Below are 144,179 nucleotides of genomic sequence, written 5' to 3' on the forward strand. Positions count from 1 at the left end.
CTTTCATCTTTAACAGATTCTCTACTAGAGGGATGGGGAACCTTTTCTGCACCAAGTGCCCAAACCATAGCACGCCCCACAATCCCTAAAATCTGAAGCCCACCTGGTATTCTTTTTTTTTTGAAATTTTTTAAATTAATTTTCATATATATGTGTGTGTGTGTCACATATTTTTTTGCTGAATTTGAAAACTAAGGGAGACTAGGATAGATCTATTTCAGTCTTATTTTGGCCTCATCAGCTAGCCATGCCCTCATTGGGATTTGAACCTGCAACCTTTGCCTTGTAAGGCAGAGAATTATCCTCTAGGCTACAGTATCCAATCCAATCCAATCCAATCCCAATCCAATCAATATATATCAAATATATATATTTGTTTTCGTAGATTTTCACGGGTACAGGTCTGACGGTCTTGGTATATTCAGGTTTCTTCCCGTGTAGGATTTGGAAATTTCTGGTGACGTTTCGACGAGGTCCCACTCGTCATCTTCAGGCTGGTGTTTCTGTCCTTGTTCTAGGGCGAACACAGCGAGACCTGAGCTGCCTTCCTTCTATAAATACTGGTGGCTGGGTGTGGTTTGATGGCTCAGCAATTGCCTGCTGTGTAGAAACTTCCTGGTGAGTCAGTGGGGTAACACCTGGGGTCGTTGATGTAGCTGAGGTATGCTGATTAGTTAATGGTTGTAGATTATCCCCAAAATATGAACAAGCGGGATGATACCTCCCGCTTACCAGACATCTGGAAACCAGCCCTCAAATGTATCCCAGCCATAGAAACTGAAACCAGACTCAGAACACACATTGCAAAACAATCAAGTAGCCTGCAAGCTCCAAATACTCAGGATATCACACCTAATCTACAACCATTAACTAATCAGCATACCTCAGCTACATCAACGACCCCAGATGTTTCCCCACTGACTCACCAGGAAGTTTCTACACAGCAGGCAATTGCTGAGCCATCAAACCACACCCAGCCATCAGTATTTATAGAAGGAAGGCAGCTTAGGTCTCACAGTGTTCGCCTTAGAACAAGGACAGAAACACCAGCCTGAAGATGACGAGTTTAAATCATTAAAAAACGTGGGGAAGGGTCATTGGAAAAAAGGGGAAGGATGAAGAAAGGCATTACATAGAAATAAAACATGTCTTAAACTATTCATAAAGTAATCTATATCACTATATTATAACCACGTTTACAGTACATAACAAAAGATATAAAATACATGTACATAATGTAAAATAGAATAGTGAATCTACAAGATACGAAAAGAAATAGAGGGGAAGGGGAAATAAAAGAAGAAAGGAAGAGATGTTGATAGAGGAAGAAAGATCAAATATATTTTAAAACAAACAAATAAATACCAACAAAAGACAGACAAAGGGAAAAAAACAACAACAAACAAAAAACAAATTATGTGAAAGACAAAATTCAAGAACATTTTGGTGTGGCGCAAATTATAGAGAAGATGAAAGAAGGCCGGCTCCACTGGTATGGCCATGTCTAGAGAGCAGCAACTTCCACTGTTGCCAAGGCTGCCTATGAACTACAAGTCAATGACCGGTGACCTTGTGGGCATCTAAAGCAGAGATGGCAAGGCCTTTCAGTGGTGCTTAAGGAGGCTTTGACAGTCCAGAGCGAACTGAGTGCTTTCCTTTCTCTGGGCTTTTGGAAAGGGAATAAACCACTTCGCTGTGGTGACTCCCTAGTGCTGCCTCTCGTACACCTGGTGTGAGGTTGCCTCCTGGAACATCTGGGTGCGGAATGGCAAAAGGGGGAGTTTCGCCCCGGCCAACTCAGCTCAGCTTCAGCCAAACTGAGGAGTCACCACAGTGGAGGAAAGGTGCGGGCTACAAAGTGAGCGAGCAAGAGGAGAGGAGAGCCCTTCAGCATGGGAAGGAAGAGGAAGCAGGTAGTAGCAGCAGCCGCCACCTTTCGGTCAAAGGAGCGGGAGGTTTCCCCCTCTCGCCTGCCTGGGTGTATGGGAGGCGCATGCTCCTCCTCACTGCCTGAGAGTCCCTCTTTTTTTAAAAAAAGCCTTAAAGTTTTGGCTTTTCTTTTATTCACCTCACCTCACCTTCTTCCTTTGGCAGGGACTGTCCTCTTCTTCCTCCTCTTTCTCCCACCCAAATTCCAAACTTTTATTTCTTTCCTACTGGGTTTGCACACATTATTTGCTTTTACATTGATTCCTATGGGAAAAAATTGCTTCTACTTACAAACTTTTCTACTTACAAACCTGGTCACGGAACGAATTAAGTTCATAAGTAGAGTTACCAATGTATTGGGGAATTGCATATAAAATTCCATAGGTTAGGCATATTTAACGTGCATACCACAAAAGCTGCATATATTAAGGGGAACCAGCAGCTTATTAGGGCTGTGCCAGATGAAAAAAACCCACTTTGTTTGCTTTCTCAGAGACCTTTGCATTGCCTATCAGTTTTCTGTACCTGTAGTTCTGCACGCAATCCTGCAGTTCTCATATAGATTAGAACGAGAGCGGTCTTTTTGCTGTTTGCTGGAAAACAAAGACTCTTGCTGTATTTCTTGTCTGCCAGGCAGTGGCGCTATTGCCAGTCTCCTCATTCATTGCTGCTAACACAATGCTTGGTATTTTTAGGATACCAAAAGGATGTTGAGACTCTAGAAAAAGTGCAGAGAAGAGTGACAAAGATTATTAAAACGTATGAAGTTGCAAGGACTGAGCATGTCTAGTTTAATGAAAAGAAAGACCAGAGGAGACATGATAGCAGTGTTCCAATATCTCAGGGGTTGCCAGAAAGAAGAGGGAGTCAACCTATTCTCCAAAGCACCTGAGGGTAGAACAAGAAGCAGTGGGTGGAAACTAAACAAGGAGAGAAGTAATTTAGAACTAAGGAGAAATTTCCTGACAGAATAATTAACCAGTGGAACAGCTTGCCTCCAGAAGTTGTGGGTGCTCCAACATTTGAAGTTTTTAAGATGTTGGATAACCATCTGTCTGAAGAAGGGTAGTGTTTCCTGTCTAAGCAGGGGGTTGGACTAGAAGATCTCCAAGGTCCCTTTCAACTCTTTCAATAATAATAATAATAATAATAATAATAATAATAATAATAATAATAATAATAATAAAAATAAATACCACCAACAACAACAATAATAATCATTTTCTTTCTTTCTTTCTTTTTTCTTTCTTTCCCTTTCCTTCCTTCCTTCCTTCCTTCCTTCCTTCCTTCCTTCCTTCCTTCCTACTTATTTTCTTGGCTTTCTAGGCTGCACTTCTCCAAGGGACTTGGGGCGGCTTACATAATAAAATGAATACAAAATACATAGTTTAAACAACCCAAGTATAAACCTAAAATTAAAACCCAAACAATTTAAAACCATGCAAACTAATTCATTCCAACCACAATCACTTTGTCAATGCTCAATGGCCACCAACAACAATAACAATAATAATAATGTGTTCAAAATTAGAGCAACAATTCCTGGATATTTAGTTTTAAATTAAGATTTATCTGGCAATTGTGGTCCCAACACGTCTTCAGGTCATCATGGAAACAACTACTGTTATTTTGCCCTGAAGTCTCAAGATGAAGAGTTTAGCTATCAGGATGACAAAGTTTAAAACAAGCTCTAGACTACCAGGGGTAGGCAAAGTCGGCTCTTCTGTGACATGTGGACTTCAACTCCCGGAATTCCTGAGCTAGCATGACTGGCTCAGGAATTCTGGGAGTTGAAGTCCACAAATCATAGAAGAGCCAACTTTGCCTACTCCTGGACTAGACTCTCTTATCACTGAAGCTACAAATGGATCATCTTGATGATACCAACTAGAGTTAGTATTCGGCCAGTTCAGATGCCTGAACTGGCAGCGGAAATTATGGGTGGGCCAGCCCAGCCGTCCAGCTGCCCTGGCTCTATGCCACCATATATAGGCATGTTTTTGAAGCCAGGCGGGTGCACGAAACACACACAGATGAGCAAAATGCATGCATGAAAGGAAGGCGCACGTACGAATTGGGTGCACATGTGAATATGCATGCGCAGAGGAAACCAGTAGTAACACGAATACCAGCGACCAGTTAGGTCCCACAGAGTGGGTCTTCTCTGGGTCCCGTCAACCAAACAATGTCGTTTGGCGGGACCCAGAGGAAGAGCCTTCTCTGTGGCGGCCCCGGCCCTCTGGAACCAACTCCCCCCAGAGATTAGAATTTCCCCCACCCTCCTTGCCTTTCGAAAGCTGCTTAAAACCCACCTCTGCCGCCAGGCATGGGGGAATTGAGATACTCTTTCCCCCTAGGCCTTTACAATTTTATGCATGGTATGTCTGTATGTATGATTGGTTTTTATATAATGTGTTTTTAACTGTTTTTAGTATTGGATTTTGTTATATAATGTTTTATTGCTGTTGTTAGCCGCCTCGACTCTGCGGAGAGGGGTGGCATACAAATCCAGTAAGTAAGTAAGTAAGTAAGTAAGTAAGTAAGTAAGTAAGTAAGTAAGTAAGTAAGTAAGTAAATAAACAAACAAACAAACATAATGAGAAACCCACTTCTGATACCAACACAAGTGCGTTCAGCAATTTGTGCAGTCCCTTGGCAATATTTTCCCCCTTTCCCTAATAATGCAATCCATTTTGATTTGTTAAGTTTCTGGCAAACTCAACTGCCGTAATAAACGAGCCCCATTAAGCTGGAAGAGACCTTGTCGAGGGCTGATCAACGGTATCCATCTCTCTGTGATCAGAGGATATCAAAACAAATGTAAGCTCAGATTACTTACCGTGAATTATGTCACTGTGAATTGCTCTCGAGAGAAAGCGAAGCACTTCTTTCCCGAGGATCATTTGCTTTGCTTAAGGGTTTACTGACCTGGAGTCCATTACAGCTGCTAAAATAGTTGACCCTTTAGATGCACTCCATTATTCTGTTACTTATCTACTCATCTGCAAGGCCATGTTTAGAGTCACTGCTCAATACACCCGCGGTGATTCACACAGCCCATTCAGAGTGGTAGCAGGCTGGGGGATAAGAGAGCTGAGTTCTGCTGCGAGTGGCAAAAAGAATCCAAACCTCATATACAAACACTCATGCCCTCATCACCTCGAGGTTCGATTACTGCAACGCTCTCTACATGGGGCTACCTTTGAAAAGTGTTCGGAAACTTCAGATTGTGCAGAACGCGGCTGCAAGAGCCATCGTGGGGCTTCCCAGATTCGCCCACGTATCTACAACACTCCGTGGCCTGCATTGGCTGCCGATCAGTTTCCGGTCACAATTCAAAGTGTTGGTCATGACCTTTAAAGCCCTACATGGCATTGGACCAGAGTACCTCCAGAACCGCCTGCTACCGCACGAATCCCAGCAGCTGATAAGGTCCCACAGAGTTGGCCTTCTCCGGGTCCCGTCGAATAAACAATGTCGTCTGGCGGGCCCCAGGGGAAGAGCCTACTCTGTGGTGGCCCCGGCCCTTTGGAATCAACTCCCCCCCGGAGATTAGAACTGCTCCCACCCTCCTTGTCTTCCGTAAACTACTTAAGACCCACCTATACCGCCGGGCATGGGGGATTTGAGACATCTTTCCCCCAGGCTCACTATAATTTATGTTTGGTGTGTATGTGCTGTTTGGTTTTTTAATCATGATAGGATTTTTAGTTATTTTTAATATTAGATTTGTGCCATTATAATATTGTTTTTATCATTGTTGTGAGCCGCTCCGAGTCTTCGGAGAGGAGCGGCATACAAATCTAATAAATTGAATTGAATTGAATAAACTGAATAAACAAAATCTCACAACCAACCCCCACTCAGTAAAAGACCTTGGAATACTAATATCAAATGACCTAAGTGCTAAAGCCCACTGCAACAATATTGCCAAAAAGGCTTCTAGAGTTGTTAAGCTAATCCTGCTGTCTGTTTATTTTTCCATATGTGTATATTTCTTTAGTTTGGGAGTATTTATATAATGGATGAGTTATGAACTCACCATATTTTAAATCAAACTATATAAAGAATTCTTGGCTATGAATTATCAAGTTCCAGCAGCCCACCTCCTAATAAGATAAAGACAAGGAGAAATAAAATGAAGTAACGAATAGCTAATATGCTTTTTACATTAACATTTTACTAATCACATCTTGTATGTGTATAGGTACGTATTTATGAATCATAGCTCAGTTAAAGACCTTGGAATACTAATATCAAACGACCTAAGTGCCAAAGCCCACTGCAACAACATTGCCAAAAAGGCTTCTAGAGTTGTTAACCTGATGCTACGCAGCTTCTGCTCCGGCAATCTCACACTACTCACCAGAGCCTACAAAACATTTGCCAGACCCATCCTTGAATACAGTTTATCTGTCTGGAACCCACACCACATCTCAGACATCAACACCCTAGAAAACGTCCAAAGATACTTCACCAGAAGAGCCCTTCACTCCTCCACTCGAAACGGAATGCCCTACAAAAACAGACTATCAATCCTAGACCTAGAAAGCTTAGAATTATGATGCCTAAAACACGATCTAAGTATTGCCCACAAAATCATATGCTGCAATGTCCTGCCTGTCAATGACTACTTCAGCTTCAACCGCAACAACACAAGAGCACGCAACAGATTCAAACTTAATATTAACCGCTCCAAACTTGACTGTAGAAAATATGACTTTAACAATCGAGTTGTCGAAGCGTGGAACTCATTACTGGACTCAGTAGTGTCAACCCCTAACCCCCAACATTTCTCCCTTAGACCAGAGGTCCCCAACCTTTTTTGCACCAGGGACCGGCTTTAAGCTAGACCAGTTTTCCATGGCCCGGTGGGGGGGGGGGGAGCTAGCTGTCAGCGGCGCCGTAAAAGGGGCGATCAAGAGAGGAATGGGTGAATGAATGGACGGAGGGTGGGAAGGAAGGAAGGAAAGAGGGAAGGGACAGGAACAAAAGAAGGGTGCAAAGGAAGCAAGGAAAGGTGTGAAAGGGGAGAGTAATAGAGGAAGGAGTGAAAGAAGGGAATGACGGAGGAAAGAAGGGAGGAAGGAAAAGGAAAGCAAGAAATGGAGGGAGGAAAGGAAGGAAAGAAAGAAAGAAAGAAAGAAAGAAAGAAAGGGGGAAGGGACAGGAACAGAGGAAGGAAGCAAGGAAACTTATGAAAGGGGAGAGTAAGGGAAGAAGGTAGGAAGGAGAAAGAAAAGAAGAAATAGAGGAAGGGAAGGTAAAAGAGAGAAAGAAAAAGAGCAAGAAAGAAAGCAAGAAAGAGAAAGAAAGAGGCAACTTCAAAGAAAGGCTCACTGAGCATCTCTCACTCTCTCTCTCTTTCTATCCCTCTTTCTTTCTTTCTCTTCCTTTCTCTCTCTCCTCTTCCTTTATCTCCTCTCTCTCTCCCTCTCTCTTTCTCTCCCCCCTCTCTCCCCCTTTCCCTCTCTCCCTCTCTTGCTATCTCTCCCCCCTCTCCCTCTCTCTTTCTCCCTCTCCCTCTCTTTCTCTCTCTCCCCCCTCTCTCTTTCTCTCTCTCTCCCCCTCTTTCTCTCTCTCTCCCCCTCTTTCTCTCTCTTCTTCTCACTTTCTCTCTCTTGTTTTCTTTCTGTCTCTTTTGCTTTCTCTCTCTCTCACTCTTTCTTGTTTTCTTTCTCACGCTCTTTTTCTATAAAAAATAGATAAAAAAAATAAAAAATAAAAAATAAAAAAATAAAAAAATAAAATAAAATAAATAAAATAAATAAAAAATAAAATAAATAAAATAAAATAAAATAAAATAAAATAAAATAAAATAAAATAAAATAAAATAAAATAAAATAAAATAAAATAAAATAAAATAAAATAAAATAAAATAAAATAAAATAAAATAAAATAAAATAAAATAAAATAAAATAAAATAAAATAAAATAAAATAAAAATTAAAATAAAATAAAAATAAAAATAAAATAAAATAAAATAAAAAAATAAAAATAAAATAAAATAAAATAAAATAAAATAAAATAAAATAAAATAAAATAAAATAAATAAAATAAAATAAAATAAAATAAAATAAAATAATAAAATAAAATAAAATAAAATAAAATAAAATAAAATAAAATAAAATAAAATAAAATAAAATAAAATAAAATAAAATAAAATAAAATAAAATAAAATAAAATAAAATAAAATAAAATAAAATAAAATAAAATAAAATAAAATAAAATAAAATAAAATAAAATAAAATAAAATAAAATAAAATAAAATAAAATAAAATAAAATAAAATAAAATAAAATAAAATAAAATAAAATAAAATAAAATAAAATAAAATAAAATAAAATAAAATAAAATAAAATAAAATAAAATAAAATAAAATAAAATAAAATAAAATAAAATAAAATAAAATAAAATAAAATAAAATAAAATAAAATAAAATAAAAATAAAAATAAAATAAAATAAAATAAAATAAAAAAATAAAAATAAAATAAAATAAAATAAAATAAAATAAAATAAAATAAAATAAAATAAAATAAAATAAAATAAATAAAATAAAATAAAATAAAATAAAATAAAATAAAATAAAATAAAATGAAATGAAATGAAATGAAATAAAATAAAATAAAATAAAATAAAATAAAATAAAATAAAATAAAATAAAATAAAATAAAATAAAATAAAATAAAATAAAATAAAATAAAATAAAATAAAATAAAATAAAATAAAATAAAATAAAATAAAATAAAATAAAATAAAATAAAATAAAATAAAATAAAATAAAATAAAATAAAATAAAATAAAATAAAATAAAATAAAATAAAATAAAATAAAATAAAATAAAATAAAATAAAATAAAATAAAATAAAATAAAATAAAATAAAATAAAATAAAATAAAATAAAATAAAATAAAATAAAATAAAATAAAATAAAATAAAATAAAATAAAATAAAATAAAATAAAATAAAATAAAATAAAATAAAATAAAATAAAATAAAATAAAATAAAATAAAATAAAATAAAATAAAATAAAATAAAATAAAATAAAATAAAATAAAATAAAATAAAATAAAATAAAATAAAATAAAATAAAATAAAATAAAATAAAATAAAATAAAATAAAATAAAATAAAATAAAATAAAATAAAATAAAATAAAATAAAATAAAATAAAATAAAATAAAATAAAATAAAATAAAATAAAATAAAATAAAATAAAATAAAATAAAATAAAATAAAATAAAATAAAATAAAATAAAATAAAATAAAATAAAATAAAATAAAATAAAATAAAATAAAATAAAATAAAATAAAATAAAATAAAATAAAATAAAATAAAATAAAATAAAATAAAATAAAATAAAATAAAATAAAATAAAATAAAATAAAATAAAATAAAATAAAATAAAATAAAATAAAATAAAATAAAATAAAATAAAATAAAATAAAATAAAATAAAATAAAATAAAATAAAATAAAATAAAATAAAATAAAATAAAATAAAATAAAATAAAATAAAATAAAATAAAATAAAATAAAATAAAATAAAATAAAATAAAATAAAATAAAATAAAATAAAATAAAATAAAATAAAATAAAATAAAATAAAATAAAATAAAATAAAATAAAATAAAATAAAATAAAATAAAATAAAATAAAATAAAATAAAATAAAATAAAATAAAATAAAATAAAATAAAATAAAATAAAATAAAATAAAATAAAATAAAATAAAATAAAATAAAATAAAATAAAATAAAATAAAATAAAATAAAATAAAATAAAATAAAATAAAATAAAATAAAATAAAATAAAATAAAATAAAATAAAATAAAATAAAATAAAATTAAAATAAAATAAAATAAAATAAAATAAAATAAAATAAAAATAAAAATAAAATAAAATAAAATAAAATAAAATAAAATAAAATAAAATAAAATAAAATAAAATAAAATAAAATAAAATAAAATAAAATAAAATAAAATAAAATAAAATAAAATAAAATAAAATAAAATAAAATAAATAAAATAAAATAAAATAAAATAAAATAAAATAAAATAAAATAAAATAAAATAAAATAAAATAAAATAAAATAAAATAAAATAAAATAAAATAAAATAAAATAAAATAAAATAAAATAAAATAAAATAAAATAAAATAAAATAAAATAAAATAAAATAAAATAAAATAAAATAAAATAAAATAAAATAAAATAAAATAAAATAAAATAAAATAAAATAAAATCTTCAATCCTAAATATAATTCGAAGTTCTTCCTGGTCCTGAAAATCAAAAACGATGAAAATGAGTCAAATGTAGATTTTAAGGATCACATTGTTAAATATGACATCCTTAGCATTTGGAATGAATATAAAACAAGTTTCTCTATGAAGGATACATCCAGTGATAGGATCCTATGGGTATGGTCAGGTACGCAGAACTGGTAGAAAAATTTTGAACATTGGAAACATTGGAAGTTTTTAAGAAGATGTTGCATAACCAACTGTCTGAAGTAGTTCAGGGTTTCCTGCCTAAGCAGGAAGTTGGACTAGAAGACTTCCAAAGTCCTTTCCAACTCTGTTGTTGTAGTTGTTTCTGTTGTTATCATCATTAATATTATTATACTGTTGGCCTGTGTTGTGGTTGTCTCTGGCCCAGCTCCTGCCCCAGGGAATGTGGAGGTGGATGCAGGGGAAACCTCAATATGTCATAGGCCTGTTTTATTGCCGACAGAGTCAGGTAGTTCAGTTTCCTCGGATGAAGAAGAAGGTGGGAGTGACTTGGAAGAGGGGGGCTTGGCACACAGCCCAGGAAGTCAATCTCCATTATCTTCAGTCGATTCGGATGCGGAAGTCTTGGACCCACGCAGGCGCAGAGTTATGTGTAGAAGAGACCAATTGAGGACATATTACAGGAGATAAGAGAGGCCACCTGTGTTTGGGTGGGGCTCCAGTAATTAGTGCTGCTGATATAAATAGCAGCGTGTGGGTTTGGCCGTTGTGGAAGATTATCTGATCATTGTTCTTCAGGATCGCCTTGCTGTTTCCGGACTTTGTTGATTTTTCACGACTTTGAAACCAAAGCAGAGCAAAGTGTGTGTGTGTTTCACCTAGTGGAAGAAGAAGGGCTGTGACATTTCTTCACAGCTGCAAGCTAAGTACTTAAGGACTGATTAAGGGAATTGTACAGACTACCAGGTTGTTTTGGGACAAGTGCTCTTTGCAATACAAAAAGAGTGCTTAGTTTATTTTGAATTTTGTGATAAAGAACATTGTTTTGAATTTTCCGGAGGCTCATACCAGAGAGCCCGGCAGAACAGTATGTAACACATGATAAATTATGAAAGAGGCACAAAGATATTTCAAATATACTGTATGTGGGAAATGAAAAAGACAAAACTTTCTATCATCTTTGGTGGACTTGTAATACAGCCAAAAAAATGCTGGAGAAGATTCACATGTCAGTACAGAAGATTCTTAAAGTGAATATAAAAATTAAACCAGAGATTTTTCTTTTAGGCTTAATGGACAAAGAATTTGGGGGAAAAACAGTCTGGAACCTTTCTGTTATATGCTGACAGCAGCAAGAATGCTTTATGCTATAAATATAGAAAGATGCTCTCCCACAATGGATGAATGGCTGGAAAAACTGATGGAACCAGCACAGATGGCTAAATTAATTGCTCTGATCAAAGAATAGACTGCATCCAACTTTATTTCTGGATTTTGTTCTTGAGATGGAAAAACTGAAACGTTGACTTCGTTGATTAGAAAAGCTTGTTGTTGTAGAAATGGGTTGTATATACTAAGAATATAAAAGGAAAGTTGAGACTGTAATGTTACTATTTTATTCTTCTGTCCTAAAAAGAGAAGAAATAATTTCCTTTACCTGACGCCGCTTCTCTTCCCCGTTTCCCCACTGTTTTCATTCATGTTTTATACTTTGATAAATGCAATAAAACATTCTTTTTAAAAAAAAAGAAAGAAAGAAAAGAAAATAGGTTGAATGAAGAAGAAGAATCGCCAGATTATTATTAATTAGCCATGTTTCACATATAAAAATTATATCAAAGTTGGAGGTGTCAAGTAGAAGGAGGAATTCAGATATCTTGTTGACTAAACGTGTAGCATTTAATTAATTAATAATATTAATTAATTAATTAATTATTAATTCATTACTCCTCTATAACCTTCATCATGTATTTTACTATGTGTATGTATGTATATATACATACATACATACATACATACATACATACATATATATGTCAAATGTTTTTTTAGCTGGAATTTTAAAATTAAGGGAGACTAGGATGGTCCCATTTCGGCCTTGTTCCATCCTGGTCTCCCTTAATTTTAAAATTCCAGCTAAAAAAACATTTGACACATAAAGAATATAGTTGTCGGCTATAAATAAATTAACTTCCTTGAAATGGTCCTGGGTTGGGCCTAGAGGCAAAAAGGAGCTGTGACGTTCCTTCAATATACCAGGGTGATCCGACATAAAAAAAACAAAAAAACCATATATGTCACTTTTTTTTTGCTGAATTTGAAAATTAAGGGCGACTAGGATAGATCTATTTCAGCCTTATTTTGGCCCCATCAGCTAGCCATACCCTCACTGGGACTTGAACCTGCAACCTTTGCTCTTGTAAGCAGAGAATTAACGTCTAGGCTACAGTATCCAATCCCTTCAGCTCTGCACCAGGGAAGGGTTACATATTTTTGTGTCGAATTATATATATATACACCCACTAAAACTCTCATTGTGTATTGGACAAAATAAATAAAAAAATAAAAAAAATAAGTAAATAAGTAAGTAAATAAAATGAAATAAAATGAAATGAAATGAAATGAAATGAAATAAAATGAAATGAAATAAAATAAAATAAAATAAAATAAAATAAAATAAAATAAAATAAAATAAAATAAAATAAAATAAAATAAAATAAAATAAAATAAAATAAAATAAAATAAAATAAAATAAAATAAAATAAAATAAAATAAAATAAAATAAAATAAAATAAAATAAAATAAAATAAAATAAAATAAAATAAAATAAAATAAAATAAAATAAAATAAAATAAAATAAAATAAAATAAAATAAAATAAAATAAAATAAAATAAAATAAAATAAAATAAAATAAAATAAAATAAAATAAAATAAAATAAAATAAAATAAAATAAAATAAAATAAAATAAAATAAAATAAAATAAAATAAAATAATAAAATAAAAATAATAGATTGGCCTACATAGGCAGTGGAATCACCCAGCTCAGGGCCAGGCAAAATTGGCTCTTCTATGACATGTGGACTTCAACTCCCAGAATTCTTGAGCTACCATGATTGGCTCAGGAATTCTGGGAATTGAAGTCCATAAGTCATAGAAGAGCCAACTTTGCCTACCCCTGAGCCAGCTGGTTTTCATGCCTAAAGCTGGACTAGAACTCACCATCTCTGGGTTTCTAGGCCAGGATCTTAACCAATATACCAAACTGACCCATTAGCACATCAAACGGGCTGTTGTGAGGAATAGCACCAGAGTGACCACTGCCTCAATTAGATTATTTTGAAACAGGATTGTATAGGCTGAATATTGAGATTGGATTATTCTGATGATCATAATTTTCTGAATTATGAAGGGAAGGGAGAGGCCTGGATATAGGCAAGATAAACAGCACCCAAGATAGCTATAAACAAAATTTATATATTTTCTAATAGTTGGAGCTGATTTAAAAAGATACACACACACACACACACACACACAAATTCTTACCAGCAATTTCTTTTGGTGATGCTGTCAGATGAATTTCATCTGAATTTTATTTATTTTTTTTAAAATCAAGGCAGAGCCTCATATCATTCAAAGGGCAACCTGACTTTGATAAAGTTGGACATTGTTCTGAAAACATGAAAGAAAAATGGTACCGGCAATGTGGCATATTTTATCAACATCTTTTATTTTTCAATGTTTTCTCTGCGGAGCAAAGCATCTGGATGTGTTTTTCTTACACAGATTTACTACTTGGATCCCTACTCCAAAATTAAAAAGAGACTCTCTGTCTTCCATTTCTCTCCCCCACCCCTGTTTTTTTTAAAATACCCAAATCTATTCATCAACCTAATGCGGGTGAGTTTTAAAAAGAAGATTATTTATTAACTCTTTTATTTCTCTATGCATAATTCAGAGCCAAAAAATATCTTCCCAGTGGCAAGGCGAGTTTATTCCTTTAATCAATTGTCCTAAATTCATGCTTAGAGGGATGTTTTTAAAGGGAACCAAGATTTAGATTTGGCTAAAGTTATGGATCCAAGCAAGTTGGAAAATAGTGATGGAGATCAATCAAAGATGTTCAGACAGGGGCATTAAACTCGATTTCATTGAGAGCTGTATCACGGTTATGTTTGACCTCGGAGGGCTAAAATGGGCGTGGCCAGGGTAGGAGTGGCCAATGTCACTTGTGTTGGGGGCACCTCTGGTGGCCCGTATGCTCTGCCAGTGAAACGGGGCTCCCAGGTTCTGTTTTCAGCCCCCTGCAACCCTCCCAAGCTCCATTTTCTGTAGCAGAGGCACCGCGAGCTGGTCCTTTGCCGTTTTCAGGGCTGCCCCTCGGGCCAGATCTATATATCCCGCGTGCCATATCCATCCCAGGGCCTTGAGTTTGACACCCCTTCTGTAAAGGATCCAAAATCTCCCATGTTTAACTGGACTAGTTTTACATTAAAATGGATACAGGTAAATCCTGGGTGGGTGGATGAGTGGATGGATGGATGGATGGATGGATAGATAGATAGATAGATAGATATTTTATTTATTTATTTATTCTTTGTCCAATATACAATACATATTGAAGAGAATAGACATTAAGTAATATATATAAAGATAGAAAGTAAAAAAGAAGAGAATATATATGATATAAGAGATACGGAGAAAATATATATGATATATATAATATATATATATATATATGACGGTCTTGGTATATTCGGGTTTCTTCCCGTGTAGGATTTTGAAATTTCTGGTGACGTTTCGACGAGGTCTCACTTGTCATCTTCAGGCTGGTGTTTCTGTCCTTGTTCTAGGGCGAACACTGCGAGACCTGAGCTGCCTTCCTTCTATAAATACTGGTGGCTGGGTATGGTTTGATGGCTCAGCAATTGCCTGCTGTGTAGAAACTTCCTGGTGAGTCAGTGGGGTAACATCTGGGGTCGTTGATGTAGCTGAGGTATGCTGATTAGTTAATGGTTGTAGATTAGGCGTGATATCCTGAGTAGTTGGAACTTGCAGGCTACTTGATTGTTTTACAATGTGTGTTCTGAGTCTGGTTTCTATGGCTGGGATACGTTTGAGGGCTGGTTTCCAGATGTCTGGTATACCTGTCATGCCTGTACCCGTGAAAATCTACGAAAACACACACACACATACACACACACACACACACACACACACACATATATATATAGACACACACATACTTATATAGATAGATAGATAAGGAGAGAATATATATGATATATGAGATAAGGAAAGACAATTGGACAGGGGACAATAGGCACATCAGTGCACATATACGCCCCTTACTGGCCTCTTAGGAACCTGGAGAGATGGATGGATGGATGGATGGATGGATGGATGGATGGATAGATAGATGATAGATAGATAGATAGATCCCCCTCCACTAAGAGAGGTCTGTTCAATTTCGAATGGCTTTAAATTGGGGACTCCATGTAAAATCTTTCACGCAAGTGCCATTGTCATGTCTGATGTGCCCTTCTCCCCCCAGGCTGCATCCCTATTTTGCTTCTTACGTGAAGAAGCTTGTGCTTGTTTGCCAATTTCCACAGCTATTTTATTTTCCTCTTGTGATGAATACCGCCGACCCTCGATTACGCCAGCTTGGAGGGATTTAGAATAGGAAGAAGGAGATCTCTGTCTTCTGTTCTATCCCATCTCCAGATAGTATTGGATTTTTACTGTACATTGTTCATGACTGTTGTTAGCCGCCCCGAGTTTTCGGAGAGGGGCGGCATATAAATCCAATAAATGAAATGAAATGAAATGAAAACAGGTATATTTCTCTTGCGGTGACTCTGCACGCAGAGCTGGTGTTTCTCTTCCAGCTGAAGGATGAACAGTGGCTTGAAAGGAAAGGAAGAAAGAAGCAAAAAGTCTGACAAATATTAAAGGAGATGGAAAGGTCGCGGAACCCTTTCTGGCAAGCCTTTCCATCTTGCCCAAAAGCTTCTTCTGGTTCTCTACTGTCAACTGCACCGCCACAAAGTTTCCTCCCCGCCTCCTTGGATTTATATGTTTTTAAGGAGAGGAGACTCTGGACTTCCCTTTCGACTCTCAACCCTCTCCGAGCATCCATCATTGTATAATCCGAGATCTGCAACTTCTCAAGCGGTGAGTGCTATGCTGTCTCTTGTTGAGAAGGAATCCGGGTTCAGCGTTGCAGATTTGAAGCTGCAGATTCTGTCTGGCACAGATGGATGATGCAGAATTAGAGGATGAAGCGGTGAGCAGGAGGGGAAGAGAAAGAGGCATCCAAACGCCTGAGTAAAGTGATCAACACTGTTCCTTTTCAAAAAAGTACCTTCAGTTCAAACTTCTCTTTGCCCTTCTCTTCTCTTAGAAACATAGAAACATAGAAGACTGACGGCAGAAAAAGACCTCATGGTCCATCTAGTCTGCCCTTTTACTATTTCCTGTATTTTATCTTAGGATGGATCTATGTTCATCCCAGGCATGTTTAAATTCAGTTACTGTGGATTTCCCAACCACGTCTGCTGGAAGTTTGTTCCAAGGATCTACTACTCTTTCAGTAAAATAATATTTTCTCATGTTGCCTTTGATCTTTCCCCCAACTAACTTCAGATTGTGTCCCCTTGTTCTTGTGTTCACTTTCCTGTTAAAAACACTTCCCTCCTGGACCTTATTTAACCCTTTAACATATTTAAATGTTTCGATCATGTCCCCCCTTTTCCTTCTGTCCTCCAGACTATACAGATTGAGTTCATTCAGTCTTTCCTGATACGTTTTATACTTAAGACCTTCCACCATTCTTGTAGCCCGTCTTTGGACCCGTTCAATTTTGTCAATATCTTTTTGTAGGTGAGGTCTCCAGAACTGAACACAGTATTCCAAATGTGGTCTCACCAGCGCTCTATATAAGGGGATCACAATCTCCCTCTTCCTGCTTGTTATACCTCTAGCTATGCAGCCAAGCATCCTACTTGCCTTTCCTACCGCCCGACCACACTGCTCACCCATTTTGAGACTGTCAGAAATCACTACCCCTAAATCCTTCTCTTCTGAAGTTTTTGCTAACACAGAACTGCCAATGCAATACTCAGATTTAGGATTCCTTTTCCCCAAGTGCATTATTTTACATTTGGAAACATTAAACTGCAGTTTCCATTGCTTTGACCATTTATCTAGTAACGCTAAATCATTTACCATATTACAGACCCCTCCAGGAATATCAACCCTATTGCACACTTTAGAGTCATCATCTTATTTTATTTTACTTATTTATTTTATTTTTATTGGATTTGTTTGCCGCCCCTCTCCGTAGACTCAGGGCGGCTAACAACAGTAATAAAAACAGCATATAACAATCCAATATTAAAACAGTTAAAAACCCTTATTATAAAACCAAACATACATACAGACATACCATGCATAAAATTGTAGAGGCCTAGAGGGAAAGAGGATCTCAATTCCCCCATGCCTGGTGGCAGAGGTGGGTTTTAAGTATCTTACGAAAGACAAGGAGGGTGGGGGCAATTCTAATCTCTGGGGGGAGTTGGTTCCAGAGGGCCGGGGTCGCCACAGAGAAGGCTCTTCGCCTGGGTCCCGACAAATGACATTGTTTAGTTGATGGGACCCGGAGAAGGCCCACTCTGTGGGACCTAACTGGGCGCTGGGATTCATGCAGCAGAAGGCGGTCCCTGAGATGATCTGGTCCGGTGCCATGAAGGGCTTTATAGGTCATAACCAACACTTTGAATTGTGACCGGAAACTGATCGGCAACCAGTAGTAACATGGGCATATTTGGGAAAGCCCATGACTGCTCCCGCAGCTGCATTCTGCACGATCTGAAGTTTCCGAACACTTTTCAAAGGTAGCCCCATGTAGAGAGCGTTACAGTAGTCGAGCCTCGAGGTGATGAGGGCATGAGTGACTGTGAGCAGTGACTCCTGGTCTAAATAGGGCCGCAACAGGTGCACCAGGCAAACCTGGGCAAATGCCCCCCTCGCCACAGCCGAAAGATGTTTCTCTAATGTTAGCTGTGGATCGAGGAGGACACTCAAGTTGCTGACCCTCTCTGAGGGGGTCAATGATTCCCCCCCCCCAGGGTAATGGACGGACAGATGGAATTGTCCTTGTGAGGCAAAACCCACAGCCACTCTGTCTTATCGGGGTTGAGTTTGAGTCTTCTCTTCTCTTCTCTTCCCTTCCCTTCCATCCTCTCCTCTCCTCTCCTCTCCCCTCCCCTCCCCTCCCCTCCCCTCCCCTCCCCTTCCCCTCCTTTCCTTTCCTTTCCTTTTCTCAGCAAATGCTGAGTTCTGGGTTGTGAATGAGTCCTCCACCACCTAGAGAGCCCTCTGATTTGCAGCGAAAGGGTGGGTGGGAGATTGAGAAGATGGTGCTTTATTAATCACCTGAGAATCCGGTTTGCAACCACCCTTTTAATCAGTGGTGGGATTCAGCCTGTGCGGGTGAACCAGTAGTAGCGGCCTGCAGATGGGGTGGGCTTGCCCACCTGCCCCGGGGCTATGCCGTGCTATTTAGGCACATTTTCCAAACCATGCACATGTGTGCAAGCCATACGTGCTCACATTTTTGGCGCTGGGCGAATCGATAAATTATGTGAAGCTCACCTCCACGTTTAATCCCCAGCGCAAAAGCTTGCTATTAATACCCTTCAGTTCGAGACACACAATTCCCAGAATTGCTGGATTCAGGGAGAAATAGCAGGCTCTTATTTAGTCCAAAATGAAAAGACAGGATTGAATGGGGAGGAGAAACTCAGCAGAGGAACATACATTCCTCAAATTCTTTCCTTTTCTTTCCTTCCATCATCTGTGGTATTCTCAAAAGCCAAGGTTGTGATTTCATTGAATTCAATATGGGAAGAAAATCGGGTAACCTTCAGATGTTTTGGAGTAAAATCCTGATTAGTTTATTTTTTACTTTATTATTTTACTTTACTTAATTATTTTATTTTAGCTTTATTATTTATTTTCATTTTCTATAGCCGCCCAACTCAACCAAATGATTCTGGATGGCTTACAAGTCTAAAATGCTAAAACAATTTAAACAATTTAAAAGACATTAAAACAACAACAATAATAATAATGACAAAATATGTCTTTTATATAACAAACAAATATATGTATGTAGTGATATAAAATATTAATTGATGATAAGCAATAACTATCTATGTGCATTTATCGAACATCCCTGAAACTGAACGATTTATATGTTCTATAAGCTGATTTGTCTGTCTACCTTCTTTCATTTTTCTTTCTTTCTTTTTCTTTTTATGTTTTTTTTGGTTTGTTTTTTATATGCAGAAACTTAATAAAGATTATTTTAAAAAATAAAATTAAAATTTACAAAACCCGTCCACAACATAAATAAGCATAAATAGCAGCTGTGATGATTAATCAGCTAGTAAAACCAAGTAACAGGGCCCTTCACATTAGGCCCAGCTATCACAGCCCGTAATAATTAGAGATTCATTCATTCATTCATTCATTCATTCATTCATTCATTCATTCATTCATTCACTCACTCACTCATTCATTCCACCCTTCTCCTTAGACTCAGGGCGGCTTACAGCATGTTAGCAACAGCACTTTTCAACAGAGCCAGCCTATTGCCCCCACAATCCGGGTCCTCATTTTACCCACCTCGGAAGGATGGAAGGCTGAGTCAACCTTGAGCCGGTGATGAGATTTGAACCGCTTAAATAAATAAATAATAATAAAGCTTATTATAGAGCTTATTAAGAAGACAAAAATATTCAAATTATTATAACACATTGGGAAAATGGTATCAATGGATTGAACATAGAAAACAAAAAAGGGACAGTTAAACAAAAATACAGACTACTGGAAATATGTAATGTATTAATGTATCAATAAGAAATTAATGCATAGAAGACAATGTAGATTTGCTCAAAGATTTATTGTGTTTTTTTAAAGTTTGAAAACTAATAAAACCGCCTACTACCGCACGAATCCCAGCGGCCAATAAGGTCCCACAGAGTCGGCCTTCTCCGGGTTCCGTCGACTAAACAATGTCGTCTGGTGGGCCCCAGGGGAAGAGCCTTCTCTGTGGCGGCCCCGGCCCTCTGGAATCAACTCCCCCCGGAGATTAGAACTGCTCCCACCCTCCTTGTCTTCCGTAAACTACTTAAGACCCATCTATACCGCCAGGCATGGGGGATTTGAGACACCTTTCCCCCAGGCTTATTATAATTTATGTTTGGTATGTATGTGTTGTTTGGTTTTTTAAATTGATAGGGTTTTTAGTTTTTTCTTAATATTAGATTTGTGCCTGTACAATATTGTTTTATCGCTTGTTGTGAGCCGCCCCGAGTCTTCGGAGAGGGGCGGCATACAAATCTAATAAATTATTATTAATTATTATTATTATTAAAATCTACAAAAGAAAAAAGGTCACAAAGGGGATGTCGTAAATGCGAGTCAGTTGTCAAGCATCTGAATGTAAATCACGTGATGACCGGGATGCTACAACTGTGTAAAAAATGGTCATAAGTCCCTTTTTCCCCAGGGCCCTTGCAACTTTGAATGGTCACTAAACAAATGGTTGTCAGTCCAAGACTACCTGTACCTACATTTTGTTCACAATTCAAGAGGCTTAAAAATAATTAGACGCACAATCCAGCAGATGGCACTGAAGTCACGTCATTTTTTTTTCTTTTTGCGACTTGTATTCCGGGATGAATGCAAAAAAGGATAAACTTATTTAAATTGTGTTTTTGACTTTCTTTAGCACGGGTCCAAAATGTGGGCATCTACCCTTGCTCAGCAGCTATATCTGGCTGATTTGGGTGACAATCAATCAATCAATCAATCAATCAAAGCAATCAATCAATAATTATTTGATTTGGTTTTTAAAATATATATATATATAAAATATATATATGGTACACAGCTGGAAGGGATCTGATCTGATAGCACCTCTGCTAAGTCTCTGCCTTACAAGGCAGAGTCCACAGGATCAAATCCCAGTAAGGAAGGGTGTGGCTAGCTGATGAGGCCAGAACAAGGCCGAAATGGGACCATCCTAGTCTCCCTTAATTTTAAAATTCCAGCTAAAAAAACATTTGACATATATATATATATATATATATATATATGTATATGTATATGTATATGTATATGTATATGTATATGTATATGTATATGTATATGTATATGTATATGTATATGTATATGTATATGTATATGTATATGTATATGTATATGTATATGTATATGTATGTATATATATATATTGAATTTTAATATATATATAATCTTATTTACAGGTGAATCAACATCTTATATATACATTTTTATCTACATTTTCTTTTAATTGTCCTTGTACATCTTGATATTTTATTCCGGATACAATCTCATCAATCACAGCCCCCATGCCTGCCGGCAAAGGTTGGTCTTCAGAGCTTTACGGAGCACCAGGAGGCAGGAGGCGGTACTTATCTCCAAAGGGAGTTTGTTCCAGAGGGCCGGGGCTGCCACACAGAAGGCTCTTCCCCTAGATCCCGCCAAATGGCATTGTCTGGCTGACAGGACCTGGAGAAGGCCAACCTAACCGACCGCTGGGATACATGAGGCAGAAGACTCGTGCACACCCTGTTAGTTCGGGGATTTAGTTCAGCTTCCAAACTGTGTGGCTTTAGTGTTTGTTTCGACAGCAGGGCTGTCAAACTCAAGGCCCACGGGACGGATCTGAGGGGCCAGCCTGGGGACAGTGAAGGACTGGCCCGCAGTGTCTTTGCCAGTGAAAATGGAGTTCCTGTCAGGCCTGGAAACCATCTTGGGCCTTGGATCTTCAGGCCTTGCCACATTGAGTGCTGTGGGAAACTGGGAGGAGGGATTGTGTGAGAGGGGAGATGTAGTCAAAATAACATTCCTTTCTCTGCGAGTCAAGGTCACTCTGCCCTGCACCTGGAAGGGGGTGCTTGGGAGACATTTCCAATTGGTTGGACCATGTGATGGACATGTGGATGCTGAGGCAGGGACTTGGATTTTTTTGTGTGTATCGAAAACCAGAGGCTTTCAGATTCGGGTTTCCCCAGATGTGTCAATATGATATCTCTAATAAAATGGAAGTAACTTATTAGGGATTTGTAAGAGTAAGGTCACCAGATTTTAACATTGCTAAAGAGGGACACCATTGACTGGTGGGTGGTGTGGTGGTGGCGTCTCTTGATTAAAAATTTGGTGTATATGGAGCAAAAAAAATTCTCTCTCTCTCTCTCTCTCTCTCTTTCTCTTCCTCCTTTCTCTCTCTTTCTCTCTCTCCCTCCTTTTTTCTCTCTCTTTTCCTTCCTTCTTCTCTTTTTTCTTTCTTTCTCTCTCCCTTCCTCCCTTTCTCTTTCTTTCTCTCTCCTTCCCTCCCTCCCCTCTCACTCTTTCTCTCTTCCTCTCCCCTTTCACTTTCTCTCTCCCTCCCTCTCTTTCTTCCTTCCTTTCTTTTTTCTCTTTCTCTCCCCCTTTCTTTCTTTCTCTCTCCTTCCCTCCCTCCCCCTCTCACTCTTTCTCTCTTCCTCTCCCCTTTCACTTTCTCTCCCTCCCTCTCTTTCTCTTCCTTCCTTTCTCTCTCTCTCTCTCTCTCTCTCTCTCTTTCTTTCTTTCTCCTTCCCTCCCTCCCCCTCTCACTCGTCCTCTCTTCCTCTCCCCTTTCACTTTCTCTCTCTCCCTCCCTCTCTTTCTCTTTCTTCCTTCCTTTCTATCTTTTTTCTCTTTCTCTCTCCCTTTCTTTCTCTTTTCACCGAAATCTCGCTGCGTGGGGCATGTTCGCATGAGATTTCGGTTGCTACACATGCGCAGCAGCCGAATCTCGCTGCGGCACATAGAGTGGCAGAGCCCCAGGCAGGCAGGCAGCAGCAACAGCGGCAATGCTGAGCTTCAGCTGTCTGGCCTGGTCCCCACACTGCAAGCGCAGAAGCAAAAAAAAAGCAAAAATCACATTCGGCTTTTGCACATGCGTGTAAACCGAATCTCACGCCGGGAATGATGGCTCATCGCTGGCCACGCCTACTCCCCCCCTGTAGGTCAAACACAATCCTGATGCTGCCCTCAATGAAATAGAGTTTGACACCCCTGCTCTATAGTATCAATGCCCCGAGTCTACAGAGAGGGGTGGGCATACAAATCTAATAAATTATTATTATTATTATTATTATTATTATTATTATTATTATTATTATTATTATTATTATATTGTCCGCCAGTTCGTGTTTGTACAGATTTGCAGCACCGAATGAGATGGTGTGGGCTGTTCCCTTCTATGCTCTTGAGGAGACTAAATCTCACTGAACTCCGTGAAATGTACTTCTGAGTAAACATTTTTAAGTTTGCGCAATTGGGCCTAATTGGCTTTCCATGGGGAGAAGAGAAAATGCAAGAGGTTAAGACACCGAGAGAAGTCTGGAACCATTAGAGGCACACGGGGAAAATTGAACTAGCCAGTGAGTCAATTTTTTACTAGAGTCAATGACCAGTGTTCCATCTAGAAAACCACCACGGTTAAAATGGATTAGATAATGAAAACGTATTATGCAATAAAATTTGGCAAGGGGAAAAAGATAATCAAATAAACAGCCAGATGTGAATGATTACGGTAGTCTATGGTAAGTTTGCAGATTGTATGGATTTTATTTTGTAGAAAGTTAGCACCCACCCCTCTCCTAGAAGAATGAAATATTTTGAGAAATATTAAAAAGGCAGAATATTATACTGCTCATTTTCCCCATTTTTTTGGGGTGTGCATCAGGTTCTATACTGCTCAAAAAAATAAAGGAACACTCAAATAACACATCGCAGATCTGAATGAACGAAATATTCTCGTTGAATATTTCATTTGCACAACTATTCTATTTGCACAACAGCATGTGAAATTGATTGTCAATCAGTGCTGCTTCCTGGGTGGACAGTTTGATTTCACAGAAGTTTGGTTTACTTGAAGTTATATTCTGTCGTTTAAGTGTTCCCTTTATTTATTTATTTTTTCATCAGTGTATATTCCCCTGAACGAGAAATTGAGAAACATGTTTTTTTAGAGGGAGAAAGCAGCCCTCATCTTTCTTAATAGCCCTCAGCAGATTCCAGTACTAATCCCATCACTCTTTGTTCAGCTCTTTCAGAAATAAAGAGATAGATTGCTGTATTCATAGGCAAAGCCCTACATGGCATCGGGCCAGAATACTTGTGGGACCACCTTCTGCCCTATGAGTCCCAGCGTCCGGTCAGTTCCCACAGAGTCAGCCTTCTGCAGGTCCTGTCAATTAGACAATGTCATTTGGCAGGACATAGGGGAAGAGCCTTCTCTGTGGGGGGCCCGGCCCTCTGGAATCAGCTCCCCCTGGAGATTCACCCCCCCACCCTCCTCACCTTTCGCAAGAGTCTTAAGACTCATTTATGCCACCAGATCTCATCCCCTTGGCCGACGAATGTTTTTATGGTTGTTGTTTGAATGTACATGACTGATTTTTAGCATAACTGGGGGGTTTAGATTGTTTGTTTAGTTTTAATCAATTGGATTTGACTATTGTAATCTCTTGTTTTTATATGTTGTAAGCCACCCAGAGTCCTCGGAGAGGGGCGGCATATAAATCCAAACAAACAAACAAACAAACAAACAAATAAAAATTAAAATACTGAAGGCAGAAATACGTTCAATACATGATATTTTGAAATTCCCTTCAGTAAAGTCTGAACAAAGACAGAGTGATAGGATTAGCCCTCACTCAAGATCCAAACCAGGACAAAGCCATTTTTAAGCCATAATAGAAAATTGCCCAACATCATTTCAGAACTTCCACATTGCATCACTCTCCAAACTTGAAACAAACTTAGCTCAGACAACCTATAGAGCCAGCTATGACTCCTACATGACCTCATAGGGGATTGACAACAGCCAATAGAATACATGTCCTTGCACAGGAACAAGAAGCTCAAGTGCAAAGCCCAAGAGAAGGCATAAAACCCCATCACTCTCAACTCCATGTAGTTAGCAGCCCAGAACCCATGTGGTTTAGCTTCTTCATTAAAGCATCTTTCTAAGCAGCCTCCATGTTCCCAGTGATGTTCTCCTGGCTTGAAACTGAATCAAATGGATGTATCTTCCAGAAATACACAATTGCTCTTAGCAAGCCACTGTAGTTTCTTTTTTAAAATTATTGTGCGTAAAATTTGTACGACCTACAAATGTACGTTAACAAAGGGTTAACTTTCAGGCAAAACCAACTCTAAAATACTGTAGAACTGAATCAGATGACTAGGAAAATATTTGGGGAGAGATAAAGCAGTTAAATCAAACTTTATATCTAAAAGAAAAAGAGAGTAGATTTTTAATAATAATAATAATAATAATAATAATAATAATAATAATAATAATAATAATTTTATATATATATATATATATATATATATATATATATATATATATATATATATATATATATGTCACTTTTTTTTTTTGCTGCATTTGAAAATTAAGGGAGACTAGGATAGATCTATTTCGGCCTTATTTTGGCCTCATCAGCTAGCCATACCCACTGGGACTTGAACCTGCAACCTTTGCCTTGTAAGGCAGAAAATTATCCTCTAGGCTACAGTATTCAATCCCTTCAGCTCTGCACCAGGGAAGGGTTACATATTTTTGTGTCAAATCACCCTGGTGTATTGAAGGAACATCACAGCTCCTTATTTGCCTCTCGGCCCAACCCAGGGCCATTTTTATTGATAGCTGACAATTCTATTTATATGTGTCACATGTTTTTTTTGCTGAATTTGAAAATTAAGGGAGACTATGATAGATCTATTTTGGCCTTATTTTGGCCTCATCAGCTAGCCATACCCACTGGGACTTGAACCTGCAACCTTTGCCTTGTAAGGCAGAGAATTATCCTCTCTCTATATATATCATATATCATCATCATCACCACCACTACAGGTAAAACTTTTATTCAGAAGGGGATAAAAATAATAGGCTGTTCCAATCCTAGAGAATAATCTATATAGAAAAGTTTTCCAGTAGAAAAGCATCAAAGAAAATCTTTAGGTTCCGGGTAAACCACAAGTTAATGCTGGTCTGATCCTAATTTAGAAGAACTTCTGTGGAAAAGTAATTCCATGTGATATAAAGCACACAAATACTGAGTTCCAGTAATGATAAATATCAAGAGACAAAATTTTAGACTTATGAATATTAGCTCAAAATAAAAAATGAGTCTTATACAATATTTCAAACTAAACTTCTTATCTGCTGTTTTGGATGACCAGATGCCAAAGGAGAAAATCTGGTTTCCTTTCTTTGACTTTTTTTCCTTGTAGATTTTTTTCGTAGATTTTCTTTTGATCAGAGGCTGAGACCCAAATATTCTTTCTTTCTTTCTTTCTTTCTTTCTTTCTTTCTTTCTTTCTTTCTTTCTTTCTTTCTTTCTTGCTTGCTTGCTTGCTTGCTTGCTTGCTTGCTTGCTTGCATGCTTGCTTTCCTCCTTTCTTTCTTTCTTTCTTTCTTTTTTTCTTTCTTTCTTTCCTCCTTTCTTTGTTACTTTCTTTCCTTTCTTTCCTTCCTTCTTTCTTTCTTTCCTTCCTCCTTTCTTTCTTTCTTTCTTTTCTTTCTTTCCTTCCTTCCTTCTCTCTCTATCTCTCTATTTCTTTCTTTCCTTCCTTTTCCCTTCCTTTCTACCTACCTACCTACCCTTCCTTCCTTCCTTCCTTCCTTCCTTCCTTCCTTCCTACCTTCTTCATTTTGGAAGGAAAATGTGAAGTCTTTCAAAAGTTACCCACAGAAGCCAAAATGAAAAATGAGGCATTGCTTGTCTTTTTTTTCCACAAGAGAAGAACCATGAGTCCATGACTAAGTTTTTATTTAAATTTTGATTTGATTTATTAATTTTAAATGGCTGCCAAGCAACAAATACTCTCTGACTGTCTTTCAGACCAAGATGAACTGAACAAATGCTTACAAAATGGAGGGAGTGTTTTAAATAGCAAAAAATGCACCTTAACAAAATGTTCAACAGTGACAGAGCTGTTTAGATTAAAAACCATACCAAAATAGTGAGAACAGATAGTAGACAGATAGACAGATAGATTAAATAGATGATCTATCTATCTATCTATCTATCTATCTATCTATCTATCTATCTATCTATCTATCTATCTATCTATCTAGTGGGTAGGTAGGTAGGTAGATATAGATAGATGATCTCTATCTATCTATAATCTACCAACCTACCTACCTACCTACCTACCTACCTATCTATCTGATGCATGGATGGATGGATGGATAGATTATCTATCTATCTATCTATCTATCTATCTATCTATCTATCTATCTATCTATCTATCTATCTATCTATCTATCTACCTACCTACCTACCTACCTACCCACCCACCCACCCATCCATCCATCCATCCATCCATCCATCCACCCACCCACCCACCCACCCACCCACCCACCCACCCACCCATCCATCTATCTTGCTGCTGATTGTATTATTCCTCTCTTCCTTTATCCTTTTTGCATCACTATGGACTTCTCCAGACAAATGTCTAGAGAAAATCCAGAGGAGGTCCAGTCTAGAGGAGATCCATAATGCATAAATTATCCAAAATATCTTAATTTGATCTCAGAAATTTGTAACTTGAGTCAATCGTTTTGATGATCAATGGATTTGTTTTCTGGCCTAGCCATGGTTTCCACCAAAGTTCAGAAGTGTCAACATGTGGACTATCTTGCTTCTTCCAAGACCACATTTTGCTAGAGTGCCACAAAAGGAAACCGTTGCCTGCAGAATCCTGTTCTTTGTCAGTAGAGATAAATCCCAGCGTCTGGATATCTTTTCACAAGGACTTAATGGTTCCTCGACCAAGTACTAGTCGGTGCTGCATTTTGTGATTACTGGTTCCTTTATTGTTCAGTTATTCAAGTCTGAAAGACATTAGTTATCTACCCTTTCAGAATCTTCATTGTCAGTTCTAAGGCTGGTTGCTATGCCTGCGTCATTAGTTTGGCCTGCAATATATTTAATCTTAATCCTTTTTCACCGTGCTCCTTGACTTCCATTAATAAGGTTGCAGATCACTTATACATTCGGGTATCAGAGTAGTGTCATCTGCATAGCAGAGATTATTGATGTGCCTCCCTTTAAAACCAAAGCTCATCTTTTTCTAATCAAGCTTTTCTCAATATACGTATATTCAGCATGTAAGTAGAATAAATAAGAGAGTATACACTTCTTTGCCAACTGGACTCAGCCTGGTAGCAGATATGGACGTGGGACAGTGACAGCTACATTTTCTGGTATCAACAATAGTGTGCAGGTAATCCTCAGGTTACGACCACAATTGAGCCCAAAATTTCAGTTGCTAAGTGAAACCTAAGTGAATTCATCCCATTTTACAGCTTTCCTTGACAGAGTTGTCAAGTGAATATTTTCATTTGTTAAGTTGCTAACACGGTTGTTAAGTGAACCTGGATTTTCCCATTGATTTTGCTTGTCAGAAGACTAACAAAACTGATCACATGATCCTGGGAACCGTCATAAATATGAGTCACATATATGTGTTAGTTGCAAAATGTCTGGGGTTGCAGCAAAGGTTGTAAGTGTGAAAATCGGTCATAAGTCATATTTTTCAGTGCCGTTGTAGCTTGGAATGGTCACTAAATGAACTGTTGTAAGTCGGGGACTACTTGAATATGCGCAGTACGATATAAGTCCCTGACTTATGACTCATTACAAATCATTGGTTCGCTTAGTAGCTGCAATGTTCACTTAACAGTTACTGCAAGAGAGAATTGTAAAATTGGGTGTCATGTGGTTGACCCAACATACATTTTCTCAGCCTACAGTAATGGTGTGAATGAAAAACTTTAGATATACGTTATTTGAATTGTCAGGAGTGCTTGCATAAATTTTGTCTTTCTTCAGACAGACAGCGTAGTTGCAGCAGTGTTTCAAAATGGCGTCTGTAAGCGATTAACGTTACAAGCAGGGTGTTGTCATTGAATTTCTCACTGCGGAGAAAGAAACTGTTGGGAACATTCACAAACATTTCTGTACAGTTTATGGAGAATCTGCAAGTCAACAGAACCCTGGGGGGGAATTATTGACCCCCTCAGAGAGGGTCCGCAACTTGGGCGTCCTCCTCGATCCACAGCTCACATTAGAGAAAAATCTTTCAGCTGTGGCGAGGGGGGCGTTTGCCCAGGTTCGCCTGGTGCACCAGTTGCGGCCCTATCTGGACCGGGACTCACTGCTCACTGTCACTCATGCCCTCATCACCTCGAGGTTCGACTACTGTAATGCTCTCTACATGGGTCTACCTTTGAAAAGTGTTCGGAAACTTCAGATCGTGCAGAATGCAGCTGCGAGAGCAATCATGGGCTTTCCAAGGTATGCCCATGTCACACCAACATTCCGCAGTCTGCATTGGTTGCCGATCAGTTTCCGGTCACAATTCAAAGTGTTGGTTATGACCTATAAAGCCCTTAATGGCATTGGACCAGAATATCTCCGGGACCACCTTCTGCCGCACGAATCCCAGCGACCGGTTAGGTCCCACAGAGTTGGCCTTCTCCGGGTCCCGTCGACTAAGCAATGTCATTTGGCGGGACCCAGGAGAAGAGCCTTCTCTGTGATGGCCCCGGCCCTCTGGAACCAACTCCCCCCAGATATCAGAGTTGCCCCCATCCTCCTTGCCTTTCGCTAGCTCCTTAAAACCCACCTCTGTCGTCAGGCATGGGGGAATTGAAATTTCCCTTCCCCCTAGGCTTATAGAATTTATACATGGTATGTTTGTATGTATGAGTGGTTCTTTAAATTGGGATTTTTTAGATTGTTTTAATATTAGATTTGTTTACATTGTCTTTTTATATTGTTGTTAGCCGCCCCGAGTCTTTGGAGAGGGGCGGCATACAAATCTAATAAATACAAATACAAATAAATACAGTTAGTCGCTGGGCAGAGAGGGTGAAGCCATTAGAAGAACAGAACCAAAGAACAGAGGGTGAAGCCATTAGAACAAGGAGTTGTACCAACAGGGCATACACACCCTTGTGTCTCGCTGGAGGAAGACCATAGGACGGGACGGAGATTACGTGGGAAAATAGGGAATGAAGAAAAAATACCATTCTTTCTTGTGTGTAAGTTTCATTGTGTTCAATAAATAATTGTTCAAGAAAAAAAATGTGGTGCATTACTTTCTGGGCGACCCTTGAACAATTGTCATGACTTGGGACCATGATTGACAGGTTCCATTAGGTCATTAAGTCGAGGGCTATCTAGAGACTGCTTTTCTGTGGTCTCTTGGTACACGTCGTGGCCCCCATTATGTTTTTCACCTGTGGGCCATTGAAAACTCCTAGGTCCATAGGATACCATATGTTTTTTATCTGAGAAGCACTGGAGCAGTTGATTCATATGATCTTTCATAGTGTTGACCTTTCCCATGTTTCTGCTTCTTGCAGTTTATGTTCCCATTGTAATTCTTTCTTTGCGGCTTTGGATTCGGGCACTCTTGGCGCATACTCCTGTTGTGCTCTGCTCAACCTTCCCAGGAAACGCTTCCCCACCGTAACCCTAACTCATCCCTAGACGGAGTAAGTTGGCCAAGTGACAAGAAAAGCAATGATCTGAAAAGGAACCATAAATATATTTGACTGAAAGCATTCCCAAACCAGGTCTGTGCATAAAACTTTGAAATGGGGATGAAACATTTTTATGCTCTTTTGGTTTTGATAATGAAGTCATGAATGTGAAATGACATTGGTTTAACAATAACCATAAATAAAAGGAATGCTAATAAGAGTTAACTCTATTACGGCAATATATTAATAAGAATTTGTTAACTAATCAATAATGTTAATTAATCAACCTGTTAATAAATATTTGCAGATCTTCAACTGTCTGAATACTTGTACACATCCCTCTTAACATATTTTTCAGAGTATAAGACGCACCAGAGTATAAGATGCTTTGGGGGGAAGAAAACAGGGGGAAAATATGCTGCATATTTTCATATCATATGCTGCAACGTCCTGCCTGTCGGCGACTACTTCAACTTCAACCACAACAACACAAGAGCACACAACAGATTTAAACTTCATATTAACCGCTCCAAACATGACTGTAAAAAATATGACTTCAGTAAATGAGTTGTCGAAGCGTGGAACTCATTACCGGACTCCATAGTGTCATCCCCAAATCCCCAACACTTTACCCTTAGATTATCTATCGTTGACCTATCCAGATTCCTAAGAGGTCAGTAAGGGGCGAGTACAAGTGCACTAGAGTGCCTTCCGTCCCCTGTCCTATTGCTCTCCTATATCTCCTATACCTTTCTTCTATTCCTATATCTCTTCTTCTATTCTTTCATTGATATGTTCTATTACTATACCTGTCCTATTGTCTCTCCTATATCTCATATATCATATCTACTATTCTTCTATTCTATTCTTATATTACTCTCATAATATCCTTCTATTCTCTAATTGATATATTCTCTTCCTAAATTTTCACTTCTATTTGTTCTCTAATATATTTTACTCGAGTATAACCTCTATAGCCTTCATTGTGTATTATTGTGCATTGGACTAACTAACTAACTAACTAACTAACTAACTAACTAACTAACTAACTAACTAACTAACTAACTAACTAACTAACTAACTAACTAACTAAATATCTGCCTCCCAGATATTAATCTGGCTAGCATCCTTAGTCTACTCTGATCAGTTTCAGCACAGGTCAGCATATAAATTCAACCTGTAAATAAATAAGTATTGTACTCTTAAAATGGAGTGGAAATATCTCAAGCACGGCACCTCAAGTTAGGAGTAAAAATATTACCTCTAAGGACTCATTTTTCTCATAGTTTGTTTCAAGGGACATTTTTAAGGGAGGACAAGCGATCAGTTATCAGTACTACTGAAATGAGCCGGGAATTTCATTGTTTCCAATTTCCTATAAAAATAGAATAGAATAAGAATTGGAATGGAATGGAATTCTTTATTGGCCAAGTGTGATTGGACACACAAGGAATTTGTCTTGGTGCAAATTCTCAGTGTACATAAAAGAAAAGATACAATTGAATTGAATTGAATTTTATTGGCCAAGTGTGATTGGATACACAAGAAATTTGTCTTGGTACATATGCTCTCATTATTCTCAAATAGTGAAAGGTTTGTCTGAAATACAGGAAAAAAGGCAGCTGATTTGTATTGGTGCAAGCACTGTGGTGGTTTTGACTTATGTCTGCCTGTTTGTCTCTGCTCATTCACCCAAAGTAGCACTGTGACAAAAGCCTCGAATTTGGAGGTTGCAGAAGCGAGAAACATTTATTCAGCACAACTTAGATGGAAACCTGAATGGAGAGGATGATGTTATGGCAGATCTGATCTTCTTGAGAAAGAGGGTCTTTCTTTCTTATTTATTTTATTTTATTTTATTTTGTTTTGTTTTATTATTTTATTTTATTTTATTTTTTTATTTTATTTATTCATTTATTCATTTATTAGTTTTGTATGCCGCCCCTCTCCGTAGACTCGGGGTGGCTAACAACAATAATAAAACAGCATATGACAAATCTAATATTTAAAATAACTAAAAAAAAACCTTATTAAAAATCAAACATACACACAAACATACCATGCATAAATTGTATAGGCCTGGGGGGAAAGGAATATCTCAATTCCCCCATGCCTGACGACAGAGGTGGGTTTTACGGAGCTTACGAAAGGCGAGGAGGGTGGGGGCAATTCTGATCTCTGGGGGGAGCTGGTTCCAGAGGGTCGGGGCTGCCACAGAGAAGGCTCTTCCCCTGGGTCCCGCCAAACGACATTATTTAGTCGACGGAACCTGGAGAAGACCCACTCTGTGGGACCTAACTGGTCACTGGGATTCGTGCGGCAGATATTCTGGTCCGATGCCATGAAGGGCTTTATAGGTCATAACCAACACTTTGAATTGTGACTGGAAACTGATCGGTAACCAATGCAAACTGCGGAGTGTTGGTGTAACATGGGCTCTTGCAGCTGCATTCTGCACGATCTGAAGTTTCCGAACACTTTTCAAAGGTAGCCCCATGTAGAGAGTATTACAGTAGTCGAGCCTCGAGGTGATGAGGGCATGAGTGACTGTGAGCAGTGACTCCCGGTCCAAATAGGGCCGCAACTGGTGCACCAGGCGAACCTGGGCAAACGCCCTCCTCGCCACAGCCGAAAGATGTTTCTCTAATGTAAGCTGTGGATCGAGGAGGATGCCCAAGTTGTGGACCCTCTCTGAGGAGGTCAGTGATTTCCCCTCGCCCCAGGGTGATGGACGGACAGATGGAATTGTCCCTGGGAGGCAAAACCCACAGCCACTCCGTCTTATCAAGGTTGAGGTTGAGTCTGTTGACACCCATCCAGACCCCAACAGCCTCCAGGCACCGGCACATCACATCCTTTTGCTTCGTTGACTGGACATTGGGTGGAGATGTACAACTGGGTATTTCTTGTGATGGAACAAGCCCAGAATATTTTATGTGGCAAGTCTCCTCACACATATACTTACTTAAGGTTAGCCCTGTTATTATATATTTAATTTCATTTGAAGCATTAAACACAAAGTTCATCCATGGTGAGCACAATCCTTTGAACTAGAAATTGACTTTATGAGTTAGCAACACACAACAATCCAAGCTGAATGGCGCTGGCTGGTTTGTGATTTATTGTGTGTTTTCTGGGATGCCGTGCTTGAGGTATTTCCACTCCATTTTAAGAGTACTTATTTATTTAAAGATTGAATTTATATCCCAACCTTTATTAGGTAAGTGTGGCTGCCAGTTTCACACTTGAGGTCAAATAAGGACTTTTATGTTAAAGGACCAAAGTTCACTTTTAGATAACAATGCCCTCACAAGTTATTCCCAACCTAATAAGCAGAATTCAAATGTTTCTACAATACAGTGTTCCCTCGATTTCCGCGGGGGATGTGTTCCGAGGCCGCCCACGAAAGTTGAATTTCCACGAAGTAGAGATGCGGAAGTAAATACACCATTTTTGGCTATGGACAGTATCACAAGCCATCCCTTAACACTTTAAACCCCTAAATTACCATTTCCTAATCCCTTAACAACCATTTACTCATCATTATTACTGGTACTCACCATTGAATAAGAACTTAGTGATCCTGATATTTATAAACATAATTATTTATTAGCAATAATTATTTTTTTTGTTATTTATTTGCAAAAATTATTAGTTTGGCAATGACGTATGATATCATCGGGAAGGAAAAACCGTGGTATAGAAAAAAACCCGCAAAGTATTTTTTAATTAATATTTTTTTGAAAAACCGTGGTATAGGCTATTTGTGAAGTTCGAACCCGCGAAAATTGAGGGAACACTGTACTTCATGCTTATGCCCAATGAAGGGCTGTGGGCGTGGCTTATTTTGTGGGTGTGGCTTGATGGTCACATGACTGGGTAGGAGTGGCTTGCAGGTCATGTGACCAGGTGGGAGTGGCTTGACAATCATGTGGTGGGGAGGTGGCTTAAATGTCATGTGACTGGGTGGGAGTGGCTTAATGACCAAGATAAGTTTTCAAATAGGGGCTTGGACTCTTTTTCAGTTGATTAAGTCACATTGTTTGCATAGCCACAAAAAGGACAAATGACAGACAGCATTATTTGTTAAGGGGCACAGAAACATTTGAAGGTTTTTTACTGCACCCACAAGGTTCCATATGATAACAGATTAGGCAAGTAGCTCAATTTTCTTTCATTGCTATAAAAGTTCAGTTCTAGATAATGATTCAAATGGTTAAATATGGGTAAAATCATATGATTTAATTATTTCCTATTTTAAAAGTAATTAAGGATCATGCTAAGGTAATAGACAACGTCGGACAATAAAAAAACTATTAAGTATTCAATAATACTTAAATATTATTGTATTACTAATACTTAGTAAGTGCATAAACTTACTCCTCTCCCCCGCAGCACCCCATTACTGTTTATGCCTCATGCCAATCCATGAACTCTATTTATTTTTATTTATTTAATTTGTCAAGTACATATTGGAGGTATGTAAAAATATTATATTCATATACATGATACATGAAATACATGATATATGAAATAAGGAAGAACTTCCTGACGGTCAGAGCGATCAACCAATGGAACTGCCTGCCAGGGGAGGTGGTGAACTCCCCAACTCTGGACACCTTCAAGAGGAGATTGGACTTCCATTTGGCTGGGGTGCTGTAGGGTTTCCTGCTCAGGCAGGGGGTTGGACTCGATGACCTAACGGTCCCTTTCAACTCTATTAATAAATAAATAAATAAAAATAAATAAATAAAAAATAAATAAATACTAGTAACAAGAAAAAATAAGAAGAAACATAAGAAATATTATTATTAATAATAATAATAATATCATATATATATATATACAGTATACTGTGTGTGTGTGTATATATATATATATATATGTAGATTGTTCTGAGTTCGGGTTTTGCCCTGTGTAATATTTTGCATGTTTATGCGACGTTTCGGTGAAATCACATCCACCATCATCAGGCTGAAGTTTCCAAGCTTCGTGCTGTTGTAAAATGTTCCATGTTCGGTGATTTCATCGAAACGTCGCATAAACATGCAAAATATTACACAGGGCAAAACCCGAACTCAGAACAATCTACATACATATACCCGTGAAAATTTACGAAAACAAATATATATATATATATATAAAAGATAATATTCATATACATGATCTCTTCTAACATTCAAATAAAAGCGCCAGCCTCATTCAGACATTCAACACAAACAAGCAACTAAGAGGCTTTGAGGCACATAAGCAGAATGCTCCGCCCACAAACAAAGGGCGGGGCTTCTCCTTCCTTTACTCTTCCCGGTTTACTTATTGGACATCGGAAGGGGAGAGTAGAACCGCTTGGTATCCTAGCAACGGGAAATCAATTGCGCAGCCGCACCTTCTACCTTATAGCCGCCGAGAGGGATCGCTCCCCTCTCTTTTTCTGCAAGAGAAATGAACGGCGGCGCCTCCCTCAAATTTGTTCTTTCTGCGTCGCCCCGCCCCGCTCCTACCTACTCTTCCCTCTTCCTCCCTCCCTTCTCAGACGCCTGCGCAGAACGCCCCCCTCCCTCTTCTCCTTCCACGCTCTTTTCCGCTCCCCCTTCACGTCTCGGGTTTTGTCGCTGGAGGATGACGTAAGCCTGCTGGGGCCGGTCGCTGCCGTGTAGGTTGTGGGAGCCTGACCCACGTGAGTGGTTGCCGAGGCGGTTGCCGGGTGTCTCGTCGCTCAGTGGAGAGTGGCGGCGGTGGAGGGGGGGGGACGGGAGCGGTGGAGGGGGACGGGGGAGAAGCAGCCCTTCTCGGAGGCCGGGATGCGCCCAGCGACGAAGGTACGCGGGAGGGGGGCGTGGTGATCCGGGGGGCTCGCGTGCCTTCCTCCGCCGCACTTCCTGCGGGAGGGGTGTTGAATCACGGGTGGGCAGGGCAGGCTTTCGGCCTAGTAGATCCCCCCCTCATCCGCCCTGAATCCTCTTAGGGGAGGGGGTCCCCGTAGGAAGTGTGTGTGGTGTCCTTACCCCCTAACTTCGGGGGGGGGGAGGGATTGCCTGGGAGGGTGGCGAGGATGGGCGTCCATTGAGGGGAACTAGGTGGTGGTGGTGTGGGAGAAGGGCTCCCCAAACCTCTTAAAGGGAATCTACCCGGCAAATCTGTTCCCCCCCTCCCCAAATTCAGATTGGGTTCCATTTTAAGGTGGACGCAAAAAAGAAAAAGAGGGGGGGGGGAAGTCCGAGGGGCTTGAGACAAGAAAACGAACATGGCTTCAAACCTCCCCCCCTCCCCCGCCACTCTTTTCCTCAATAAGAATCCGGAGGTCCAGGCATGTACACTGCTCAAAAAAAAATAAAGACATCACTTAAACGACAGGATATAACTCCAAGTAAATCAAACTTCTGTGAAATCAAACTGTCCACTTAGGAAGCAACACTGATTGACAATCAATTTCACGTGCTCTTGCACAAATGGAATAGTTGTGCAAATGAAATACAGGTATTCAACGAGAATATTTCATTAATCAGATCTAGGATGTGTTATTTGAGTGTTCCCTTTATTTTTTTGAGCAGCATAGAACCTGATGCACACAAAAAAATGGGGGGGGGAATCGTCCTAACTCTGATTATTGTGACTTCGTTTATTTATTTATTGAATTATTTTATTTTGTGAAGTACGAATTAGAATAGAATAGAATTCTTTATTGGCCAAGTGTGATTGGACACACAAGGATTTTGTCTTTGGTGCAGATGCTCTCAGTGTACATAAAAGGAAAAGATACATTTGTCAAGAATCTTGAGGTGCACCACTTAATGATTGTCATAGGGTTCAAATAAGCAATGAGGAAACAATCAATATTAATAAAAAATCTTAAGGATATAAGTAACAAGTTACAGTCGTGCAGTCATAAGTGAGAGGAAATGGGTGATAGTAATGATCAGAAAAAACTAGTAGTAATAGTAGTGCAGACTTAGTAAATAGTTTGACAGTGTTGAGGAAATTGATAGTATACATAGATATGACACTGTTTATATACATGACATTGGAACTAATAAGAGGGAAACATTAGGAAACATGAGGACCCGGATTGTGGGGGCAATATGCTGCTGAGTCTAAGAAGAAGGGCGACATTACAAAATTGAATAAATAAATAAATAAATTAGGACAGGGATGGGAGGCAGGCTGGTGCACTTATGCACGCCGCTTACTGACCTCTTAGGAATCAGGTGAGGTGACAGTGGATAGTCTAAGGGTAAGTTTTTTGGGGGGGTTTGGTGATGAAACTACAGAGTCAGGTAGTGAGTTCCAGACTATTTTTTATTTTTAGAAAGTTTTGAAGTGAGCATTTAGGATACTCCCTGCAATCTTAAGAGGCATATTATATTACTTACTGGTTGAATTTATATCCAACCTTATTAGGTAGGTTGGGCTGCCAGTGGCTGCCAATTTAGACGCTTGAGGTCAAATAAGGACTTTAACTTTACATTAAAAGTCCAAACTTCACTGTTAAGAAACAAGGCCCTCACGCAATCAGTAGCAAGAACTGATTGGAGCTCTGACACAAAACACATCCGGCTTCCCACTCCTTCAATAACTTGAAGCAAAAACCTATTTTTTTCCCTGTTAGAAATAACTGGCAGCTTGGATGGAAATAACGTTTAGATACCGCTTCATAGTCCTTTACAGCCTTATGCACCTTTTTTTAATACAGTGATCTGCAGGAACTAAAACTTTCACATATAGAGGACTGATAGAAATTGACAGTGAAAGGTTAGAGCTCTGGAAAGTAGTGACTCTATGTACACGCTGGTGAGTGTTAGGGAAACTGAAAGAGATTGTGAAGCGGTGTTGTCTGCTAAGATTTCTTTTCTTCCCCTATGGTGTGGAGAAGTTAAGTGTGGAAAAGGAAGTGAATATGATGATATATCTAATTTCAGAAAGAAGATTAAGGGAATATAAATACATGCTGTTGTTAGCCTCCCTGAGTCTGTGGAGAGGGGCGGCATACAAATCCAATAAATAAAATAAATAAATAATAAATACATGCTTATATAAAACCATATTTTCAATAAAGTAACAGTAAAATAAATGTTTCATCTTAAGCTTTACCAATGAAGAAAAATATCAGAATAGGAGGCAGTTATTTATCTAAGAGAGCAGGGGTGAGCATGAAGTATAACAGCTGTTTTAAAGATATACAGACAGGGCTGTGTATCTTCTCTGAACCTCCTTATTAGAATTAAACCTGAAGGGAAAGGGATGCATATTCAGGCTGCAAACTGTCCAGATATAAGTTGCTGATGCCAAGCAATTTTCTTTTCTTTTCTGTTGAGAATTTTTTTCACAAGATGTCTGAAAAAGCTGTTTGGAAGTACGGTACTTCTTGTATTTTTTTTTCAAGGGCAAGCACTTTATTCCTCTTGGCTCCAGGGGAAAATACAGAACTGTTGAAAGCACTTAAGTTCAATGTATTTTAGCATAGTTACATTCAAGGAGGTGCTAAGATCCAGATCCTGCCCTCATAATATTTGACTTATTAAATAAAACTGATGATTAGGGTTGAAATTTAAATTAAATCAGACATCTAATTTATGGAACGTGCTTTCACAAGTTACGCTGACAGTTACTAATGGGTGGGATTTAAGGTGGATTAGACAACCTGTAAGATAATACTGGTAGAAGCTCCTAGTCAGGAGAAATCCCTTTGTGTCTTGTTTGTGGTTCTCAAGAGACACCTGATGGGCCATGATGGAAGGTGAAGATTGATGTTGATCTGAATGGATAGTTGGTCTGATTCCAGAGATTTTTATGGTGCTCAGAAAATGTATTTAAAAAAAGGCATTTTCATATTTCAGATGTCTTTTGCCGAATGCAGTGTGAAGAGATAGAACTGATGTAATGGTCACTGATGAATATGCATGCTTGTACTGATTATACTGACATATTTAAGAAGCTGGATAAGAATAAACGGGTGAGTGTTACATTGGCAGCTTATTGTTAAATGGCTGCAGATGGGAGGGTAGGAAGCATGAAGATTTTACATTATAAAATTCCATTAGCCAAAAAACAGAGCTATTTTGTAGTTGGAAGAACCAGATATGTTTAGGACCTGGCTTGTTGGAAATTATTTTAGGACAGTCTTTCCTCTGGTCTTTATTCTTTTCCGTTTGCATATAAATAAAAGTCTAGCCAGGAGAACCAGACAGGGAATTGCCAGACACTCATTAGTTTAAGTCTAAAAATATGGATACTTCCAACATAGAAACATAGAAGATTGACAGCAGAAAAATACCTCATGGTCCAGCTAGTCTGCCCTTATACTATTTCCTGTATTTTATCTTAGGATGGATCTATGTTTATCCCAGGCATGTTTAAAATCAGTTACTACATCTGCTGGAAGTGTGTTCCAAGCATCTACTATTCTTTCAATGAAATAATATTTTCTCAAGTTGCTTCTGATCTTTCTCCCACTTTTAAGTTCATAGTCAGTGGCTCTCAACTTTTTCTTCACCACAGTCCCTCTTTAAGTACCTTTTGTGGCCACCGTCCATGGCCATGGACTGCCAAGTTCTAATTAAGATTTAAATAACAACATTTGCTTCAAGCCTTCGCGAAACCTCTGTGATGACATCGCATCCATGGACTACAGATTGTGAACCACTTAGTGCAGGGGTAGGCAAAGTTGGGTCTTCTTTGACCTGTGGACTTCAACTCCCAGAATTCCTGAGCTAGCATGATTGGCTCAGGAATTGTGAGAGTTGAAGTCCCACAAGTAATAGAAGAGCCAGCTGTACCTACCCAGACTTAGTGCAATTAGTTAATTGAAGAACTGCACTCTACTCTGTGTATGTTGAAAGTGGTATTGCAGGGAAGAGTACAGTGCTGATCAATGCACTGCTTGCCTTCATAATCTGAGGTCTGGCGTGTACCTGCAAGTCAGATTTCTCTGACTTTGGGACAATGTCTATGTTGCAGCATATTTTAGGGTGTGACCAGCTTGTAATTTAGCATTTTTAAACAGGGCTAGTATTTAATAGCTTCCCTGACAGCCATAGGCAATAGGGAAAGTGATGCAGGAGTATAGAGGCTGATGAACGAGTTGACTGGAAAAAACAACAGATCACTCCTCTGGTTCTTTTGCCATTTGCATAGAGAGAAATTCTTCCTCTGCAACCAGTCGAGAAAGATCCGACGTTTAGAGGCTGATAACTTCTTTGGGAAAATGTTGACATCTTGCAGGATATAAATCTGTGATCCGATTTTTAGAATAGAATAGAATTCTTTATTGGCCAAGTGTGATTGGACATACAAGGAATTTGTCTTGGCGCACATGCTCTCAGTGTACATAAAAGAAAATATATATTTGTCAAGAATCATGAGGTACAACACTTAATGATTGTCATAGTGGTCAAATAAGCAACCAGGAAAAAATATTAATAGAAATCTTAAGGATACAAACAACAAGTTACAGTCATACAGTCATAAGTGGGAGGAGATGGGTGAGAAGAATGATGAGAAAAAACTGGTAGTAATAGCAGTGCAGACTTAGTAAATAAATAGTTTGACAGTGTTGAGGGAATTATTTGTTCAGCAGAGTGATGGCATTCAGGAAAAACACTGTTCTTGTGTCTAGTTGTCTTGGTGTGCAGTGCTCTGTAGCGACCTTTTGAGGGTAGGAGTTGAAGCAGTTTATGTCCAGGATGTGAGGGGTCAGTAAATATTTTCACTGCCCTCTTTTTGACTAATGCAGTATACAGGTCCTCAATGGAAGGCAGGTTGGCAGCAATTGTTTTAAAGCTGAGTTTAAAATTTTGGTAGAAAGCCTTTTATGTAAAAAAAAACACATTTTGTTTTAATGACATTGAGATGAGGGGGTAAGAAATCTGAAAAAGATGGATTCTGATTACTGCAAATTTTGAATGTAGCCTATTTATCACATTGCTGGGAAAATGGTGCGTTTCAAGGCCAGGATGGCTTGAATTTAGTTTTACAAGGCCGAACTGAGTTAGAGTGAGCTCTCTTTTTCTACAGAAAGTGATGTCATGAAATTATCCTCATTTACAGCTGTGAATGACACACTTAAAATGTGCAGTTCCTTCCTCTGCCAGTGTTATATTTTGGGGGGATGAACAGAAGAAGGTTTTGAGTTGTGTGCAAACTTTTTGAAATGGTTTCAAACAACAACATCTCAGAATCTCAGATGCTTTTCCTTGTTTCTGGGTAGATCAGACTTCTTCCCATTGTGTCAGATATTTTGGCTTTAATTTCTGCTTACAATGTGCAGCCTGAGCAGATTTGAAGGGCAACATCTATCTATCCCTGTCTGTCTGTCTGTCTGTCTATCTATCTGTCTATCTATCTGTTTTATTTATTTATTTATTTATTTATTTATTTATTTATTTATTTATTTATTTATTTATTTATTTATTTATTTATTTATTTATTTATTTATTTATTTATTTATTTATTTATTTATTTATTTATTTATTTATTTATTGGATTTGTATGCCGCCCCTCTCCATGGACTTGGGGCGGCTAACAACAGTGATAAAAACAGCATGTAACAATCCAATACTAAAACAACTAAAAAACCCTTATTTATAAAACCACATGTAAAGACACATACATACAAACATACCATGCATAAATTGTAGAGGCCTAGGGGGAAAGAATATCTCAGTTCCCCCATGCCTGACGGCAGAGGTGGGTTTTTACGAAAGGCGAGGAGGGTGGGGGCAATTCTAATCTCTGGGGGGAGTTGGTTCCAGAGGGCCGGGGCCGCAACAGAGAAGGCTCTTCCCCTGGGTCCCGACAAACGACATTGTTTAGTCGACGGGACCAGGAGAAGGCCAACTCTGTGGGACCTAACTGGTCGCTGGGATTCGTGCGGCAGAAGGCTGTCCCAGAGATAATCTGGTCCTGTGCCATGAAGGGCTTTATAGGTCATAACTTTGAATTGTGACCAGAAAATTTATTTGGGTTTATCTGCTGCCCAAGTCCAACAGGATTCTGGGCAGCTTACAGTCATGAGAATAAAAAAACAACAAGAACAATAAATTCGAAAACAGTATAAAAATATTTTAATCCTAGAAAAACCCTACATTCTCTCACTCATTCATGGTTCCATGCCTGCCGGAAAAGCCAGGTCTTGATGGCTTTCCTGAGGACCGGTAGGGTGGGAATAATACGAGTCTCTGGACCAAAAGCCAGATAGTGTCCACAGGACTCAAGCTGCTAGGTACTAGCAGGTGAGTGACAGTTACTCAGACTGGGAAGGAACCTCTAGGCTAAGCTGACTCAATGTTCCAATTTGCTTTTGAAATGTGTTTGTTTTTGTTTTGAATTTTAGAGCAGCCGTTTTCAGTGACTATTAGCTGGACTAAAGTGGAAGAAAACTAAGTATAGCCCATTCATTTCCAGTCATTTTTTTTTGGTACTGTTTTTCCTCTCCAGAACACTGTGCTGCAATATTGTTTACTTTTATATTTTTGTGATTATTATGCAGCAAAGTAGCTTAGATAACTAGAGTTCCCTGCATTTTCCAGTAGTTCTCCTGGCACTGAATAATTGCTCACTTGTGTTCCTTTTGTTACTTGCCAATATGTGGTCAGTCAGTAACTGTTTACACAAGAGTAAAATGTGCAGTTTTCCAAAAATGTGCTGTTTAGCAGACAATTTTTTTTAAAAAAAGATTGCTAATTGTTGTGGTTGGCTCTGGCCCACCTCCAAGGAATGTGGAGGTGGATGCAGGGGAAACATCAACATGTCATAGGCCTGTTTTATTGCCGACAGAGGCAGGGAGTGCAGTTTCCTCGGACGAAGAAGAAGGTGGGGGTGACTTGGAAGAGGGGGGCTTGGCACGGTCGATTCGGATGCAGAGGTCTTGGACCCACGCAGGTGCAGAGTTATGTGTAGAAGAGACCAATTGAGGACATATTACAGGAGATAAGAGAGGCCGCCTGTGTTTGGGTGGGGCTCTAGTAATTAGAGCTGCTGATACAAATAGCAGTGTGTTGGTTTGGTCGTTGTGGAAGATTATCTGATCACAGTTCTTCAGGACCGTGCTTTGCTGTTTTCCGGACTTTGTTTGTTGATTTTTCACGCCTTTGTGTGTCTCACTTCCTTGGAAGAAGGAGGGCTGTGACATTTCTTCACAGCTGCTAGCTAAGTACTTAAGGACTGATTAAGGGGATTGTACCACCTACAAGGTTGTTTTGGGACGAGTGCTCTTTGCAATACAAAAAGGGTGCTTTGTTTCTTTTGAATTTTGTGATAAAGAACATAGTTTTGAATTTTCAAACCTGTGTGTGTCTGAAATTTGTACCCTTGAATTTTTGGAAGGCTCATACCAGAGAGCCCGGCAGAACACTAATTGACTTTTAAAGATATAAAGCATGTGAAGCCATGTATATGTCTTTCAATACTTTGCACCTTTGAGAAAACAGATTAACTGCCAGGATATTTCTTGGTAAAGTCTGAGCAGAAAATGTTTCAGAATTTTTATTGTTTGCAGTTCTTTTGGGGGGGGGGGGCACCCAAGTCAATAAAAAAAATATTAGTATTCTCTGTGTGTAAGATTAAATTTATGGATCTTCACATATTCACCTGATTGATTTATGTATTTATAGGAATAGAGCCTCAAATCATAATTTCATTTCAGGTGAATTTTCTGTTGTCGATTTTGGTTAAAATGATAGCTACCAGTATTTTATCAGTTTGCATGTCTGAAACCATTACAGGTAATCCTCAACTTACCACCATTCATTTAGTGACCATTCAAAAGTTGTAAAATGGGGCAAAATTCACTTAACTCATTTAGCAACAGAAAGTTTGGGCCCAATTGTACTAAGTCGAAGACTATGTGTATGTAAAGTGGAATCAGGTTTACAGTGGAATCAGGATGTTGAGACTCCAGGAAGAGTGCAGAGAAGAGCAACAAAGATGATTAGGGGACTGGAGGCTAAAATATATGAAGAACGGTTGCAGGAATTGAGTATGTCTAGTTTAATGAAAAGAGGGACTAGGGAAGACATGATAGCACTGTTCCAATATCTCAGAGGTTGCCACAAAGAAGGAATTAAACTATTCTCCAAAGCACCAGAAGGCAGGACAAGAAACAATGAGTGGAAACTAAACAAGGAGAGAAGCAACCTAGAACTAAGGAGAAATTTCCTGGCACAACAAAGAAGCTGTTGGATAACCATCTGTCTGAAGTAGTGTAGGGTTTCCTGGCTAAGCAGGGGGTTGGACTAGAAGACCTCCAAAGTCCCTTCCAACACTTGTTGTTGTTGTTGTTGTTGTTGTTGTTGTTTTATCACAATACAACATAGCAAACGAGATCACTATGCTGGATTTCATATTTCATCACCAGTCAGGCAATTCCCAAGCACCTAGGATTGCGTGATATAGTGGTGAATTATGTTTGCCGATCCCAGTAAAGTGGCCTTTTGCAATTGATGATGGTGATGATGATGATAATGATGATGATTACAGTGTTCCCTCAATTTTCGTGGGTTCAAACTTCGCAAATAGCCTATACCACGGTTTTTCAAAAAATATTAATTAAAAAATACTTTGCGTTTTTTTCCTATACCATGTTTTCCCCCATCCAATGACGTCATATGTCATCGCCAAACTAATGATTTTTGCAAATAAATAACAAAAAAATAATAATTGTTAATAAATAATTATTTTTATAAATATCAGGATCACTAAGTGTCTTATTCAATGGTGAGTACCAGTAATAATGGTGAGTAAATGGTTGCTAAGGGAATGGGAAATTGTAATTTAGGGGTTTAAAGTGTTAAGGGAAGGCTTGTGATACTGTCCATAGCCAAAAATGGTGTATTTACTTCCGCATCTCTACTTCGCAGAAATTCAACTTTCACAGGTGGTCTCGGAACGCATCCCCCGTGGAAATCGAGGGAACACTGTATATACAAAAAGCATACATTCAGGAAAATTGCCTAGAGATGTAGTTACAGTAGTCCCTCGCTATACCGCGCTTCACCTACTGCGGCTTCACTTCATCGCGGGTTTCTGAGGAAGTCGATCGGCAGATTTAAACAGCCCGCCGAACTCGATCGGCAGGTTTTAAAATATATATATATATATATCTAAAATTGTAAATACTGTATTTAAATACTGTATCTAAAATAAATACTGTGTGGGAAGGGTTTATAAACACTTAAAACAATGAAAACTTACCAAACAATTACAATATAAATACTTAAATAAGTACTACCAGTCGATAAATTCCCCATCGCGGATTTCACCTATCGGGGCCAGGTCTGGAACGTAACACCAGCGATAGGTGAGGGACTACTGTACTTGTAAAATGAAGTGCCCCCACTCCCACATTCAAAAGAGTTATTCCGTCTTTGTCTGAAGTATGTTCCAGAAAAATGAAGCTTGTACTACCATTAGTAGGAGGAAGAAGGAGGAAGAAAGTAGGTAGTAGAGGTGGAACTGACCCCTCAGATAGAAAGAGGGAAGTGGAGAGAAGAAAGATGGATACAGATGAAACAATATAATGCAAAATTGGAATGTGATCTAAAAATGCTATATGCATATTAAGTTGTATTGAAGGTATATGAAGTTGTATGTTGAATGTGGAGAAAAATAATTTTTTAAAAAACAAAACAAAACAAAAACACCACCCAAAAAATAAAGCTTGGGGGAAAAGTGGGTGTTTTGCTATTTTTATCGTGGACATTGGAAATACAGTAGTCCCTTTGCTCCTTTGTTTTATAGCAATGAGCTAAAAAGTAGGAAGTGAGCTAAGCACTACCGCCACTCAACCTATAGAAAACCTGGGTAGAAGAAGGTCCCTCCCCCCCCCATTTTGATGCACCCTAGCAGTGGAAGAATAATTAACCAACTTTTACAATCAATGCCTGTTTAAAGCATCTGTCGGAAAACAGATACCAAAGAAGCATCAGCAATAGATTCATACAGTTCCTGCAACATAACAGCAAAAATATTTGTCTTGATGCTTCTTCCTGATGCACATGTTTGCACAATTAACATTTTCCCTGTTATTCCTCCAAAGCTTAGCAAAGAGAAAAACCTACATAATTTCCCTATGCTGAAAACCCAGTAATAATGTTAATTTTAATTTTATTTTGCAAAATTTGCGGACCACCCACTTCGAGATGTGCCAGTGAATAACAAAGCAAGGATAAATTAGAACATAATAATAATAATAATAATAATAATAATAATAATAATAATAATAATAATAGATTAAATTTGTATGCCGCCCCTCTCCAAGGACTCAGAGCGGCTCACAACAACAATAAATACTATAGAATACAAATCCAATATAAACTATATTATTATTATTAAAAACTAGCAATTCTAAAACAATCACACCAATCTCATATGTTAAGTCAGGAAAAGTGAGGGGAGAAATTAATCCCCCCATGTTTGGCGGCATAGATAGGTCTTCAACATCTTACAGAAGGCAAGGATGGTGGGGGCAATTCGAATCTCAGGCGGGAGTTGATTCCAGAGGGCTGGAGCCACCACAGAGAAGGCTCTTCCCCTAGGTCCCAATAATAATCAGAATATTAAAAATGTGATAGTCATATACTTAGCCAAGCAAGGCACCCGTAAACAATTCAGGCTGAAGGCACTCAGGAAGGACACATCCTGAGTCCTTCGGGACTGGGTGGCATAGAAGTCGAATTACATAAATAAATAAATAAACTTTACAATAATGAAAAGGAAGAATAGGAAAGAAGTAAGGAGAACTAAAATAATAGACTAAAATAAATGACAAAGGAACTACAATGAAAATAATTCAATATTTGTTTATTTTCCACCCTTATTATTTTTATAAACAATGCAAGATGATGAACATACTTCAATATTCCTTCCTTTTCCTATTTTCTCTACATCAACACTCCTGTGAGGTGGGTTAGACTGAGAGAACGACTGGCCCAAAGTTATCCAGCCAGTTTTCAGGCCTAAAATGGGATTTATACTCAGTTTCTTGATTCCTAGCCTGATTCCTTAACCCACACATTTTGCATTTGGAACTGTCTAGAAAATAGAAAATGTTAGGTGCAGCAATACTGTTATAAATCATGGCCTTAACTTCCTTTAAATTATGTGCAATGTCTCTGTAGATTAAGACTGAAATACCATGTGGCATCCTGCCTACTTTTGTGGCCCTAAAATAGAGCTTTTAAGTTCCGTTTTTCATGTTTCTGTCCCTTTTGAACAGTGAACATTTGAGGTACTTTGAGTTTTGTTCCATAAATTCACATTCATTTAAAGTGGAGAACATGCGGTTTTGGATTTGCACCTTGTTACAAATGATTTAAATACATATTTCAGTTACAATATCTTTCTTGCTGGAAGTTGGGTGGCATACAAGTTTTATATTTATATTTATATGTATGTATGTATGTATGTATGTATGTATGTATGTATGTAGATTGTTCTGAGTTCGGGTTTTGCCCCGTGTAATATTTTGAGTGTCTATGCGACGTTTCGGTGAAATCACATTCACCATCATCAGGCTGAAGTTCCAAGCTTCGTGCTTAAATATTTACAGCAGCACGAAGCTTAAAACTTCAGCCTGATGATGGTGAATGTGATTTCACCGAAACGTCGCATAGACACTCAAAATATTACACGGGGCAAAACCCGAACTCAGAACAATCTACATACATATACCCGTGAAAATCTACGAATATATATATATATATATATATATATATGTAGATTGTGTTGTGTTGTTGTAAATGGAATATTAGCAAACTGACATTTCTTCCTAGCATGTAGTGTGGGGGTGGAGATTTGCTTTGAATGTAGCAAATAGATTGGGTGACTATGCTTCAGTGATCTGATTGGTTGGTGTAATCATAGTTATTAGAAGGAATGACATGAAGATTTTATGAAGTTTTTTGTTTAAGGCTGATTTCCAAATATAAAATTCTAAAATCATAATAATTAGAAGGATTGACATGTTGATTATTATGAAGTGTTTATTTTGTTTAAGGCTGGTTTCCAAATCTCTGGCAGGCGGGAGGTATCATCCCTTTTATTTAAACAAAGGGGTCTCCTCTCAATTTCGATAGCTTCTAGAGAGATTCTTTTATATAAATTCTCTGTTTTGTGGAGTAATTTAGTTTTTTCAAAGTCAATTTCGTGCCCTGTTTTTTTAATGTGCTGGACAAGGGAGGAGGTCTTTTCTTGTTTTTTGACTGCATTCACATGTTCTGCTATGCGTTGGCTCACTCTTCGGTTAGTTTGTCCAATGTATGTGGCTGCACATGTTTTGCAAGGGATTTCATAGATTCCTTGGTATTCCAATTGGATTTTATCTTTGGGGCTCCTTAGGATATTAGATATTTTTTGGTTAGTGCAAAATGAGGTTTTGATGTTATGTTTGTGCAGAATTTTACTAATTTTATCCGTGGTGCCTTTGATGTAAGGAAGGATGGTGGTGCCATTGTCCTGTTCTTGATCTTGTTTTTTGGGGGGTGTCTCTTTATTGATTAGGTTTGTTATTGTTTTCTCTTTGAATCCATTAGAAATTAGTACATCTTTGAGTTTGTTCAATTCAGTTTTTAAGTGCTCATGGTCAGCTAAGTGTTTGGTTCTGGTGATGAGAGTTTTGGCCACTGAGGTGATTTGTGCGGGGTGGTGGTGTGAGTGTGCATTTAGATAACGGTTGGTATGGGTTTTCTTTTGGTAGATAGTATGTCCTAGGCTGCCATTGGGTTTTTTATAGACCAGTACATCTAGAAAGGGAAGTTGATCATTGATTTCTGTTTCCATAGTAAACTGTATTTTGGGGTGTAGGCTGTTGAGATGTGTGAGGAAATTGTCTAGTTTTTCTTTACCATGTGGCCAAATTACAAAGGTATCATCAACATATCTCAGCCAAAGTTTGGGTTTGTATTTGGCTTGCTCTAAAGCATTATTTTCGAAATATTCCATATAGAGGTTGGCTATGACAGGTGATAGAGGTGATCCCATGGGGGCTCCCTCTATCTGTTTATATCTTTGTTCATTATAGATGAAGTATGTATTGGTCAGGCAGTGGTTGGTAAGGTCTAGGATATATTTGGGGGGTTTGTGTTTGTCCTGGATAGCTGTCAAGGCTTCTTTAATAGGTATTGTGTGAACAGGGACACGACATCGAAACTTACAAGTAGGTCATCGGGTTGTAGGTTTTGTTTTTTAATTATTTGTATAAAGTGGAATGAATTTTGAACATATGAGGTAATAGTTTCTGTATATGGTTGAAGGTATTTGGCTAAAAATTTGGCAAGGTTTTGTAGAGGGGAGCCTATAGAACTGACTATTGGTCTGAGAGGTATTCCTTCTTTGTGTATTTTTGGAAGGCCATAGAGTTTTGGACATATGGAAGATTTTTCTCTGGGGATGATTTTTTGCTGGATTTCTTCGCTGATGGGAGAGGCCTTGATTTTAGATTTGGTGGTTTTTTCTAGGTAGGTGGTAGGATCTGTGCTTAGGAGTTTGTAGGCCGGGTTTTGTAGTAGATTTGTCATTTTTTCTTTGTATTCTGCTGTGTTCATTACATGCTAGGAAGAAATGTCAGTTTGCTAATATTCCATTTACAACAACACAAAGATTGGAACTCCAGCCTGAAGATGGTGAATGTGATTTCACCGAAACGTCGCATAGACATGCAAAACATTACACAGGGCAAAACCCGAACTCAGAACAATCTACATACATATACCCGTGAAAATTTACGAAAATATATATATATATATATATATATATATATGTCACATGTTTAAGCTGAATTTGAAAATATGTTTTCGTAGATTTTCACGGGTACAGGTATGATGGTCTTGCAATATTCGGGTTTCTTCCCATGTAGGATTTGGAAATTTCTGGCGACGTTTCGACGAGGTCCCACTCGTCATCTTCAGGCTGGTGTTTCTGTCCTTGTTCTGTCCATGTTCGCCCTAGAACAAGGACAGAAACACCAGCCTGAAGATGACGAGTGGGACCTTGTCGAAACGTCGGCAGAAATTTCCAAATCCTACACGGGAAGAAACCCGAATATTCCAATACCGTCATATATATACAGAGCTGGAAGGGATCAGGTCTGATAGCTCAACTGCTAATTCTCTGCCTTACAAGGCAGAGTCCACCAGATCGAATCCCAGTAAGGAAGGGTGTGGCTAGCTGATGAGGTCAAAACAAGGCCGAAATGGGACCATCCTAGTCACTGGGATTTGAACTTGCAGCCTTTGCCTTGTAGGGCAGAGAATTAACCTCTAGGCTACAGTTTCTAATTCTTTCAGCTTTGTACCAAGGAAGGGTTATATGTTTTTTCTGTTATATCACCCTTGTATATTCAAGGAGCATCACAGTTTCCTTTTTGCCTCTCAGCCCAGCCTACGGCCATTTCCAATTAATTAATTAATTAATTAATATATGTATGTATGTATGTATGCATGTATGTATGTATATTTTCAAATTCAGCAAAAACATGTGACATATATGTGTGTGTGTGAGAGAGAGAGAGAGAGAGTATGTGTATGTATGTATTAATCCAGATTGGAGGAATAAGCATCATACATAATTTGGAGGGATACACTTATCAAGCATCTGGCTTCCATAATAACTCTTTAATTTTTGTAAACTAGATCAGAAGACTTCTTCAATATACCGTATATACATATATTTTGTAGATACCTTTCTTTCTGTCTTATGAGTTCTTTTTCTTAATCTTCCTCCCCTTTATTTCCCCTGAGATTCTTTTTATATTATTACTGCAAGGTGAGGTTGAATGAGTTCTGCACTGATTAGCTCTCGGTGGCAAAGATGACCTTGATAGGACAAAAGCGGATTGCTTCGGTCACCTGCTGTAATAAAAGACCAGCTCACCTTTGTTCAGCTCCTTACATTCCATAGCACCACAGTAGCAGCACAGATGGCTTCCAGGCTGGTTTACTGAGGCCCGAGAGGGAAGCCTTCAAAGGATGCGATAGCTATACACAAAGGGCAGTGATTTGAGTCACGTTGGCCACAGTTATGAATGTAAGTCTTCAATGTAAATGATGCACTATCCAGATTTTGACTTAGAACAGCTACTGCACTGGCTGCCGATCACTTTCCAGTCACAATTCAAAGTGTTGGTAATTACCTTTAAAGCCCTACATGGCATTGGGCCAGAATACATCCGGAACCACCTTCTACTGCACGAATCCCAGTGGCCGATAAGGTCCCACAGAGTTGGCCTTCTCCGGGTCCCGTCGACCAAACAATATCGTTTGGCGGGCCCCAGGGGAAGAGCCTTCTCTGTTGTGGCCCCTCCCCTCTGGAATCAACTCCCCCCAGAGATTAGAATGGCCCCCACCCTCCTTGCCTTTCGCAAATTACTCAAGACCCACCTTTGTCGCTAGGCATGGGGGAGTTAGGATATTCCTTCCCCATGGCCATTACAAGTTATGTATGGTATGTTTGTGTGTATGTTTTATTTTTATAATAAGGGTTTTTAGTTGTTTTATTAAATTGGATTGTTACATGTTGTTTTTTATCATTGTTGTTAGCCGTCCCAAGTCTGCGTAGAGGGGCGGCATACAAATCCAATTAATAATAATATTAATAATAATAATAATAATAATAATAATAATAATAATACTGTTTTTGGTACATGATTAAAGGTTCTTAACAAAAAGGTCATTTTTTGGGGGGGGGTTCTGGGGAGGAATGTGAGCAGAATCAGAGTCAGCACTGAAGAAACAGATGATTAAAATATGTGGGAGTGAGATTGCAACTGGCTCATCATTTTTAGAACGGATTTTCAAGTGTTCAAATCAAGGCTTTTCCCATACGCCTTGAAATAGAATTGGATCAGTTCTCCGCTTATTCCTGTAATATGTTAATGTAAATAAGACCGTTGTCTGGGTGCAGAGTGGCTTGCCTAAGGATGCCCAATAATTTTATGGCTGAGATACAGATAGTCCTCGACTTATGACCACTATGGACCCGAGTATTTTTGCTGTTGTGAAATATTTGTCAAGCAACATTTGCTCCGTTTTTTTTGCCACCGTTGTTAAGTGAATCACTGCAGTTACATAAGCTAGTAACGCGGTTATTAAGTGAATCTGGCATCCCCATTGAGAAGGTTGCAAAAAAAAGGGGGGGACCCCATCACCTTGGGACACAGCAAAGGTCACTAAATAAAGCATCATAAGACAAGGATTGCCTGATTTGAATTTGACCTCTTCTTCTTAGCCATGTCTATCACAGGTTTTTCCCTTGAAACATGTTGCCTCACTGGCCACACATTGCTAGGCACATCGTATAGAATAGGGTAGAAGTGTTTTAAGATAGTTTAATATACACTGCTCAAAAAAAATAAAGGGAACATAGAAACATAAAAGACTGACGGCAGAGAAAGACCTCATGGTCCATCTAGTCTGCCCTTATACTATTTCATCTTACAATAGATATATGTTTACCCCAGGCATGTTTAAATTCAGTTACTGTGGATTTACCAACCACGTCTGCTGGAAGTTTGTTCCAAGGATCTACTACTCTTTCAGTGAAATAATATTTCCTCACGTTGCTTTTGATCTTTTCCCCAACTAACTTCAGATTGTGTCCCCTTGTTCTTGTGTTCACTTTCCTATTAAAAACACTTCCCTCCTGGACCTTATTTAACCCTTTGACATATTTAAATGTTCCGATCCTGTCCCCCCTTTTCCTTCTGTCCTCCAGACTATACAGATTGAGTTCATTCAGTCTTTCCTGATACGTTTTATGCTTAAGACCTTCCACCATTCTTGTAGCCCGTCTTTGGACCCGTTCAATTTTGTCAATATCTTTTTGTAGGTGAGGTCACTTAAACAACATAATATAACTGCAAGTAAATTAAACTTCTGTGAAATCAAACTGTACCCTGAGGAAGCAACACTGATTGACTGTCAATTTCACATGCTGCTGTGCACATTCAACTTTGTACAGAACAAAGAATTCAATGAGAATATTTCATTCATTCAGATCTAGGATGTGTTCTTTGAGTGTCCCCTTTATTTTTTTTGAGCACTAAATTTGGATAAACATGAAAACGTGGAGGAAGCCTTGAGGGCCAAGATAATGAAAAGAAAACAATTTGAGGCAAAAGCCAGGGCTTCTGTGAAAATCGCATGCAGTTGGGAATTGGCATAAAGCAAAGGAAGGGATTAAGTCCTGTATTTGATGTATTCTACCAGTAAGCAGGACAGAAGGCTGGTTGTGACCTATTTGTAGGTCTTAGCAATACCAGTTAAACTTATATACCTCTCCACAGTGCTTTATAGCCCTCTCAAAGCAGTTTGCAGAGTCAGCATATTTCCCCCCAATGGTCTGGGTCGTCGTTTTAACCCATCTCGGAAGGAAGGGAGGCTGAGTCAGCCTTGAGCTAGTCAGGATCAAACTCCTGGCTGTGGGCAGAGTTAGTCTGCAGTGCCACATTCTGACCATGCATTGCCACTGTGGCCAGTGTTCCCTCTAATTTTTTTGGGGGGTGGGCGGAAAAGTATAGTGTCTGAGCGGCAGTCCCTTCGGGACTGGGCGGCACAGAAATAATAAACAAACAAACAAATAAACAAACAAACAAACAAACAAAAAACCCACCCTGTTTTGCCTCAGAGAATTTCAAAATAAAATACTGTACTGTGTGTCTATAACAGTGAGCTCATAATAGGGCAACTCTATCAATATCAAAATGCCGCTTAAATAGTTGAGCTAGTTTCAAACTAGATTTTGATTTTCTTTCTCTCTTCCTTACTCCCATTCTTTTTTTTTCTCATTTCCTTCCTCTCTTTTTTCTATCTGTTTCTCTCTCTTCCTCTCTCTCTCCTTCCCTCTCACTCTTTCCCTCTCGGCTTCTGGGCAGGTTTGGAAAACTCTGAGTTGATGATGATTTTTAAGTGAGCGATTGCTCACTGCTCAGCTTAGAGGGAACTATGACTGTGGCTACATAGTTAGAATGTGCAACCACAACTCTTATTTAAAAAAAAATAGAAATAAAGTTATTGATACTGTAGGGGCCCTTTGTGACCCCCACTTAGAAAGGGTACATTTTAAAAAGTGAAAAAGTGCGTCTTATACTCCAAAAATATGGTGACAACTGTGACGAGCAAAATTCACTTAACAAATGTCTCACTTAACAATAGTATTTTGGTTTCAGTTGTGATAAGTTTATTTATTTATTTTATTTTATTTATTTATTAGATTTGTATGCCGCCCCTCTCCGAAGACTCGGGGCGGCTAACAACAATGTAAAAAGACAATGTAAACAAATCTAATATTAAAAATAATCTAAAAACCCCCAATTTAAAGAACCACTCATACATACAAACATACCATGTATAAATTCTATAAGCCTAGGGGGAAGGGAAATTTCAATTCCCCCATGCCTGACGACAGAGGTGGGTTTTAAGGAGCTTGCGAAAGGCAAGGAGGATGGGGGCAACTCTGATAACTGGGGGGAGCTGGTTCCAGAGGGTTGGGGCCGTCACAGAGAAGGCTCTTCTCCTGGATCCCACCAAACGACATTGCTTAGTCAATGGGACCTGGAGAAGGCCAACTCTGTGGGACCTAACTGGTCGCTGGGATTCGTGCGGCAGAAGACGGTCCCAGAGATATTCTGGTCTGATGCCATGAAGGGCTTTATAGTTGAGGAGTGCCTACCTATGCATTACTGGAGAACAGTAAATTAGATAACCTGCATACATTCTGTTGTGTAATTCTGTCCTTTTTCATTGCAGCTTCACTGTGGGATCATAATGCTGCAGAAAAATGAAAGAGCATAGTCAAAACTTGCAGTGGAGAAGTCTGTTGCCGGCCAGCTGTCGAACATGGACTGTGGGACTTTTGGGGCCAAGGCCACGCTGCTTCCCGAGGAGGCATCTGCCTCTACTTAGAAGGAGGAAGCGAAGCATTTGGACATCTTTCCGTGCAAAACAAACAAAACCGTACAGAAGGAGGTCTCTTCTGCACCAGAGACGTTGGGTTCCTGATGTGCCCTTCGATATAAATCTGCCAGTTGGATTTATCCAGAATTGCACATGTCCACAAAATAGAGTCAAACCCCCTTTTTCCAGCTGTGGAGGGCCCTGTTCAGGATCTAGAGGGCTTTGCAGGACGCCCTGCCAGACCGAGCTGCTGGCTAAATACATTGGCTTAGGGGTTGATTCAAAGGTTAGTCAAGACAAGCCACACAGCCCCGAGGCCAGCGTTACTGGTTTGTCGCTCAAAAGGGACAGGAGAGGCCGTAACAATGACAGAAAACAAAACGAAACCATCATTCTAAATAACTCTACCAGAAAATATTGTTGCCGAGGACTGAAGCAACATGGAACTTGCGGCCTCTTGATTGCCCGGCGGTCTAAATTCAGCCAGTGTACTTTTAAAAGATCCCTATTTATGATGCATAAAAAACTTTCTCTGGTTAAGTTTCGAATTAGAATTCTGAAATCTCTTCCCAAGCTTCGGCGAGGCAAAACGTACACGTTGAACAAAAGCAAGCCGAGTTGGGCGGCGAAAGTAGCCAGAGATTGGCAAGAGGCTCAGCAGGCGGAGGAGGCCTTCGCAGAGGATCGCGGGGCCTCGGTTCCTCCACGGAAATCCAAGCGTAACTCTCCTTGGGACCTCTTCTGCTTCTCAGATATGAACAATCACATGCCAGGACCACTTATCGAAGAGAGTCAAACGTGTCGGCCTGACGCTTGCCTTCCGCAGGAGAGACTCTTTCATTGCAGGCAGCTCCATCACAAAAACCTGGCGCCCCGAGATCAGAATGGTATCGTGGAGACTTGCCTGCTTCCGGAGTTGCAGAAAAGTCCTCCTTCAGGGACGGCGGCCCTGCCCGGGGCGGACGGAGGGGAGATGCCGTCTTTGGACAGCTGTCCCGAAGATCTTTTCATCGTCGGCGAAAAAGAAATCTCCATTTCAGGACACGACCTGGAAGAATCCAATCAGGTTATGGGTTCCGACGAGGTGGTCCTGGAGCCCTCCAAGCTGGACATGGGCACAAGCGATGGTTGCACTAACGGACCCGTCGTGGAGTCGGTCCCGAACGAAGACTGCCGTAGTCAGATGGAAGTGGAAGGGCCTATCAACACGGACATCTTTGGCACGGAGCTCTTAGATCACCTGTACTGTAAGAGCCCTCTGGACGAGCCTCTGAGAGGAGGAAGCGCAGGACAAAAATCAGGGACTCCCAAAGGTGGCAAAAGGAGCAGTCAGAAAGTGTCTTGTGTCAAAGATGAGCAGTTGGCTTCCTGGCTCTGTGGTATTTGCCTATTTCCCTCCCGTTACATTATTGAGTATTTTGCTTGGTGTAGTTATTCTGGGTTGAGATTCAGATGCTGCCTGCCTTTAGAGCAGGGGTCGCCAAACTTGGCAACTTTAAGACTTACGGACTTCAACTCCCATAATTCTCCAACCCGCTCTGAAAAAGATCTAGTGATCTTTTTATCGCGCATATTCGGAAGAAAGAAGTGTTCAGACAAGTTGTGGGTTCTCTCTAGCCATGACTATTGCTGTTTTCCTATTTTCCATTGTCTCCTGTAAAAAGCCTCCATCTTCAGATATCCAGAGAGACCTTTTTAGATGGCTCTTATTTCATCAATAGGCATCTGCCTACCATCAGCCAGAATTCAAAAGTTGTCCTTAGTTCAGAGTCCAGGGTCCCCAAACTTGGCAACTTTAAGACTTGTGGGCTTTAACTCCCATAATTCTCCAGCCCGCTATGCTTTCTTGGATTCTGGGAGTTGAAGTCCACAAGTCTTAAAGTTGCCAAGTTTGAAGACCTCTGGTTCAGACCATATGCCCTGCCCATTGTTAGGAGAGAAAAGAGAAAGATTGTACAGAGGGGAAAGGTGCTTGGAACGTGTCCTCTGCTAGTATTTTTTTTAGCCAGTAGAAAAGAATATTTGTTGAACTTTGGGGTCTACTGTATTGGTAAAAAAATATACTAGCAGAGGACAAGTTCCAAGAATCTTTCTTCTCTCTACTGTTTTTCTTTTTTCTGCCACTAACAATGGGGAAGGGGATATGATCTGAACCAGAGATCTTCCAACTTGGCAACTTTAACACTTACAGACTTCAACTCCCATAATTCTCCAGCCCGCTATGCTTTCTTGGATTCTGGGAGTTGAAGTCCACAAGTCTTAAAGTTGCCAAGTTTGAAGACCTCTGGTTCAGACCATATCCCCCACCCATTGTTAGGAGATAAAAGAGAAAGATAGTACAGAGGGGAATGGTTCTTGGAACGTGTCCTCTGCTAGTATTTTTTTTTACCAATAGAAAAGAATATTTGTAATTCATGGTTGAACTGTGGGGTCTATTGATAAAAAAATACTAGCAGAGGAAAAGTTCCAAGAATCTTTCTTCTCTCTACTGTTTTTCTTTTTTGTGTCCTAACAGTGGGGAAGGGGATATGGCCTGAACCAGACATCTTCAAACTTGGCAACTTTAAGACCTGTGGGCTTCAACTCCCAGAATTCTCCAGCCACATAGCTGGCTGAAGAATTCTCGAATAGAATAGAATAGAATTCTTTATTGGCCAAGTGTGATTGGACACACAAGGAATTTGTCTTTAGTGCATATCCACTCAGTGTACATAAAAGAAAAAGATATATTTATCAAGAATCATAAGGTACAGCACTTAATGATTGTCATAGGGGTCAAATAAGCAATGAGGAAACAATCAATACAAGCAACAAGTTATAGCCATACAGTCATAAGTGATAGGAAGTCCAGAAGTCTTCACGTTGCCAAGTTTGAAGATCTCTGCTGTAGAGATGCTGCTTTTCTGGAGGAGTGGGGTGGAGGAAGAGGGGATGGTTTTGTGGGAGGGGCAGACGCACACACATGCCTGCATTCAAATCATGATTCCAAGGGCACTGCAAAAAGGGATTTACCACCGGTCTTCGCACTTAGGACGCTTGCTGGTGTGCTATTTATGATGCTTGCACCTTCCCTCGTGATCAGAATATGAAGCTTAGCAAGCAGCTGCTTATAACCCAATTAGCGATACACACCGCTCCTTTCAGGGTAGAAATATTAAAACGGAATTCAAGGTCTAACAATATTGCCGTTTGAAACAACGAAAAAAGCTAATCGTACTGCTGACTGTCTGCAGTGCGGAGAACGAAAGAGGGTTTTTGTAATGTATAAGGCTTTTGGTTTAGAGGAAGTCTTGCTGACCTTGTGATTAAAAACAACACAACATTTGACCATTGGGGACTAAATTCTGCTGCAGTCTTAACTTAGGTGGCTGGTAAAAATAAGCTCAGTTCTTGCGCTTGCTGGGAAAACGTGACTTTGGGGTTGGTGTTCAACAACTCTTATGTAGTGTTCTGCATTCATTTTCTACATAGGTAGTCCTCAACTTACAACAGTTTGTTTAGTGACTGTTCAGAGTTACAAAGGCTCTGAAAAATGTGATTTACGACCGGTTTTTTTTCAAAGTTGCAACCTCTGCAGCATCCCAGTGATCATGGGATCAAAATTTGAAATCCTAGACAACTGGCTCATATTTATGACTGTTGCTATGTCTCGGGGTTTGCAGGGGTCCCCAAACATGGCAACTTTGAAACTTCTGGACTTCAACTCCCAGAATTCTCCAGCCAGCTATGCCAACCATTACTACACTTCGGAGCATTGCTCTGAATAGTTGCCAAGTTCTACAACATCATTAAAGCAGAATATAAACAGTTAAAACCATCTTAAAGCTAATATAATAAAAACAATTTCAAGTGCAGTTATAATAAATCACAGAGATTTCAATCTCTGGTACGGTCCTGTAAGTTACATGAAAAGTGACGTCAACCCAGGAACTAGTCTTTGCTGGTTAATGGAAGATGCTGGACCAGTATTGATATAGGTGGTCCTCGACCTGCGACCACAGTTGAGTCCAAATTGATTATCTGTACATGAACTTTGAATAGAAGTTATAGATTGATGGCAAAAAGCTCTGAAGCAAGAGGTATTCAAGATCTGACAATTCATGTTATCATTTCATTGCAAAAAAAGGGGGGAAATTGTAGGGAATTTTTAATTCTGTCTCCTCCTTGTTCCCTTCCATTGAGTCCCTTTCTTTGCAATATAAAAGCAGAGATGTCTGCAAAATACCCCTGGATTTCAATATCTCTAGGAGCGCCTCTGCCGTTAACCAATCTAGTTTAGTCTTTTTTAAAAAAGATTATTTTACTTTAATTAAAACTGAGAATTTAGCAGGCTGCCAACAAAGCATGATTTAATGTCCAGTAATGATTCTGTCTCCACTTCCAAGATTCTAGATGCTTTCTGTGTTAAAAAAAAGAGGGGAGAAGTTACTGTGGAGTGCTTTTCTTTTTTGCCAAAGCTGACTTAAGTGATAGGAACTATGATGGCATTAGAAAACGGTGCCACTAGTTTGCCTTCTTGTCAGTGGATATGTTGCTTGCCATGCTTATTGTGGCAGCTTTCTTTCAAACCTAGACTACTTTTGTTTTTCTGTGAAGAGCTTTCGCTTCTCATCCAAAAAGCTTCTTCAGTTCTGACTGAATAGCGGAGAATGGAAGGATTTATTATCCTTGTAGTCATCCGGTCATTCATCCTCTTTCTGGGGATTTATCTGTGCCTTCAGAGTCAATGAATCCTGTAGTTTGTAGTGGCATTGTGAATGCTCTTAATTTGTGAATACTCTTAATATTAAAATTCCAAGGCTGTTTTGTGGCTTAGTAAGATCAGAGTCCCTGCAGTAAGTATGCAGGTGGATGAGTTGAAAAATAAATAAATTTCAAAACTCTGATCAGACATGTGTTTCTCCAAATCCGTCTTTAAAACACAATGAAACCGTGTATTGCATTTTATGGGAGAGAGGTTGATTCTCATTTTAATAAGAATTTTCTCTCTCTGCATATGAATCCAAGTAGAGCTAATTGGCATTTGCAGTTCTCACAATTTTGTAGTAATATATGAATTACTGTGCAAACATTAATATGCAAAAGGGAGAGAAAAAGAGAGAGAGACATGAACAGAAGGTATATATGAAGTAGAACTATGCGCAGAAATGAATATATTAGCAAAAATAACTTGAGACAAAAATGTATATAGTGGAAAAAACGGATATGGAAGTGCATTCATTCTTCCATGAATATAGAATAATGAAACATAAAACTTCATTCTTAAAAGGCAGGCTGAATGTGGAAACAATTCAGTATGGATTTAAGATGGGGAAATTGATTTATATTTGCCTGTCTAAATCTGACTAAATTATGCACGCGTGCTTTTGAAACGCTTATTGTGGTCTTAATTTGTTCATGTCTGCTTCAAAGTCTTAAGTGGCCACAGTTGGATTTGTGGATGTAACAAATCAACAAGGAAGCCACAAAATCAACTTAAGATAAATGGCTGAATATAGTAGTGGATGACGACGCCTGGTGCTTCTAGTATTTCATGAGTTCCAGAGATAGGAATGGTGTAAAGTAAACTTATCATTGATATAATGAACGAATTTGATAATTTAATAATGAAAATGCAAACAAGGTTTTTTTTTACTAGAGATTGGTGAATGAATCTGGTATAGATTTTCATGACTGTGTCTTGAATGTCAAATCAATTTAAGTTCAGAGCAATTCACCCATATAAAACCAGTTAAAAATACTATGTGAACATCAAATACTCAAATAGCTTTTGGGTGCTTCTCTCTTTCCTTTGTTTGGTTCACATTTATTATTTTTTATTAATAACTCAAGATGGTGAACATATCTAATACTCCTTCTGCCACCTTATTTTTTGGAGTATAAGACACACATAGATTTTAGAGGTGGAAAACAAGGAAAAAAGTATTCTGAACAAAATGGTGTAGCAATATATAAAATACCAATGAAGTAAAATACTTTTTACAAACATGTATACTTTTTACAACCATGTACACTTCTTATAAACTGTAAACTTGACAGCTTTAAGACTTGTGGACTTCAATTTCCAGAATTTCTCCTCCAGTCATACTAGATGGGGTAATTAGAAGGCAAAACAGCCCTGATTTTGTGAAAAACCGGAGCATTTTTCATCTTTTTTTTCTTTTTTCTTTACAAAACTTGTCTGTGTAAAGGGTCTGGGAAGCCTGCAGGGAGCTCCTGGGTGTTTGGGGATGGCAAAAATGTCCCAATTTTTGGGAAAAACAGGCCATTTTCACAAAAATTGGGCCATTTCTCCCTTTCTCTGGCCCCCAGGAGCTCTCTGCAGGCTCAAAAAAAAATAAAGGGAAGATTCAAATAACACATCCTAGATCTGAATGAATAAAATATTCTCATTGAATACTTTGTCCTGTACAAAGCTGAATGTGCTGACGACACGTGAAATTGATTGTCAATCAGTGTTGCTTCCTAAGTGGACAGTTTGATTTCACAGAAGTTTGATTTACTTCGAGTTATATTGTGTTGTTTAAATGTTCCCTTTATTTTTTTGAGCAGTATATATTTCTGGGATCCTAGTTCTATTTCCAGTACGGGTGATCCAATTGAGCCCCAAATTTCTGTTGCTAGACGAGACAGTTGTAAAGTAAGTTCTGTTCCTTTTTACAACCTTTCTTATCCCTGCAATTGTTAAGTGAGTAACACGGTTGTTAAGTGAATCTGTTTTGTCAGAAGGTCACAAAAGGCGATCATATGACCCCAGGACACTGCAACCATTGTAAAGTGAAAAACAGTCATAAGTCACTTATTTCACTTATTGCTGTTGTAACTTTAGTCACTAAATGAACTATTGTAAGCTGAGCAGTACCTGTATTTCTTTGACCAGCAACGCTGATCAGTTAACCTTGCAGGTTAATTTTGTGCTGTAGGGGAGAGGGGCGGCATACAAATCCAATAAACAGATAGATAGATAGATAGATAGATAGATAGATAGATAGATAGATAGATAGATAAACGAAAAAGTGGTTTATTGAAACTTGCCTGTGGAAATAGATTAAGCCAGCTCTTTTGTAATTAATTCTGCAATTTTTTTTTAATATACAAATCTTTTCCTTGAAGGATTCCTAGATGAAGTAATAAAGAAATATGGCAGCTTAGTTCCGCTTTGTGAAAAAGACGTTATGGGAAGATTAAAGGAAGTCTTTAATGAAGATTTTTCTCATCGGTTAGTAGCTCTCTATAATTTTCTGCTTTGCTCATTCCTGCTCGGTCCAGATTTCATGTTTATGGGTTTATGTACCTGTATTTCACAAGTAGCGGGATTATTTAACACCGGCTGTTTTAAATTCTGTTGCAGAAAGCCATTCATCACTAAAGAAATCATGAAGTATCAGACCAGGCATCCAAAATCTCCCACTTGTAATTTCCGGGTCTTTTATAATAAGCACATGCTGGATATGGATGATTTGACAACGCTAGACGGACAGAACTGGCTAAATGACCAGGTAAGGCTCAGCTGTAAATATCCATCAAGATGTATATGCTTGAAATGGTGCCTTCTTTCTTTCTTTCTTTCTTTCTTTCTTTCTTTCTTTCTTTCTTTCTTTCTTTCTTTCTTTCTTTCTTTCTGTATTGATTGATTGATTGATTGATTGATTGATTGATTGGATTTGTATGCCGCCCCTCTCCATAGACTCGTGGCGGCTAACAACAGTAATAAAAACAGCATGTAAATCCAATACTACAACAATTAAAAAACCCTTATTTTAAAACCAATTATACCTACAAACAAACATACCATGCATACATTGTAAAGGCCTAGGGGGAAAGAGTATCTCAGTTCCCCCATGCCTGACGGCAGAGGTGGGTTTTAAGGAGCTTACGAAAGGTGAGGAGGGTGGGGGCAATTCTAATCTCCGGGGGGAGTTGGTTCTAGAGGGCCGGGGCCGCCACAGAGAAGGCTTTTCCCCTGGGCCCCGCCAAACGACATTGTTTAGTTGACAGGACCCGGAGAAGGCCCACTCTGTGGGACCTAACTGGTCGCTGGGATTTGTGCTTGCTGCCAACCAGGGTGGTTGCATGGAATGCTGGCTTCTTTGGAGAACGTCCTCTAAGAAGCACTAAGCAATGATGGAGGGCAGCATTTTGGTGGATTTGTATCTTGTTGATGACTGTATCTGGGTGCTAATTAACCATTCAATGAAAGAGGCCATAATTCTTTCAAAATGTTGTGCTCACTTCTCCAGAAAGGTTCAGAGCCTCTGGTTTGTATGAATTAGAAGTGTAGGAAAGAATTGCCCAGTGGTTCTCAACCTAGGGGTCGGAGCCCCTTTGGGGGTCGAACGACCGTTTCACAGGGGTCGCCTAAGATCATGGAAAAAGACAAATTCCCCTGGTGTTAGGAACTAACCTCGAGGCTCGACTACGGTAACGCTCTCTACATGGGGCTACCTTTGAAAAGTGTTCGGAAACTTCAGATCGTGCAGAATGCAGCTGCGAGAGCAATCATGGGCTTTCCCAAATATGCCCATGTTACACCAACACTCCACAGTCTGCATTGGTTGCCGATCAGTTTCCGGTCACAATTCAAAGTGTTGGTTATGACCTATAATGCCCTTCATGGCACCGGACCAGATTATCTCAGGGACTGCCTTCTGCTGCACGAATCCCAGCGACCAGTTAGGTCCCACAGAGTGGGTCTTCTCCGGGTCCCATCAACTAAGCAATGTCTCTTGGCGGGACCCAGGGGAAGAGCCTTTTCTGTGGTGGCCCCGACCCTCTGGAACCAACTCCCCCCAGAGATTAGAATTGCCCCCACCCTCTGTCGTATATTTTTGTCTCCAGGACTTTAATCATCTTAGTTACTCTTCTTTGCACTTTTTCCAAAGTCTGAACATCTGTTTTGTAATGTGTAACATACCATGTACACCTACGTAGCTTCTGCTCTGGCAATCTCACACTACTCACAAGAGCCTACAAAACTTTTGCCAGACCCATTCTCGAATACAGCTCATCTGTCTGGAACCCATACCACATCTCGGACATCAACACCCTTGAAAACGTCCAAAGATATTTCACCAGAAGAGCCCTTCACTCCTCCACTCGAAACAGAATATCCTACGAAAATAGACTGACAATCCTGGTTCTAGAAAGCTTAGAACTACGGCGCCTAAAACATGATTTAAGTATTGCCCACAGGATCATATGCTGCAACGTCCTACCGGTCAATGACTACTTCAGCTTCAACAGCAACAACACAAGAGCACGCAACAGATTCAAACTTAATATTAACCGCTCCAAACATGACTGTAAAAAATATGACTTTAACAATCGAGTTGTTGGAACTCATTACCGGACTCAATAGTGTCAACCCTTAACCCCCAACATTTCTCCCTGAGACTATCCACGATTGACCTCTCCAGGTTCCTAAGAGGCCAGTAAGGGGCGTACATAAGCGCACTAGTGTGCCTTTCGTCCCCTGTCCAATTGTCTTTCCTTTATCTCATATATCATATATATTTTCTTCCTTTCATATATCTTCTCCTCTATTTTGCATATTATCTTTATATATATTACTTCATGTCTATTCTCTTCCATATGTATTGTGTATTGGACAAAATGAATGAATGAATGAATGAATGAATGAATGAATGAATAAATAAATAAATAAATAAATAAATAAAATAAACCATACAGATGATATAATAAACAAAATAAACAATAAATTCCCATTCAGATTGTTATGAGCCCACTTGATTTACAAAATAGATGATAGCTTTATTTGAATGAATTCTGAATTCACATTGGGTAGATACTTTTAAGTTTTAGCTAACTAAAACTTAAACTAAAAAGTTCAATATAAAAAAATTCTATTCAGGACACGTTTTATTCTTATCAGTATACTGTATATTTGCTGAACTCTGAGAAGGCTGCAGAAGTAAACAGGTTATTTATCAAATTTTTATCTTGCATTTTCCACCCCAAGAAGTTAAAAATGGCTTATTTGTTTCTGGCAGAGTTCCTTTTTTATAAAATTGTTATGGAAACTTTCAAAGAAGAAGATTAAAAAAAGGAACTCTGAGATAATATAATTGTAACTGCTGTGAAGAAGCAGAGTTTCTTAAACCCCCTTTTCTTTTCTTCCTTATTTCATATTTGTTTGTATTAGCTGCTTGCAGAGTTCCCGAATAATTGAGTTATATGCAAGAGTGGCCTTGATTCAGCTGCTGTGCTCAAAGATGTTTGTTATCGTGACAAAAGTTTAGAGACCAATAAACATTACAGATGCCAAAAGATGCCTTAAGATACAAGGAACAGCATAGGTCGCATTGTTCCCACAGCCAATAAAGCTCATTTATTTTATTTTTATTTATTTATTTATTTATTGGATTTGTATGCCGCCCCTCTCCGGAAACTCGGGGCGGCTAACAGCAACAATAAAACAGTGTACAATAGTAATCTGATACTAGAAATGATTAAAAAATCCATTAATATAAAAACCAAACATACATACATACATACATACCATGCATAGAATTGTAAAGGCCTAGGGGGAAAGAGGATCTCAATTCCCCCATGCCTGACGGCAGAGGTGGATTTTAAGTAGCTTACGAAAGGCAAGGAGGGTGGGGGCAATTCTAATCTTTGGGGGGAGTTGGTTCCAGAGGGCTGGGGCCGCCACAGAGAAGGCTCTTCCCCTGGGTCCTGCCAAGCAACATTGCTTAGTTGGCGGGACCCGGAGAAGATCCACTCTGTGGGACCTAACTGGTCGCTGGGATTCGTGCAGCAGAAGGCGGTCCCTGAGATAATGTGGTCCGGTGCCATGAAGGGCTTTATAGGTCATAACCAACACTTTGAATTGTGACTGGAAACTGCTACCAATGCAGACTGCGGATCAATCAACACAATCTCACTATTTAATACCTTAAGGATATTTTCTTGCGAGTCCAAGTATTTCAGGAAGTAGCAACAGGTTAAATAGCAATAGCACTTAGACTTATATACCGCTTCACACTGCTTTTACAGCATTCTCTAAGCACTCCACCGAGTCAGCGTATTGCCCCCAACAATCTGGGTTCTCATTTTAACCACCTTGGAAGGATGGAAGGCTGAGTCAATCTTGAGCCTGCTGAGATTCGAACTGCCAAATTGCAGGCAGCTGGCAGTCCAGTGTTCGCCATTACAGGCATATCATATATGGCAGTGGTTCTGAACCTGGGGATCAAAACCCCTTTGGGGGATCGAACAACCATTTAATGGGGGGTTGGTCACCTAAGACCATGGGAAAAGACAAATTTCCCATGGTGTTAGGAACTAAAGCTTCTATTCTGTCGCCTTGGGACATATTTTTAGAATAGAATAGAATTTTTATTGGCCAAGTGTGATTGGACACACAAGGAATTTGTCTTGGTGCATATGCTCTCAGCGTACATAAAAGAAAAATATACATTTGTCAAGAATCATGTGGTACAACACTTAATGATTGTCATAGGGGTCAAATAAGCAATGAAGAAACAATATTAATAAAAATCTTAGGATACAAGCAACAAGTTACAATCACACAGTCCTAAGTGGGAGGAAACGGATGATAGGAATGATGAGAAAAACTAGTAGAAATAGAAGTGCAGATTTAGTAGAAAGTCTGACAGTGTTGAGGGAATTATTTGTTTAGTAGAGTGATGGCATTCGGGAAAAAACTGTTCTTGTGTCTAGTTGTCTTGGTGTGCAGTGCTCTGCAGCAACGTTTTGAGGGTAGGAGTTGAAACAGTTTGTGTCCAGGATGTGAGGGGTCACTAAATATTTTCCCCGCCCTCTTTTTGACTCGTGCAGTATTCAGGTCCTCTATGAATGGCAGGTTGGCAGCCATTGTTTTTTCTGCAATTCTGATTCTCCTCTGAAGTCTGTGTCGGTCCTGTTGGGTTGCAGCACCAAACCAGACAGTTATAGAGGTGCAGATGACAGACTCAATGATTCCTCTGTAGAACTGGATCAGCAGCTCCTTGGGCAGTTTGAGCTTCCATCAATCAATCCGACCAATGAGGTGTTTACAGTGGGGGGGTACTTCTGACCTTCCTGCCAATCAATTTAAAGCTCTATTGGGAGAATTGGCGCTAGACGTATGGTTGGGGGTCACCATAACATGAGGAACTGTATTAAGGGGTCGCATCATTACAAAGGTTGAGAACCACTGTTATATGGCCTAGCATTACAGATAGTCCTTGACTTAAAACAGTTTATTGAGCATCCGATCATACTTACACTGCCATCCCCACGATCATGTGAATCAAAAATCAGATGCTTGGCACCTGACTCACACTTATGACCGTTGCTGCGTCCCAAAGTCATGTGATCTCCTTTGGCAACCTTTATGACAAGCAAAGTCAACGAGGAGGCCAGATTTACTTAGCAGTGTTGCTAACTTACTAATTGTGGTGATTCACTTAACAACTGTGGAAAGATTGTAAAATGAGGAGATGGGGGAGGGCATTTTTGCCTTCCCCCAGTTGCAAGGAGCCTTTGGAGCCTTTAATTATGAGTGTGGACACTTGCACATGTATGATAGTGTGCATGCATGCTCTTGCGGCACCCAAGGAAAAAAAGGTTCGCCATCACCGGTTTAGGCCCTCTAACCATTGAAATGCATTATTGTTTATATTTTAAAAAATCAATACGCTGGATCTATATATGTTCTCGGCTTACAGCTGGTCACGACATTATTTGTGTGATTCACTATACAAACTCCACAAGTGGAACTTAAAAACAAACCACATATGCACACCAAACAAGAGCAGCTATTCAAGGTAGCCTTTGATTTTAAAATCTTTTTATCTAGAGAGCTTTGAAGGGGTGCATTCATATGCCTCGTTTCAATGTAACTACACAAAAATATGCAGAGTGGGGCTTTAGGCAAACAATGAACTGTTCAAGAAGTTCTGGGTATCTATCATTTATGTCTGTAGAATTATTATTAGATTCAGGTACTAATATTTTAATATGTACAGATATAGGACATCCAAACATAACAATTTTTTTGACATCACCCCCTCAACTATTGTGAAGTTAAAGAATAAGAGAAAATAAACAATCTTTTAATATATATGAGATATTTGTAATGTTTTCTTTTCCTTTGCCTAGACTTGGATTGCATATGCTGTCCATTACATTAAGCATACAGAACTTGACATATACTTATTTATGTTCCATAAAATGACTATGTGTTGGACATAATATCCTTCCCTTTTTAATTCCCCCCCCCAAACTGTTTCAGATTATCAACATGTATGGCGAGCTAATAATGGATGCAGTCCCTGATAAGGTAGGTATCCTTTCATTTTGCCTTTTTAGGTAAAATTAGCCGAATGAGATCCAAGAGTGGGAAGGAGAATAAAAAATTATCTTGAGCCAGAGAAAGAGAGAGAGAAAGGGAGAGAGAGAGAAATAATTGGTTTATTTATCAAACAGGATTATTTATAATCAGTCAAATCATCTGGAAAGTTGGGTGATGGTGGGGACAGTAGAGTAGCTGAAGAGCTGGGTCTAAACATGTTTTTATGAATATTATTTGAATGTTTATGCACAGGCTCATAAATTGGTCTTAGAATAGATGAGAAGAGATTGGATTGGATGGATAGAATGGAAATGAAAAGGATAGGGATAGGATAGAATAGAATAGAATAGAAGGAAGAGAGGACTTTGTTGGCCAAATGTGATTGAGCATAAAGGAATGTGTCTTTGGTGTGTAAGCTGTTGCACATAGAAGAGAAGGATAATAGAAATACAGCTGTATTCCATGGTAAATACCCTTAGGCATAAGGCAGTGCTATGGGAATTAGGTGTTCAGCAGAGTGAGGGCACAGGAAAAAAAAAATCTGTGTCTAATAGTTGTGGCACACAATGCCCTATAACAGCATCCTGAAGGGAAGAATTGAAACCGTTTATGTCCAGGTTGTGAGAGGTCTGTAAATATTTTCTCAGTCCTCTTTCTGGCTCATGCAGTATACAGGTCCTCAATGGAAAGGCAGGCTGTTTGCAATTGTTTTTTTCTGCAGTCCTCACTACTGAAGTTTGTACCTGTCCTGTTTGGTTGTTGTACCAAACCAGATAGATGATAGATAGATAGATAGATAGATAGATAGATAGATAGATAGAGAGATAGAGAGATAGAGAGATAGAGAGATAGAGAGATAGAGAGATAGATAAGGTAAGTAGGTAGGTAGGTAGGTAGGTAGAGATAGATCTGATAGGTAGATAGATAGATAAGATAGATAGATAGATAAGATAGATAAGATGATAGATAGATAGATAGATAGATAGATAGATAGATAGATAAGGTAAGTAGGTAGGTAGGTAGAGATAGATCTGGTAGGTAGATAGATAGATAGATAGATAGATAGATAGATAGATAGATAGATAGATAAGATGATAGATAGATAGATAGATAGATAAGGTAAGTAGGTAGGTAGGTAGGTAGGTAGAGATAGATCTGGTAGGTAGGTAGATAGATAGATAGATAGATAGATAAGATGATAGATAGATAGATAGATAGATAGATAAGGTAGGTAGATAGAGATAGATCTGATAGGTAGGTAGATAGATAAGATAGATAGATAGATAGATAGATAGATAGATAGATAGATAGATAGATAGATAGATAAGATAGATAAGATGATAGATAGATAGATAAGGTAAGTAGGTAGGTAGGTAGAGATAGATCTGATAGGTAGGTAGATAGGTAGGTAGATAGATAGATAGATAGATAGATAGATAGATAGATAGATAGATAAATAGATAGATGTCTAAGGATGAGCCCTTTTCCTTGCATGTGGTAGCTTTACTTTGAAGACACAGTTCAGTATTGGAATTATGAGCTCTGATTGGACCATTAAATTCACTGATCACCCTGTCTTTATAGGTTCATTTCTTCAACAGCTTTTTCCATAGACAGCTGGTAACCAAAGGATATAATGGGGTGAAACGATGGACCAAAAAGGTATGATCCTATTTCCTGATCTTGACAACCCTTGGCAGGTGAGAAGTGTTGAACATTGGAAAAAATGCACCCGAAATTTACGAATTTTATGTTTATGAACTTTTCCCAGTTATAAAAATATCAGTCTGTGTCAAACTCGAAGTGTATGCTGTAAAGGTACCACTAATGGTATAGCTGGTGACAATATTGTTTGAGGAACAGACCAAGAAAAAGTCTTTTTTGCCTTTTGGCTAAAGTCAAGTGTAATATCACAAAAATATGATTACTTTAGTCATTCGTGCAGGCCAAACCTCCTTCAAATCCTTTTGAAGTTAAAGTAGCTTTTGTAAGTATTTATTTAGAACCGGGCTTCAGAAATCGAAATGTTCCATTCTGCTCTTTGGAATTAGAAATTAAATTGGATTTTGTTACTTGACTTGTGTAGTAGAACTTAGTTTTGTTTTGTTCACGCCTTGTCTAGAGTATTTTGAGTTCAGCCGCAAATGGCAGTTTCACCTGGCTGGATTTTAATTAAACCAAGTGTGTGCATTTTCCTTTTTAAAAACAAAAAACCCAAAAAAAACTGAGATTAAAGGCATCTTATTTTGCCACTTCAGCTCTCAGTTATTTCCCAAGCCATAGTTAATTCTCATTGTATAATTTTTATGAGCGGGAGTTGTGTAGCTCTGTCTAAATGGTCCTGTTAGATTTACTTAATTGAAAGTTCGTTTGGTTTCCAATTTCGTTAACCATCTTGATCTGACCATTTTGATCTGAACTCACTCCATTTGTAGTTAGATTGACAGCAGACCTCACTGTCCATCTAGTTTGCCCTTATATTATTTCCTGCATTTTAGCTTAGGATGGACATGTGTTTATCCTAGGCATTAAATTCAGTTACTGTAGATTTACCAACCACATCTGCTGGAAGTTTGTTCCAAGAATCTACTACTCTTTCAGTAAAATAATATTTTCTCATGTTTGTTTGTTTGTTTGTTTGTTTGTTTGTTTGTTCGTTCGTTTGTTCGTTCGTTCATTCATTCGATTTTTATGCCGCCCTTCTCCTTAGACTCAGGGCGGCTTACAACATGTCAGCAATAGCACTTTTTAACAGAGCCAGCATATTGCCCCCACAATCCGGGTCCTCATTTTACCCACCTCGGAAGGATGGAAGGCTGAGTCAACCTTGAGCCGGTGATGAGATTTGAACTGCTGACCTTCAGATCTACAAGTCAGCTTCAGTGGCCTGCAGTACAGCACTCTACCTGCTGCGCCACCCCGGCTCATTTCTTCTGATCTTTTCCCCAACTAACCTCAGATTGTGCCCCCTTGTTCTTGTGTTCACTTTCCTTTTAAAAACACTTCCCTCCTGAAATTTATTTAACCCTTTAACATATTTAAATGTTTCAATCATGTCCCCCCTTTTCCTTCTGTCCTCCAGACTATACAGATCGAGTTCATTAAGTCTTTCCTGATAGGTTTTATTCTTAAGACTTTCTACCGTTTTTGGTGGAAGGTGTTTAGACCCATTCAATTTGATCAATCTCTTTTTGTAGGTGAGGTCTCCAGAATTGGACACAGTATTCCAAATGTGGTCTCACCAGTGCTCTATACAACGGGATCACAATCTCTCTCTTCCTGCTTGTTATACCTGTAGCTATGCAGCCAGGCATTCTTGATGCTAGCGAACCAAATAGCATTCTTAGAAATAAATCATTTCCACCCCGTTCTTCTCGCTGGGTATGATTTATTAACAGCCATGTCTGGATTCGACTGGAATCATTCTAACTCTGAGTCCCTTAGATTACATCCCCATATCACATCCTCACACCCACAAGTGCAGTCATGAGGACCAATCCTATGCAGGATTCCTGATTCCTTCCTGTGTTCGTTACTATGGCATCTGCAGAAAGGAACATGTGGTGGCATATGTCTCTCTCTCTCACTCCCAAACTGTGTCAGGCCAACGTTGGACTTCACATAATGATTTTGGGCCTGACACTTAATGACATTGGAGATGGTCTCTTTTCCAGAAGTTCAAACCCTAACACTGCATGGCAGTCGGAGCTCCCTCAGCTGCTGCGCACCCAGCATGTTCTGTGCGAGTAGATAAATAGGTACCACCTTGGTAGGGAGATAAGCTGGTGCTTTGTGCGGCGGTTAAATCCTGCCAGCAATGAACCTTACCGGTCGCACTGCCCATTTGGGAAGTGACCTCACTGGAGGGAGAGGGGGCTTGGTTGAAAGCCCCTCATCTTTCTTGCTGGTGCAAGAAAGCTAAGAGATCTGGGAAGGCACAAGTCAAAGAAAGTGAGGAGAAAGCATGAGCTTGTTTGACCCAAAAATCAGCTGGCCAGGGGGAGGCACTCGCACATGCGCATGTGGTAGCTCCTAAACATGACAAAATATCTATGGGGATTCTCAGTTATTCAGATCATGGTTGTCCCAGGGGTGCTTTTTTCAAGGGGCAAATGAATAGTGATGGGCGAACCCAGCGGTGTTCGGGTTCGGCAAGTTCGGATGAACTTTACCAAAATTCGGCCAAAACCGAACCGAACCCGAACCTGAACCTGAATGGGGAATCCCAACAAGAGATTCTGGAGGCGGAGCTTTGACGTCACATGTTTATTTTTACATGAAAGGACCGCCCTTTGCTTGCAGTGCTGCTGCGGCGTCCTTTCACGTAAAAATAACAGTGTTTATTTTTACGTGAAGACCTCCTTTTGAAGGAGCTGGGGAATCCCTCCCACGAAGAGATTCCGGGGGCGGAGCTTTGACATCACCGGCAGGTTGCTAAGGACGCCAAGGTGATCACTTCCTGGATTCTATGGAATCCAGGAAGTGATCACCTTGGCGTCCTTAGCAACCTGCCGGTGACGTCAAAGCTCCGAACGCTGAACGCATTCCCGAATTTTGCCCGAAGTTTAAAAAAAAATTCGGGTTCGTGCTCGGCATACTGAACACTGCAAAATTCGGTATGGACCCGAATTGTGCGGGTTCGGTTCGCCCATCACTACAAATGAACTTTCTGGTTTTCCTTTGAAGATGTTTCGCTTCTTAACCAAGAAACTTCTTCAGCTCTGAAGAACTGGAGAAGCTTCTTGGATGAGAAGCGAAACGTCTTCAGAAAGAAAACCAAAAAGTCCAATCGTCTCTTGAAAGAAAAGCACCTTTGGGATTCTTAAACTGGAGTTAATGTAAAGGCAGAACATTGTGTTCTGATTGAGAAATTCCGTAAATAGTTTCATTTGTTCACCAGTTTATATGCAATTATTCGGTCTACTCTGTAGTGGGGTTACTTGATCCTTTATTTTTGGTAAGAACAGTGTGTTTTGCTTACATAACAGTGTTAATTCTTTAGAGACAAGATTGCAGATGCAGAAGGTTGGGTGTTCTGCTATTTCTGTATTCGGTGCCCTTCCTGCACATTCTTTTTAAGGTGCCAAGACATTTGTTCCCTGATAATTGCAAAGAAATGAGAACTATTGTTTGGAGTTTTCATTGAATCTTCTGAAGCTGTTAAGCATATGTCCTTTTGACTTTATTTTTTTTTTTTTGGTTGGATTCTTTCCTGATTTTGCCTCCTTTCCAAACTCACAATATATTCAGGGTGGCCAGCGCCAGTTAATAAACAGGAGCACTGCATTTTGGATTAATTAGGGCTTCATCCATGAATGGGAAAATACATCTTAACATTTATTCAAATATTTGCTTTATTTGCAAATATGTTTCTCCTCTCCACTAAGCTATTCATTACTATCCTCACTTGCCTAGGACATTTTCTGTCTCTCTTAGGCACTTACTATATCTTCACCACAGTGCAGTGATGGCGAACCTACGGCACGGGTGCCACAGGTGGCATGCAGTGCCATATCTTCTGACACGTGAACCTTTGCCCTAGCTCAGCTCCAACATGCATGTGTGTGCCGGCCAATTTATTTTTGGCTCACATAGAGGCTCTGGAAGGGTGTATTTGGCTTCCAGAGAGCCTCTGTAGGGATTGGGAGATGTTTTTACCTTCCCGCAGCTCCAGGGAGGCCTTTGGAGCCTGGGGAGGGCGAAACATGAGCCTACTGGGCCCACCACAAGTTGGGAAACAGGCCATTTCTGGCCTCCAGAGGGCCTCCAGGGGGCAGGGAAGCTGTTTCCCCCCGACCAAGGCATTGAATTATGGGTGTGGGCACTTGTGCAAGCGCTATAGCATGCACACACGCTCTTTTGGCACCCAAGGGAAAAAAGGTTCGCCCTCACTACTATAGTGGGTTGGTTTGCAGAATTGAAGAGTTTACGGTACTTCAACATTTCACAGTGTGAATTGATGGACATTTCTCTCTATTGAGCACCTTGCATTAAAATCCTGATTTTGTACTTAGCACCTTCTCATTGTATGCTGACCGATATTTGTGATTTTGAATAAGTCAATGCGGGAAGATTTATTTTCACCATTTTTTAAAAAGCCAATTAAAAGTTCAGATTTATTTGACAAATTGCATCAAATAAATGACTGCTGGGAAGGAAAATTGTCTCCCCTGGGTCAAGGACACACATTCTTTTATTGATCGAGGACAATTTTTTTTTTAAAAAAATATTTTATTATCAGGATCAATCAATATCAATATCAACTTTATTTGATTAGTCAATTGACCATATCAAAGCAAGGTAAAGGACCACATCGGTCATCATAAAATTGTGATTGGTTAAAATACAATAAAATTGGCTAAAATAGAGGGAATTTGAATAAATAATAAGTTAAAATGCAGTATAATATGCTAAGATTGAGTAGTAAAACATGAGAATATAACTCGTGCAAAGGAATCAGGAATTTCACTGGCCAAGACCATCATGCAAAGGTAAATGAAATGGAATGAAAAATGTGGAACGACAGCAGAAGTATAAAAAAAAAAAAATCTACCCTCTCCTCTGCCCTCAGAGCTCCAGATTCCTCTTTTATCGCTTCACTAAATCTCAGCAAACATTTTTTTATTGAGAATACTATTAAAATGCAAGAAATTTTTAAATTGCTGTTTGGTGGCTTGGCCTCAGGACTATGTAAACGGTTGGGTGATGATTGAGGAGCCCTGGGTTCAAGTACTCCCTCAGCCATGGAAATTTCTGGAAATTTCCTCAGGGGACCTGCAACTAGCGAGGCAGTCACTCTCGGCCCAACTTACCTCACAAGGTTGTGGTGGTGAAAAACAACAACAATAACCCTGTGGGAATACTGTATTCACTGCTTGGCCTTTCTTTGAGGAAAGGCAGGATATAAATCTAAAAAACAGCCTTAAAAGTTATCATTGACCCAGAAGTTGCTTCAACAAGGGCCTCTTGTTGTCCTTTTGTATGCTTGCTCTCTGCCTTTCGGGATGAAAGGCGTCAAACTAATTGGATTTCCAAAAAGCGTAGAGGAAAAAGAAATATAATGTGTTGCCTGATTTTTATTGGTTCCCTAGTGATCTTTTTATCAGGGATATTCGGAAGAAAGAAGTGTTCAGACAAGTTGTGGGTTCTCTCTAACCATTCCCCATGAGTATTGCTGTTTTTCTGTTTTTCATTGTCTCCTGTAAAAAGCCTCCCATCTTCAGATATCCAGAGAGACCTTAGAAACATAGAAGACTGACGGCAGACAAAGACCTCATGGTCCATCTAGTCTGCCCTTATACTATTTCCTGTATTCTATCTTACAATGGATATATGTTTATCCCAGGCATGTTTAAATTCAGTTACTGTGGATTTACCAACCACGTATGCTGGAAGTTTGTTCCAAGGATCTACTACTCTTTCAGTAAAATAATATTTTCTCAGGTTGCCTTTGATCTTTCCCCCAACTAACTTCAGATTGTGTTCCCTTGTTCTTATGTTCACTTTCCTATTAAAAACACTTCCCTCCTGAACCTTATTTAACCCTTTAACATATTTAAATGTTTTGATCATGTCCTCCCTTTTCCTTCTGTCCTCCAGACTATACAGATTGAGTTCATTAAGTCTTTCCTGATACGTTTCATACTTAAGACGTTCCACCATTCCTGTAGCTCGTCTTTGGACCCGTTCAATTTTGTCAATATCTTTTTGTAGGTGAGGTCTCCAGAACTGAACACAGTACTCCAAATGTGGTCTCACCAGCGCTCTATATAAGGGGATCACAATCTCCCTCTTCCTGCTTGTTATACCTCTAGCTATGCAGCCAAACATCCTACTTGCTTTTCCTACCGCCCGACCACACTGCTCACCCCTTTTGAGACCGTCAGAAATCACTACCCCTAAATCCTTCTCTTCTGAAGTTTTTGCTAACACAGAACTGCCAATGCAATACTCAGATTGAGGATTCCTTTTCCCCAAGTGCATTATTTTACATTTGGAAACATTAAACTGCAGTTTCCATTGCTTTGACCATTTATCTAGTAAAGCTAAATCATTTACCATAATACAGACCCCTCCAGGAATATCAACCCTATTGCACACTTTAGAGTCATCGGCAAATAGGCAAACCTTCCCTACCAGACCTTCCCCTATGTCACTCACAAACATATTAAAAAGAATAGGACCCAGAACGGACCCTTGTGGCACACCTCTTGTAACCTGTCTCTGCTCAGAATACTCGCCATTAACAATAACTCTCTGATGTCTACGCTTCAGCCAGCTTGAAATCCACTGAACTATCCAGGGATTAAGATTAATTTATCTATCAGCTCTTTATGTGGAACCGTATCAAAGGCTTTGCTGAAGTCCAGATAGGCAATATCCACGTCACCACCTTGATCCAACACCTTTGTGACATAGTCAAAGAAATCAATGAGATTAGTCTGACATGATTTGCTTTTTAGATGGCTCTTATTTCATCAATAGGCATCTGCCCACCATCAGCCAGATTTCAAAAGTTGTCCTTAGCTCAGAGTCCAGGGTCCCCAAACTGGCCAACTTTAAGACTTGTGGACTTTAACTCCCATAATTCTCCAGCCCACTATGCTTTCTTGGATTCTGGGAGTTGAAGTCCACAAGTCTTAAAGTTGCCAAATTTGAAGACCTCTGCTTCAGACCATATCCCCCACCCATTGTTAGGAGATAAAAGAGAAAGAAAGTACAGAGAAGAAAGGTTCTTGGGACTTGTCTTCAGCTAGTATTTTTTTTAACCAATAGAAAAGAATATTTGTAAGTCATGGTTGAACTGGTGTTCTCTGAGCTTGGTAGTTTTGATCCAACTACCTAACATCATCAAATGCTGGAGGAAGTGGGTTTTCCTCACCATTCTCTTTCACCACTGATGGGTAATAGGATAGGATGGAATAGAATAGAATAGAATTCTTTATTGGCCAAGTGTGATTGAACACACAAGGAATTGTCTTTAGTGCATATGCTCTCAGTGTACATAAAAGAAAATATATACTGCTCAAAAAAATACAGGGAACATTCAAATAGCACATTCTAGATCTGAATGAATGAAATATTATCGTTGAATACAGTAGTACCTCGTGATACGAACCCCCCGTCATACGAACTTTTCGAGATATGAACCTGGGGTTCGGAAAATTTTTATCTCTTCTTACGAACTTTATTCGCCTTACGAACCCGCCAGCCGAATACCGAACCCAAAAGTTCAGCAAAAGTTCGGGTTTGGCGTTTGGGTTCGTAACGCTGCTGAGAAGCGCCACCGCCCGGCTGTCGCCTTTTGAAACAGCCGGGGGGCTTCTTGGCGTTCCCCTGAACGCCAAACTTTTGCCAAACTTCTGGGTTCGGCGTTCGGGAGGTCACCGAGAAGCCCCGCCGCCCGGCTGTTGCCTTTTGAAACAGCTGGGGGGCTTCTCGGCGTTCTTCTGAACGCCGAACCCAGAAGTTCAGCAAAAGTTCGGGTTTGGCATTCGGGTTCGGGAGGCCACCGAGAAGCCCCGCCGCCCGGCTGTCACCTTGCCAGAAGAGCCGCGGAGCTGTTGGCCGGTCGGGAGGCTCAAATGGATGTGGGGAATCCCAATAGGGAATTCCATGGGCGGAGCTTTGACGTCACGAAGACATCCTTCCTGGCCGGCCGAAACGTGGACTCCAGGAAGGAACTGGAAACCTGGAAATCTCGTCCTCGCATGAGATTAGGCTTTGGCGCATGCACAGCTGCTGATCTCGCACGGGGCGGGGGGGCATGCACACAGGTCGCGGGGTCACGCAGGGAGGGAGCATGCTCCCAGCCCGTTCCGGTAGGGCTGGGAATGGTAGCCCGCCCCTGACTGTTTCTGACCTCATTTGGGAGAATTACCCATATGCCTCCCTTAGGGAGTGGTCAACAATTCCTTAGACTAGAATTAGAAACTACAAACTACAGTGATACCTTGTCTTACGAACTTAATTGGTTCTAGGACTAGGTTTGTAAGGTGAAAAGTTCGTAAGACGAAACAATGTTTCCCATAGGAATCAATGGAAAAGCGATTAATGTGCGCAGGCCCAAAATTCACCCCTTTTGCCAGCTGAAGCGCCCGTTTTTGCGCTGCTGGGACTCCCCTGAGGCTCTCCTCCATGGGAAACCCCACCTCCAGACTTCCGTGTTTTTGCGAGGCTGCAGGGGAATCCCTGCATCACAAAAACAGGGGCTTCTCTGGCAACGGAAGTCCGGAGGTGGGGTTTCCCAGCGAGAGAAGCCTCAGCGAAATCGCAGCATCGCAAAAACACCAAAGTCCGGAGGTGGGGTTTTAGGCTTTATGATTAGTTTTATAGATCTTAATGTTTGGATTTCCCACATGCTGTAATTTTGTATTTTTATGTTGTAAGCCGCCCTGAGTCTACAGAGAAAGGCAGCCTAGAAGTCCAAATAATAAATAAATAAACAAAATGAGGAAGGAAGAGTGCATTATCCAGCTGTTGGGGCAGTAAGTTTCATTTTCCCGTGGTTGTCAGTTGCAATTTAACATCAGAGCAGGGATGCAAAATGTTACTACCCGAGAATCAGAAACCGAGGCGGTCTGTATGTGAAGGGCCAAAATAAGCTTTGGCAGATACACCCTTCAGACTTCTGAAATTCTTTCCCCCTAGTAAGGCTGTGAAGTCTCCCTCCAGCTGCCATGTAAACCTTGAAAAGGTTATTAACTTGATGGAGATTCTATCCTCTAGTTTGGAAGGCAGTAATTCTTCACCCCAGGTAAAGAGGAAGGAGGAGGCCTGGTGTGCTGGTGCGAAATTGGCAGGCAGTGCACCCTACATTTCCTCCGCCTGTCCTCTTTGTCCTACTGTTGGTTTCCTTTAGGGTTCTCTGGGAATTAATGATGCATTCAGCATTGTGGGCAGGCGATACGTTGCTCGCTTCTGCTGATGGATGACCTGCATTTTTCTTTTTCCAGGTGGACCTCTTCAAAAAGACCCTCTTATTAATTCCTATCCACCTGGAAGTCCACTGGTCCTTAATTACTGTGAATCTCCCTAACCGAATTATTTCCTTTTACGACTCTCAAGGCATTCATTTTAAGTTCTGCGTAGAGGTAAGAGGAACAGCTGCCCTTTCTAACAAAACGCGTCCCACTTTTTCATATCCTTTGATAGAAGCATCCTGGGTGTGGCACGGTCATTCCGATTTACAAAACAAGGACCAGCCCATCGCACTCGTGCCAACAGAATTATTTCCCACTCCTGCTAGCCCGATTATTTCAGCTGGTGGGGTCCAGGAGGAGGGCTTTGTCTGTTGTGGCTCCTGCCCTCTGGCAACCATAAACTCCAGAGATACTTTACTAAAAGAGCCCTCAACTCCTCCACTCGCAACCGAATACCCTACACAACTAGACATACAATCCTAGGTTTAGGAAGCTTAAAACTACATTGCCTTAAACACGACCTAAGCATAACCCATAAAATTCAATTCAATTCAATTTATTAGATTTGTATGCCACCCCTCTCCGAAGACTCGGGGCGGCTCACAACAGTAATAAAACAATATAGCGAAACAAATCTAATATTAAGAGAAGCATATAAAACCCTATCATACTAAAAAGCAAACAGCACACACATAAATATAAAAATATAAAACAGCCTGGCGGGGGGAAAGATGTCTCAACTCCCCGATGCCTGGCGGTATAGATGGGTCTTGAATAATTTACGGAAGACAAGAAGGGTGGGGGCAGTTCTAATCTCCGTGGGGAGTTGATTCCAGAAGGCCGGGGCCGCCACAGAGAAAGCTCTTCCCCTGGGGCCCGCCAAACGACATTGTTTAGTCGACGGGACCTGGAGAAGGCCAACTCTGTGGGACCTTATCGGTCGCTGGGATTCGTGCGGTAGCAGGCGGTTCCGAAGGTACTCTGGTCCACTCATCTGTTACAACATCCTTCCTGTCAACGACTACTTCAGCTTCAGCCACAATAGCACACGAGCACACAACAGATACAAACAAAGTAAACCACTCTAAACCTGATTGCAGGAAATATGCCATTAGTAACTGAGTAGTTGATGCATGGAACTCACTACCTGACTCACCAACCACCAAACTTTTTCCCTTAGACCAAGGGTAGGCAAAGTTGGCTCTTCTTTGACTTGTGGACTTCAACTCCCAGAATTCCTGAGCCAATCATGCTAGCTCAGGAAACCTGGAAGTTGAAGTCCATGTGTCATAGAAGAGCTAACTTTGCCTACCCCTGTCTTAGACTATCCACTGTTGACCTCTCCCGATTCCTAAGAGGTCAGTAAGGGACATACATAAGTGCACCAGCGTGCCTTCCGTCCCCTGTCCAAATGTTTCTCCGTACTGAAGGAGTGGGTCCAGCAGTCTCATGGGTTGCTCCTGTCCAATCCGTTGGAACTGAGCCTAGTATTAAAAAAGACTGCTGGATCCGCCCCTTCCCCAGAATTCGCTCAGTTCGCATCCTCGGATGTGTGTGAATGCTCGTTCCTCTCGATAAAACACCTTCCCTTCGATCTCTCTTCAATAGCAAGTAAGATTTTTCCATTACTCAGCTTGCCGGCAGTTTTTTTTCTCAGCCCTACAGGGCTTTGAGTTGGGGGAGAAGTTAGCGGCTCAGCCATTTGCGGTTTTTCCCTTCGTGCTGTAGCCGCGGCCGGTTTGTTAACTCCGGCCTTGGAGGTCCTGCCGTGAGCAAGCTTTATTTTTTTCAACTAATTAAGGGCTATTTACCTCCCGCGGTGTGGGACTTGTTTTGTCTCCCGGGCTTAGTCGCTCCTATTGCAAATAACGGAGCAGTTATTTTGGCGCCAAGGCTCTGACGCCCAGTAAGTTGCACTTTCGGTTCTGCCCTAAGGGGTCGGCCATTAGTGCCTACAGCCCGCCGCCTGACCCTGGAGTCGTCGCTTTGAGTTCCCTCGGGCCTATTCTCCACGGAAGTGGCCTCCAACCAGTGTGCCTTGGTTTTTCTTAAAGTTAAGTTAGTGAGGCCTGCCACGCTGCACTTAAGGACAAGAACTCTTGGTATCGCCCAGGATTGCCTCTTAAGGCGCAGCTGCTCCTGGGCCTAGGAGCAGGGTCACCTATCCTCTTGGGAATTCCACAAAATAATTCTTCTCTCCCCTATTTTTTGGCTCAAGCCTTGTCTTCTGTAATTGCTCAGACTATGGCTTCCCTTCCCAAGAGAGGCACTACCAAAGGTTCCAAAGAGGTTAGGCCTACTGGTAATCCTTCTGAGCTTCCCCAGGCCTCTTCCTCCTCTTCCTCAGGCTCTCAGTCTTTAGCCAAGCCCACTAGGGCTGAGAAGAGAAGGGACCTAGCCCTACAAAAAATACATGATAAATCAGCCAAACGTTTTAAGGTGCAGGCCCAAGTGCATATCAACCCTACCCCCCCGGAGGCCTCTAACCTGCCTCCCTCTGGGGTACCTGTGCTATCCCTGGATGAGCCAAACCTAAATCCACCCCAACCTAACCTATGGGGTTTAGGTCCAGAGGAGCCAGATATTACCGAGGATTTCCCCCAGCCAGAACCTGTTCAGGGCCTCAGGGATCCTCAGGCTTTTCCGGCTGATATTTCTTCCTTGCCACCGGAGTTTCAGTCTATCTTGACTATTCTGACTAACACTATTGATGCTAGACTCTCATCTTTAAATGTACCTCCTCTGTCTCATCCTCCCCCTCGCTCCTCCCGTCCCGTGAGTTCTTCTCCTTCCTACAGAGCCCCAGTCATGGAGGTCTCTGACTCCTCTCAGGAAGAGGATGAGGACGTGGATGCAGAAGAGGATGATGACCCCTTTCAGCGTCTGTCGGAGGATGAGGAATCTCAGATTAAGATTCCAGCCCCAGCTGCTATTTTCCCTTCGCAGCTTTTCAAATCTCTCCTGCTAAAAGCTAGAGTATCCACGGGGCTAGCCGGGCAAGAGAAGCAAGCTACTCCTTCCACAGACCCCCCAGAGGAAAATCTTCCTTACTTCATGGAGGAACAGGAAGACAATGAGGTAATTCCTATGCCCAAGTTGTTTAAGGATGCCTTGCTTAAACAGTGGGACCACCCAACCATAGGCTTCACTCCCACTCCCAAGGACAAGAAGCTCTACAAGCTCTCCCCCTCCTATGAGGAACTCCTAACATGTCCCAGGCCAGATGAACCAGTGAAGACGCTCCACTCAACGGCTGCCATGCCTGGCGAGGCAGAGGAGGTCCTCCGGCCAGAGGACAAACGACTTGAACAAATGCTCAAAAGAAGTCTCCTTGCAGACTCATGGGCCATTAAGAGTGCTGCAGCGGCATCCTTCTTTTCCAGAGCTATGCTCTTATGGCTTCGTCAGCTCCAACTACACCTGCCTCCAGATGACTTACGGGGCCAACAGGATTTCAACAAAATTTTCGCAGCTGCCCAATATATAGCAGATGCTACTCTCCAATCTTCCAGATTTGCAGCCAGATCAGTAGCAGCCTCCACAACGGCCAGAAGGCTTCTATGGCTCCGCCCTTGGCAGGCGGGGGTAAGACAGAAATGGCAGTTAGCTATGGGTCCACTGAAACGTAACCTCCTCTTCGGAGATCTTCTGGACCCTCTCCTTACGGAAAACGCAGACAAGAAAAAGGTCTTGGGACCTACCACCAAGAAGGCCCCGAAACCGCAGTCCTTTCGGCGCACCGGGCGTCAGCAGGATCAAAGCTTCGCATTTCACAAGAGCCCAGGTCAGTATTCCCCTCGCTTTCGATCCCAAGCTAGAACCACCAGGGGCAGAGGGTCCCGCTATCAGAGAGGATCCTCTACTACCAGAACTTCCAAAAGAACCAGATGGTAAGTTTTCTCACCTGCCTATAGGCGGTCGCCTAGCCTGGTTCTCTTCCGCCTGGCACCGCTCTTGTAAGGACCCCTGGGTCATTGACACAGTGGAAAGGGGCCTAAGGTTAGAGTTTATTTCTTCTCCCCCTAACCGTTTTATTTCTTGTCCCTCTCCCAGTTCCTCTCCATCTCGTATTCGAATGGAGGAGGCTATTTCTCATTTGTTGACTATTAGAGCTATTCAACCGGTCCCCTCTCTCCAGAGAGGTTTAGGCTTCTATTCCATCCTCTTCATGGTCCCTAAGACTTCTGGAGGCTGGAGAGCCATCTTGGACCTAAAGAAATTAAACCGCTTCATTAAATATAGAAAATTCAAAATGCACTCCCTATCTTCCATTTTATCAGCTCTTCATCGAGGAGACTTTATGGTGTCTCTAGATCTCACTGAGGCCTACCTCCATATCCCCATTGCCAAGGTCCATAGGAGATTTCTGCGCTTTGCCTTTCAAGGCAGGCATTTTCAGTATAGGGCTATGCCTTTTGGGCTCTCCTCAGCTCCCAGGGTTTTCACTAAACTCTTGGGATCCTTGGCGGCTCATATCCGGGCCTCTCCCATTCATATTTTATGTTATTTAGATGACATTTTAATTCATGGTAATTCCAGAGCTGGTGTAGCTGCAGACCTCTCCTCTACCATGTCGGTTCTACAGAACCATGGTTTTTCCATAAACCTTAACAAGAGTCATCTTGATCCATCCACTTCCATCCTGCATCTGGGGACTATCATTAATTCCGAAATATCCCAGGTTTTTCTCTCCAATGAGAGAAAACGCAGCATTTTGGATCTCATTGCTCGCATCCTGCCCCAGCAATCGGCCTCCATTGTCACCCTATCCTCCCTTTTGGGTAAGATGGTGTCATGTATTGGTATTGTTCCCTGGGCCCGCCTTCACGCCAGGGAACTTCAATGGCTACTATTACCATTTCAGAGATCAGGCCACAGCAACTCGAACCGACGCATCACCATCCCACCGACGGTTCGCAGATCCCTCAAGTGGTGGACTTCTCCAGCCCTAGACAAGGGATCCCCCTTCCGGTGTCCCGACCAGTTTGTAGTCACCACAGATGCCAGCCTCTCGGGCTGGGGAGCCCACGCCCAAGGTCTTTTAGCTCAGGGCACATGGTCACCGGAGGAGGCTTCCAAGCCCATCAATTGGCTAGAATTAAGAGCCGTGTCTCTAGCTCTAAAGCAATTCCAACCTCACATATCCAACCAACATGTGCTGATTCTCACCGACAATATAGCCACCAAAAGCCATATTTGCAGACAGGGAGGCACAAGATCCAAGGCCCTCATGAGGGAGGCCCTGAAGTTGGGTCTTTGGGCAGAGAAAAATCTCCAATCGCTTCTAGCCGATCACATCTCGGGGAGCCTCAACGTCCAAGCGGACTGGCTCTCACGAGCCACCATAGATCCAGGCGAGTGGAATCTCCATCAGTCACTGTTCCACCAAATCTGCCTCAGGTTCGGCCATCCAGTGTTGGATCTATTCGCGACCAGAGACAATACCCAGCTTCCCCGCTTCATCTCCAGGTTCCCGTCTCCGGGAGCGGAGGCAGTCAATGCCCTCAGGAGTCCTTGGCCTCCAGGCCTACTGTATGCCTTCCCTCCAATTCCAATTCTGCCAGACGTGATCAACAAAATCCTCCTGGAGAAAGCACGTGTAATCCTGATTGCCCCTCACTGGCCTCGCAGACCCTGGTTCGCGGACCTTCAACAACTGTCCGTCCAGGACCCCTGGCGACTCCCCGCTTCGGAGGATATGTTGCGGCAGGGGGCCTCCTTCCATCCGGATCCAGAGTGGTTCCACCTCACCGCCTGGCTGTTATCCGGAGGGACTTAGACCTGCGAGGGTATGACCCAGACACAGTGGAAATCATTCTGAAATCTAGAAGGGGGTCTACCAATCGGATCTACGACCATACTTGGTCCAAATTTCATCAGTGGTGCTCGCAGGAGGGCTTATCCCCCCTGTGTCTTCCCATACACAGGTTAATCGCCTTCCTTATGAAAGGTTTTCACCAAGGTCTCTCTACCAGCACCATCCGCCGCCATCTGGCCGCTATCTCTTCCGTCTTGGCGGGGCCTCGCAGGCAGCCCCTACGCTCCCTTCCAGAAATCCAAGAATTTCTAAGAGGAGTGGCCAATCTCAGGCCTTCTAAAATCCACAGATATCCAACCTGGGACTTGCCACGGGTTCTCCACTCTCTTACTCAAGCACCTTACGAACCCCTGAACTCTGCGTCCCTCAGGTACCTATCCTTCAAGGTAGCATTCCTGGTGGCGATTACTTCCGCCCGACGCATATCTGAGTTGGCAGCCCTTTCTATCAGACAGGACCTCTGTCAGTTTCATCAGGATAAGGTGGTTCTGCGGCTGGACCCCACCTTTCTACCCAAGGTCAGTTCCATGTTCCACAGATCTCAGGATATCGTTTTACCTTCTTTCTGTCTCCAACGAGAGCATCCCCTGGCGATTAGATGGCACACTCTAGATCTCACTAGAGCGCTAAAGATTTATATCCAACGCACAAGATCCATCCGGAGATCTGAAGCACTCTTCATAGCCTACCATCCCAGATCCTTGGGATCCAGAGTGTCTTCCACAGTAATAGGTCGTTGGATCAGAGGGGCCATCTCAAAGGCCTACGAGACAGCTTCCCTCTCCATTCCAAGGAATATTACAGCGCATTCCACCAGAAGTGCTGCCACATCTGCCGCTTGGGCGACTCAGGCTCCGTTGGAAGAAGTCTGCAAAGCAGCCACTTGGGCCTCGCCAAATTCCTTTATAAAACACTACAAGATTGATTCGTACGCATCAGCAGACGCTGCCTTCGGAAGAAGAGTACTCCAATCCGTTATCTCTCACGATAGCAATGTACTCCCACCCTAGGGACCTATCTCTTGGGTATGTCCCATGTGACTGCTGGACCCACTCCTTCAGTACGGAGAATAGGCGTTGATTGCTTACCTGAACGCCTCTTCTCGTACGGTGAGTGGGTACAGCAGTCACTTCCCGCCCTTGTATGTGTCTTCTTTACCTTCTATTCTATTTTCTTATAACACATGAGAGTTGAACATTAAAGAGCTTCACTACTGAGCCTAGTCTACGGATTCGCGAATTCTGGGGAAGGGGCGGATCCAGCAGTCTTTTTTAATACTAGGCTCAGTTCCAACGGATTGGACAGGAGCAACCCATGAGACTGCTGTACCCACTCACCGTACGAGAAGAGGCGTTCAGGTAAGCAATCAACGCCTATTCTCCTTTACTAGTATCATGTATATAAACATTGTTATAACTTTGTGTACGACCAAAACATACTTGACAAAACAAACAAACAAATAAATTAAACAAACTTTTAAGTCTTGTGGACTTCAGCTTTGCTGGCTGAGGAATTCTGGGAGTTGAAATCCACAAGTCTTAAAGTTGTCAAGGTTGGAGACTCCTGCTTTGAAACATCTTGCCTCCTCCCCTCCACCCCCATTGCGAGGTTGGCTCGAACCTTCCTATCTTTTTGTAAGGGCCTAAAAGATGTGGCCGTCTTTTCAGCTTCGGGTCTCAGCATAACGGAGGTGATTGATTGAGGAATAACAAACCCCTACTTGCCCCTCTCCATTTGCCTCTGGTTTTAAGGTTTGATTTTAACATTCTATGTTTTAACTAAGAAATAAGTCACCCGGAGTTACCCTGTGGTAAGACGGCCGGCCAATAAAATTTATAAATAAATAAATAAATAAAACTCCAGCCATCTTTCATTAAAGCAGTGACGGTGAACCTTTCTCCAAATTCACTATGATGTGACTTATTTCAGTGCTCCCAACCCTTTGGGCCCAAGACCAACATCTGCTTAAGAATTCTGGGAGTTGTAGTCCCAACAAATCTTCCCTAGTAGCAACCGACTGGAAGGTTCCTGCCCGTTCTTATAGCCGTCTTAAATAACTTTAGCAATTCATGTCCGTTATTGATCCCCTTCCTTTCGGTAAAAACTCTGCAGGCAACACAGACAGATTTGTTGCAGAGATAAAATAAATTAAAACCCCAGGAGGTTAATTACACTGAAAGCTAATGATTCCTGTAAGATTTATCCAGAATGTTTTTTTATTTTAAATCATGGCCATTAAGGGAGCTTTCTATTCCAAGCCAAACACTTTTCTTTGTATCCACTGAGTCTCGGAGGGCACGATGTGTGAGGAAGTGCTTGTTTAAGAAACTTACAACCGATCCAAGCAGGCTCTGATTCATATTCCTTCTCCTATTCCATCCCCTCAAAAAGAACATACGGAAATACTTGCTGACAGAAGCTAAAGAAAAGAACCGGCCTGATTTCCTTCAGGATTGGCAGACGGCTGTTACAAAGGTAAGTGCTATTCATGGAAGCAAGGTAATTTTTTGGTTAGTACCTGACGGAAGATCTGACTTGGTGATAGGCTCACAAACTCTAGGAAACTCTGGGACTCTAGAAAAAGTGCGGAGAAGAGCGGCAAAGATTATTAGGGGACTAGAGGCTAAAACATATAAAGAACAGTTGCAGGAACTGGGTATCTCTAGTTTAATTTTTAAAAAGGACTAAGGGGCGACATGATAGCAGTGTTCCAATATCTCGGGTTGCCACAAAAAAAAAAGAGTCGACCTATTCTCCGAAGTACCTGAGGGTAGAACAAGAAGCAATGGGTAGAAGCTAAACAAGGAAAGAAGTAACTTACAACTAAGGAGACATTTCTTGACAGTTAGAATAATTATACAGTGGAACAGCTTGCCTCTAGAAGTTGTGAATGCTCCAACACTGGAAGTTTTTAAGATGAAGTAGTGTAGAGTTTTCTGCCTAAGCAGAGGGTTGGACTAGAAGACCTCCAAGGTCCCTTCCAACTCTGTTGTTGTTGTTGTTGTTGTTGTTGTTGTTATTATTATTATTATTATTATTATTATTATTATTATTATAACCCATATTTACACTTGGCAAAAAAACCTAAAGACGAAGCACAGAAGGGAGAGCACAGCAACGCAGTATACAAAACCAATTGCAACGATTGTAATTCTATGTCGGGACAGACAGGAAGTCAATTGAAACCAAGAGTTCATGATGTCTAAATGGCACGGCCAAAAATCCCTGATCACAAACCGCATTGATAATACAGTGGTACCTCTACCTACGAACCCCTCTACTTATGAACTTTTCTAGATAAAAGCCAGGTGTTCAAGATTTTTTTGCCTCTTCTCAAGAACCATTTTCCACTTACAAACCCGAGCCTCCAAAACTAACCAGTAAAGACAGGGAGAAGCCTCTGTGGGGCCTCTCTAGGAATCTCCTGGGAGGAACTAGGACCGGAAAAGGTGAAGAGAAGCCTCTGTAGGGCCTCTCTAGGAATCTCCCGGGAGGAACCAGGGCCAGAAAAGGCAGGGAGAAGCCTCTGTGGGGCCTCTCTAGGAATTTCCTGGTAGGAAACAGGGCCAGAAAAGGCAGGGAGAAGCCTCTTTGGGGCCTCTCTAAGAATCTCCTGGGAGGAAACAGGGCCTCCACCCTCCCTGTGGTTTCCCCAATCGCACGCATTGTTTGCTTTTACATTGATTTCTATGGGAAAAATGGCTTCTTCTTACAAACTTTTCTACCTGAGAACCTGGTCATGGAATGAATTAAGTTCATAAGTAGAGGTACCACTGTATAAACAACACCGGTTCGATTGGGAAGGAAGAAAAATCATCAGCCATGACAGCACCAGCCACACATGTGAATCTATTGAAGCCTGGTATTCTACCAAAGGAGCAATAAACAAGCATATTGATCTAGATCCGTGAACTGATTTTTTGATCAGATGGTACAAGGGTGCACCCGCACGTGATAGCACTTATGTGTGTATTCACACCCATAATGCAATGTCCTCCCCCCTGTGCATGTGAGAACAAGTTCATCCACCCTGCCACGCTACCCCCTCCCCCCAAATGAGTGCAGGGTTCATTGAAGCCTCCAGAGCTTGTGGATGGCGAAAAATGGATTCCAGCTGATTTTCAGCCTTCTGAAGGGTGGGTCGGAGGTTGTTTCCACCTTCCCCAGGTCTCAGGAAAGCCTCTGGAGCCTGTGGCTGGCAAAAAACGGACCCAATGGCCCAACCGGAAGTTCGGAAACATGACTGGAGAATTCTGGGAGTTGAAGTCTGTAAGTTTTAAAGTTGCCAAGTTTGAAGACCTCTGCTTCAGACAGTCACTAAATAAGCTGTTTTAAGTTAAAGACTACCCATACCGTAATTTTCATAAGTTCTTGGGTCAGAATGTTGGAAAACCGCCAAGTTTTAATTAGAGAAGGACTTACTTATTTACTTATTTACTTACTTACTTACTTACTTACCTCCCTACCTACCTACCTACTTACTTACCTACTTACTTATTTACTTACTTACTTACTTACTTATTAGATTTGTATGCCCCCTTCTCCGAGGACTCAGAGTATCTCACAACATGTAATATGACAATACAGCACAAAGGCAAACCTAATTAAATTTAAAATTACAGTCTAAAAAAATTCAATATTTAAAAACAATCATACCAGTTCAATCATACAACATGTATCTCATTTCGTCGGCCAGGGGGCTGAGACCTAATTCCCCCTAATCTGGCTACATAGGTGAGTCTTAAGACTCTTACGGAAGGCAAGGAGGTTGGGGGCAGTGCGAATCTCCGGGGGGAGCTGATTCCAGAGGGCCGGGGCCCCTACAGAGAAGGCTCTTCCCCTAGGTCCTGCCAAATGACATTGTCTGGCTGGCGGGATCTGGAGAAGGTCGACTTTGCGGATCTAATAGGTCACTGGGACTTATACGGCAGAAGGTGGTCCCGTAAGTAATCTGGCCCGAAGCCATGTAGAGCTTTATAGGTCATTACCAACACTTTGAATTGTGTCCGGAAACCAATCGGCAACTAATGCAGTCCGTGGAGTGTTGGAAAAATACGGGCATGCTTAGAGAGGCCCATGGCTGCATGATTTGAAGTTTCCGAACACTCTTCAAAGAGTGTAGAGAGCATTTACCTGGGGGGGGGGGGGACAAAAACCGTAGTCCTGGGACTACTGATGGCCCATTCCTACTCTAGACCTGGCACTTTTGTGAGTGCCAAGTTGGAGGGAGGCTGCTCTGATCTGGGCAGCTTTCAGATGTCTGAATTCCATCCCCAGAATTTCCATCCAGATGTTCATCACCAGGCCGTATAGACAGCTTCCTCCTTCCCTCCAACTACGTATCATTTAAAAGGGGAGCTCTGTTTATAATGTCAAACAGAAAAAATGAAAATTAGAGCATTTCAGTAGCTGAAGCAGCTTTTCAGCTGCCAAAAACATAACCATCGTGGAATCGGAGCGTAACCAGCATACCAGATCTTCCCTTTTAAACAATTCTTCTCTGCCTGCAAAGTATAGCTTAGCTGCTGCTTAACTATAGCATCGTTACACTAATTCCCTATAATTATAAAAGATGGATTGAATAAAAAAAAAGCAGACTATGTAGTTTGTTCAGGATATCTATGAATTTGTGGCTTGGTTAATTTTATGTTCCTTGCTTGCAAAGGAGCAGCACACAGCTACCGTATTTTTCAGAGTATAAGGCGCACCTTAGTTTTGGGGAATGAAAATAGGGGGAAAAAATCTGCCTACCAGATATTCATCCTTAGTCTGCTTAGCTTCAGAAGATTATTTTATCCCCCGGTTAGGGCTTTAAAAAAACTTTTCAGAGAGAATAACAATGAAAGAGCTTGCCAGCAGGTAAGAGCTGGGAACATCATTAGCATCTGATTAGGGCTGGAAAGAAACTTATTCTGAGCAAGTAGAGCAATGAAAAAAGCATGCAAAGATTTAGGGCTGTAAAAACATTCTTTGGAGAGAGTAACAATGAAAGAGCTTGCAAGCCAGCAAGAGCTGAGAAGATCATTAGCACCTAGTTAGGGCTGGGAAACAAAAGCTTCGGGGGGAAAAAACAAACAAATAAAAAAACCTACATTCAGAGTATAAGACGCACCCAAATTTCCAGCCTCTTTTGGGGAGGAAAAGGTACGTCTTATACTCTGAAAAATGCGGTACTTTGCCTGGTTGGGTGCCCCTCCCTATAAGTTGGAAGCAAAAGTCAGAATTTCTAGCCAAGATATAAGAGAGTCCCACCTCCCCATTTATTTGGGGGGGGGGGGCGTATTTGGGAAAGTTTTTTGCATAGTATGACTCAGAGGGGTATGTACTTATTAGGAAAAAGGTTGAAGAGATAGTTTGAAAGTGGGAGATGTGAGACGCCCTGAGTCTCAGGAGAAGGGTGGCATATGAAGGAAGGTAGGAAGGAAGGAAAGAAGGAAGGAAGGAAGGAAGGAAGGAAGGAAGGAAGGAAGGAAGGAAGGAAGGAAGGAAATTATGAATAATAACTTATAACTGTTGTTATACATTATCATCACTGGAGGTTTGTAAGAAAAAAAGGAAGGAAAGAAGAGGGAGGGAAGGAACAAAGGCAGAAAGTAAAATAAAACGAGAAAAAGAAGGAAAGAAAGAAAGAGGGAGAGAGAGAGAAGGAAGAATGGAAGGAAGGGAAAGAAAGAGAAGAGGAGAAAGAAAGAAAGAAAAAAAGAAAGAAAGAAAGAAAGATGGCTTTTCCCTGTAGGGATATCAAGTTGCCAGATTGGTCCAGTTACAATAGCGATTGACAATCAAAGATAGCCCTGGCGGAATACTGATGGTCCTCGACTTACGACCACAATTGAGTCCAAAATTTCTGCTGCAAAGTGAGAAAAGCCATAAAGTGAGGCAAAATTCACTTAATGTTTCAATTAGCAACAGAAATTTTGGGCTCAATTGTGGCCGTAATTCAAGGACTACCTGTACCTCCTTCTTTAGGAGCCCTAAAAAATAATCAGGTGGTCCCGATTGGCTCCAAAAGCTTGAGTACCCCAAGTTTAAATTTGGACTTAGAATAACTTTGTCACTTTAAATGTACACCAATCGGCATATATTAAAATGAAATTTCATGCAGCTCTCAAAAGGCCACCACCTCCAATATACACCACGTAAACATGTCAATTTTTTTTAAACTATGCATATATCCACATATATTATGATATGACACAGAGAAACAACACAGTCTAGATCAGATGTATACAGGTACAGGACAAGAAAAACGGCCCTTGCGAGTTTTACCAGATGGATGGCATAGGGAACAAAGCTGTTACAGAAAGATAATAATGTTTTAGAGAAAATAAAAGTAGAGCAGTGGATGGGAAAAGGCCAAACTAAATAATCATTATTTTCTTAATAACGTAAACATTGCCTTCAGCAGACATGAGGATCCTAGGACATCCTAATATAGAACTTAATTAAGATGTTACTCATTACTTAGGAAACAGGTTTTTGAAGTAAGGCTGGGCTCACTTTTTCCACAGACATTGTAATTTATTGAACTTCTCTATAATAGAATTAGAATAGAATAGAATAGAATTTTATCGGCCAAGTGTGATTGGACACACAAGGAATTTGTCTTCGTGCATATGCTCTCAGTGTACATAAAAGAAAAGATACATTTGTCAAGAATCATAAGGTACAACACTTAATGATTGTCATAGGGTACAAATAAGCAATCAGGAAACAATCAATATTAATTAAAATCTTAAAGATACAAGTTACAGTCATAGCTGGGAGGAAATGGGTGATAGGAACGATGAGAAAAAACTAGTAGTAATAGTATTGCAGATTTAGTAAATAGTTTGACAGTGTTGAGGGAATTATTTGTTTAGCGGAGTGATGGCGTTCGGGAAAAAAACTGTTCTTGTGTCTAGTTGTCTTGGTGTGCAGTGCTATATAGTGTCCTTTTGAGGGAAGGAGTTGAAACAGTTTTATGTCCAGGATGCTAGGGGTCAGTAAATATTTTCACCGCCCTCTTTTTGACTCGTGCAGTATACAGGTCCTCAATGGAAGGCAGGTTGGCAGCAGTTGTTTTTTCTGCAGTTCTGATTCTCCTCTGAAGTCTGTGTCGGTCCTGTTGGGTTGCAGAACCAAACTAATACTGCTGTGACTCTGATTGATGACAGTGCATTGAACACTTAGCACATCATCTAGTCATCTCCCTCTTCTTCACAGTTAGTACATTGTGAACATGCGTTGCTAGGGGCTAGTTAGTGCTCAAATGGGCAGCCTTGTTCTAAAATGCCTTAATGATGCCCAAAATATGTTAAGCTGCTGAGCTGTGGGAAAAAAAACCTCTTCTCTGTGCAGAGTAGGCTAGGAGTAACTCTTTCCCTGAACCAGCGAGTTTGGCCATGTTTGTGCATGCTCGGAATAAATTGAGCCTGTGTAAAGGAGATAGCAGAGTTCAAATATTGACTTGAAATAATTGGGAAGAAGCTGCCCCATCTTGGTTATTAAAATTTTGGCATGTGGCTGAGAGATGGAATTTATTTTCCATTTACAAAACAACACATGTGTTTACTTACGTCGCCAAATCCACATAAGAATCTGCCATATTTTTGAGCATCGAGATGGATGTTTTCGGTTGGATCACATCGGGGAAAAATATTACCCCTGAAAGAAAAAAAACATTGCGATCTCTTTTTCAAAAAACTGTCCCTTTCTTACTCTCATTTGCACATTTCCACATGAGAGTGCAGGTAGTCCTCGCTTAATGACCATTTGTTCTGCAATCGGTCAAAGATTCAACAGTACTGAATGAGGACACTCATAATATGTACCTGAACTTACGGCTTTTTCCGTGCCTCCCGCAGTCACAATGTGAATGTGGTCTGGGCGCTTGGTAACCCGTTTTGCAGTTGTGGTGGGTTGCCAAATACCCCATTAATCGTGCAAGCACCATGTGCAGTCTACCAGGGGTCTCCAAACTTGGCAACTTTTAAGATTGTAGACTTCAACTCCCGGGATTCATTTTAACCATTATCTAGAACTGAACTTTTATAGCAATGAAAAAAAATTGAGCTACTTGCCTAATCTGTTATCATACTGAACCTTGTGGATTCGGTACAAAACCTTAAAATATTACTGTGCCCCTCAACAAATCATCATTATTATTATTATTATTATTATTATTATTATTATTATTATTATTATTATTTATTAGATTTGTATGCCGCCCCTCTCCGTAGACTCGTCACATAGACAATCATGCTGTCTATCATTTGTCCTTTTTGTGGCTATTCAAATAATGTGATTTAATCAACTGAAAAAGAATCCAGGCACCAATTTGAAAACTTATCTTGATTGTTGAGCCACTCCCACCCAGTCACACGACCTTTAAGCCACTCCCAGTCACATGATTGTTAAGCCACTCCCATCTGGTCACATGGCCAACAAGCCCCTCCTACCCAATCGCATGACCATCAGGCCACACCCACAAAATAAGCCACACCCACAGTGTGGCAGCCCACCATTGCTTCCCAGTGATCTCCAAGCTGTGGAGGGAGCAATCTTTTTATTTGCTACCTGGTCCTCTTTTAAACGGGCAACACAAATTGGCTCTTTCCGAAAGCAAATGGATTGGCACCGTGTTTGAGATACACCCCATCATAATTAGAGGTTGGTTGCAAATTGCTGGTGATCTGGAAACGAGCAACTGCAGAATGCAAATCGGTTACTTGGAACCCAGTGTGCAATATTTGTGTTAAACTCTTTGTTTTGTTTATGTGGTTTTTCCAGTGCATTCCACAACAGAAAAATGACAGTGACTGTGGAGTTTTTGTACTCCAGGTAAGGCAGTAAGCGTTTCGAAAAATATCGGCTTTTCCCTTCTTAAAATCTGCTGGAACCTTACCTCTTGTCCTTGTTTCTAAAACTTTTTCCTTCTTGGTTTCCCTCGCAGTACTGCAAGTGCCTCGCCTTAGACCAGTCCTTTCAGTTCTCCCAAGAGGACATGCCCAGAGTACGGAAAAGGATTTACAAGGAACTCTGTGAATGCCGACTCATAGACTAATAGAAAAAGAAAAACAGCCTTTGGTATTTTCTGAAGCGTCCCAGCTGGTATTTGTGTACTTGAATTTTCTGAGAAGAAAAGAAACTTCCATGAATTTCAAAAAAAAAAAAAAGTCTTGGTGGAGTGGTTTATAGCCAACAGAATTACCTCAAGCATTTTTTTTTTCAATCTGTACCTTTACCCGGTGAAACCTGCCGCAAAATATTCCCAATGTTATGGGGTTTTTTTTTTCTAATGTTCTTTCCTGTATTTAATATTTATTATCTTAACGCATGCGCATAGGCAAAGCATGCGACTAAAAAAGCAAAGAGAAGTATAAAGCTGTAGAATTGGTGCACCTTTGAAATGTAGCTAGAAGTGACAAGAATTAATACAGGTTAAACGTTTTTGTCTGAAAACATGAAACGTGCATGATCCATTTTTCTGATGCAATAATCTTTGAATGTACAAAAAAAAAAGAAAGGAAAGAGAAGAAAATCCCAATTCCACCAAAAGAATATCCGAAATCTTTTTTCTTAAGAAAAAAAAAATTATGTTTTTTTTCCTTCCTAGTCCCTTCCTTACTAAATTGGGAAGAAAGGTAGTTGGAAACTGGACTCTGTATGTAGTTTGTGAAAATCCATTTTAATTGGTCATTTTATCTTTATTTTAAATTTTGCCAAGTGGTACTAGATCACCGTCTTCAGACCGTTCGGAAGGAATTCTTTTTTTGTACCACAGACTCCTTTAATGCAAATAAAATATGGAGATGCTCGTTCAATGGGATTTGGCAGTATTGCTTGTAGATTTCCCAAGGAAATGTTGACATTTTGCTCTTGTTTTTAAGCAACATCTGGGTCACGGTGTCTCAGCTTTGCAGCTAAATTGCCATATATCTTAAAGTTACCAATGTTGAGAAATACTCAAATGGGTACATCAAGCCACTCAATCATCTCTTATTCCCTTACCCGATCCTACCTTCTCCTACCCTACCTTCTCCTATTATTATTATTATTATTATTATTATTATTATTATTATTATTATTATTATTATTATTATTATTATTATTATTATGTCAGTACAACACAGCAAACGAGATCACTATGCTGAATTTCGTATTTCATCACCAGTCGGGCGCTTCCCAAGCACCTAGGACTGCGTGATGTAGCTGCGAATTATGTTTGCCGATCCCAGTAAAGCGGCCTTTTGCAATTGACAAATGGAGATTTTGTCAATTCCGATGGTTTTCAAATGTCCGCTGAGATCCTTTGGCACTGCGCCCAGCGTGCCAAGCACCACTGGGACCACTTTCACTGGCTTATGCCAGAGTCATTGCACCTCGATTTTTAGATCTTCGTATTTCACTAATTTCTCTAGCTGCTTCTCCTCAATTCTGCTGTCTCCTGGGATTGCGATGTCGATGATCATACTTTCTTTTTCTCCACGATCACAATGTCTGGTGTGTTATGCTTCAGAATTCGGTCAGTCTGAAGTCAGAAGTCCCACAGTAGTTTTGCTTGCTCATTTTCGACCACTTTTTCGGGCTTATGATCCCACCAGTTCTTTGCCACTGGTAAATGGTAGTTCCGGCACAAGTTCCAGTGATCATCATCATCATCATTATTATTATTATTATTATTATTATTATTATTATTATTATTATTATTATTATTATTTAGACTTGTATGCTGCCCTTCTCCTAAGACTGCTGTATCTTACTTTACCCTGCTCTACTCTACCTTCCCAATCCTACTCTACCCTACCTTTCTTACTTTATCCCACTCTACTCTGCCCTACCTTACTCTACTATACCCTATCTTGCCATACTCTATCCTACCTACTCTATCTTATCTTACTCTTTCCTATTCTAACGGTTGGCAGCCTACAGTCTCCGGGATAATTTTTCGACCTTCTTGAGTTCCCACCTGATTTAAAAAACATTTTAACTTGGTGATAATAGGTGGAGATAAGCTTCTGGTTTAAAGGGTCAGTTATTCAGCCTTTTTAAAAGGAAGAAGCCTACACACACACACACACAGAGAGAGAGAGAGAGAGTATTAACTGACCAGATGTTTCATCCGGAATGAGCATTTTATGGAAAAAAGAAATGTCCTTCCCTTCCCATTGGCTTTGCATTTGTGTTAATTGTAGCCAGGGCAGATTCAAGGGAGCAGTATCCACCCTAAAATATTTATACTCCCCAATCAGTGGACTGCTGCCGGTTTGGACTGGTTTTGGACCGCTAGTTCTGAAGGTCAGCAGGCCTGGCCCCTGCCCTATCCTGTCCTATATTTTCTCCTTTCGCTCAGCTGATTTGTTCAGCACAACTGATTTCTGCTCCTCTGCTGTTCTACTTACTGGGGCCACCTGAGAAGGTAAGCAATTCAGCTCCAAATTGTATTTTGAACGTTGCGGGTTAGGTGCACGCGATCATCGAACCGGTTGTTGAACTGATTGTGGCCCACCACTGTCCCCAGTGGATGTGCCCTGCAGTAAACCTTGAATATAGTCTTCTCACCTCCGATGTGCTTGTTTTCCAGATTTAGGCTCACTTCCTCAGGCGAGGTCTCTGGAATACAAGTTTCCAATATAGATAAGCTAGTTTTGCGTAATTGTGGAATGAGGGACCGACTTTCTAAGGCTCTAAGGAAGAGATTTCTTGCCGTTGGAAGAATTGTACATGAGAGAGCAGAAGAGGGAGATGACGAAATACACTGCTCAAAAAAATAAACGGAACACTTAAACAACATAATACAGTGGTACCTCGACATACGAGTTTAATTCGCTCCAGACCCGAGCTCGTAAGTCGATCAACTTGCATCTCGAATGAATGCCTTTAGACTTTGTTTTTCGCGCCCAGATAACTGGAAGCAAGGAGATTCTTGCGCCACCTAGTGGAAGCTCGGCTCGTATCCCGAATTTGAGCTCGGGTGTTGAACAGAAATTTCGCTTGCGTCGCGGCTCGTAACTTGGAATACTCGCATGTGGAGCAGCTCGTATCAAACTACTGTATAACTCCAAGTAAATCAAGCTTCTGTGAAATCAAACTGTCTACTTAGGAAGCAACACTGATTGACAATCAATTTCACATGCTGTTGTGCACATTCAACTTTGTACAGAACAAAGCATTCAGTGAGAATATTCCATTCATTCAGATCTAGGATGTGTTATTTGAGTGTTCCCTTTATTTATTTTTTTGAGCAGTATATGAAGAACATATGAAGAACGGTTGCAGGAACTGGGTATGTCCATTTTAATGAAAAAAAGGACCAAGGGAGACATGATAACAGTGTTCCAATATCTCAGGAGTTGCCACAAAGAAGAGGGAGTCAATCTATTCTCCAAAGCACTTGAGGGTAGAACAAGAAGCAATGGGTGGAAATTAAACAAGGAGAGAAGCAACTTAGAACAATTAATTCATGGAACAGCTTGGCTCCAAAAGCTGTGAATGCTTCAACACTGGAAGTTTTTAAGAAGATGTTGGATGACCATTTGAAGTATAGAGTTTCCTGACTACACTTGGGTTGGACTAGAAGACCTCCAAGATCCCTTCTGACTCCTATTCTAAATCTAATATAAATTGGCTTCAATACTTTAGCCCTAAAATGCTAAAGCCAGTTGCTAGCAATTCCCACAGCTTCACCTTGGAGGCATTGGGGCGTGAAGTTAAATGTTTAGATGGCACTAGGCTGTCTGTAGGTTGATGGTTCTTAAGACTCAAAGCAAATGGATTTATTCTGGATTGCCTAGACCAGGGGTAGGCAAAGTTCGCTCTTCTATGACTTATGGACGTCAACTCCCAGAATTCCTGAGCCCATTATGCTAGCTCAGGAATTCTGGGAGTTGAAGTCCACATGTCACAGAAGAGCCAACTTTGCCTACCCCCTGGCCTAGATCAAGTTTTCAAATGAGGTCGACTTGAGTTACCACCATCCTTTTGGCTAGGAAAGGCTTAATCTCCAGCAAGCTCTCGATGTGAAAGTAAGCTCGCTTTGATTGATGGAGACTTCGGACAAGTTGTGTGGTTTTTAAACATTTTCTACCAAGATGTTTGTTAATGCTACACAAAGTGCTAGAGAGACTTGAAAATCTATCCAAGGTAGCTGTGTGAGTATCTTTTACAAGCTGTTGGAAACACATTTTACTAGCTCTACTTCCGGAAACAGAAGGCTTACACAGAAGGCATTTTTGGCTGACGCTGCCTTCTAGCAACTCCTCATATAATCCTTGGATGAGCGATATCCTTATTTTTGTTGCATTCATCACTTAAAAGGAGGTGGAATGGGGAGGGGGGGAGGACACAGCTTGGTCTGTGAGAAAGAACTGTTTACACTTCTTAGATATTTATGACACAGGCTGAACACTAGAAAAAGCGATGATTAAAAATTCCAGCAGTACAGCCTTGGCAGAATTCCTTTGTGTATAACGATCACATTAACAAACAAGATGCCTTTTTACTGAAGATTAACCGGATTACGTAAGAACATCAGAAGAGCCGTGCTGATTCGGGCCAAAGCCCATTGAGTTCAGCATTCTGTGTCATACAGTGGGCCACCAATTGTACATGGGGATCTTGAGCAGAAAGAGAAGGCAGGACCCTCCCTTTCCCTTGACCCCCAACAAATGGTACCCACGGGAATCCTGCCTGCCTCAACCGACCTAGAGACGGCACTTGGACATCCGATTTGCAAGGAATGGTCTAGAATGGTGATGGTTGAACCTATGGTCTGGAGGACAGAAGGGAAAGGGGGGACATGATTGAAACATTTAAATATGTTAAAGGGTTAAATAAGGTTCAGGAGGGAAGTGTTTTTAATAGGAGAGTGAACCCAAGAACAAGGGGGCATAATCTGAGGTTAGTTGGGGGAAAGATCAGAGGTAACGTGAGAAAATATTTGACTGAAAGAGTCGTAGATGCTTGGAACAAACCTCCAGCAGATGTGGTTGGTTAAATCCACAGTAACTGAATTTAAACATGCCTGGGATAAACATATCCACCCTAAGATGAAATATAGGAAATAGTATAAGGGCAGACTAGATGGACCATGAGGTCTTTTTCTGCCATCCATCTTCTATGTTTCTATGGCATGCACACTGTCACCCCAGGTCAGAGCTCCGTGGCATTTCATTCATGAGCTGCTATTTCCCTGCAAACTGCAAAAACAGAAGTGCAGAAGAAACAGAAGAAAAAGACCTTTTGCTGTGCTGCCAGCTGGTCTTTGGTTCTCTGCTGCGCATGAATGCATGTGTGCCTTCAGTCTGGGCATGCACGTGAACGCAGTTTTGAGCACTCGGTGTCTAAAAGGTTCTCCATCACTGGTCTAGAAGAATCTTGACCTTCGGTGTCATAGGCTGAAGTTGTGTCTGCGTGGTATATTAAAAAAAACTTTGGGAGTATAACATCTGATTATTATTAGTATTTTAAACAAATGATCTATGCTTCTATCAAGATCTGGCAATATCTCAACTCTCTCTCTCTCTCTCTCTCTGTGTGTGTGTGTGTGTGTGTGTGTAAAAAGGTTTGGGAGTATAATGTCTGATTATTATTATTTTAAATAAAAATCTCTGTTTCCATTAATTTCTAGCAATATCTCAACTCTGTGTTTGTGTGGATACTGAAAATGGTTTGGCTGCTTTTTAAAAAGGGGGGTTACCCTCTACTTCTTGACCAAGTAGTATGATTGATTTTTAATATATTTAATGATTTTAGAGTAGTTTATTTAATTTTACTTAATTGGATGCAGCTTATTGTATTTTATTGTTCTTTTTTATAGGTTGTAAGCTGCCCCGAGTCCTCGGAGAAGGGCAGCATAGAAAATGAATGAATGAATGAATGAATGAATGAATGAATGAATGAATGAATGAATGAATGAATGAATAAAGTAGGAGTAAATGAGAAAGGAAGAAACAAGAGGGAGAATGAGATAGATAAAGAATGACAGAAAGGAACAAGGAGGGAGTAAATGAGAAACAAAAATAAACGGGTGAGAGAATGAGAACATTAGAGAAAGAAGGAGCGAGAGAAAGGGACAATGAGAGAGTGAATGAGAAAGAAAGAAAACGAGTGAGAAAATGAGCAAGAACATTAGAGAAAGAATGAGCGAGAGAAAGAGGGACAATGAGGGAGTGAGTGAGACAATGAGATAGAGAAAGAATCTGAGAAAGAATGACACAGCGAGAGAAAGTGGGACAATGAGAGAGTGAATGAGAAAGAGAAAAAAACAAGTGAGAATGAGAAAAGAAAGAATGAGTGAGAGAAAGGGACAATGAGAGAGTGAATGAAAGAAAGAAAGAATGAGAGAGAACATAAGAGAGATAAAGAATGACATAGAAAGAGAGTGAAAAAAAGTCTGACCCAGAGTGGATCCTGCAATTTTTCATTTGGCCCGTGATGGCTTCCATCTTGACTTTTCTGACCATACCTCTGATTGTCGAGTAAAGAAGATTGGAAGGTTTGTTTAAATTTCAAAAGGGCCCTGAATAGTCAAGGGGTTTTCCTGGCCTCTTGAGACCTCTCTGATAACATCGCTGAGATTTGCCAGCAAAACTCCCCAAATCCTCAGACGGCTTTCCAGCCGCTTTGAAGTAGGAAGCGAATAAGCTAAACACAGGGCAGGCTTGTATAATAACGTAGACAAAGGTTAGGTCATTTGTGATTCAGAGTTATGGAAGTCAGCCAGCCTCTTGGCGGTTGTGCAAAAAAACGGGTCTTTTATGTTAAGCCGTTGAATGGTTTGTTTGTTTATTTCCCTAGAAAATTTATATGTCTGCCTATCTTAAATAAATTACTCTGGGTGCCCAACTAACCAGTCCACAAGAAAACAAAGGAAGAAAGAAAACAAAACAAAATAACATATAAACAAAACAAAATCCTTACCCCACAGAGCATTCACTCCAAGCAGAAATGACCAGGTTCAAATTATGCCACTTTGGACACATTATGCGAAGGCCAAAGTCCCTGGAGAAGGTGTTGACTTTGGGAAAGGTGGAAGGAAAGAGAGAAAAGGACAACCAACAGCAAGATGGATGGACACAATTGCTATTTTGACAAAAGTATTATGAATACTTTGGAAGTGAAATAAAAGAATGAGAAAATAGATGGTAGATACCCAGATGAAGAAATGGTGGCAGCACTAGATATTAATCTAACACAAATTTAAGATAGTTTAAAACCTATATTGTTTTATACAGTAATACCTCATGATACGAACTTAATTGGTGCAAGGAGGAGGTTCGTAAGACGAAAGGTTCGTAAGACGAAACATTGTTTCCCATAGGAAACAATGTAAAGTCAATCCATGCAACCAAACCCCCCCCCCCCGCAAAAAACCGGCTTTCGGCGACTGCTGGGAAGCCGCGCGGCTGTTTTAAAAGGTGACAGCTGGCCTGGGGGGCTTCCCAGCACCTCCCCCGAACCCGGGTTCGGGGTTCGGGGGGTGCTGGGAAGCCCCCCAGGCTGGCTGCGACCTTTTAAAACAGCCGCGTGGCTTCCCAGCTGTCTCCTGAAGCCGAACGCCAAAGCCGAACTTCCGCGTTCGGCTTCGGGAGACAGCTGGGAAGCCGTGCGGCTGTTTTAAAAGGTGACAGCCGGGCTGGGGGGCTTCCCAGCAACCTCCTGAACCGAACCCGGGGTTCAGAAAATTTTTGCCTCTTCTTACGAACTTTGTTCGAGTTACGAACCGGCGTTCGGGAGGCTTCTGGGAAGCCCTGCCGCCCGGCTGTCACCTTTTAAAACAGCCGCGCGGCTTCCCAGCAGTCTCCGAACGCCGGTTCGTAACTCGAAAAAAGTTTGTAAGAGGCAAATTTTTTCTGAACCCCGGTTTCGTATCACGAGTTGTTCGTAAGACGAGGGGTTCGTATCTTGAGGTACCACTGTATATGGAAACTTTATTATTAGGTCATTAGTTTAATTGTTGGAGTGATGGAAATCTCTTTTCTTTTTAATAATTGAGAATATGGGATATATAGAATGCTAGATATTGAAGTTGTATTTGTTCTTTTATGGTGATTTAAATATTTTTACTTGTCAATTGGATTAAACCTTGGAGGGATGAAGTTATGGGAGTTGAAATGAAAATAGAAAGCAAAGAAGCTCCCTTAAGTATATAAATGATAACGAAAATTCTGTATATTTATATGGTTAGGCATTGTATTGTGTGTTTATTTACATATGTTTTATTTTAAGGTGGAGAATTTTTTTTAAAAAAATATACCCACAAAAAAAAATATTGCTATTTTGTTGACTGCAATATTGCAAGACTCAGGAAGACTAAATTAAGGGCGGATCATGATGGGGGGGGGGGGGATTCTATGTGGTTGCTAAGAACAAACTCCGACTTGATGGCAAGGAATCCATAAATCAATCAATGTACTTCAATATATTCCAAATGATATTGTTTGAGGTGGTGGGTTCCTTTAATGTGAAGATGGGGCACTTCAAGTGGACAGCTGTCCAAACCATGGAATCATAGGGCTTGGAGGGCACCTTAGAGGTCTTCTACTCCAACCTCCGGCTCAAGGCAGGAAATTTTATTTATTCATTCATTCATTCATTCATTCATTCATTCATTTATTTGATTTGTATGCCGCCCCTCTCCGTAGACTCGGGGCGGCTAACAACAATAATAACACAATATAAACAAATCTAATATTTAAGTTAATTTTTTTAAAAAAACCTAATTTAAGAGATCAATCATACATACAGACATACCATGCTTAAATTTTATAAGCCAAGGGGGGAGGGAATATCTCAATTCCCCCATGCCTGACGATAGAGGGGTTTTTTAAGGAGCTTACGAAAGGCAAGGAGGGTGGGGGCAACTCTGATACCTGGGGGGAGTTTGTTCCAGAGGGTCGGGGCCACCACAGAGAAGGCTCTTCCCCTGGGTCCCGCCAAACGGCATTGTTTAGTCGACGGGACCCGGAGAAGGCCAACTCTGTGGGACCTAACCGGTCGCTGGGATTCGTGCGACAGAAAGAGATCCCATAGGTATTCTGGCCCGATGCCATGTAGAGCTTTATAGGTCATTACCAACACTTTGAATTGTGACCGGAAATTGATCGGCAGTCAATGCAAGCCACGGAATGTTGGCGAGACATGGGCATACCTAGGGAGGCCCATGATAGCTAGCACGGCCGCATTCTGCATGATCTGAAGTTTCCAAACTCTTTTGAAAGGTAGCCCCATGTAGAGAGCGTTGCATAGTCGAGCCTCGAGGTGATGAGGTTGATACAGTAGATAATATATATTTTTGTGTGTCTGAGTGTAATATGTATGTATACGCATACGTATATACATAGAATTAAAGAGTATTTTTTAGATGTTCAGTAGTAGTAAATAGATAGGGAAATTGAATCTCTTGCTATAAAGCCCTTCATGGCATTGGACCAGAATATCTCTGGGACCGCCTTCTGCCGCACGAATCCCAGCGACCGATTAGGTGCCACAGAGTTGGCTTTCTCCGGGTCCCAGGGGAAGAGCCTTCTCTGTGGTAGCCCCGACCCTCTGGAACCAGCTCCCCCCGGAGATTAGAACTGCCCCCACCCTCCTTGCCTTCCTTAAACTCCTTAAAACCCACCTTTGCCGCCAGGCATGGGGGAATTGAGATATCTCCCCCGGGCCTATACAATTTATGTATGGTATGTTTGTATGTATGTCTGATTAATAATGGGGTTTTTAAAAATGTTTTTAAACTATTAGGTTTGTTATGAATTGTTCTATTGCTATTGTGAGCCGCCCCGAGTCTACGGAGAGGGGCGGCATACAAATCAAATCAAATAAATAAATAATAATAATAATAATAATAATAATAATTATTATTATTATTATTATTTACACGCACACATACACATACAGTTGACATAGTAGATAATAGCTCTTCTAAAATTATACACGTTCAACCTCGTTTACTGCGATAGGAAAAACATACCCAGAGCCCAGAAGGGAAAAAAAGAAAAAAAATTCCTAAATTTTTCTACCGGTTTTACGCATCTGACCAATATTTTGCTAACGGTTCTGCGTACCTGACCGTACCCATTGGAGCCCATCACGGCTGCAGAAGTCCCTACCCTGAGAGGCTTAAATGGTCTGAAAAATGAGCAAATTGAGGGTCAGTTCGGGGTTCAAACTCCAGCCTCTCTTCTCTCCACCCGCCACCCCCTAAAAATCGTGTAATGCAACCTCTCCGGTGCTTCTTAAAGTATTTGCTTTGCAGAACCTGGGCAGGCTGCCATACAATTGTGCAGGCCTGCACTGTGTAACACACAAATTGGGCCTCTGAACCGTAATCTTTCCCTCTATCCCCCCGTTTTTGAGGGTTTTTTTAAAAAAAATTTAAAGTACAAACACAGGAGCAGCTGCTTTGAATTCTGAATGTGCACAGAGCTTTAACCGTCTCGCTGTTAAAACCGGGCCTGATTGAAGGGAGTTGATAAAAAGGGGTTAAGACGCATGCAAATCACGGCGTTACCTCGCAGGCTGAAAGATGGCAAGACCTGGAAGGCAAAACAGTCATGCCAACAAATTGGATCTGTTTCTTTCAGTCAAGCTGTCCAAATAATTGGGGGCTCCGCTTCCTTCTTTGCAAATTGGGGAGGGGGAGGCAGGTTCTCCCCCCCCCCTGGCCAAAGGGAGGGAGGATGGAAACCAACAGCGTTTTCATGGAAAAATAGGCCTACAGACGCACATTTTCAGTGATCCTGGCAGGTTTTCCCTCTTCCCTCGTGGGCTGTTTTTCATATAATCATAAAATTCTATTGATTTTTTTTTGTTTTTTTGTTTTTTAATTTAATACAGAAGATTTACAAAGCATCTTGAGTTGAACCGAGCTGGGGCTATTCTTTTAACGGCTCAGCTCGAGTATTTTGCTTTGGTTCCAGAATGACAAACAGGTTACATCAATTTTATTTATTGTTCCCTAACATCTGGCATTTAAAAAAAAAAAAAGTGGAGAGGGAGAAAGAAAGCACTTAAGTTTCCTTGTTAGGAAAATACACCCTCCCTCCCTCCGCTCAATTCATACAATGCATAGCCGTATAAGGGCAGCGTTACATTAACGTGGTTTGTTCGACGTGGCTTTCCTCGTTGTATGAACGCTGTTGCAATGGTCTGCAAACCATGGTTTGTGATTTATTCTGTCCAAGCCTGTCAATTGTGGCTTAGTCCATAAACCACACTCAAGCAAACCGTGGTTTAACATGAGAAGTGCAAAACTCTGTACCTTTCCCCTCTCAGATCACATATTCATCCGTCTTAGTTTTATTTCTTGTAAATGGGCCACTGTACAAGTGACATCATTGTATATGTGACCTCATCATGGCTGTTGTTGGATGCCTATGGGCCCAAGGGTGCCTTTCTTGCTTTTCAAAGGAAATGGGGCTATTTCTATCAACTAGACAAGCCGTAAGCTAGCATTCGAGCCAATAAACCTGCTTTAGGATTTTTTTCAGCCTTGGCATAAAATGAGGAATAGAATAGAACAGAATAGAATAGAAAATATGGAATGGGGTGGAATAGCATATAGAATGGAATGGAATAGAATAGAATAGAAAATATGGAATAGAATAGAATAGAATAGTATGGGAAGGGAACTTGGAGGTCTTCTAGTCCAACCCCCTGCTCAGACAGGAAACTATCATCTTTTTCAGAGTATAAGACGCACCTCTGTTTTCGGGGAGGAAAATATGGAAAAGAATCTGCTTACCAGATAGTAGCATACTTAATCTGGTCAGCTTCAGCACATTATTTTATCCCCTGGTTAGGGCTTTAAAAAAACCTTATTCAGAAAGAGTAACAATGAAAGAGCTTGCAAGCCACTAAGAGCTTGGGAAATTATTAGCACCTTGTTAGGGCTAGAAAGAAACATTTGGAGCAAGTTAGAGCAATGAAAAAAAAACCTGTAAAGGTTTATTTGGAGCAAGTTAGAGCAATGAAAAAAAAAAAACCTGCAAAGACTCAGGGCTTGGAAAACATTCTTCGCAAAGAGTAACAATGAAAGAGCTTGCAAGCCACTAAGAGCTGGGGAAATTATTAGCACCTTGTTGGTGCTGGAATGAAACATTTGGAGCAAGTCAGAGCAATGAAAAAAAAACCTGCAAAGACTCAGGGTTTGGAAAACTTTCTTCGCAAAGAGTAACAATGAAAGAGCTTGCAAGCCACTAAGAGCTGGGGAAATTATTAGCACCTTGTTAGTGCTGGAAAGAAACATTTGCAGCAAGTTAGAGCAATGAAAAAAAAACCCTGTAAAGGTTTATTTGGAGCAAGTTAGAGCAATGAAAAAAAAAACCCTGCAAAGACTCAGGGCTTGGAAAACATTCTTCGCAAAGAGTAACAATGAAAGAGCTTGCAAGGGAAGACCATTAGCACCTAGTTAGAGCTGGGGAAAAAAGCTTTTAAAAAAGCTGCATTCAGAGTATAAGACACACCTGAATTTTCAGCCTCTTAGGGAGGAAAAAGGTGTGTCTTATACTCCGAGAAATACAGAATACCATTTCAGACAATGTCCAGACTCTTCTTAAAAACTTCCAGTGGATTCCGCCAGACTTGTTCCACCAGACTTTAAATTTTGGGCTTAGATAACCTAGATAGCCTTCGATCTTCGATGTACAGTGATCCCCCCGCTCGTTGCGAGGGTTCCGTTCCAGGACCCCCCGCAACGAGCGGGTTTTCGCGAAGTAGCGCTGCGGAAGTAAAAACACCATCTGCGCATGTGCAGATGGTGTTTTTACTCCCACAGCGCTAGCGAGGAGCCGAAGATTGGGGGCAGCGCGGCTGTTTGCCGCCGGCATGGAGGGCTTCCTAGCAGCCCCCCAAACCCGGGTTGGGGGTCCGGGGGGCGCTGGCTCTCGGCGCTTTCGAGCTGAGTCCGGGAGCGAATTCGCTCCCGGACTCAGCTCGAAAGCGGCGAGAACGAACGGCGTGGACAAGCCGTTCCTTGCCGCTTGCTATCGGCGCTTTTGAGCTGAGTCCGGGAGCGAATTCGCTCCCGGACTCAGCTCGAAAGCGCCGATAGCAAGCGGCAAGGAACGGCTTGTCCACGCCGTTCGTTCTCGCCGCTTTCGAGCTGAGTCCGGGAGCGAATTCGCTCCCGGACTCAGCTCGAAAGTGCCAATAGCAAGCGGCAAGGAACGGCTTGTCCACGCCGTTCGTTCTCGCCGCTTTCGAGCTGAGTCCGGGAGCGAATTCGCTCCCGGGCTCAGCTCGAAAGCGGCGAGAATGAACGGCGTGGGCGGGCGAAGGGCGGGCGGCAGCGAGGAGTTTGCGTGGGCGGTGGGGAAACTCCTCGCTGACGCCAGCAAGAGGGGGAAGACTCAGGGAAGCCGCCCAGCAGCTGATCTCCCGGTTGCCATCTATGCATGTGTGCCCCGGGCACGCATGCGTAGATGGTATTTTGACTTCCGGGTTGAAAAATAGCGAAGTACCCTGTTCGCAATGGTTGGGGACGCAATAAACGGGGGATCACTGTAGTTCGATGTAGTTCATAAAATCATCTACCACTATGTCCTTCCTGTCAATGATTTCTTCAGCTTCAACAACAATACACGAGCACACAATCGATTCAAACTCAATGTAAACCGCTCGAAACTCGACTGCAGAAAATACAACTTCAGCAACAGAGTGATCAATGCCTGGAATTCATTACCTGATTCTGTGGTTTCCTCCCCAAACCCCAAAAACTTAGACTATCTACAGTTGACCTCACCCTATTCCTAAGAGTTCTGTAAGGGGCGTGCATAAGCGCACCATTGTGCCCACCATCTCTGCCCTACTGTACTATTGCCTAATTTACCTGTATCTACTTTGCTAATGTTTCTGTTTATACCAATACTTACTATCTTGTACATGAATGAATGAATGAATAAATAAATTTAAAAAAAAACTTGAAGATGTGTAAACTTCAACTCCCAGAATTCCCCAGCTGTGGAATTATTTATTTATTTTATTTATTTATTTATTTTGTCAAGCACGTATTGGTGATATACAGAGATATAATAACATTTATATACATCATGATACTAGTAAAAGAGAAACATTAGAACAGGGGGCGGAAGGCACATTACACGCCCCTTACTGACCTCTTAGGAATCGAGAGAGGTCAACAGTCCAAGGGTAAAGTTTTGGGGGTTAGGTGATGATACTACAGAGTGGTAGTGAGTTCCATGCATCAACTACTCGATTACTAATGTCGTATTTATTTATTTTATTTATTTTATTTATTATTTTTGTATTTCCTGCAGTCGAGTTTAGAGCAGTTTAAGTTTGTATCTATTGTGTGCTTGTGTGTTGTTGTGGTTGAAGCTGAAGTAGTCATTGGCAGGAAGGATGTTGTAGCAGATGATTTTATGGGCTATGCTTAGATCGTGTTTAAGGCGACGTAGTTGTAAGCTTTCTAAACCTAGGATTGTAAGTCCACACACCTTCAAATTCCCATGGTAGAGAAACATTGATCTGGAATGTTCAACTTTTAGGCTCCAGATCTTAAATTTGTGAACTTCCATTTGGGTAAAAAAAAAACACAACACACCTCAACACACCTTTGTCCAAAGATACTTCACCAGAAGAGCCCTTCACTCCTCCACTCGAAACAGAATGCCCTACAAGACTAGACTTTCAACCCTGGGCCTAGAAAGCCTAGAACTAAGACGCCTTAAACAAGATCTAAGTATTGCCCACAAGATCATATGCTGCAACGTCCTGCCTGTCGGCGACTACTTCAGCTTCAAGCACAACAACACAAGAGCACACAACAGATTTAAACTTAATATTAACCGCTCCAAACTTGACTGTAAAAAATATGACTTCAGTAACCGAGTTGTCGAAGCGTGGAACTCATTACCGGACTCCATAGTGTCATCCCCAAACCCCCAACAATTTACCCTTAGATTATCTATGGTTGACCTATCCAGATTCCTAAGAGGTCAGTAAGGGGCGAGTACAAGTGCACTAGAGTGCCTTCCGTCCCCTGTCCTATTGCTCTCCTATATCTCCTATACCTTTCTTCTATTCCTATATCTCTTCTTCTATTCTTTGATTGATATGTTCTATTACTATACCTTCTTTTCTATTCTTTCATAGATATATTTTACTATGAGTATCTCCTCTATAACCTTCATCATGTATTTTACTGTGTGTGTGTGTGTGTGTGTGTGTGTGTGTGTGTGTGTATATATATATATATATATTTGTTTTCGTAAATTTTCACGGGTATATGTATGTAGATTGTTCTGAGTTCGGGTTTTGCCCTGTGTAATATTTTGAGTGTCTATGCGACGTTTCGGTGAAATCACATTCACCATCATCAGGCTGAAGTTCCAAGCTTCGTGCTGTTGTAATACCCACAAAAACTTTCATTGGACAAAATAAATAAAGAAATAAAATAAAGAAATAAACCATAATCACAAAACGTAGGGATGACGATTGTGTGAAGAAGCCGTGTTTGGCCACCAGATGTCTCTCGAGTGCTACCAAGCAGTTGTTGGTGTGAGAGTTTGGGACATGGTATTTGTCAAATGCCTAATTAACAGCAAAATCTTCTGATGTTTGTAACCTGTCATATTAATAACCAGTGTGTTCGCTCATGAAACCTGAAATATGCAAGTCTGGTTTTGAAAGCATTTGGCCATCTGTCAAATTCTCCAAATACACAAAGCACACGCTTGTTTTTGGTGGTAAAAAGAGGAGGTGAATTGTTCCAGTCCAGAATCTCACTGTATTTTTAAACTTTTTTAAAAAAAAATGACCCTCCCCTGTTAAAAACGCATAATTGCAACTTTCCACAGCCCTTCGCGTCAGCTGGACTGCCCTAACCTTCACGGGATTAATGGGAATTGTAATCCCAATCTGGAGTGGGCCATCCCAATCGGCTTTTTCCTTTGCTGAATTCTTCAGCAAAATTCCTTCCTGAAACATATGGAGGAAAGCAGATTTTGTAAATTGCCAAAGATGGTTTACACAGGAAGCACAAATGAGACTACAGAATGCTGTGTTTTGATCACTTTGTTTTAATTCCCCCCTCCCCATGGATTTAAAAGAGGGGGATTTTAAGTAGGAAAACAGGTTCTTAGAATAAATGTAAATGAATTGCAAAATGTGCAGGACAGAATGATTGATAACAGGTCTAAAACTGGAACCAAACAACAAAAGATACTTCCCCCACTTTTCGTAGATCGTAGTTTGTTTGACCAAGCCCAAGATTCCTGATTCAGCCCTAATTAAAATGTCTATGGAGATTGTCAATCATCCAGGTTGTCCCAAAAGGTGCTTTTTCAAGAGGCAACTGGACTTTCTGGTTTGTTCGACTTTTGAAGACATCTCACTTCTCATTCAAGTTTCCTCATCTCCGAAAAGCAAAATGTCTTCAAAGAAAACAAGAAAATCCAGTTGCCTCTTGAAAAAAAAAAAAAAGCACCATTGGGACATTCTAATTAAAATATTTTTAATTACTGAATGCGTTTATATTCTAAATTTCCTCTGGGGATCCAAGGCAGTACATAGCCCATTGTTTGGAACAAACTGCAAATCATAATCTAAAACCCACTAGGACTGAGCTGGTAGATAGATTGCATGAATAAAATAAATGCAATTATTTATTTATTCCTCATCCTTTGGTGCTTATACACCAGTCTTTGCATTACAGTGGTCCCTCGAGTTTCGCGATCTCGATCTTCGCTAAACGCTATATCGCGAGTTTTCAACCCGGAAGTAAACTCCACCATCTGCGCATGCGTGCCCTTCCACGCATGCATAGATGGTGGAGTTTCCCCGCCGGGCAGAGGCTTCCCTGGGTCTTCCCCCTCTTGCCCCGGTAAGGCGCGAGCAACGGCGTGGGCGGGTGGGCGGCACACGCGCGGGGAAACCCCAGGGCCGCTTCTCAGCTGAGAAGCGGCCCCAGCAACAGCGTGGGGGGGGCGGGCGGCGCGCGGTGCGCGCGGGGAAACCCCAGGGCCGCTTCTCAGCTGAGAAGCGGCCCCAGCAACAGCGCGGGGGGGCGGGCGGCGCGCGCGCGCGCGGGGAAACCCCAGGGCCGCTTCTCAGCTGAGAAGCGGCCCCAGCAACAGCGCGGGGGGGGCGGGCGGCGCGCGCGCGCGCGGGGAAACCCCAGGGCCGCTTCTCAGCTGAGAAGCGGCCCCCAGCAACAGCGCGGGGGGGGCGGGCGGCGCGCGCAGGAGCGGGGAAACCCCAGGGCTGCTTCTCAGCTGAGAAGCGGCCCCAGCAACAGCGTGGGGGGGGCGGGCGGCGCGCGCGCGCGCGGGGAAACCCCAGGGCCGCTTCTCAGCTGAGAAGCGGCCCCAGCAACAGCGCGGGGGGGCGGGCGGCGCGCGCGCGCGCGCGGGGAAACCCCAGGGCTGCTTCTCAGCTGAGAAGCGGCCCCAGCAACAGCGCGGGGGGGGGGCGGGCGGCACGCGCGCGGACAAGCAGCAGCAGCGAGGCGGCGGGGAAACCCAATCTTCGGCTCCTCGCTGCTGCGGTGGAAATAAAAATACCATCTGCGCATGCGCAGATGGTGTTTTTACTTCCGCACCGCTACTTCGCGACAAATCGATCATCGCGAGGGGTCCTGGAACGGAACCCTCGCGATGATCGAGGGACCACTGTACTGCAAAGTCAGCTCTGAAACTGCATTTTGTGGCTTTTTAAAAAGCAATTATGCCAAAATGTTTTTTTTAAAAGATGTATGGCACGTGTTAGCTAGAGATCACCAAGGTTGGCTACCTCTGTGAAGGGGATTTTTTGGGGTGGTGTTATCAAAGAAACATAGAAGATTGACGGCAGAAAAATACCTTATGGTCCATCTAGTCTGCCCTTATACTATTTCCTGTATTTTATCTTAGGATGGATATATGTTTATCCCAGACATGTTTAAATTCAGTTACTGTGGATTTACCAATCTCATCTGCTGGAAGTTTGTTCCAAGCATCTACTGCTCTTTCAGTAAAATAATATTTTCTCAGGTTGCTTCTGATCTTTCCCCCAACTAAGATCCCCTTGTTCTTGTGTTCACTTTCCTATTAAAAACAGGTTCCCTCCTGAACCTTATTTAACCCTTTAACATTTAAATGTTTCGAGCATGTCCCCCCCCCCTTTTCCCTTCTGTCCTCCAGACTATACAGATCGAGTTCTTTCCTGATAAGTTTTATGCTTAAGATCTTCCACCATTTTTGTAGCCTGTCTTTGGACCCCGTTCAATTTTATCAATAACATTTTGTAGTTGAGGTCGCCAGAACTGGACGCAGTATTCCAAACGCAGTCTCACCAGCGCTCTATACAGCGGGATCACAAACTCCCTCTTCCTGCTTGTTATACCTCTAGCTATGCAGCCAAGCATTGTACTTGCTTTCCCTACTGCCTGACGGTAAGCAATCGAGGGAGGCACCTTTCCTTTCCCTAAGCGGTTTATTCACTCACAGGATTCGAGCTCAGCGGAATGCAGGTTCAACGTCTTACCGGCTGTTTCCTACACCAAGTTATTTGTTGTTATTGGTCGCTCTGTTGTAGTGTACTTGACTTACAACAGTTCATTTAGTGACCATTTGTCACGAGATATGCCCAAGACTCTCCAGCATTCTACGAGCTGCGTTGGCTGCTGATTGGTCTCTGAAACCAATTCAAAGTTTTGCCCACACCCATAATTCAATGCCTGGGGAGGGTGCAAACAGCTTCCCCTGCCGCCTGGAGGCCCTTTGGAGGCTGGAAACATCATGTTTCCTAACTTCTGGTGGGCCCAGTAGGCTCATGTTTCACCCTCCCCAGGCTCCAAAGGCTTCCCTGGAGCCGCAGGAGGGTAAAAAACCCCTCTCCCATTCCTCCGGAGGCTGTTTGGAAACCAAAAACACCCTCCCAGAGCCTCTGTGCAAGCCAAAAATCAACTGGCCGGCACACACATGCATGTTGGAGCTGAGCTAGGGCCATGGCTCATGTGCCAGCAGATATGGCTCTGCATGCCATCTCTGGCATCCGTGCCATAGGTTTGCCATCACTGGTCTATCGTGATTACCAGTGGCAAATTGCTGCTGGTTTGGACCTTTAGAACCAGTAGCCGAAATTTCCCACTGCATGCCGAACTGGCAGCAATGATTGGCGGTCCATGCTCCCAAACCAGTTCTCTGGTTGTGTGAATAGCGAAAAAAGCACTCTCATGCGCAGAGGGTCATTTCCAGGAAGGGACATGCACAAAACATGCACCTCTGCCGTGATGTGAACTGGCAAGTGTTCTGTCGGGCTCTCTGGTAGAATCCTCCCAAAAATTCACAGGTACAAATTTCAGACACACACACACGTTTGAAAATTCAAAACAATGTTCTTTATAATGAAAATTCACTTAAACCAAGCCCTCTTTTGGTATAGCAAAGAGCACTCGTCTCCAAACAAACTGGTAATTTATACAAGTCCCTTATCAGTTCTGTGATACATAGCTTGCAGCTGTGAGGCAATTCACAGTCCTTCTTCTTTCACAAAGTGAAACACACTTTGCTCTGGTTTAGTTTCAAAGCGGGGAAAAATCAGCACACAAAGATCAATGTCAGCAAAGCAGTCATGAAACACAACGATCAGATAATCCTCCACAATGGCCAAACCCACAGGCTGCTATTTATAGCAGCCTCACTAATGACCACAGCCCCACCCAACCACAGGTGGCCTCATTTTCTTTGATAATAATCTCTCAGTTGTTGTTGCCTATGCATCGCTCTCCGCATGCGTGGCTGTATCATTAACTCTTGTTCTGAATCCAAGGAGGAGCTAGAGAATTGATCTCCTTCTGAGCTGTCTGCCCCACTCTCCTTCCTGTCACTCATGTCTTCTTGGTCAGAGGAGCCTTCATCAGCAGATTCCACCGGGGGCAAATCAGGCCTGCAGCATGTGGATGTCTCCCCCACATCCACAGTCCTTGGGGCAGGAGCTGGGCCAGAGCTAACCACAACAGCAAGGAAGGTAAGTGGAGCCCACCCTTGGGTTAGACATCCTCAAAAAGGATGCTCCCTGGAGAAACCGGGCAGGTTGCAAAATGTTGGGGGAAACCTTCACGCATTAAAAGGGTAGATACTCAGACAACGTCCTTGCTATCGTGTGCCTAAGAACACCACAAGAGCCCTACATTTTAATGGAAACGGGAGAAACAGTTTCTTCTCTGCTCAGTTGAACGAGACCGATCAGTAAACAGAAATGAAATCTTCGCCTAAAGTGGTGTCAAGAGGCCAGTGGAAAACCTGGTTGCACACCGTACTCAGCTTAGTTAGCCTTGACCTTGGATTTTCGAGAAGTGGCGAATATATACAGTATTGTGCAAACACAGCTTGATTAGTTTAGAGCTCGCTCTATTGTGAGAACTCGGAAGAGGCTTTATAATCCATGAACCGGGTTAAAGGTGCTGTGTGAATGGAGTTGTTCATTATCCCGCTTAATGAGAATCATAAGGTTAGCTAGGTGGCCTCATGTGAAGGAAGTCCTTTCTGCCTTTATCAGAGGACAGCTTCAAAACCGGACTTATTATTATTATTATTATTATTATTATTATTATTATTATTATTATTATTATTATTATTATTTATTGGATTTGTATGCCGCCCCTCTCCGCAGACTCGGGGCGGCTAACAACAAAATAAAAACAGCATGTAAATCCAATATAAAACAGCTAAAAAAAACCTTAATTCTAAAACCAAGCATACATACAAATAATCATACCATGCATAAATTGTAAAGGCTTAGTGGGAAAGAATATCTCAATTCCCCCATGCCTGACGGCAGAGGTGGGTTTTTAGGAGCTTGCGAAAGGCAAGGAGGGTGGGGGCAATTCCAATCTCCGGAGGGAGTTGGTTCCAGAGGGTCAGGTCCGCCACAGAGAAGGCTCTTCCCCTGGGTCCCGCCAAGCAACATTGTTTTGTTGATGGGACCCGGAGAAGGCCCACTCTGTGGGACTTAACCGGTCGCTGGGATTCGTGCAGCAGAAGGCGGTCTCGTAGATAAACTGGTCCGGTGCCATGAAGGGCTTTATAGGTGATGACCAACACTTTGAATTGTGACTGGAAGTTGATGGGACCTAGTTTGCACTACCAATAAAGGAGGATATTTGTAGCTCAGGATTTTATTTTTATTTGTCACTTCAATTCAATTCAATTCAATTTATTAGATTTGTATGCCGTCCCTCTCCGAAGACTCGGGGTGGCTCACAGCAACAATTAAAACAGTATAACAATGGAACAAATCTAATAATAAAATTACATTAAAACCCCCCAACAATTTAAAAACCATACAACACATACATACCAAACATAAAATATAAGAAAGCCCGGGGGAGGTGTCTTAATTCCCCCATGCCTGGCGATATAGGTGGGTCTTGAGTAACTTGCAAAAGACAAGGAGGGTGGGGACTGTTCTAATCTCCGGGGGGAGTTGATTCCAGAGGGCCGGGGCCACCACAGAGAAGGCTCTTCCTCTGGGGCCCGCCAAACAACCCCCAGAAGTCTTCAATTTCCAGAATTGGAGAACTTTCAACCCATGCTAGCTGGGGAATTCTGGGAATTGAAGTCCGGGTGACTTTAAGTAGCCAAGGTTGGGAGACCCAGGGCTAAATCATTTAAGGTGGGTATAAAAAAGAAAAATAATAATAATAAAAAGAGAGCAGAGAAGCTTTGAAAAGCTAAGTGTACACACAGGTCAGCATATTCTGCACTAGAGCAAACTGTAGGTCCATTTAAATTCTGGTCATTATTTGCAAAATGTCAACTCTCTTCTTGCCCTTAACTGTGCCACCAACACGTGAATAGAATAGAATAGAATAGAACAAAATATTATTGGCCAAGTGTGATTGGACACACAAGGAATTTGTCTTGGTGCATATGCTCTCAATGTACATAAAGAAAAGACAAGTTTGTCAAGATTCATGAGGTACAACACGTAATGATAGTCAGGGACTCGGGGTACAAATAAGCAATCAAATCATATTAGGAACCAGTCAATATTAATTATAAGGATACAAACAAAAAGTTACAGTCAAGGCTCAAATTACAGAAAGACCTAGACAGACTAACACAGTGGGCCCATACCAACAAAATGATGTTTAACATCGACAAGAGCAAAGTCCTTCACCTAGGTAGAAAAAACCCTGGACACACATACAACCTGGGAGAAACCCCTCTTAGCAGTAGCGACTGCGAAAGAGACCTCGGAGTCTTGGTGGGCAATCAACTAAACATGAGCCAACAATGTGCAGCAGCAGCTAAAAAAAGCCAACACAATCCTAAGCTGCATCAACAGGGGGATACACTCCAAGACCAGGGAAGCCTTAATACCACTCTACTACGCAATGGTCCGACCACACCTGGAGTACTGTATTCAGTTCTGGTCACCACACTTCAAAAGAGACATTGAAACTCTGGAGAAGGTGCAAAAAAGAGCAACCAAGATGATTAAAAGGATTGGAAACCAAGACTTACGAAGAGAGACTGAGGGAACTGGGCATGGATAGCCTGGAGAAAAGGAGGGCCAGAGCGGACATGATAGCAGTCTACAAGTATATGAGGGGATGTCACAGAGAGGAGGGGATCACTTGACTGGTGTACTATAGGGTTCCTGCTTGAGCAGGGGGTTGAAGTCGATGGCTTTCATGGTCCCTTTCAACTCTAACAGTCAATCAATCAATCAATCAATAATTAATACCCATTTGTGGGTGATGAGTGATGGGAACGATATAGAAGATTAACAGTAGCACAGACTTAGTAAATAGTTGACAGTGGTGAGGGAATTATTTGTTTAGCAGAGTGATGGCATTCGTTCTCCTGTCTAGTTAATTCTGTTGTGCAGTGCTCTGTAGTGATGTTTTGAGGGTAGGAGTTGAAACCATTCGTGTCCAGGATGCGAGGGGTCAGTAAATATTTTCATGGCCCTCTTTTTGACTCATGTAGTATACAGGTCCTCAATGGAAGGCAGGTTGGCAGCAATTGCTTTTTCTGCAGTTCTGATTCTCCTCTGAAGTCTGTTGGGTTGCAGCACCAAACCAGACAGTTATGGAGGTGCAGATGACAGACTCAATGATTCCTCTGTAGAACTGTATCAGCAGCTCCTTGGGCAGTTTGAGCTTCCTGAGGTGGCGCAGAAGGAACATTCTTTGTTGTGCTTTTGTGTGTGTGTGTGTGTTGTGTTATTAAATTTTACTGCATTTCTAAAATGAATACTAACATGCAAATATATGTTTAATTGTATCGATCTTTTAATGAACAGGGGGAAAACCCAGCACTGGGGCCAAGGGTCACCTGCCACGGATTTAAATTAGTATAACCGGCCCACATGTTCTGCAGAAGGTGATATGAAATCCAAGACTTACACAAAACATATTTTCCGGTAAATTATTCATTCGTCAACCCATCTTCAAACTCTCCAGCGTGAGTATAACTGACAAGGGTAGGGGAAGAGGATTAAGAGAAATTCTTTTGAGCTTCACACTTATGCAAATTTTATTCAGGTTGCCTCCACCCTCCCCTTCTTCTGCAGGCAGGGCCCTTCCCCCAAATCCAGGTCTCATAATGTACAATTTTGAGCTTCTCTTTTTCTCTTTGTGGCTTTGTAAAATGGGTGTGCAGCTCTCCAGTTGCACACATGGTGGCGCTCTTGCCTAGCCTGAATTCTACTAACTGGATACACCGAGGTGCACCTACTATCACTGCCACGGGATGGACAGGAATTGACCTGCACAGAGGTCAAGGTTGAATTTCCACGGCGTGTGCCCTGTGTTTTCAAAAATAATCCCAATTTCTCTGGGATTGTCACTTTAAAGGAGCGTTTCTCCAGGTGAAACATTTTAAGATGGGTTGACTTCAACTCCCAGAATTCTCCAGCCAGCAATGATGGCTGGGGGATTCTGGGAATAAAAGCCCAGCCATTTTGAAAAAAATGGCTGCACTAAGCGTGAAAAACAACAACATTGGTTTAATAATTTTTTTGTCTTAGACCCATTCTCTTGTCTGAGATACAGTGATCCCTCGCCAAGAGATTTTGCTTTTGCGCATGAGCAGAAAGCAAAAAAGTTGAAAAATTGGAGAAAAAAGATGGCGCCATCCAAAGGACCAGCATCGGAGCCGTCGTATGCAAATTGCGCAATCTGGCAGCCGCTACTGGTGCAGAGTCATCTACCGTACCAATAGTAACCCACCACTGTTGCCGTGGTCCATATATACCAAAGACCATGGTGTCTGCTTTAGAAAAAGGTAGTCCTCAACTTATGGCTGTAATTGGACCTGTGGCATGTCATGATGGTCGTAAAGCAGGTCACCCACAAACTGATTTATAATTTCCCCCTCCCCAGTAATTGTGTGGTTGTTAAATAAATACTGCAGTCATTAAGCAAACCCAGAGTAACAGAATAACAGGACCTTGGAATAGAATAAAACAGAATAAAAGAACCTTGGAACCCTGGAACAGAATAAAAGGACCTTGGAGGTCTTCTGTGATGGCAAACCTTTTTCTCCTGAGGTGTCGAAAGAGCATGCACGCACGATATCGTGCACGCCGGAGTGTCCACATCCATGATTCAATGCCAGAGGAGGGTGAAAACAGCTTTCCTTGCAGCCCGGAGGCCCTCTGGTGACCGGATACAGCCTGTTTCCCAACTTCTGGTGGGCCCAGTAGCTCGTGTTTCGCCCTCCCCAGGCTCCAAAGGCTTCCCTGGAGCCAGGGGAGGGTAAAAATGCCCTCCTCCACCCCCCTGGAGGCTCCCTGGAAACAAAAAATGGCCTCCCAGAGCCTCTGTGCAAGACAAAAATTAGCTGGTCATCACACACATGCATGTTAGATCTGAGCTAGGGCAACGGCTCGTGTGCCAGCAGATATGGCTCTGTGTGCCACCTGTAGCACCCGTGCCATAGGTTCACCACCACTGTTCTAGTCCAACGAAGGCCACGTTTTTCCCAGTTTGGCCCGGTTTGCCCAAACTGGGCCAAACCGGGAAAAACGTGGCCCTCGTTGGACTAGAACAGTGGTGGTGAACCTATGGCACGGGTGCTACAGGTTTGCCCAAACCAGTAGCAGCTCGCTGGTGATGTCACAATGACATCACCAAACCGGAAAGATCAGTGCCATCTTTTTTTTAATTTCTTTTTTTAATTTAATTTTTTTTCTTTTCCTTCTGAGCATGCGCAGAAGCTGAGTTCCAGTCGCCATCTTATTTTCAGCTTATTTTGTTGTTTTCCCCCCCTCAGATTTTTTGTTACAGTGCATTCTTGTGCACGACCTTGAGGCAGGCCCATGTGGTGCAGGAGGAAGTGAGCGAACCAGCAATGAGGTAAGTTGGAACCCACCCCTGAGTTCAACCCCCTGCTTCATCAGTAAACCCCATATCATTTCAGACAAGTGGTTGTCCAATCTCTTCTAAAAAAAACCCTCTAGTGTCGGAGCATCCATAATTTCTGATTTGTTATTTTTGCTGGATATCAAAGGTGGGTTTTGGGCCAAAACATTGTCAGTTGTGACTGCAGGATGGGGCAAACCATCATTGCTGCTACAACTACAAACTGTTGCAGTTTGGAGCTTGGGCATCAATGTGTATTTCATGATCAAAACCTCTGCATTATCCAGCATGGATTTCTAGCAAGTGTGTGTTTGTGTTTGTGTGAGCTTTCAGACACACCATCTTCAACATGCATATTTCCTTGTGATGAAGCTAAGCTGGCCAACTGGATCTCAAAGGAGAATCTCTGTTGCTCTACTGCGAAACTACAGTCAGCAAAATCTGGATTGAGCAAATTCATCCACTTAAAAGAAAGGGGGTGGGCGAGAGGGAAGTGTAAGTGTGATTTTATTATTGAGAGGGTAAATAAATTTATCATTGAGAGATAATTTCTTTCAAGACCTGATAAATATTATTTGAATGTTTTAATATGGCCACCTGACTGTGCCCTTCCTTCCTTCCTTCCTTCCTTCCTTCCTTCCTTCCTTCCTTCCTTCCTTTTTTCCTTCCTTCCTTCCTTTTTTCCTTCCTTCCTTCCCTTCCTTCCTCCCTTCCTCCCTTCCTCTTTCTTTTTTTCCTGCCTGCCTTCACTTCCCTCCCTCCAGTTTCCTTCCTTCCTTCCTTCTCTCCTTCCTTCCTTCCTTCCCTCCCTCCTTCCTTCCTTCCTTCTCTCCTTCCTTCTCTCCTTCCTTCCTTCCTTGCCTCCTCCCCTCCCCACTTCCTTCCTTCTCCCTCTCTCCCTCCCTTCCTCTCTCCCTCCTTCCCCGTTTCCCTTAAAAAATCACCTTTCCTATGTCTTGATATTTAATTAATATTTAATTAATATATCTTTCTCAGCACTATGATAGAAATTTCATTTTATACGTGCATTTTACTTTTCAAAAGAGAGCTTTTTACTTAGAAACATTCTTACACCGTGTGTTCTACAAAACAGACAGTTTTCTTTCTGTTCTTTTTGTCTCTATATCATTTCAACCCCCCCCCCTTCATTTTTTTAATTAGTTCCACAAACATGCCTAATTTCTTTGGTTTTTTTTACATCCCTGCTGTGACTTCTGCAATTGCTACTATTCCTAGATAATGTACCTTTGGTTTTATTTTTATTTTTTATTTTGGAAGCTTCTTTTAACTAAAAAAACAACAACAACCCACTAACAATGTGGAAATTTCATTTCTGTAAATCAAAACAACTGCCGAAAGCATCCGTTTTATTTCCAAGATCTCATCAACTTGAGGGACGTTTTTACAAAACAAAAATGATAGGTAGCTTTGCTTCATTGTTTTGTTTGGAAGTGTGTCTATTTGCCCGTAAACTCCCTCCCCTAAATACAACATCAAAGTTAACTGGCATCTGAAAAACCTCTGAGGTTAGACGAAAAAGAAGCATTCTTCAGCAACCTGATTAGTTTTGTTCTATTGTTTGTTTTGTTACTGGGTGTTGTGCCCATTGCATCGTCACGTTTTGTGATAGTTTCCAGGCCACTCTCTCTTCAAAAGATGGGCACCCACCCAAAATGTCAAGGACCACTCATTCCTACAAAGTTGCCTATCTAACTTTTCAAGATAGCATTGAAGGAAGGTAGCATCCCACCCCTCTCCTAGAAAAATAAAACATCCTAGGAAATACTAACAAGGTGGGGACTATTCCGAGAGAAATGTAGAAACGTGTTTGTAGGCAGAAAACAGACTCACTCTTAGTAGATCAGATTATTTATTTGTTTGTTTGTTTGTTTGTTTGTTTGTTTGTTTAGTTAGTTAGTCAAGTATGTATTGGTGGTAACAATGTTTATATACATGATATCTCCCTCTTTCTTTCTTTCTTTCTTTCTTTTCTTTCTTTCTTTCTTTCCTTCCTTCCTTCCTTTTCCTTCCTTCCTTTTCCTTACTTCGTTCCTTCCTTCCTTTCCCTTCCCTTCCCTCCCTCCCTCCTTCTTTCTATCTTTCTTTCTTCCTTTCTTTCTTCCTTTTGTTCGTTCGTTCCTTTCTTTTTTCTCCCTCCCTCTTTCTTTCTTTCTTTCTTTCTTTCTTTCCTTCTTCTTTTCTTGCTTGCCTGGCTGCCTTCATTTCCCTCCCTCCCTCCATCTTCCTTCCTTCCTTCCTTTCTTTCCTTCTTTCCTTCTTTCTTTCTCTTTCTTTGCTTCCTTCTTTCTCTTTCTTTCCTTTTTTCTTTCCCTTCCTCCTTCCTTCCATTCTTTTCCCTCCCTCCCTCTTTCTTTCTTTCTCTCTCTCTCTCTTTCTTTCTCTTTCTTTCTTTCTTTTTCTTTCTTTCTTTCTTTCTTTCTTTCTTTCTCTCTCTTTCTCTCTCTCTCTCTTTCTTTCTTTCTTTCTTTCTTTTTTTCTTTCTTTCTTTCCTGACCTGCATCAAGGATTCAGGGGCAGCTGTTTGAGGATAGGCTGTGACTCCAGGCCTGATGGAGGCCACGTGGCTTTGCTTGTCCGTTTGATTAGGGCTTCCTGATAAGAGCACAAAGGATGCTTTTTCCCGAAAGCTTTGCTGCTGGAACGGCTGCCACAACCCTTCTTTCTGGTAGCCAGCAGCTGTTTGTTATCCTTAGACTACTCAAGGCTATCTTGACATAAAAAGCTGGCATGGCAACGTAAGTAGAGCAGTGACAATAAACAGAATGGCTTGATAAAGAACACACTGAGCCAGACGGAGGCGGCTTTGGTTTTTGTTTTGATAAAACAAAGCGACAAAAATCAGCGAATTTTTGCCAAGCCGCTTTTGGAAAGAACAGCAGTGGAGGGAATCCCAGTGGGTGGAACTGGAGATTTTGCCCTGCTTATCGGCTCTGTGGTCTCTTTCTGACTTGCGTTTTTCAGCTCTGAGAGATGGAGTGTGAAATGATGTCATGCTCAAAGACTGTGGCCGAAACAGGCCACATCGCTGTCACCCCAGATACCTGAAATCTTTGACTGGGTGGCTAAATCATTTCAGAAATCTCATAATACAGAATAACAGAATGTAATAACATTTCTCCCTTGGACTATCCACGATTGACCTCTCCAGGTTCCTAAGAGGCCAGTAAGGGGCGTACATAAGTGGACTAGTGTGCCTTCCGTCCCCTGTCCAATTGTCTCTCCTTATCTCATATATCATATATCTTTTCTTCCTTTCATACATCTTCTCCTCTATTTTTATATCTTTTTTCTTCTATCCTTTTCTTTATATATAGTCCCAGTGAGGGTATGGCTAGCTGATGAGGCCAAAATAAGGCCGAAATAGATCTATCCTAGTTTCCCTTAATTTTCAAATTCAGCAAAATACAAAACACACACACACACACACATATATGTCACATGTTTGGGGTTTTTTTTTTTGCTGAATTTGAAAGTTAAGGGAGACTAGGGTAGATCTATTTCGGCCTTATTTTGGCCTCATCAGCTAGCCATACCCCCTGGGACTTGAACCTGCAACCTTTGCCTTGTAAGGCAGAGAATTATACTCTAGGCTACAGTATCCAATTCTTTCAGCTCTGCACCAGGGAAGGGTTACATATTTTTGTGTCGAATCACCCTGGTGTATCGAAGGAACATCACAGCTCCTTATTTGCCTCTCGGCCCAACCCAGGGCCATTTCCAAGGCAGTTAATTTTATTGATAGCCGACAATTCTATCTATATGTGTCACATGTTAATATATACTACATGTCTATTCTCTTCAATATGTATTGTGTACTGGAATGAATGAATGAATGAATGAATGAATGAAAAGAATAACCTCTAAGGCAGTGTTTCTCAACCTTGGCAACTTGAAGATATTTGGACTTCAACTCCCAGAATTCCCCAGCCAGCAAACCCTGGCTGGGGAATTCTGGGAGTTGAAGTCCAGATACCTTCAAGTTGCCAAGGTTGGGAAACACTGCTCTAAGGTCTTCTGGTCCAGGGGCAGTAATGGGCTGCTGCCCCCATGGGGGAGTGGGGTGGGGACACAGTGGGGGTAGTAAGTTGATGCACTATTTGTTGAATACTTAATAGTTTATTTTTATTGTCCTTCCTTCTTTCTCTAATACCTTAGTATGATCCTTCATTCCTTTTAAAATAGGAAATAATTAAATAGAATGTTTTTACCCATAAACGCTTTAATCATTTTAATTATTACCTAGAATTGATCTTTTAGCGCAATGAAAGAAAATTGAGCTACTTGCCTAACCTGTTATCATACTGAACCTTGCGGGTTCGGTACAAAACCTTCAAATGTTCCTGTGCCCCTCAACAAATCATGCTGTCTATCATTTGTCCTTTCTGTGGCTATTCAAATAATGGGACTTAATCCACTGAAAAAGAGTCCAAGCTCCTATCTGAAAACTTTAAGCCACCCCCAGTCACATGATTATCAAGCCACCCGCACCTGGTCACGTGGCACCCCGAATCTTCGGAGAGGGGCGGCATACAAATCTAATAAATTATTATTATTAATTATAAAATAGTCCGTCTGAGAATGTGCAGACGTAAAATAGTGCGAGGGAAACGTCACAATGCGCGCCGCTAGGAAAAGTGAGAAAAATCCACGACTCAGTGATAGACTGCCAACATTTTTACTGCCACATGGTGGGCATGGCTTATTTTGTGGGGAGGTTTGATGGTCATGTGACCAGATAGGAGTGGCTTGACAATCATGTGACCGGGAGTGGCTTTAAGGTCATGTGACTGGTTGGGAGTGGCTTACTGACAAACTTACTTTCAAAGAAAGAAAGAAAGAAAGAAAGAAAAAAAGAAAGAAGGAAGGAAGGAAGGAAGGAAGGAAGGAAGGAAGGAAGGAAGGAAGGAAGGAAGGAAGGAAAGAAAAACATTATTTAAACAAAAAATGGTCCAAGCTAATAATCTTGATATCCTGGAAGAATACAGATAGCCAATCCTGATAAGAGCATCCACCATGTATGGAAGAACCTGTGTTCGCTATAACTTTAGTTGGGTGTAAAACAATTCCATTTCACATGGTGGTTTATTTTTATTAACCTCGATGAACATTAAACGGAGTTTCAGATGATCCTTGAAAAATTATTGTTAAACCTAAACCGAGTAAGCAACTTTTGAATTTACGGTAGCTTAGCTGTTTACCTAAGCTCATGTTGTTCTTTGGCGGAAATACATACTTTTGGCATGAAAGTATTTCATGCACGCTAACAAAAAGATTCCGATATTTTAGCTATCAGAAATCTATGTTCCGAATGAATGAAACTGTTAACAGCTCTCGGCTTAAACGTTGCTTTGAATGTTTCCAATGTGGCGGACTTATATCATGAATGAAGTTTACTGTTTGCGATGTAAATTTTAACTGATCAGGGCACACAATACACTATGCCCAAAACCACAAAAACATTACAGTTTAGTAAAAGGCATGTGCCCATTCATAAAAAAGAGGTACATATTTCATTCTGATTAGAATCATCAAAGGTTCTTTTTAGCTTGGACATGTTCTCTTTATTGTTAGTTGCAAAGTCATATCTGACCCATAGCAAGGACAACAATACTTGGATGAGAAGCAAAACATCTTCAAAGAAAAAACAAAAATGTCCATTGTCTCTTGAAAAGAAAAAAGCACCTTTGGGACAGTTCTTAATAATATTTTAATGTTGTGGTGGTCTAATCTTTTAAGCTATTTTTTACTTGTATTATAACCTGTAAGCTGCCCAGCATCACCTTATAGGCAGTAGCGGGTTCGTACCGGTATGGTTGACTCCATTGTACCGTTAACGAAAATTGAGCTGGCAAGCGCTCATGCCAAATTTCACCACCGGCTCAAGGTTGACTCAGCCTTCCATCCTTCCGAGCTGGGAATAATAATAATGATGATGATGATGGTGGTGATGATGATCAAGGAAATGGAGCACCTCCCTTATGAAACCAGGTTGCAATGCCATGGTCCCTTCAGCCTTAAAAGACGATGTTTAAAGGGTGACTTGATTGAAGTGTATAAAATCATGCATGTGATAGAAAAGGTGGATACAGAAAAATTCACAATACTAGGACGAGGGGGCACTCCCTAAACCTCATAGGTAAGAAAGTGATGACTAATAAAAGGAAATATTTCTTCACCAGAGAGTCATTGGTTTATGGAATTCACTTCCAGAAGAGGTCGTAACAGTTGTCAGTCTTGATAGCTTCAAGGCAGGATTAGACAGATTCATGGATGCCAAGTGTACCGGTGGTTATTGAAACAGATGTCCATGTGCCGCCTCTACGTTGGATGAGGCAGGCCGGATTCCCTTGAGTACCATTTGTTGGGGGTCAAGGGAAAGGCCTTCTCTTTCTGCTCAAGATCCCCATGGACAATTGGTGGGCCACTGTGTGACACAGAATGCTGGACTCAATGGGCTTTGGCCCAATTCAGCATGCCTATTCTTATGTTCTTATGTTCTTATGTTCTAATAACAACAACAGCAACAGAGTTGGAAGGGACCTTGGAGGTCTTCTAGTCCAACCCCCTGCTTAGGCAGGAAACCCTACACTACTTTAGACAGATGGTTTATCCAAATGAGGACCTCAGATTGTTGGGGGCAATATGCTGATTCTGTAAACTGCTTAGAGAAGACTGTAAAAGCCCTATGAAGAGGTACATAAGTCTAAATGTTATTTCTATTACTATCCCTCCCTCCCTCCCTCCCTCCCTCCCTCCCTCCTTCCTTCCTTCCTTCCTTCCTTCCTTCCTTCCTTCCTTCCTTCCTTCTTAAAAATACCAGATGCACCTTATGAGCTCCAAACTGGGAGTTTCTATTACTATCCCTCCCTCCTTCCCTCCCTCCTTCCCTCCTTCCTTCCTTCCTTCCTTCCTTCCTTCCTTCCTTCTTAAAAATACCAGATGCACCTTATGCGCTCCAAAGTAGGAGTTACCCAAAATTTGAGCACCTACAAACCCAGTGATGGGAATTGAGGAAGGATGACAAGATGATACAAGCCTCTGACAGTGGATTACTGTGAAGTTTTCAGCAAATGTTGCGGTGGTCCAGCTGTAAATTCTGAGCTTGACTCTGATACTCTGCAAAGGAGCAGAGGGAGGGAGTCTTGCACTGTTCTTTGTAATTTATGGCTCCCTGAGATGTGTACGAGCTCTGAATCTTGTTTTGTGGGTGTCCTTTGTTAAGGCGCATCCATCTTAACCATCTTAATTTGATTCCTTCTTCTCCCAGTCGTACATTCACTCTGGCTGTGTTTTGTTCGCCTCTTCATGTTCAAGGGCTCACCGGTGACATATTCTTTTATTGACAAGAACAACTTCTACACAATAAAGCGATTTGATCTGGAGCCCTCCTGAGAAAGCACCAGGCAATAAACGCTGAGGTTAATGTCCCCTCTGCAACTGTTTGGTGTTACAAAGGAGACAACGTTTGCTGAAGATTTAATAATTGAAGATTCTCCATTAACAGCACCATCCTTTCTCTCCAAACAATCGGGTTATGACAACTTCGCTCCTCAATGGTTTCTGGGGGAAATTGAAGAGAGAATCTTCAAATATATCTGGACAGAGTTGTAGCTGGAGGACTTTTATCCAAACAGACAGTCAAGGGGAAAAAAATGAAAACGTGATGGATTGATCCAGAAGGCACCACTGAGCTGCTGATTCTTTAAAACAATTGTTTTAAAGATAATCTTTTTAAGAAGAGACTAGACAGTCGTTTATCTGAAATAGTATAGATTCTACGGCTCGAGCAGTACTAGCTGGGCTAGAAGCTGGACTAGGAGCCCTTCAAGGCAGGGATGGGTTCCTCTTAGCTGCCTAGTGATGCATTGGTTCATCTTGATGATTTGGGTGTGCGGGCTTGCACATGCGCGGAAGCAAAAAGTTGCTGAAATTGCACATGCGCGAGCATCTCCTCGCAAGATTTTGCTTACGCGCATGCATGGAATGATAATAATGATGATGATGATGATGATGATGATGATAATGATAATAATAATAATAATAAAATAATAATAATAATAATAATAATAATAATAATAATAATAATAATAATAATAATAGAAACATAGAAACATAGAAGTCTGACGGCAGAAAAAGACCTCATGGTCCATCTAGTCTGCCCTTATACTATTTCCTGTATTTTATCTTAGGATGGATCTATGTTTATCCCAGGCATGTTTAAATTCAGTTACTGTGGATTTATCTACCACATCTGCTGGAAGTTTGTTCCAAGAATCTACTACTCTTTCAGTAAAATAATATTTTCTCATGTTGCTTTTGATCTTTCCCCCAACTAACTTCAGATTGTGTCCCCTTGTTCTTGTGTGATCAGGGGGTGGAAAAGCTAAAAAAAGAGGATGCATAAAAAAGAGTGGATGATGATGATGATGATGATCTGACCATTAAAGTTATGAGTGGGTATGATTGTGTAGTATCGATTGTTTTTAATAAAATGGGTTTTAGCTACAGTTTTAATTATTTCATTTGTTTCTGTATTGTTTTATTGTTGTTGTGAACCACCCCGAGTCTTCGGAGAGGGGTGGCATACAAATCTAATAATAATAATGATGAGGAGGAGGAGGAGGAGGAAGATGATGATGATGATGATGATCATCATCATCATCAATACAACACAGCAAACAAGATCACTATGCTGGATTTCGTATTTCATCACCAGTCGGACGCTTCCCAAGCACCTAGGACTGCGTGATGTAGCGGCGAATTATGTTTGCCAATCCCAGTAAAGTGGCCTTTTGTAATTGACAGATGGAGATTTTGTCAATTCCGATGGTTTTCAAATGTCCGCTGAGATCCTTTGGTACAGTGCCAAGTACCACTGGGACCACTTTCACTGGCTTATGCCAGAGTCGTTGCAGCTCGATTTTTAGATCTTCGTATTTCACTAATTTCTCTAGCTGCTTCTCCTCAATTCTGCTGTCTCCTGGGATTGCGATGTCGATGATCCATACTTTCTTTTTCTCCGCGATCACAATGTCTGGTGTGTTATGCTTCAGAATTCGGTCAGTCTGAAGTCGGAAGTCCCACAGTAGTTTTGCTTGCTCATTTTCAACCACTTTTTCGGGCTTATGATCCCACCAGTTCTTTGCCACTGGCAGATGGTAGTTCTGGCACAAGTTCCAGTGGATCATCTGTGCCACAGCATCATGTCTATGCTTGTAGTCAGTCTGTGCGATCTTTTTGCATCAGCTGAGTATGTGATCGATTGTTTCGTCTGTTTCTTTACAGAGTCTGCACTTCGGATCATCTATTGATTTTTCAATTCTGGCTTTGACAGCATTCTTTCTAATTTATTATTTTATTTTTATTTATTACTTAGATTTGTATGCCGCCCCTCTCCGAAGACTCGGGGCGGCTCACAACATGTAGAAACAAATCATAAGTAAACAGACAAATTTAAAAATATTAAATATTTAAAAAACCCCATATGCTAACAGACGCACACACAGGCATACCATGCATAAATTAAACATGCCCAGGGGGAGATGTTTCAGTTCCCCCATGCCTGACGGCAAAGGTGGGTTTTAAGGAGTTTACGGAAGGCAGGAAGAGTAGGGGCAGTCCTAATCTCCGGGGGGAGTTGGTTCCAGAGGGCCGGTGCCGCCACAGAGAAGGCTCTTCCCCTGGTGCCCGCCAACCGACATTGTTTAGTTGACGGGACCCGGAGAAGGCCCACTCTGTGGGACCTAATCGGTCGCTGGGATTCGTGCGGCAGGAGGCGGTCTCGGAGATATTCTGGTCCAATGCCATGAAGGGCTTTAAAGGTCATAACCAACACTTTGAATTGTGACCGGAAACCGATCGGCAGCCAATGCAGACTGCGGAGTGATGGTGAAATATGGGCATACCTAGGTAAGCCCATGACTGCTCTCGCAGCTGCATTCTGCACGATCTGAAGTTTCCGAACACTTTTCAAAGGTAGCCCCATGTAGATAGCATTACGGTAGTCAAACCTCGAAGTGATGAGGGCATGAGTGACTGTGAGCAATGAGTCCCGGTCCAGATAGGGCCGCAACTGGTGCACCAGGCGAACCTGGGCAAACGTCCCCCTCGCCACAGCTGAGAGATGTTGTTCTAATGTGAGCTGTGGATCGAGGAGGACGCCCAAGTTGCGGACCCTCTCTGAGGGGGTCAGTAATTCCCCCCCCCCCAGGGTAATGGACGGACAGATGGGATTGTCCTTGGGAGGCAAAACCCACAGCCACTCCGTCTTATCCGGGTTGAGCTTGAGTCTGTTGACACCCATCCAGGCCCCAACAGCCTCCAGGCACCGGCACATCACTTCCACCGCTTCGTTGACTGGGCATGGGGTGGAGATGTAAAGCTGGGTATCATCGGCATATTGATGATACCTCACCCCATGTCCTTGGATGATCTCGCCCAGCGGTTTCATGTAGATATTAAATAGCAGGGGGGAGAGGACCGACCCCTGAGGCACCCCACAAGGGAGAGACCTCGGAGCCGACCTCTGACCCCCCACTAACACCGACTGCGACCGACCGGAGAGGTAGGAGGAGAACCACTGGAGAACAGTGCCTCCCACTCCCAACCCCTCCAGTCGGCGCAGAAGGATAATGGCCTGTTCTTGTGCATTATTATTATTATTGTTGTTGTTATTATTATTATTATTATTGTTGTTCTTGTTGTTTGTTGCTTTGTTCTGTTGTTGTTATTATTATTGTTGTTGTTGTTGTTGTTGTTGTTATTATTATTATTATTATTATTATTATTATTATTATCATCATTATCATCAGAGAGTGGAAAAGCACACGCTTCCGAACTGGTAGGTAAGATAAGTAGATTTCACCGCTGATCCAAGGTGACACTCCCAAGAAGACTCTACTAAACCTGGAAAAGACAAGGTGGGTAGGGTAGGAAGTGGGAAGCAAATCCCACTCAAGGTTTCATTGAAACAACTCAAAAGCCAGAGGCTCAGTGAGATGTATGTAAATCAGTTGTTCATGCAAGGATGCTTCCTGAATAAACCTGCTTGGTTTAAAAACCTTGTAATGAATGCAGAAGTGGAGAATTGCAAGGTTGGGGAGATTTGGGAAGCAGCAAATAATTGGCAGGAGAGGAGAAAAAAACAGAGCAATTAAGGGATAGGATGAAGGTCAGAGAAACAGTCACAGAAGCTCTGCCCTGGACTTCAGTATCTATTTTCAGGGACTATCATGGCATACAAATCTAATAAATAATAATAATAATTTGCACACAACCAAGAGAATATATCTATCTATCTATCTATCTATCTATCTATCTATCTATCTATCTATCTATCTATCTATCTATCTATCTACTGTCTCTCTCTCTCTATCTTCTATCTATCTATCTATCTATCTATCTATCTATCTATCTATCTATCTATCTATCTATCTATCTATCTATCTTCCATCTATCTATCTATCTATCTTACTCTCTCTCTCTCTATCTTCTATCATCTATCTATCTATCTATCTACTGTCTCTCTCTCTCTATCTTCTATCTATCTATCTATCTATCTATCTATCTATCTATCTTCTATCTATCTATCTATCTATCTATCTATCTATCTATCTATCTATCTATCTATCTATCTATCTATCTTACTCTCTCTCTATCTTCTATCATCTATCTATCTATCTATCTATCTATCTATCTATCTATCTATCTACCTACCTACCTACCTACCTACCTACTGTCTCTCTCTCTCTATCTTCTATCTATCTATCTTCTATCTATCAATCTATCTATCTATCTATCTATCTATCTATCTATCTATCTATCTACTGTCTCTCTCTCTCTATCTTCTATCTATCTATCTATCTATCTTCTATCTATCTATCTATCTATCTATCTACTGTATCTCTCTCTCTCTCTCTGTCTCTCATCTACCTACCTACCTACCTACCTACCTACCTATCTATCTACTGTCTCTCTCATGAGTGACAGGGAGGAGGAGAGTGTGGCAGACAGCTCAGAAGGAGATCAATTATCTAGCTCCTCCTTGGATTCAGAACCACAGTTAATGATACAGCCACGCATGCGGAGAGCGATGCATAGGCAACAACAACTGAGAGAGTATTATCAAAGAAAATGAGGCCACCTGTGGTTGGGTGGGGCTGTGGTAATTAGTGAGGCTGCTATAAAGAGCAGCCTGTGGGTTTGGCCATTGTGGAGGATTATCTGATCGTTGTGTTTCGTGACTGCTTTACTGACTTTGACCTTTGTGTGCTGATTTTCCCCCGCTTTGAAACTAAACCAGAGCCAAGTATGTTTCACTTTGTGAAAGAAGAAGGACTGTGAATTGCCTCACAGCTGCAAGCTAAGTATCACAGAACTGATAAGGGACTTGTACAAATTACCAATTTGTTTGGAGACGAGTGCTCTTTGCTATTCCAAAAGAGGGCTTAGTTTATTTGCATTTTCTGTATAAAGAACATTGTTTTGGATTTTCAAACGTGTGTGTGTCTGAAATTGTATCTGTGCATTTTCGGGAGGATTCTACCAGAGAGCTCGACAGAACAGGGTGGAGCTCCATTTTTGCTACCCCACTGCATTCCCTCCCATCCAGGCAGTAACCCACCCCTGGTGGAAACTAAACAAGGAGAGAAGTAACTTAGAACTAAGGAGAAATTTCCTGATAGTCAGAATGGCTGATCAGTGGAACAGCTTGCCTCCAGAAGTTGTGAATGGCCCAACACTGGAAGTTTTTAAGCAGATGTTGGATAGCCATCTGTCTGAAGTCTGTCTGAAATAAGGTTCAGGAGGGAAGTGTTTTTAATAGTAAAATGAACACAAGAACAAAGGGACACAATCTGAGGTGAGTTGGGGGGGAAATCAAAAACAACATGAGAAAATATTATTTTCCTGAAAGAGTAGTAGATCCTTGGAACAAACTTCCAGCAGTCTTGGTTGGTAAATCCACAGGAACTGAATTTAAACATGCCTGGGATAAACACACAGTGGTACCTCATCTTACGAACGCCTCTTCTAACAAACTTTTCAAGATATGAACCCGGTGTTTAAGATTTTTTTGCCTCTTCTTCCGAACTATTTTCACCTTACGAACCCAAGCAGCTGCTGCTGGGATGAAGGGGTTTCTTTTTCCCCCCCTTTTTTGAAGAAAGAAAAGGGAGGGGCAGCTTGGAGGAGTAAAGATTTTGCATGCTTGCAAAGGAACTGAAATGGTGTCTTTTGAAGAAAGAAAAGGGAGGGGCGCTCCCCTTGCCTTTCTTCCTTCCCACTCACCCTTGAGCCTAGCCTTGCTTCTTCCACCCGCCGCCTTTAGCTGCTCCTCCCTGCTCTCTGTTCGCCTCCCTTCTAAAGTTTGGGATTTTCCTGAAGGATTTGCACGAATTATTTGCTTTTACATTGATTCCTATGGGAAACATTGTGTCATCTTACGAACTTTTCACCTTACGAATCTCCTCCTGGAACCAATTAAGTTCGTATGATGAGGTACCACTATATATCCATCCTAAGATAAAATACAGGAAATAGTATAAGGGCAGACTAGATGGACCATGAGGTCTTTTTCTGCCATCAATTTTCTATGTTTCTAAGTAGTGTAGGGTTTCCTGCCTAAGCAGGGGTTTGGATTAGAAGACCTCCAAGGTCCCTTCCAACTCTGTTGTTGTTGTTGTTGTTGTTGGTATTACTATTACTACTACTACTATTACTACTACTACTACTAGTGAAGGGCGAACCCAACGGTGTTCAGGTTCGGCAAGTTAGGACGAACTTTACGCAAAATTCGGCCGAACCTGAACCAAACCCGAACCCTAACGGGGAATCCCACCAAGAGATTCTGGGGGCGGAGCTTTGATGTCACATGGAATCCAGGAAGTGATCATCTTGGCATCCTTAGCAACCTGCCGGTGACGTCAAAGCTCCAAACACCGAACGAGACCTCAAACTTTGCCTGAAGTTTCAAAAAATTTCAGGTTCGTGTTCGGCATACCGAACACCGCAAAATTCGGTACGGACCCGAATTGTATGGGTTCGGTTCACCCATCACTTACTACTACTACTACTACTACCATTATTATTATTATTGTTGTTGTTGTTATAAGTTACAAAATATAAAAGAAAACAGGAAAACAGTGGGGAGGAAAGGGCGTGAGGGGTAAGAAAAGTGAGGAAGGATTAAGAGAAAGAAAAAGAAGCATTGACTTCCAACTTTCTATCTTACAGTAAAATAAGAAATTAATATCAAGTCACAACTTTTTAATTTTTGTTATAATAATATAAATAGCCATTTCTATAAAGATCTATCAGTCTAATCAGTAAAACCCCAAATCAGAGTTACATTCTTTTCCACTTCATGCACAAAGTTCAGAAGTTGTTTCCATCTGGAGACAAAAGCATTTACATTCTTTTCTTTAATCAAAATAGTCAAATTTGCCATTTCAGCCAATTCCATCAGCTTCTCCAGCCAGTCGTCCATGGTAAGAATCAAATGGTCATTCCATTTTTGTGCGTACAATAGTTTTGCTGCTGTCAACATATATAGTAACGAAATTCAATTTTTTTTTCTCCAAGTCTTTTTCCATCAGGCCCAAAAGGAAAATTTCTGGTTTCATCTTTATGCTCATTTTCAAAATTTGCTGTATTAAAATATGAATTGTACTCCAAAATGTTTTTGCTTTATCACATGTCCACCATAGATGTTAAAAAGTCTCTTCTTTACTTTTACACTTGCAACATTCATTTGACGTACCTTTATAGCTATCTCATGTTAAATACTAATGGTACATCGTTTTACAAATTTTTTCTTTTAAATTATGATTTAATATAAATTTTAAAACTTTCATCGACATATTTTCCCTTTGTTCAAGCACCGCATTATATCCAAAATTCCTTGCCCACTGAATCATACAATATATTATATGTTCATTTTCCAAATTCAATTTCAATAATATTTTATAGATCTTAGCAATAACATGTTCATTGTTTCCACATAGTAAAGTTTCCAGTTCATTTTTAACCAAAGTCAAATCCATAGCACTTCTTTATCCGATTTAAATCTTACTTTCAAGTTGTTGATAAGTAAAAACCAACGGCAAACATAACCTTTGGATTCAAATTCTTCCCTTGGCTTTAAAATTGGGTTAAAAATACGTGGAAATACCTTATTCTGATTCGGTTCCAGATAATTAGAAACAGGTAATTTATCTGCTAAAACTAATTCCCTAATGTGGAAACCACGGTTAAGTTGGAATAGTTTGCAAATAGACCTATATGTTCCTTCCCCCTACCCTCTTAATCCCACCCTGTAGTCTACAGAATTCATGGGATCTGAGATTCATCTCTCTCTCTCTCTCTCTCTGTGAGAGAGAGAGAGACAGAGAGACACAGAGAGAGAGATAGAGAGACAGAGAGAGAGAGACAGAAAGAGAGACACACACACACACACACACACACACAGAGAGAGAGAGAGAGAGAGACAGAGACACACAGAGAGAAGGAGATTAGGAGTTGGGGAAAGAAGGATGAGGGATAATTTTTTAACCGAATGTAACTCATCACCTCAGGTACAATCCTGGTCACAGCTGGTTTGGCATCTTTAAAGTCTTCCTGCCTTGGTTATTATGGGCCACCCACATTAGGAGCAACCAAGGGATTGCTTAACTGATATGTATTTTGGCAGGTTACCTTCACAAGGGAGTAACTGACTGTGCCAGCACACAGCTTGAAAAAGGCCGCCTATCTGTGATTTACTCCAGCAGGTGGTTGCATACAAAAGTAGGAGTAACAGTTTTTAAAAAGATGAAATAGCAAGGGGGCTTTCTTCTGTAAGGTTGCCTCCTGTTTAAAGGTACCTCAGTAAATGGATTGCATTTGTCTAAATGGGTTGATTCTTTAGCTAAAAAGTACCCTTAATACACCTGAGAAAAAAAAAATCAAAGGCTTGAATGGGTTTGCAGGGCACTAAAGTTTAAAATTAAGTTCAGATACCTGCTGAAATCTGGATGGACACTAGAGGTCGTCAAAGCAAGATTTCCATGCACTCTGCTGTCATCTGGTGGGCAACTGGAATATTGCAGTCCAGATATGAGAATCCTAAATTCTAGCAAATCTTTGTAGGTTGCATGAACCAGGCAGTATAGGCCATTCCATTCTATGCCACTCCACTCTACTCATCTCTCCTCCACTCGACTCGACTCCATTCCATTCCATTCTATGCCATTCCACTCAACTCTACTCCACTTGACTCCATTCCATTCTATGCCACTCTACTCAACTCTACTCACTCAACTTGACTCCATTCCATGCCATGCCATTCCACTCAACTCTACTCTACTCTACTCTACTCCACTCGACTCCATTTCATTCCATTCTATTCCATTCCATTCCATTCTATGCCACTCCACTCTACTCAACTCTACTCACTCAAGTCTACTCCATTCCATTCCATGCCATTCCACTCAACTCTACTCTACTCTACTCTACTCTACTCCACTCGACTCCATTCCATTCCATTCTATTCCATTCCATTCCATTCTATGCCACTCCACTCTACTCAACTCTACTCACTCAACTCGACTCCATTCCATTCTATTCCATTCCATTCTATGCCACTCCACTCTACTCAACTCTACTCACTCAACTCGACTCCATTCCATTCCATTCCATGCCATTCCACTCAACTCTACTCTACTCTACTCCACTCGACTCCATTCCATGCCATGCCATGCCATTCCACTCAACTCTACTCTACTCTACTCTACTCTACTCTACTCTACTCTACTCCACTCGACTCCATTTCATTCCATTCTATTCCATTCCATTCCATTCTATGCCACTCCACTCTACTCAACTCTACTCACTCAACTCGACTCCATTCCATTCCATTCTATTCCATTCCATTCTATGCCACTCCACTCTACTCAACTCTACTCACTCAACTCGACTCCATTCCATTCCATTCCATGCCATTCCACTCAACTCTACTCTACTCTACTCCACTCGACTCCATTCTATTCCATTCCATTCTATGCCACTCCACTCTACTCAACTCTACTCCACTTGACTCAACTCCATTCCATTCCATTCTAGTTTATCTGACAATCAGACTATTTCTAAACTTGTGACAATGGGACACTTTAGACATAAGTCTTTCTAGTGGTCAGCTAATCTCAAAATAGATTCGTAAATATGAACCAATTGTCAATCATCTGAATTTTGATTACAGTGTTCCCTCAATTTTCGCGGGTTCAAACTTTGCGAAAAGTCTATACTACGGTTTTTCAAAAATATTAATTAAAAAAATACTTTGTGGGTTTTCCCCCTATACCACGGTTTTTCCCACCCGACGACATCATATGTCATCGCCAAACTTTCGTCTGCCTTTAATAAATATTTTTTTAAATAAACTTTAATAAATAAACATGGTGAGTAATAATCTAAATGGTTGCTAAGGCAATGGGAAATTGCAATTTAGGGGTTTAAAGTGTTAAGGGAAGGCTTGTGATACTGTTCATAGCCAAAAATAGTGTATTTACTTCCGCATCTCTACTTCGCGGAAATTCAACTTTCGCGGGCGGTCTCGCAACGCATCCCCCGTGAAAATCGAGGGAACACTGTACATGATTTTGGGGATGCTACAATGGTGGCAAATGAGAAAAAGAGTTATTTTTCCCCCAGTGCGATTGTAACTTCAAATGGCCACTAAACAAAGTGCTGTACATCGAGGACTCCCTGTTTCTCGAACTATGCAACCTTCTCCTCCCTCCACCCACTTTCCTATTTCCTTCTTTTAGTGATGTGACCTTGGGACCTTTCAAATGGCAGAGTGGGCTAAGTTCTGATTCAAAGCTGCCATTTGGTTTGGAGTTGAATCCACGTCACCATTTCCGTTCGCAGACTTGAGTCCCTTCAAATCCATTGGATTAGAAGATCTGATAAAAGTGCACGCATCTGTGTGCTGAAATCCATCAAAACTTCCAATCGGCTCAAAAGCACTTAACTTGATACACTGCATGAATCCCTTCATTCGAGAGAATAATTCAATTGGATTGCCTCTAATTGAACCTTTGAACTCGAAGCTCTGCATAACTCTGAGAAAATGCAAGCCTTGGAGGTTTGCTGGCCTTGACCTTTGCCAAAATCCGGGACACAGTGTAGCTCCAGATGTTGCTGAACTACCATTCCCAGGAATCTTTGCCTGCCTGGTGAAGGGTTAAGGATACTGGGGGGCCATAGTCCTCAATGTATCACCCAAATTTCTGTTGCTAAACGAGGCAGTGGTAAGGTGTCAAAGCAAGTCAAAGATTTATTACAGTCAAAGACCAGTAAAATTAAAAAAAATAAAAGTATCTAGTTAAAAATTCTAGGGCAGGATGCAGAAGTTTATAAAAAGAAATATGGAATGTGCAGAATTAGACATTCAAAAACGCTTGAATAATCAAGTAGAAACAGAATTTTATAAAATATGGGATAAAGTCTACGAATGGTGGAACTTTAAAAATAGTAATAAAAGTTAAAGTACAAGAATTTAGAACCTTTTGAACTTATTGTTTTGAAATTTTATTAGATAAAGTAAAACAGTTTAAAAATGTTTATAGTATGATAAAGTTATATGTGCTATTCATTATATTATATTTTTTGAATAAGTATTTTATAGATAAAGAAATTTAATTAACATAAGAATATAGAGTTAAATTCAACAAGTATCTAATATAAATGTGTGCTATTTTTATATTGATCTGATTACAGTTAGGTTTTTACTTTTTGTAGTAGTTAGACTTCTAAGATAAGCGGAGCAATGGCAGCTCCTTGAGTGTTTAATGTTGTACGTCTTTGTTTGTCTTTTTAAAAAAATACAATAAAAATATTTTTTTTAAAAAAAATTCTAGGGCAGAATAATAACAAATAAAATATGTGTTAAAATTCTGTCGGTTGCATGTAAACCATAAAGTGGCCTAAGCTATAATAGAATATTGGTCCTTAAATCGTGAAGGGAGGCCTACAGTCATTAGATACTAAAATGCAACAAGGTGATTATACAAAAAGGTTTGGTCAGGAAATTTCTCCTTAGTTCTAGGTTGTTTTTCTCCTTGATTAGTTTCCACCTATTGCTTCTTATCTTTCCTTCAGGTGCTTTGGAGAATAGCATCACTCCCTCTTCTTTCTTTCTTTCTTTCTTTCTTTCTTTCTTTCTTTCTCTCTCTCTCTCTTTCTTTTTTTCTCATTTTCTTTTCCTTCCTCCCTCCCTTCCTTCCCACCCTTCCTTCTCTTCCTCCTCTTCTCTTTCCCTCCCTCCTCCTTCCTTCCTTCCTTCCTTCCTTCGTTCCTTCTCTCTCTCTCTCTTTCTTTCTTTCTCATTTTCTTTTCCTCCCTCCCTCCCTTCTCTTCCTCCTCCTTCTCTCTTTCCCTCCCTCCTTCTTCCTTCCTTCTTTTTTTTCTTTCTTTCTTTCTTTCTTTCTTTCTTTCTTTCTTTCTTTCTTTCTTTTTTGTCAAGTACGTAGTGGTAGTTTCCAAAGATATAACAATATTTATATACATGATACTAGTAAGAGAAAAACATTAGGACAGGGGATGGAAGGCACTCTGGTGCACTTATGCACACCCCTTACTGACCTCTTAGGAATCAGGAGAGGTCAACAGTGGATAGTCTCAGGGTAAAGTTTTGGGAGTTGGGTGATGATACTACAGAGTCTGGTAGTGAGTTCCATGCATCAACTACTCGGTTACTAAAGTTGTATTTCCTGCAGTCGAGTTACTTTAAGTTTGTGTCTGTTGTGTGCTTGTGTGTTGCTGTGATTGAAGCTGAAGTAGTCGTTGACAGGAAGGACGTTGCAGCAGATGATTTTATGGGCTATGCTTAGGTCATGTTTAAGGCACCGTAGTTCTAAGCTTTCTAAACCTACGATTGTGAGTCTAGTTGCGTAGGGTATTCTGTTGCGAATAGAGGGCTCTTCTGGTAAAGTATCTCTGGACATTTCCTTTATCGAGAGCACAAATCGCTCTCCGAAGCCTTTCCCCGGTTTTGGGTTACTATTAGAAAATGTCAGAGCCTCGTTATCATTTAATTAGACTCACATTTCACCAGCAGAAGAAAAGAAACATGTCCCAACGCTTGCCTTTGTGTGGTGAAAGGAGGGAGAACGTGGTGATTTAAAACAGCTGCGAGCTGTGGCCACATTCCCAAACCCGGGGCCCGGCGAGGCTCTGCGTGAGATTGAAGAGAGAGAGAGAGAGAGAAAGGGGCATCCAGCCGGGCCGAACCTGAAACCGGGCTTGCAATCAGAGAGGGCCGTTCCCAGCTCAGTGCAGAAGATGCTCAAATCTCTGGGAAGGCCCAGGAAAAACAAGCAGGCTGTCAAAGCTTTACTTCTTGCCCAACAGCTGAGTGGCTTAGAGCAGCAAACACAACATAAACCAAAATAAACAGCCCCCTCAGCCTGTCAAGTGGTCTTTATCACACTTTGAGGAGGGGAGGGTTAGGAGGCATTAAAAAAAAATATTTTCTCCAAGATTTTTTTTTTTCCTTCCAGGAGAGCGTTTATTTTGAAGTCTTTTAACATTTTTTTCCCCAGGAGGAGCTGTGATGGTTGTTTTTTTTTTCTTTCTTTCTTTCTTTCTTTCTTTCTTTCCTTCCTTCCTTCCTTCTTTCTTTCTCTTTCTTTCTCATTTTCTTTTCCTTCCTTCCTTCCCTCCCTCCCTTCTCTCCTTCTCCTTCTCTCTTTCCCTCCCTCCCTTCTCTCCTTCTTTCCTTCCTTCCTTCCTTCCTTCCTTCCTTCTTTCCTTCCTTCCTTCCTTCCTTCTTTCTTTCTTTCATTTCCTTCCTTCCTTCTTTTCTTCCTTCCTTCCTTCCTTCCTTCATTCATGCATTCCATCACTGCAGTGAGGAAGAACCCACAACTCTTATAAGTTATTTCTCATAATTCCCCCCTTCCTTCCTTCCTTCCTTCCTTCCTTCCTTCCTTCCTTCCTTCCTTCCTTCCTTCCTTCCTCCAGGTTTATTTTATACAGGTTTATTGATTGAACAATCAAGATACAGTTGCTTTCTAAAAGCAAGCTGATCACTGCTGATCTTCTAGCCTGCATCTTTGCAGGAATGAGGTTGCAACAGATACACACATACATGAGTTAGAATGCAGCACTGCAGGCTACTTCAGCTGGTAACTATAGATCAGCAGTTCAAATCTCACCATCGGCTCAAGGTTGACCCAGCCTTCCATCCTTTCGAGGTGGCTAAAATGAGGACCCAGATTGTTGGGGGCAATAGGCTGACTCTGTAAACTGTTTAGAGAAGGCTGTAAAAGCACTATGAAGTGGTATATAAGTCTAAATGCCATTGCGATTGTTTTGATCATGTGATCATGAGGATGTTAGACATAAGTCTGAGGACCAGTCATAAGTCACTTTTTTCAGTGGCGGAATTTTGAACTGTTGCTAAATGAAAGGTTGTAGGCCAAAGGCTATTTGTATTTCACACATTTCATTCTGGTGAGGATAATATAGGTAGTCTTCAACTTACGCCAACAATGGAGCTCAACTTTTCTGTTACCTTTCTGTTCATTTCAATTGTGTGCTGAAAGCCATCAAACTTCAAAGCACTTAACTTGATTAGCAACAAAGTTGTTGTTTATGACCTATAAAGCCCTACATGGCATCGGACCAGGATATCTCCGAGACCGCCTCCTGCCCCACGAATCCCAGTGGCCGATTAGGTCCCACAGAGTGGGCCTTCTCCGGGTCCCGTCGACCAAACAATGTTGGCTGGCGGGACCCAGGGAAAGAGCCTTCTCTGTGGTGGCCCCGGCCCTCTGGAATTAACTCCCTCCAGAGATTCGAATAGCCCCCACGCTCCTCGCCTTCCGTAAAATGCTGAATACCCACTTTTGTCGCCAGGCGTGGGGATAATTACCATCTTTCCCCCTTTTTATTATATTTTTGGCCTTACTGCATGATAGATTAGGTTGAATGTGTGTGACTGCATAGCTAGGGGTTTTATCATGTTATTAATGTCTTTTAAATGGATCTAATTTTTTATTGTTAAATTTGTAATGTATTGTATTACTGCTATGCTGTGAGCCACCCCGAGTCTTCGGAGAGGGGCGGCATACAAATCTAATAAACTATAACTATAACTAAATAATAAATCAATAAATAATCAAAGACACATATATGCCGCTTCCTGGAACGGGATAAACTCTGAAGCCGAACACTGAGAGGAAATGTTCACTTCAGATGAGAAGCATTTGGAGTCTTTTTGAAAAGGCGTTTCGCTAAGGATCCCTGGCTCTCCAATTTATTTTACCTCAGCGAGACAGCGGCCCAGCGTCCTTTCACACCATAAATAGGAAAATAATTAAACATTTAAAAAGCTACTTATCACCCATATCAGGCTCCATCTCCCAAAGAAACGAAAGAAAACCGGGAGAAGAACACAAGGGCTGTGAAAACATTCCCTGATTAATAGGGAACGGATTTCTCCGACGCTTTAAACAGCGTGCTGAAATTTTTCCTCCATGAGTAAACTTTCTCCTGCATTGCCAAGAGCTACAAAAGGCTCCATTACCAGCCCTGCATGAAGAGAGCAGAACGAAAGCCGCTTTTGAGCAATTAAGGCTCATATGTTACTTTGGCTAAATCAAGCCAGAGGAAACGGCTCCCTTCCAAGGAAATGGGGAGGATGTTTGGTGTCTGGGCCCTCAGCAGGTAGAGGGATGTTTCTGAGGTAATATACTTTCTCTTTTTTTTTTGCTGCTGCTGTATTTCCCGTCCCTTTTCGCCGTAGTATCCTTTGAAACGATGCTGGCATTCGACGTAAACGTTTAGAATATTATTACGTTCCCTGGGGGCTCCGCGCACAGCTTTCCTGATCAGCTTTCCAGATGTCGGGCCTTGCCTCGCAAGTCTTGGCCTTTGTCCGTGAAAGGCTGTTTGCGAAGTGTGGGTTTGGGTTTGAAACAATGGCCACTTTGTGACAAGCCATCTTTTAGTGGCACTGTGTGGCGTGAAAGCAGCGTGAGGGAGGCGAGTCCGAATTCTGTTTCCGTGGCCTCACACGGTGGCTGTCCTTGGAAAGTTTCTTAGGCAATTCAGATCTTATAATCTGAATCCTTCATTCCTTCTCT

The 144,179-nt window shown here is 40.9% G+C and overlaps 1 protein-coding gene across 3 annotated transcripts; it reads left to right on the top strand.

Annotated features, from left to right (window-relative positions):
• Positions 1 to 36,250: 36,250 nt before the first annotated feature.
• SENP5 (SUMO specific peptidase 5) lies at positions 36,251 to 96,538 on the top strand. Of its 3 annotated transcripts, none has more exons than XM_070753733.1 (10): positions 36,251 to 36,468; positions 55,526 to 57,051; positions 62,786 to 62,891; positions 63,024 to 63,171; positions 68,934 to 68,981; positions 70,578 to 70,655; positions 79,949 to 80,086; positions 88,125 to 88,208; positions 95,505 to 95,555; positions 95,668 to 96,538. In XM_070753733.1, exons 2-10 carry the CDS (start codon positions 55,557 to 55,559, stop codon positions 95,776 to 95,778), a joined length of 2,259 nt encoding a protein of 752 aa, XP_070609834.1. In that variant the 5' UTR covers positions 36,251 to 36,468; positions 55,526 to 55,556; the 3' UTR covers positions 95,779 to 96,538. The 3 variants fall into 3 exon arrangements, with proteins under 3 accessions (XP_070609834.1, XP_070609835.1, XP_070609836.1); XM_070753734.1 differs by having other exon boundaries at positions 36,433 to 36,610; XM_070753735.1 differs by lacking the exon at positions 36,251 to 36,468 and adding an exon at positions 39,626 to 39,741.
• Positions 96,539 to 144,179: the final 47,641 nt, after the last annotated feature.

This window comes from Erythrolamprus reginae, chromosome 5, assembly GCF_031021105.1.
Source record: "Erythrolamprus reginae isolate rEryReg1 chromosome 5, rEryReg1.hap1, whole genome shotgun sequence".
Classification (NCBI taxonomy): domain Eukaryota; kingdom Metazoa; phylum Chordata; class Lepidosauria; order Squamata; family Dipsadidae; genus Erythrolamprus; species Erythrolamprus reginae.

Bases quoted from the DNA above. Each gene is read 5' to 3' on its own strand.
- SENP5 (XM_070753733.1), top strand. From the start codon at position 55,557: ATGAAAGAGCATAGTCAAAACTTGCAGTGGAGAAGTCTGTTGCCGGCC. The intron at 63,172-68,933 runs GTAAGGCTCAGC...AAACTGTTTCAG, and splicing joins AGAACTGGCTAAATGACCAG to ATTATCAACATGTATGGCGA. The intron at 80,087-88,124 runs GTAAGAGGAACA...CCCCTCAAAAAG, and splicing joins ATTTTAAGTTCTGCGTAGAG to AACATACGGAAATACTTGCT.